At 43.6% G+C, this 138986-nt stretch overlaps 2 protein-coding genes across 2 annotated transcripts in view; one reads left to right on the top strand and one right to left on the bottom strand.

Annotated features, from left to right (window-relative positions):
- Positions 1-33816: 33816 nt before the first annotated feature.
- LOC111978987 (anosmin-1-like) lies at positions 33817-103925 on the bottom strand. Its single transcript, XM_024009251.2, has 14 exons — positions 103654-103925; positions 95303-95350; positions 60849-60911; positions 59972-60194; positions 52899-53083; positions 52354-52483; positions 47849-48054; positions 46650-46797; positions 46102-46248; positions 39148-39236; positions 37844-38015; positions 37371-37588; positions 36227-36368; positions 33817-36002 (listed from the first exon to the last, which is right to left on the bottom strand). Exons 1-14 carry the CDS (start codon positions 103846-103848, stop codon positions 35947-35949), a joined length of 2022 nt encoding a protein of 673 aa, XP_023865019.1. The 5' UTR covers positions 103849-103925; the 3' UTR covers positions 33817-35946.
- Positions 103926-119964: 16039 nt separating this feature from the next.
- Positions 119965-138986, top strand: part of LOC111978979 (F-box-like/WD repeat-containing protein TBL1X) — a 45946-nt gene continuing 26924 nt past the window's right edge. Inside the window, exon 1 of the mRNA XM_024009239.2 lies at positions 119965-120056. The gene's annotated coding sequence lies outside the window, so the exon portion shown is untranslated. The remainder of the gene's footprint in view (positions 120057-138986) is intronic.

The raw sequence follows: 138986 nt of genomic DNA, 5'->3' as shown, positions 1-138986 counted from the left end.
CTGAATCGGAGTAGATAGCCAGAGCGAATTTACCAGCTACTCTATCAACAGTTGTCGCAGTGACATTCTATTGAAATTAATACTGCATAGTGGAGTCTTTTGTTTAGACATGTAGCTAGCTAGCTAAACAAGAACCATAATCACAAGTCATGACGTTACTACCCTGCATGAATCTGCAGTAGCTAACAAACCAGGTTCAATGTTAGCTAGCTAACATTAGGCTATAACTAGCCAAGCAAATGGCTCTGAGATACGAATAATATGATCATACATGTAACGTTAGCTAGCGAGTCAGCCAGCTAACGTTAGCTAGATAGCTAACAGTACACTTAACTTGAAGTGAAAATTACTTTGTCAAAATTAGAAATGTATAATATCTGAAAACGTAGCTAGCTAGACTATCTTACCAGTATACATCATGGTTGGATGCTCCTCCCTGTCACAGATGCCATGGTTGCCCTTAGTTTGAAGATGTAATCCAGAGACAGGTGATTCTCCATCTCCTCAGCTATCAAACTCTAATTCCACTGATTTCAAAACTCGTGCCTCCACCAAGTATGAGCAAAACTTATGCAGTTCTACTAAGCAATATATATATATATTAATAAGGCTAGGGGGCAGTATTCGGAAGTTCAGATGACTGACGTGCCCAAAGTAAACTGCCTGTTACTCAGGCCCAGAACCGAGGAGATGCATATAATTGGTAGCATTGGATAGAAAACACTCTGAAATTTCTAAAAATGTTATGTCATGCTGTGAGTATAACAGAACTGATAGGCAGGCAAAAACCCGAGGAGAACCCACCGGATTATATTTTTTTGAGGTCACGGGCCATTCCAATGCTTGTCTATGGGATATTCAAAGGAATTCCTCCCAGATTGTAGTTCCTATGGCTTCCACTAGATGTCAACAGTCTTTAGAAAGGTTTCAGGCTTGTTTTTTGAAAAATTAGCTAGTAGTTGTAGTTTTTCAAGGTGTCTCATAGATTAGGGTTGTAGTCTTGTGGCGCACGTGGATGAGGGCACGCACTTCTTATTATTCTCCGGTTTTGAACATACTACAATCCGTCTTAAATTTGATCGTTTATTTACATATTAGGGTACCTGAGGATTGACTAGAAACGTTTGACTTGTTTGGACGAAGTTTACCAGTAACTTTTGGGATTCCTTTGTCTGCATGTTGAACGAGTGGAACAGATGGATTACTGAATAAAACGCGCCAACTAAACTGACATTTTTGGGATATAAAGAAGGACTTTATCGAACAAAACGATCATTGTTGTGTAGCTGGGACCCTTGGGATTGCAACTGAGGAAGATCTTCAAAGGTCTTATTTATATTTATTTTCTCGCTATTTCTGATTTTTGTGACGCCTCTGCCTGTTTGAAAAATGTTTTTAATGCTGGTGTATGCGGGGCATCCCACCTAGCCCAAAGAGGTTTAAAGCCATGTTAGGCAGGATTACCTACACATACTAACCAGCTCAAATAGACAAAAGCGTGGTATATGGCAGGCCAATCTGAACTCGCCTCTTGGCATGTTCAGCCCACTCATTATCTCAGCCAATCATGGCTAGCGGGAAGGTTACTGTCTTTTCTGTGGCTAAACCAAGTAGGCTCGTAATTTAACAATTTTATTCGTATTACGAATGGGATACAATTTTTTTTTGAAATTTCACGTTTCCGAAGGCATTTCTGCCCCAAAATGCATTTTGATAAAAAAAATAAAAGATTACGTTCAAATGTTTCTCATGTGAAGTAGTGACCCGTGACATACACCTAGTTTCCTGAAACGGGTCACATTTGCACAAGTTGTGCTGTATGGAGACCATGGGAAGCCTAGGCATGATGTGTTTAGTTATGTCTGTCACACCCTGATCTGTTTCACCTGTCTTTGTGCTTGTCTCCACCCCCCTCCAGGTGTCACCCATCTTCCTCATTACCCAGTGTATTTATACCTGTGTTCTCTGTTTGTCTGTTGCCAATTCGTCTGGTCTTGTCAGTCTTAACAGCGTGTTTTCATGTCTCCCTGCTTTTTCAAATTCTGCTTCCTAGTTTACCCGGTTCTGACCATTCTGACTGCCCTGACCCAAGCCTGCCTGCCGTTCTGTACCTGCCTGATTCTGACCCGTTTACAAACCTCTGCCTGTCCTGATCCTGAGCCTGCCTGCTGTTCTGTACTTTATTGACTCTGCCCTGGATTACAGGCCTCTGCCTGCCTTTGGTCTGTCTTTTGCCTGCCCCCTGTTTGGGTCATAAACATCTGTGACTCTAGCTGTCTGCATCTGGGTTTTATCCTGAGTTTTGATAGTACGAACTGGCCATGACTGACCCAGCAGACTCAGACCAGCTCCCACAATGCTGTCTCCCTGCACAATAAGCCACCATTGGAAGACACAAGGAGTTACTGCAATGTCTTATAGAGGGAATCCATGCCCTGGCCCGAACGCCATGACCAGGCATCAATATATTGCTGGAGCAATTCCGTGGATTCCCCACTGGGCGGCGGGTCACACCCGTAATCTCCTAGTTTACGCCAGTGTCCGAGAACCCCACTTACCTCCTCCGGAGTGTTACGCTGGAGATTCCAGAACCTGCCAAGCTTTCTCTCCCAGTACTCCCTCATTTTCGAGCTGCAGCCTTCTTTGTTCCCCTCAAGCCGCTCGAGGTAGCATACATCATAACGCTGATGTCGGGAGGACACTCGCCTGGGCCACGGCGGTGTGGGAGCAACAGTCTGCTGTCTGCCTCAGTCTGGAGGAGTTTTTGGAGGCATTTTGGAAGGTGTTTGATTCTCCTTGTGTCGGGAGAGAGGCTGCTCGTAAGCTGCTCAAGCTACGTCAAGACTCCCGTAGCGTGGCAGACCCGGAAGCTCCCGTAGCGTGGCAGTGCCTGGAACACGGAAGCATTGTTCGACATGTTCCTTCACGGATTATTGGAGGTGATCAAAGATGAGCTTGCAGCCCGGGAGCTGTTAATGGACCTTGACCCCCTCATAGCCTTGACCATCCGGATCGATGGGCGGCTTAGAGAACGTAGGAGGAGAGGGGAATCTGTGCCCTGTCACCCTCGCTCACCCTCGATTCCCACCTCGCCTCTGAAGAATCCCGGAGACCGCCGAAGTCTACATGTCCGAGTGAACCCGACGTCACCTGAATTCCTTGGGAATCACCAAGGGTGCTGTCTCGAGCTCTGCATCTGGCCAGGGCTAGATTGACTGTCTGAGAGGTTACGCTGACTTCCACACCAGAGCTGTCTATATTGTGGAGCTATGGAACATTCGTGGCTACCGCCCATTAAAAACCCAGGCTCATCAAGAAGGGAGGGTACTCTGGTGGGCTATAGGGATAACTTTTCCTCTCCCCTTATTCCCACCCCTTCCATGCCATCCTGCTATAGGGGAACCAGTCGAAATCTCTCTGGGTACTGCAGGTACTACTCTCATTGGCCCCTCATCGACTGGGCCGATGAGAGCTTTTTGGAAGCTACCCTGATGTCGCAGCTGGGCATCCCCACTGAGCCCCTCTCCATTCACATGGACGTTAGAGCGCTGGACGGGTACTCTATAGGCCGGGTCACTCACAATACCACTCCCATCAACCTACGAGTGTCAGGGAACCACAGAGAGACAATCCAATTTATGCTGATAAGTCTAATCAAGTTCTCGTGGTATTGGGATTCTCTTGGCTCCAGCGACACAATCCCATCATAGACTGGACCGCTGGTGCCATTATGGCAGGAACACGAGCCCGTTCTGCCACGGCCAAGTCAGCGCGGCCTGCCCCGGGACGTCTCCTGTAAATCAAATCAAATCAAGTTTATTTTATATAACCCTTCGTACATCAGCTGATATCTCAAAGTGCTGTACAGAAACCCAGCCTAAAACCCCAAACAGCAAGCAATGCAGGTGTAGAAGCACGGTGGCTAGGAAAAACTCCCTAGAAAGGCCAAAACCTAGGAAGAAACCTAGAGAGGAACCAGGCTATGAGGGGTGGCCAGTCCTCTTCTGGCTGTGCCGGGTGGAGATTATAACAGAACTATGCCAAGATGTTCAAAATATTCATAAGTGACAAGCATGGTCAAATAATAATCATGAATAATTTTCAGTTGGCTTTTCATAGCCGATCATTAAGAGTTGAAAATAGCAGGTCTGGACAGGTGGCGGTTCCATAACCGCAGGCAGAACAGTTGAAACTGGAATAGCAGCAAGGCCAGGTGGACTGGGGACAGCAAGGAGTCATCATGCCTGGTAGTCCTGACGTATGGCCTAGGGCTCAGGCCTCCGAGAGAGAGAAAGAAAGAGAGAATTAGAGAGAGCCAAGTTTTCAAAATGTTCATAAATGACAAGCATGGTCAAATAATAATCAGGAATAAATATCAGTTGGATTTTCATAGCCGATCATTAAGAGTTGAAAACAGCAGGTCTGGGACAGTTAGGGGTTCCATAACCGCAGGCAGAACAGCTGAAACTGGAATAGCAGCAAGGCCAGGCGGACTGGGACAGCAAGGAGTCATCATGCCCGGTTTGCCGTGACGTATGGTCCTAGGGCTCAGGTTCTCCGAGAGAGAGAAAGAAAGAGAGAACGAGAGAATTAGAGAGCATACTTAAAATCACACAGGACACTGGATAAGATAGGAGAAGTACTCCAGGTATAACCAACTGACCTAGCCCCCCGACACATAAACTACTGCAGCATAAATACTGGAGGCTGAGACAGGAGGGGTCAGGAGACACTGTGGCCCCATCAGAAGAAACCCCCGGACAGGGCCAAACAGGAAGGATATAACCCCACCCACTTTGCCAAAGCACAGCCCCCACACCACTAGAGGGATATCTTCAACCACCAACTTACAATCCTGAGACAAGGCCGAGTATAGCCCACAAAGATCTCCACCACAGCACAACCACGGGGGGGCGCCAACCCAGACAGGAAGATCACGTCAGTAACTCAACCCACTCAAGTGACGCACCCCTCCCAGGGACGGCATGAAAGAGCACCAGTAAGCCAGTGACTCAGCCCCTGTAATAGGGTTAGAGGCAGAGAATCCCAGTGGAGAGAGGGGAACCGGCCAGGCAGAGACAGCAAGGGCGGTTCGTTGCTGTAGGCTTGGAAGTTGCCCTGGACCTCTCCACCATTCCTGCAGAGAACCAGGACCTCCGGGAGGTTTTCAGTAAGGCCCGGGCCACTTCACTTCCTCCACATCAACCCTATGACTGCGGGATCGTCCTTCTCCCAGGCACCACACAGCCCCGGGGACGACTATACTCTCTGTCCGGTCCAGAGACCAAGGCTATGGAGACCTACACTATCGTTCAAAAGTTTGGGGTCACTTAGAAATGTCCTTGTTTTTGAAAGAAAAGCATAACATTTGTTTATTAAAATATTATTAAATTGATCCAAAATACAGTGTAGACATTGTTGATGTTGTAAATGAATATTGTAAATGACAGATTTTTTATGGAATATCTACATAGGCGTACAGAAGCCCATAATCAGCAACCATCACTCCTGTGTTCCAATGGCACGTTGTGTTAGCTAATCCAAGTTTATCGTTTTAAAAGGCTAGTTGATCACTAGAAAAAYCTTTTGAAATTATGTTAGCACAGCTGAAAACTGTTGTGCCAGTTAAATAAGTTTTAAATCTATGTCTCACAGCCCTTTGTCTACTGTTTGTAGGGAGGTTGTTGCAAGCAGCAGATGGGGCAAGAGTACACACTAATACCCCCAGACTGTGGTGGTGATGAGGCCAGCAAGAACCATCCATTCATCACAGGTATTGTAAAACACGGGAACTGTTCTAGAAAGACCATCATAAACAAGAATATGACTTAGATTAGACTCCGTTACATAGCCTCAATCAGTGATAACTTTAGCTTGTCCTATTTACTGTAACCTTATCCCCGACCTGACTTTATGTGCTAACATGTTTTGTTGAAAACAAAWCATCACTAAAATCAAAATCAACACTAAATTATTGGTTGGCAGCCCATTAAAAAAAAATGTTTTCAGGAATGGCAAAGTCAATGGCACTGTGTGTTAACACAACACTTAACAATAACAAGCACACTTTTATTGCACTTCTGAGTTGTGTTCCAGGAAAACAATTTTTTACTGCATCTTACATCGTTGGCACTGTCTGCTATAAAACTCTTTGAATTTTTTATCAAATGTATTGATAGCTACAGCCATTCATGAAAACTTGGCAAAGGCCATTGRGCACATTTGTCTCTTAAACTTGTAGCTGCTCTTCTGGGAATGGTATATACACGTGTTTCTTTCCATGACATTCCCCCTCTCTTCTTAACAAGCTCACAGAGACATATAAAGCCCTCAGTGTGGACTCTGCGCCCAACACAGCTCCAGCTCTTTCATTCTGCACTGCTGCAGAGGATCTCACCACAATGCAAAACAACATAGAACCAAACCAATCAGAGTGGATCCAATGATTTAGGTATTAGATGGGATCCTACATGAATGTATTTTGATTGTTAGACTAAAAGCTAGACAGGCTCTGAGTGGATTAAATACATACTTGTGATGTTCAACCTAAAGACATGTCAGTTGACAACAGTGTAATTGGGAATTCAAAGAGTCCAATCAGTCACCTCATCTATTTGATGCTCCTCAGTATATATAATTAATGCAATGTGATACAAAAGCATTGAGAGAAATATAATGATGAAAATAAACATAGGGATGGTGGTCTTTGTTTTGAAATATGGGTCTGTTAGAAATGGGTTTCTGACAAACAAACAAATGCCAGGCTTTCCTTGAGCTTCTTAGGGGATCATGAGGCTTAGGAATAAACAATGACACAAATCTTAAAATGAAAAGACAAATCCCTTCTATGGCATGTGCTCTCACCATCACCATCAGCTTGAAAGAGCTGTTTCAAATGGGGGAATAAACATATATCTCTGGATTTGAAGAGGAATTACTCAGATAGAAATRAAATACCTATTCAATCCTAATATGTCTGTAACTTGTGAACCCAGTGGTCGAATAACATCCACACCCCGTTTTTACCGTTCCCTGAACATCGCTGTCTTTAACTTATTTAAAATACATTGTCATACTTTAAATTCTACCTAACAGTAGGGAGGAGTGGGCTAAGTTGAGCCACGCTTTGTTTCTGGGAAACCCTACATAAAATGTATAATTTGACCAAATATTTAGGAAGAGGTCATCATTTCATGGAGTCTGTGAAGGAAGAAACCACATGGAAAAAGTGAGTGGTAAGCAAGTTACTGTAGGTCCAAAAAACWGGTTTTCACCAAGGCCCCGATTCCGACCGAGTTAAGCGCACGTAAATGGAACTTAATGCCATTTTAATGCCCTTTTCTCTCTATGACCTTGAACTTAAGCATGAGAATAGCATGCTATTCAGCCCCTATTTGTTCAGGGTGGAGAGCTAAGAAATGAAAGTGTGGCGGAGGTGTCCACAGATATGCCGTATTCTTAATTCCCTCATAATTCCACCACCTTTACGTGTGAGGAAAACATGAACCTGCCGGTTCCAAGTGGGAAAAGCATCTACTTAATTYTTTATGATAGAAATAACAGCATTCTCCATGCACTGTAATTTATAAATGGATAAGAACTATTGATAAGAGCTAGGTAAATGAGCTATCCGTTTGGAGAAGGGGATTGTTGTAACGGGTGTTTGAAGAAGAGGACCAAGGTGCAGCGTGGTACGTGTTCATGATTTTTAATACAGCTGAACACTAGAACAAAAAATAACAAAGCGGAACAAAYGAAACAGTTCTGTCTGGTGCAGACACACAAAACAGAAAATAACTACCCACAAAACCCATGTGGGCAAGAGCTACCTAAGTATGGTTCTCAATCAGAGACAACGATAGACAGCTGCCTCTGATTGAGAACCACACCCGGCCAAACACACAGAAATAGAAAACATAGAACACAAAACATAGAATGCCCACCCCAACTCACGCCCTGACCAAACCAAAATAGAGACATAAAAAGGATCTCTAAGGTCAGGGCGTGACAATTGTAAATACACATAGCAATTGTTTTAATGATTTTTCCTTATGATCCCTGGAGATTTTGAAACCAGCCATATGGAAGCAAACTGAAAATCATATCAACATCACATGTATTTCACAGTGAAATAGGCTATAAATAGATGTGCCGTTATTCCAAATGTATATTGTGTGCCCTCATACGTTGCGTGGATGAATGCCCAAGCTATAGGTGGATGCCCAAGCTATAGGTGGATGCCCAAGCTATAGGCTAAACCTGCCGAGTTGATGTATGCACTTTAGAATGGTTTAATTAAAGCCTATGCCCGGGCTTTTCTCCATTTCATTTTACAATTTGTGTCATGATAAAAAATTTGCCACCATCAGTAATATCCACATAAATTTATAATTGTCACTTTAGTGTTCTTCTTCAATTTTGTAGCTTACATTTTGCATCATTCATTTTGTTTACCTTTCTTTCCTATGTCACGTCCATGTAAGTTGTTCCTGAGAGTCACTGTGGCCGCTAGTATTAGTGAATCATATTAGGCTAACGATGTGCAATAATTTGGCACATGTAGCCTATTTGAATCATTATGGAACTCAGACCACACGTAGCAGGTTAAACCTGGAACCTGACGCACGGTTCACCATGACTGGACCGTTGTCATACAGTTCCATGATTTGTGAGAATTAGGGTAGATTTATACCTTTATTGTTCAAGCCCTATTGTATATTTTTTTCCACCTTCCAATATTTCATGGATTGAACTTGAATATGACAATTGTCAGGATGAATCAAACCACTGTACTTTTTATTCATCAATATATTTTGTGCAAAAAGGCTCTGCACTTTTTTTAATGATTCATACATACTGTTTTACCCCAAAATCTTCAAAAGCAGATCATTTTTGTATCTACCAGTTGGTGCTGAAACGGAGACGAATATGCATAGATGGCTTTCTTTCATTGTTCCTTATATTCTGACCCGTTCTCTCAATGTATTATATTGAGTCTCTTGACAAAATTCTAATTAAAGTTGCACAATATTTAAAGGGATGGCTTAAGATAAAACCCTATTGAATGAAAACTCCAATTGAATTACATTTATTCAGCRCTCGCAAGGAAACCAAGCCTGCAAATCCTGTTACACACCTTCATAAGTTAAGTGTGAATAACAAACTTCTGAAAAGTGCGTAAGAAAGGCCTAATATCCTAAGTCAGAATCGGGCCCCAAGTCAAATTAATGTATTCTGTTTAATGATTCTTGTATCTAAACCAAAGTAGATACTTTTAAAATTGTTCTATATATCAGTTGGGGTGTCTATAAGCTTTAATATGAGGTCCTAAACCTAGCGTGAAAGTGCATCCTTGTAGATGTGTGGGCTAAAATAGTTAAAATGTTTGCCTTGGGGTAAGTTGAACCAATGACCATGGGGTAARTTGAGCCTATGGTTGAGTCAATGGCAAGTTGAGCATATTGCAGTATTTTCTTCCCAGGCGTATTGCAAGGCTGGGATATGAGGTAACACCAGAGCCTATGTTAAAAGGGTTTTTAAAAAGTACTTTAAAGAGTACAAAGTAGAAATAAAGATAGACATGGTTTTAAAAAGGTAGTGGTAATATTTAATTCAGTACAGACATTTGTAGGCAGCTCAACYTACCCCATATCCTGGGTAAGTTGTGCAAAGAGACCACTTTTTTTGGACAAGCTATGTTTTCAAAACTGTAATGATTACTTTAATTCTGATTATTTACAGGGATACACAACATCCTGAAATATATATAGATATCTTTGTTAGAAAGAATACTATATATCCCTTGACGGAGTGATACTGAATGTAAAATAAGACTCAACTTACCCCACTCTCCCTTATGCAGAGAACTCAGTGGGAGCTCTTTGAGTTGTGGCTTTCCTCACTCATTGCTCAGGGTTCCTTGTGGCCTGTTAGTGTGTCTTGTATGAATGCACGCGTCCTGCACTGCTTTGAAAGGTGATGGCATGTAGTCTGCTGTGGCTCCAGGCTTGGCTCCAATGATCTGAATAAAAATGTGCTTTTCTCTGGATGGTGCTCTGCTCCCCCCCCCCCTCTCTCTCTCTCTCTCTTTCTCCTCTCTCCTGCTCTCCTTCTCCTTTGGACAAAACAATCACTCCGTGCCAGGAGACAAATATTATATTTTACTGCAAAACTTATATAAGCTTGCATGTGCCAGAATAAATGATTTTAGCACAATTGAATGTATGCCTGTTATGATTTGATCAGAAGCATATGTGTGGTGGAATACCTATGATATACACTGAGTGTACAAAACATTAGGAACACCTTTCCATGACATAGACTGACCAGGTGAATCCAGGTGAAAGCTATGCTCCCTTATGGATGTCACTTGTTAAATACACATCAATCAGTGTAGATGAAAGGGAGARGGCAGGTTAAAGGTTTGAGACAATTGAGACATGGATTGTGCTTGTGTGCCATTCAGAGGGTGAATTGGCAMGACAAACGATTTAAGTGCCTTTGAATGGGATATGGGGTAGGTTTCAGGCGCACTGGTTTGAGAGTGTCAAGAACTGCAACGCTGCTGGGTTTTTCACGCTCAACAGTTTCCTGTGTGTATCAAGAATGGTCCACGACCCAAAGGACATCCAGCCAACTTRACACAACTGTGGGAAGCATTGGAGTCAACATGGGCCAGCATCTCTGTGGAACGCTTTCGGCACCTTGTCTATGCCCCCAACAAATTGAGGCTGTTCTGAGGGCAAAGGGGGTGCAACTCAATATTAGGACGGTGTTCTTGATGTTTTATAGACTCAGTGTATAAAGCAATAKCTGTAAAGTGGAATAATGTAGGAGGTTTATTCTCTTCAATAATAAAACGGATATAAGTAATTTACTTGAAAAATGTCCCCTTAGCCAGCTGCTACCATTAAAAAGACGGATTATATTACTGTTGAAAGAGAGATTGGCTCTGTAGAGTACCTGGAATTAAATGTCCTCCATCTACATCTTACTGCAGATAATTAATGACGTATAACATTCAATACTGGCTTTTGAATATATATATTTTGATAGTACAGCATCCATTTTAGCAGGTCCCCTCTCCTAACTCACTGAAGGCCTGGTCCCTCCTATCTGAAGGGGTCCAGCTGTGTGTCTTCTTCCCAGTGTATTTTACCAGCGTCATAGCCGAGGCCACACTGCCCTCATAAACACATCCAGATGGGAGTGATTATTTCTCAAGATGCAGAGATGTGGGACTTGCCAGATCATGCCTCTTTAGGAGTGTTTTGTCACAGCGGCCTGTTTTGACTCATAATGCTTTTGTTTCGTATCGCTGGGGAGAGTTGTCTCCCAGTCATTCAGCGGGAGTGTATCTTTGTCACTTCAAACACATGGAACGGGGCTTCTCTGTTTGTATCTCTGATAATGAAATGCACCATATCATATTAAATAAAGGTTCAATACAAATAGAACAAATATCAAATCTCCCCTAATTTGGATAAGTATTGCGAGTCATAAAAAATTGAATCTGGACACAGTGATGCCCACATTCTCACAGTCGATAACATCATGAATTGATTTTCATCTGAACATTTTTATAGGTAAGTTTGTCCCCAGATTGTGAAACTTAAAGAAGTAATTGTCAGAGTCGTGTGTATAGGTGGCAGGGAAGTCAGGCGTAGGAGAATCAAACTTAAGGTAATGGAGTTGTTTAATAACAATAAATAAAACATAACTCCAAAACTATAATAACAATAAAACTAAGTGGGTACGAGGACCCGTCGCGCACCAATACAAACAACACGAAACTGAACATCAAACAATCTCTGACAAAGACATGAGGGGAAACAGAGGGTTAAATACACAACAGGTAATGAGTGGGATTGAAACCAGGTGTGTAGGAAGACAAGACAAAACCAATGGAAAATGAAAAATGGATCAATGATGGCTAGAAGACCGGTGACGTCGACCGCCGAGCACCGCCTGAACAAGGAGAGGCTTCGACTTCGGCAGAAGTAGTGACAGTAATAAACATTGTATAGGAGATTATGGGCACTTAGACTGAGATGTGAGTGGATACGAAAATTAGATACAAATGTGTGTCGGGGGCGGGCTGTCCCAAATCCCACTTTTTTATGGTCCATGCTATTCAGGGTCCTTGGGTCCCTACCCCATTGAAGTTGAAATGTATAATGTAATTTAAGGGTTGGAGTTAAGGTTAGGGTTTATAGTAGTGACATTTCACGATAGCGCTAACCCTTTTGCTATTCATTGTACTGATTATACAAACTACAGAGATGGTTCTATTCTGTAAATGAATGTAACTGAGCCAGACCATGCAACATGTCAATAATACAGAATGTACTGTATGTGTTGTCCATTTAGCATTTAAGCTTTTATTGATAAACAACATTCAGTGACTGAGAAACTCTAAAAGGTTTTGGAGTAGATGTTTGAAGTGAAATGCTCAATGTACATCCAGTAATACGTACAGTGCATCATGTTTGTACCCAACAGCATCCTCAAGGATTCACAATGTACTCCAGACTGGGTTACGCACTGAGCACCATCACTCCACAACAAGCTCCTCTCTAAATACCTATCAATTTAATTATGTTGTAGAAATACCACTGGCACTTTTCCCAGACTTCTATGTTCACAATCAGTCACACAAGATCAGGCTTGGCCAACAACTGYWTATTTTCCCAAATACCAAATGGAAGCCTGAGGATATTATGGTTCATTACACTTTGTCTCTGACTTCAAAGGCTCTGCTGGGAATCGATTGAGTCATATTTCCATTGTTTCTATTCAGGAATAGAGCCTGGTTTATCACAGAGTGGAGCTGTTCCTCACAGAGATAGAGACAATGAGACATGTTGATGCATAACAATGGAATATCTCTTATCAGTTGTCACTTCATATTTTTTTTTTTTATAGCTGGATATGTAATGCAATATGGTGGAGAGCAATGAATCAAACCATACACATTATTTCATTTTGTGGCTTGAAGTTTCAGGAACTATGTATACTCACACGCACAGTGTCAAATGATATATATACTTTCACAAGGACCACAAAATACCACACCTAAAGCAATTTCCAATGACTGAAATATTAAAACCATGCACAAACGTTATGGTAAGGAGAGCACAATTCTTGAATCGTGACAGTTTTTAAATCTAGGAAAAAGTCTTGGATGATTTTGAACTGGGTTGTGTTTTTGTTTATATTACCGTGATTTTTCCTGCTATTGGCCAAGCCTTGTTGCTTTGCATCAACATCAGAGAGGAATGCTCTGGCCCCGTACCTACAGACTTCATAAATAAAGATGTGTAGACAAATTATGCATGACGGCAAACACTTGAATGACAGAAATGTGAGCTGTGTATTTAATAGCATGCTGTTTTGACTCTCTGGCAGGATAACAGAGGTATTATTATCATGCTGCCTGCCCAGGCTCCCCAAACAAATTCACACTTGCTAAATGAAATCCTCCATTCAAAAAGTGTTTATGGATAGAAAGCAAATACAGATGCAGCATCTTAATTTGATCACCCTATTGTAGGAGAACTTCCCTGCAATGCAGGACATTTTAAACTTGTAGTGTATTTGAAGTTTAAAAAGGCTTCTGAAGTTTGCAGTTTCTACTTTGAAATGTCAGATTGGATTTTCTCTTGCGAAAAATGTAGCAACCCCTATGAAAATATCCATGAATTATAATCCACATAATAATTCACATGCCCTGTTGCTGCAGGATTATTTTCCTGCTGTAGCAAACTGGCTCAAATTACCAACATCTGTAGTCTGGTGCAGAAAAGATTCTTGTACATAAGAATCCATGGCTTCTTCACTCCATCAAGGGGAAAGCGAAGGGGAGAAACATCCAAAAACAAGTAATGAGTGTGTTTGCAACACTGCCTGTTGAACACGGAACGAGGGAGAGCTCAGTTTGTTGTTATGGAAAGTTWGTTAWTTTGAAAGTGTATTGGAAAGTTTCTTAGTAGCTAGCTAACTTTTTAGTTTGGATCCCGCAGCGCAGTTGTCATCAGTTGCTGGAACTGCTACTCTCTGTCCAGTGATCCTGTCGACCAAGACCGGGTCTGAGGAGCTATTTGGCATAGCAGCTAGCTTAGCTGTTAGCTAGCTGCATATCAAGCTAGCAGGGTTTTCTTGAGGGCTTGAACGCAGCCCGCGACACAGTTAGCCATTGACCCGGGTTTGTGGCTGTCTAGATCTGGAACACCAGATGTGGCTTCTATGCGATCTGCCCTGTTTGGAACTGCGAGGAGTAACAGCGTAAYCTACGTTGCTAGCTACCATGACAAAGACCAAAGCCGGCAGGAGTACCGTTGAGGACAGTGGTGTCTCTCTATCACARGTAAAGGATCTTTTAACATAATAAAAAGAGTTCTACAAGCAGTTGTTACAACAACAAGAAAATAGCTTCAAGTGTTTTATCTAAATACTCGTGTCAACTAATAAAATAATGGACGACCTGACCAGAGAGGTCCAGGACCTGAAGAACAGTTTGCAGTTCTCCCAGGGTCAACTCGATGAGTTTAAACAGGAGAAWGACAAGATGACAGAAATCTGGAAGTCATTAAGAGAGGWCATCAGTTGTGTGTGTGAATCAATGAAAGCAATGTTGGAGAAATCWGATTATCTCGAGGGACAATCCACTATGACAAGTTCATTGTCCACCCTCCCTTCCAGAAGCCTGGAAGGGATGAGAGAGCAAAGCCTATAGGTTCGAAGCACACACACACTTACACACACCAACTAATTAATGGACTGCTGAATCTATATTTTTTTGTCTTGCTTTGTTTGCTCTTCTCCATATTATGTCCGTCTCTGATAAGCTATCTAGGAAAGGGCTGAAAATAGCCCATATTAACATATGTAGCCTTAGAAATAAGGTTAATTAAATAAATAACTTGCTAGCATGAGATAACATTCATATATTAGCCAATTTTTGAGACTTACTTAGATAATTCATTTAATGATACAGCAGTAGCAATACAAGGATATAACATCTTTAGAAGAGACAGAAATGCTTATTGGGGAGGTGTTGCTGTATATATTCAGAGCCATATCCCTGTAATGCTTAGAGAAGATCTTATCTGAAGTGTTATTGAAGTGTTGTGGTTGCAGGTTCTCTTGGTACATCTAAAGCCCTTTCTTTTGGGGTGTTTCTACAGGCCACCAAGTGCAGTCAGTTTCTAAATAATATGTGTGAAATACTTGATCAAGTATGTGACGTAAACAGAGTAGAAGTTGAGGCGGCTAAATTACTTGGTGTTACCTTAGATTGTAAACTGTCATGGTCAAAATGGTTGTAAAGATGGAGAGGTCTGTCGGTAATAAAGAGATGCTCTGCTTTTTTGACACCACACTCCAAAAAGCAAGTCCTKCAGGCTCTAGTTTTGTCTTATGTTGATTATTGTCCAGTTGTGTGGTCGAGTGCTGCAAGGAAAGACCTAGTTAAGCTGCATCTGGCCCAGAACAGACTGGCATGTCTTGCTCTTCATTGTAATCAGATGGCTGATATAAATACTATGCATGCCAGTCTCTCTTGGCTAAGAGTTGAGGAGAGACTGACTGCATCACTTCTCATTTTTATAAGAAACATCCATGTGTTGAAAATCCCAAGTTGTTTGCAGTCAACTTACACACAGCTCTGACACACACACTTACCCCACCAGACATGCCACCAGGGGTCTTTTCACAGTCCCCGAATTCAGAACAAATTCAAGAAAGTGTACAGTATTATAGAGAGCCTTTATTGCATGGAACTCTGTTCCATCTCATGTTGTTCAAAAGAACTTGGTTTAAAACCTGGTAAAAAAAATAGATAAATGCCTCCCCTCTATTTGACCTAGATAGTTTGTGTGTATGTATTGATATGCAGGCTATGAGTGCCTTGTTTTATTGATGTATTTCTGTCCTAGAGCTGTTCTTGTCTATTAATGTTCTGTATTATGTCATGGTTCATGTTTTGTGTAGACCCCAGGAAGAGTAGCTGCTGCTTTTGCAACAGCTAATGGGGATCTTAATAAAATACCAAAAGTGGAGTGCGTTTAGTACCAATTCACAGTTACAAGCTGACATACAAATATAATTCATGTTTATTATCCTAATTAAAGTTGATACGCATCCAGGGTTGTGCCTCCTAAATATTGTGGTGGGATTTGGGGAAGCTGAGGAGAAGGAAACCTTACTACCCATGACACATCAGTGATGAGGGTTTCCTCTAACAACAGTGCCTTCCTGTTGCTAGTTCTCCCCACTCATTATTTGTATGTCCTCATCATTGTTTTGGTTGTCAGAATAAACATTGAATATGTCTCTAGGTTTTCCATTGACTCTGCATGGTGGGAGTCAATGTATGACAGCTATGGTATGTATAGAGCACCTTAAAGGAATCTCTGCATGTCTTGGATTGTGTTCTTGCATGAGCATGCAGTTTCCTACCAATGACTACATGTTGCATGTTACTCCTTACACACGCTATTCGCTGGGAAGCCTGTATTGATTTGACCATACCAGAACTTTGAGTGAACGAGTTCCAAATGGTAGTTAACACTTCAATTGTCAACCTACCACTTGCTGTTACTGTGGACCAAATAAGTGGAGGAAACTTCTAGTGTGCACTTGTAACACATCCATCACAGAATTATTCATATTTGGCATAAAGGGGCCCTCATAAGTGTGAACAGCTATGGCATTCTGACTAAATCCTGCCTAAAAGCTGTTTGGCTTTTTGTTTTTTTCCAGACCATTAATGATGTGATGTATGGGCTATGCCAGAAGGGTGCCTGCACCAGAGATGGTCTGTGTTGGAGGAACTGACAGGCCTGCTTTAATGGACAGCTTTCAAGTGGAGCTTGAAGTGGAAAGAGGACTCTAAGCAGATGCCGTTTGGAGACATGCTGCCATATATATATATATATATAAAAGAGAGAGAGAGAGAGAGAGAGAGAGAGAGAGAGAGAGAGAGAGAGAGAGAGAGAGAGAGAGAGAGAGAGAGAGAGAGAGAGAGAGAGAGAGGGGACGGACGGACGGACGGACGGACAGAGAGAGGAAACAAAGACAATCCTTTATGACACCTTTATGACACCTGATGAAATAAACATGACTCACTTTGACTCCCATTGGCAAGGAATCAGTTGTTAGGAGGTGTGTCATTCAGTGGTCCTAGTATCTCTGTCAGTGAATGATCGCACACAATAGGACACGCTCCTCACAACCACAGCAACACACACAGCCCCAGGAAAGTCTTCTTTTGAAAAGTTACTTCTGAGAGGAACCTATCCACTGCTAACAAGAGGCAGACACATCAGCCAGTGCTGTTCTTGGCAGCCAGCATTGGTTCCTCTATGAAAGACAGACATCGCTACAAGACCAGCCATATACCACAGGGATTTCAGAACGACCACTGGAGTGGTTRGTTAATAAGATGTTTGGCTTTCCTATTACCTTTACGTATTATGGCTCCCTGATTCTGATTTGGCCTTAATTAAGTTAATCAGTCTAGATTGATGTAGTGTACCGTGCATGGAGTTCAATAGGGCTGGGTAATGCAACCCTATGAAATACCATAACAACTGTGGGGATTGGAATGGGGACCCTGAGGAGGGAATGCACGGCTGAGGGAATGACAACATTCAGATAAACCACTGTTTTAATTAGCTACATGGAATGATTTGTTTCATGTAGGATCAATGTTCCAGCTACCAAAGTCTTCCTCCACATGAGKACCTCAATCCAAACTGCTGTTTTCAGGATATACTTCAAGAATCTACTCCCAAGTGCCGTGAAAGAAAGTTTAGACAGATTAATACATTTTTAGACCAAGATGACTCCTCTCTACTTAAATTTCTTGTTCAGAAATGTGATGTGATGTAGGCTACATGACAGTCAAAGTACCAAATTAACTTCAGATTAACCTGATCAACCACACCAGTTAGTTGTGGGTGCTCAACAGCTGTGGGAATGTCTCATGTCTGAACACAGCTTCATATGAATGCACTAAAGTACAGTGAACTTTCCTTTTTTTAAACWTTTTTTTGAATATTAAAACATACAATCTACCTGCAGTGAAGACGCTCAACATTTACATTACATTCAGTCATCTAACAGACTCCCATCCAGAGTGACYCACAGGAGCAACCAGGGTCAAACGCCCCGCCCAAGGGTACGTTGACATATCTCCCACCAAGTAAAAACGGGGACCCAAACCAACGACCTATCGGTCATCGGCCCAAGCTACCAACCGCCAGGCCACCAACCATCCAAGATCCCCCCCACAGTCCCACGAGAGCTAACCCTTAACCATCCAAGACCCCCCCCCCCACAGTCCCACGAGAGCTACCTTAACCATCCAAGATCCCCCCCCCACAGTCCAACGAGAGCTTACCCTTAACCATCCAAGATCCCCCCCACAGTCCACGAGAGCTTACCCTTAACCATCCAAGATCCCCCTCACAGTCCCACGAGAGCTAACCCTTAACCATCCAAGATCCCCCCCCCACAGTCCCATGAGAGCTTACCCTTAACCATCCAAGATCCCCCCCACAGTCCCACGAGAGCTTACCCTTTAACCATCCAAGATCCCCCCCCCACAGTCCCACGAGAGCTTACCCTTAACCATCCAAGATCCCCCCCACGTCCCACGAGAGCTTACCCTTAACCATCCAAGATCCCCCCTACAGTCCACGAGAGCTTACCCTTAACCATCCAAGCTCCCCCCACAGTCCCACGAGAGCTTACCCTTAACCATCCAAGATCCCCCCACAGTCCCACGAGAGCTTACCCTTAACCATCCAGAATCCCCGCCCCACAGTCCCACGAGAGCTTACCCTTAACCATCCAAGAACCCCCCCCCACAGTCCCACGAGAGCTTACCCTTAACCATCCAAGATCCCCCCTACAGTCCCACGAGAGCTTACCTTAACCATCCAAGATCCCCCCCACAGTCCCACGAGAGCTTACCCTTAACCATCCAAGATCCCCCACAGTCCCACGAGAGCTTACCCTTACCATCCAAGATCCCCCCACAGTCCCACGAGAGCTTACCCTTAACCATCCAAGATCCCCCCCTCACAGTCCACGAGAGCTTACCTTAACCATCCAAGATCCCCCCCACAGTCCCACGAGAGCTTACCCTTAACCATCCAAGATCCCCCCCCCCACAGTCCCACGAGAGCTTACCCTTAACCATCCAGATCCCCCCACAGTCCCACGAGAGCTTACCCTTAACCATCCAAGATCCCCCCTACAGTCCCCACGAGAGCGTACCCCGCCCCCACCCCCAAGCCACCGTCCCCAATGCACCAACAACCAACAAAATGAACAAGAGAAAAAAGAGAAAAACAAAGGAAAAACTGAAAACAACCATGCAAAACAAAAGACAAGGACAACTAAAATCCCCAAAACAGCAAGGCCAACTGTATACGTTTGACTGCATGTAAGGCACAGTGAACTTTCCTACTAATACTCTATGGCTAACTTGGCTCTCAAAGGATGTAGAAGGGTTTTAACAAAGTAGTGTGTGTCTGACATTCAAGGCTGAAACTAGACCGAATTTCATCAAAGTACAGAAAGTAGTGACTTTGCTTTTAAGTATCAATAAGATGAATAATATAGAGTCCATTCCAAACAACCAAAAAGCGATGATGGTGAAATGTTGTGAGAGTTGAAAAGGATCTGGGATGCATTAAGCCTTCGAAGACAACATGAAAGGCATTGTCATCAAATTAAAACAACTAGCYATCAAGGACGTGAAGGATTCCCCTCAGGAGAAATCAAAAACATTCTCTTTCCACTGCCAGCCATGCTGACATCAACTTGGTGGGTTGTCAATTCATTTTAATCTAATTACGCAGCTATTTTAAACAGTCTGTTTTGAAACGTGAAATGACACGTCTGAGAGATCTCAAGGTTCACATCGGGGGAGCTGGTTTGAATCAGTTCCTCAAACCCTAAAATATTTCACTTGTCTTTGGAGCGTTGCTGCTTTAAAAGACTTCCCACCCAACGAAGGTGGATGATGAGATGAGCTGAGGAGGGGAGGGGGCAACATCATAATAACATGATATACTCATAAATGTGAGGCCAGCCAACACTGCCAATACATATAAAATATGAAATAGTCAATCAAATCCGAATCAAAGGGGGAAAATATKAATTTGCTCATCTCATGTGAATCTGAAGGCATAATGTGCCCTGATGGGCTTGAATTAGCTATCTTCCCTGAGGAACCCACTGCGTTATGAAGACTGTACTTCCTACCCTGATGACCTGAGGGACTCACTGAGTTATGGGGACTCTACCTCCTGCCATGATGACTCAGTGGTTCATGAGGCATGGAGGATCCCCTCGAAGCCTGGAACTGACATGCTGTTTGGAAGTCAAGATATGAGAAATCTGACATGCAGCTCACCCTTGTATCAGCACAATGGTATGAATTAGGCCAACAGTACATGTATTGTGACCGGTTTGATTGTGTCTGTATAAAATGAATTCTCTTCATAAGATAACTCAGACAGCTACCCAATGTAACATTTGCTCCCGTGTCGAGGTGATCAGTGTCCAGTGTTGTGAACCCTTACGTAAGACCTGACAGTTGAACTCATGACAATTACAGTGCCTTCAGAAAGTATTCATACCCCTTGACTTAATTCCACATTTTGTTGTGTTGCAGCCTGAATTTAAAATGTATTAAATATGTTTTTTTTCTCACCCATCTACACATAATACCTCACAATGACCAAGGGAAAACGTGTTTTTATACATTTTAGCAAATATATTGAAAATAAAATACAGAAATGTCTAATTTACATAACTATTCAAACCTCTGAGTCAATACATTTAGAATCACCTTTGGCAGTGATTACTGCTGTGAGTCTTTCAGGGTAAGTCTCTAAGAGCTTTGCACACCAACCAAGCTCTGTCAAATTGGTTGTTGATCATTGCTAGACAACCATTTTCAAGTCTTGCCATAGAATTTTCAAACAGATTTAAGTCAAAACTGTAACTTGGCCACTCAGGAACATTCACTGTCTTGTTGGTAAGCAATCCCAGTGTAGATTTAGCCTTGTGTTTTAGGTTATTGTCCTGCTGAGAGGTGAATTAATCTCCCAGTGGCTGATGGAAAGCAGTCTGAACAAGGTTTTCCCCTAGGATGTTGCCTGTGCTTAGCTCCATTCAGTTTTTTTTATCCTGAATAACTCAACAGTCTTTAACAATTACAAGCATACCCATAACATGATGCAGCCACCACTATGCTTTAAAATATGGAGAGTGGTACTCAGTAATGTGTTGTTGTATTGGATTTGCCCCAAACATAACACTTTGTTWTCAGGACAAAAAGTGAATTGCTTTGACACATTTTTAGAATTGCAAACAGGATGCATGTTTTGGAATATTTTTATTCTGTATAGGCTTCTTTCTTTCCACTCTGTCATTTAGGTTGGTATTGTGGAGTACAACACTGTTTTTGATCCATCCTCAGTTTTCACCTATCACAGCCATTAAACTGTTTTAAAGTCAAAGTTGGCCTCATGGTAAAATCCCTGAGCAGTTTATTTCCTCTCCGGTAACTGAGTTAGGGAGGACGCCTGTATCTTTGTAGTGGCAGTCCTCAACTGGCGGCTTCATTAAAGTACTCACTAAACACCAGTCTCAACGTCAACAGTGAAGTGAAGAGGCCAGCATCCCGGAGTCGCCTCTTCACTGTTGACGTTGAGACTGGTGTTTTGCCGGTACTATTTAATGAAGCTGCCAGTTGAGGACTGTGAGGCATCTGTTTCTCAAACTCGACACTCTAATGTACTTGTCCTCTTGCTCAGTTGTGCACTGGGGCCTCCCACTCCTCTTTCTATTCTGGTTATAGMCAGTTTGCGCTGTTCTGTGAAGGGAGTGGTACACAGTGTTGAACGAGATCTTCAGTTTCTTGGCAATTTCTCAAAAGGAATAGCCTTCATTTCTCAGAACAAGAATAGACTGATGARTTTCAGATGAAACTTATTTGTTTCTGGCCATTTTGAGCCTGTAATCATTAATCAGAACAACAGTTTTCAGCTGTGCTAACATACAGTTGAAGTCAGAGGTTTACATACACTTAGGTTGGAATCATTAAAACTAGTTTTTCAACCACTCCACAAATGTCTTGTTAACAAACTGTAGTTTTGGCAAGACATCTACTGTGTGCATGACACAAGTAATTTTTCCAACAATTGTTTAAAGAAATATTATTTCACTTATAACTCACTGTATCACAATTACAGTGGGTCAGAAATTTACATACACTAAGTTGACTGTGCCTTTAAACAGCATGGAAAATTCCAGAAAATGATGTCATGGCTTTAGAAGCTTCTAATAGGCTAATTGACATCATTTGAGTCAATTGGAGGTGTACCTGTGGATGTATTTCAAGGCCTACCTTCAAACTCAGTGCCTCTTTGCTTGACATCATGGGAAAATCAAACGAAATCAGCCAAGACCTCAGAAAAAAAATTGGAGACCTCCACAAGTCTGGTTCATCCTTGGGAGCAATTTCCAAACGCCTGAAGGTACCACGTTCATCTGTACAAACAATAGAATGCAAGTATAAACACCATGGGACAACGCAGCCGTCATACTGCTCAGGAAGGAGACACGTTCTGTCTCCTAGAGATGGAACGTACTTTGGTGCGAAAAGTGCAAATCAATCCCAGAACTACAGCAAAGGACCTTGTGAAGATGCTGGAGGAAACAGGTACAAAAGTCTCTATATCCACAGTAAAATGAGTCCTATATCGACATAACCTGAAAGGCTGCTCAGCAAGGAAGAAGCCACTGCTCCAAAACCACCATAAAAAGCCAGACTACGGTTTGCAACTGCACATGGGGACAAAGATCGTACTTTTTGGAGAAATGTCCTCTGGTCTGATGAAACAAAAATAGAGCTGTTTGGCCATAATGACCATTGTTATGTTTGGAGGAAAAAGGGGGAGGCTTGTAAGCCAAAAAACACCATCCTAACCGTGAAGGAACGGGTCACCAGCTCATGTGTTGGGTGCTTTGCTGCAGGAGGGACTGGTGCACTTCACAAAATAGATGCATCATGAGGTAAGGAAAAATTATGTGGATATATTGAAGCAACATCTCAAGACATCAGTCAGAAAGTTAAAGCTTGTCGCAAATGGTCTTCCAAATGGACAATGACCCCAAGCATACTTCCAAAGTTGTGGCAAAATGGCTTAAGACAACAAAGTCAAGGTATTGGAGTCCATCACAAAGCCCTGACCTCACTCCCATAGAAAATGTGTTGGCAGAACTGAAAAAGTGTGTGCAAGCAAGGAGCCTACAAACCTGACTCAGTTACACCAGCTCTGTCAGGAGGAATGGGGCAAAATTCAACCAACTTTTTGTGAAGCTTGTGGAAGGCTTCCCGAAACATTTGACCCAAGTTAAACAATTTTAAAGGCAATGCTACCAAATACTAATTGAGTGTGTGTAAACTTCTGACCCACTGGGAATGTGATGAAAGAAATAAAAGCTGAAATAAATAATTCTCTTCTACTATTATTCTGACATTTCACATTCTTAAAAATAAGTTGTGATCCTAACTGACCTAGACAGGGAATTTTTACTAGGATTAAATGTCAGGAATTGTGAAAAACTGAGTTTAAATGTATTTGGCTAAGGGTATGTAAACTTCCGACTTAAACTGTAATTGCAAAAGGGTTTTCTAATGATCCATTAGCATTTTACAATGATAAACTTGGATTAGCTAACCCAACGTGCCATTGGGACACAGGAGTGATGGTTGCTGATAATGGGCCTCTGTACGCCTATAGATATTCTGTTCAAAATCAGCCGTTTCCAGCTACAATAGTCATTTACAACATTAACAATGTCTACACTGTATTTCTGATCAATTTGATGTTATTTTAATGGACAAAACATTGCTTTTCTTTTTAAGTAAAATACTAAGTGACCCCAAACTTTTGAACGGTAGTGTATAAACATAAATGTCATATTTCAGTTTTCTTTTTGTAATAAATTTGCCATAATTTCTAAAAACCTATTTTGGTTTGTCATTATGGGGTATTGTGTGTAGATTGATGAGGAAAAAAAGATTAATACATTTTAGAATAAGGCTGTAACGTAACAAAAAATGTGGAAAGAGTCAAGGGGTCTGAATACTTTCCGAATGCACTGTATATCCTCAGGTATATTCATAATTGAAATGTCAAATACAATACTGTTCCTATGTTGCTAATGTTGCTTTAACATGTTTGCCTAGTGCCAATGTTTTCTTATCAGTTATAACATTAATATTAACAAAATGAAGTATTAAGTGTTGTGTGGTTTGGCAGTTTGACTTGCACAGCTGATGCAGATGATGATGGGAGATGAAGGCAGCAGAACCCATGGGCTCCCATTCTGAAGACTGTACTCTACTCACTCTGAGTTATACTGTAGCAGAATGCTACTCTTTCCAACCCTTSTGACACAAACACAAGCCCAATCTGCCTCAGAGCACACCAATAGCCACCCGGTATGCTGCTTGATTTTACCACAGTAGACCCAAATTGACCGATACATAGCGAGTTGAAATCAAGTTAGAGAAATGTCAGATCGGAAAACTCCCACTACGTGGTACTCCCACCGTGTATTTTCCAACCACGCAGGATTAGGAAAAGCCCGAAATAGTGATCATCAGCGCTACTGACTTGTACTTCATCAATTTAATGTTCCCCTAAAAGTTTACATTAAATACCGTATCTCAGGGACCCAATATGGTTTTATTAACCACATTGTGATGCAATAATGTGACAGTGTGAGAGTAGGGCAGTTGGCAGGATGATACGGGAGGCAGGGCCAGGTCTAACAACTCAGTTTAATGGGCTTCTGAGCCTGCAGGGTGTGAATCATTATCATTTAATTGACATGCTATTATAGAATGTTATTACTGTCACTAATATCCAAATAATCCCCCTCCACCCCCATGTTTGACATCATGTATTGTTAATGAGAGCCAGCTACCTACAACATCAGAATTTAACTTCATACAAGTATAGAAAAAACATAAAAGTTAGTGCTTTAAACACGTCCAGATTCCTATGCGTGCCATGGGGCAGAACAGCCTGCTCGTTGTGATTACAATCAATGGTGCCTGTGATCATCAGGGTGGAAATGAGCTCTCAGACTAGGAGCACAAACACATACACACACGAACGCAAACATGCACGCACAAATGCGTGGATGTGCACCGCCTGGACTAGTAACCAACACATGATCGTTTGCTATAGCATATACACATACACATGGGGCAAGAATCTAGCCTCAGACTGGGGATTCATTTTATAAACGCTGTGGTTTGCCAGAGCCATGGGTTAGCTGCAACATGTCTTATATTTAGAAGCAGCAGTGTATCGGTACAATATAAAACACATCAACTTACCCTGATTATGTTTTATTGGTGAAGTCAATCATTTCAGAGGCGCCCTKCCTGTTTCCACGCTGTTCAGTGTAATCAATTTCATACACCTTCTCTGGTCTTGCCCCCTGTTGGGTTTTCAGATGGGAAAATGACTTTAGCAGAAGTATAGGCTAATGCACAACAAAGGCTACTTTATGAGTAATATTGACTTCTGTAGGCATCTTATTACACATAAACGTAAATATGTGACATTAATTTGTCTGGGTTTGAACCAGCTGTGACCTGATCTTTAGCAGACCTTCCACATGGAACACCCAATGCCAGGCAGAGCAGACATGGATTGTACATTCTGCACCAGTCAGGAACAATATGAACCAAATAGAACAGATTTTCTTACTCTATCTTACTTAACAGAAACACACTGCTCTTTGAACCAACCAGATGTTAATACAGTGTATTACCTGTTTACAGTTGCATGACACGATGCCACATTCATTATTTGATCAAAAGGAGAGCAGAGAGGAAGAGATGTTCTTGATCCATCAGTCATCTTTCTTATCAATTTGAAGTTATWTTTCATACGTTCTAATGACTTTTTCATACATTCTAATGACATCATTTAAAGAATATATTCCCACAACCAAATCCTTCACCTTACAAGACAACCTCTCATGTACAATGATCTGCTTGACATGATAATGATGTGATTCCTGTGGAACCGAGAACATCCTCTGGGTGGATTCCTTCCTTCTGAATCCGACCCCTGACCGGCTCCTTGTCACTGAGCCCCCAGCCCCAGAGTCCCCTGCCCTGCCCTCCCCCTCAACGACTGCAGTGTCTGTTCTCTGGGGGGATGGTGACCTCTGACCTGCCTCTGAGGCTAATGTCCAGCTCTCTGACCCGGGGTCCGGTCACTGACTTCAGAGGAGAGAGAGGAAACACTAGATCTAAAGTTGCCTCCCTGGCCACTAGTCACTCCTAAAGCTTTAGGCGACTGTTACATGGTGACAAGGGTCAAAGATTCCATGACTCGTGGCTGTAACCTGATTTTAAATCAAATCACATTTCCATTTACCTAAACTTACTAGTAATGCAGGCTTATAGAGTATACTGTATAAGTAATAAGTATAGTATTTGTATCACATAACTTTCACATAGCATTACACATAATCGTAATTTTCACATAGCATTACACAATATCCTAACTTTCACATAGCATTACACAATATCCTAACTTTCACATAGCATTACACATAATCCTAACTTTCACATAGAATTTCACATAATCCTAACTTTCACATATCATTACACATAATCCTAACTTTCACATATCATTACACATAATCCTAACTTTCACATAGCATTACACATTTCGGAATTTACAGTATGTCCTTTATTGGCAATATTTGAACGCAACTGTGACAAATATTTGAAGCGCATATGAGCATACTTAGCTAATAGGCCAATAGGGCCTTCCTAACTTCATTAATTATGAGCAGGTCACATTGGTCAATATTTGTTTATTCCCAGGAAGGAGCATTAAAAGGATTAGTTCTAATCCAAGGAGATTATAATCAACTCTAACTCGGCTGGATGATAGTTTTCAAACTGATCTCTCTTCACTATGTATGCTGTATATTAGTGGAGAAGGATGTTTGGCTAAGAGAGAATCAAATCCAATTTTAATTTGTCACATGCTTCGTAAACAACAGGTATAGACTAACAGTGAAATGCTTACTGAAGGGCCCTTCCCAACAATGTAGATATAAAAATAGAAATAATAGAAAAATAATAACACAAGGAATAAATACACAATGAGTAACAATAAATTGGCTATATACACGGGGTACCAGTACCGAGTCGATGTGCAGGGGTACGAAGTAATTGACGGATAAGGATAATGATTTCTAAGTGGAGGCCTTCTTAGTAAACACATAGTCAGATCTCAGTGGACCTCCTGTTTACCTTTGACCCTAAGTCTGAGGAACTCAATGGACCTCTTGTTTACCTTTGACCCTGATGAACTCAATGGACCTCTTGTTTACCTTTGACCCTGATGAACTCAATGGACCTCTTGTTTACCTTTGACCCTGAWGAACTCAATGGACCTCTTGTTTACCTTTGACCCTGAGGAACTCAATGGACCTCTTGTTTACCTTTGACCCTGAGGAACTCAATGGACCTCTTGTTTACCTTTGACCCTGAGGAACTCAATGGCAGGTCCTCCTGACATCGTGTGTTTGTAATTCGACAAATTAGGATAGTGGCTGAAATGCGAGAAGTGTTGCTCCCACAAGGACGTGGATCACCTGTGTGATTATAGAATAGGGTTGCACAACACCGATAACGTTCCCAAAATATTTGTAAAATGTAGCTAGTCTCAACAAAAAAAACAATACCCTCAACAAGTGTGCTGAGTTCTGAATATGGATCTATCCAAGGGTCAAGGGAATTCAGATAGACATGTACTACCATTTTTTGTGTCTTTTCATATGTCCTTTAGGTTCCATACAGTATTCTGTGTATAACATACTTATTTGTTGTGTGTTTCTGCAGTGACAGAGTGCCTTACAGAAATGAAAACTCTTGAAATTGGAAGGTCATCGAATCCTGGCATGACCACAATACATTCTTAAGCTTACTTCTTAAGTGCCTGGTAATAAGCCCCCTCTTGGTATTTCTGCTAACCCTCTCCGCAGACATATTATTTTGTCTTACAGTTGTATAATGTCTGCCAGGCATGTAGTGAAGTCTCTATACGTCCATACGTGTTCTGGTCTTCATTAGACTACAGCTGAGCATCCTCCCGGCCTGACAGAAGGTTTTTCATCTGCACCTCCCCAGCTTGGTCCTGCTCAACCAGAATCTAACTAAAAACACTCCACAGCCCTGGGCAAGGTCAGAGTTCCCACCAGCACGCAACATTACAGCAACATTTRCCTGCTCTTATGGAGAAACAACAACATTGAAGTTACTTTGCATCAATCTCAGACAATATATTCCAGTCCAACCATTCATAAGCATCCAATGGAAATGGAATTGTTCCAGATGTTTGTGATCTAAGAAGAATACCACGCTCAATCAATGGAACTGACCTGGAACTCACATGGGAATAGACATGTGCACATTCAACTCATTAAGATTACCAATCATAATTGTAACTTGACGAGTGACAATGGGCTCCCGAGCGGCACAGCGGTTTAAGGCACTGTATCTCAGTGCTAGAGGCCACACTACAGACCCTGGTTCGATTCCAGGCTGTATCACAACCAGCCATTATTGGGAGTCCCATAGGGYGGTGCACAATTGGTCCAGCGTCGTCCGGGTTTGGCCGGGGTAGGCCGCCATTGTAAATAAAAATGTGTTCTTAACTGACTTGCCTAGTTAAATAAAATAAAAAAACAAACAATGAATGGGAAATTACTGTTTAGAAAGAGTCCTATATTAGAGGGCCCCAACCCCAATACTGCAGTGGTGGAAAAAGTACTCAATTGTCATACTTGAGTTAAAGTAAAGAYACCTTATTAAAAATKACTCAAGTAAAAGTGAAAGTCACCCACTAAAATACTAAAATAATGCTACTTGAGTAAAAGTCTCAAAGTATTTGGTTTTAAATATACTTAAGTATCAAAAGTAAATGTATTTGCTCAAATATACTTAAGTATCAAAAGTAAAAGTATAAATAATTTCTTATTCCTTATGTCAAGCCAACCAGACAGCACAATTTTCTTGTTTTTTACATTTATGTATAGCCAAGGGCACACTCCGACACTCAGRCATCATTTACAAATWAAGCATTTGTCTTTAGTGAGTCCGCCAGATCAGAGGCAGTGGGGATGACCAGGGATGTTCTCTTGATAAGTCTGTGAATTGAACCATGTCCCTGTGCTGCTAAGCATTCAGCACTTTTGRGTGTCAGGGAAAATGTATKGAGTAAAAAGTACATAATTTTCTTTAGGAATGTAGTGAAGTAAAAGTAAAAGTTGTCAAAAATATAAAGGTGCAAAGGTGAGACTCTCACAAACATGTACATGTTGGTTGTTTCATCTGAAGGTCCTCCGGTACCAGTTGAAAAAATGAATGGAAGTACACTATATATACAAAAGTATGTAGACACCCCTTCAAATTAGTGGATTCGGCTATTTCAGCCACACCAGTTGCTGACAGGTGTATAAAATCGAGCACACAGCCAAACTCCATAGACAAACATTGGCAGTAGAATGGCCTTACCGTCATAGGATGCCACCTTTCCAAGAAGTCAGTTCGTCAAATTTCTGCCCTGCTAGAGCTGCCCCGGTCAACTGTAAGTGCGAATATTGTGAARTGGAAACTTCTAGGAGCAACAAGTGCTCAGTTTAAGTGAAGTGTTAGGCCACACACAAGCTTGCAGAAAGGTACTGCTGAGTGCACAAAGATCATCTGTCCTCGGTTGCAACACTCACCTTTTATTTAACTRGGCAAGTCAGTTAAGAACAAATTCTTATTTACAATGATGGCCTAGGAACAGTGGGTTAACTGCCTTGTTCAGGGGCAGAACAACACATTTTTACCTTGTCAGCTCAGGGATTCGATCTAGCAACCTTTCGGCTACTGGCCCAATGCTCTAACCCCTAGGCTACCTGATACCCCCTCACTACCGAGTTCCAAACTGCTTCTGGAAGCAACGTCAGCACAATAAATGTTAGTTGGGAGCTTCATGAAATGGGTTTCCATGGCCGCGCAGCCGCAGTCAACTCTAAGATCACCATGCGCAATGCCAAGCGTCGTCTGGAGTGGTGTAAAGCTCGCCRCCATTGGACTCTGGAGCAGTGGAAACGCGTTCCCTGGAGTGATGAATCACGCTTCACCATCTGGCAGTTCGATGGACGAATCTGGAGAACGCTACCTGCCTGAATGCATAGTGCCAACTGTGGGGCTGTTTTTCATGGTTTGGGCTAGGCCTCTTATTTCCAGTGAGGGAAATCTTAACGCTACATCATTCAATGACATTCGAGATGATTCTGTCCTTCCAAYTTTGTGGCAACAGTTTGGGGAAGGCCCTTTCCTGTTTCAGCATGATAATGCCCCCGTACACAAAGTGAGGTCCATACAGAAATGGTTTGTCGAGATCGGTGTGGAAGAACTTGACTGGCCTGCAGAGCCCTGACCTCAACTCCATCAAACTCCTTTGGGATGAATTGGAACGTCGACTGCGAGCCAGGACTAATCACCCAACATCAGCCCCGACCTCACTAATGCTCTTCTGAGTGAATGGAAGCAAGTCCCCGCAGCAATGTTCCAACATCTAGGGTAAAGCCTTCCCAGAAGAGTGGAGGCTGTTATAGCAGCAAAGGGGGGACCAACTCCATATTAATTCCCATGATTGTTTATGAGATGTTCAATGAGCAGGTGTCCACATACTTTTGGTCATGTAGTGAAGATATATAGAGACTGTTTAATAGCAAAAATATGGGGTTAAATACAAATGTTTAACTGATCTTTCATATCTCTTAGATAKAGGATAGACACTTCAGAACAAAATTATTTTTTATATTTTTGGGACTACTGTTGTTTCATGTAGTTAATCTGTCATTCAATGCGTTTGTGTGGGCTAATAGCAGTAAGGCCAAAAAYAATCTTTCATCAAATCACTTTTTGATATATTTTTGGGAAACTTCAAGGGGACTTAAAATTCGAAATCAAATAGCTAAATGATCCTTGATTTGACCTTCTTAAAACAATTCCATATATTTTAGTAGAACCTCCCCCCCGGCTTAGACAGGGCTTAGACTGATGGGTTAATCAAAAAGACAAATGTCAGCGAACAGAAGGGTAAATATTTGACTGACCGTGATTATTCAAGCAGTCCAAAAGGATAATATTGTTTACCAAAATATGTTTGAATTGGAAAACAATATCCCCCAGCCTGGAACAACAGGCTTGTAATGTCATACAAAGTGAATAAACTCTCTCTGGGCTTGTAGTGACCGAGACAAAGCTTTTGTGTCCAACAACAAGTCTTTTATTTAGTTGTTTCAGTTTTTATTCATTTGATGTCCTCGGAGACTTGGACTTTAGTGCAGCATGGCTCAAAGGAGATGGGAGGCCTTTGTTTTGAGGTTTTCACATTTGAGGGCTGTGGTATTTGGTGTGTTTGTGGAGAGGACTGCGAAAAGCTGAAAGGGAGCTGGTCTGACTCACAGAGAAAGGAGGCCTTGGCTAAACACTGGACAGGATCCTGAAGCATAGAGCAGCACAGAGGAGGATTAGCGTCCATGGATAGAGGAATTAATCTCTTGTGATATACTAGAGCTGTACATAAACAACATCCTGAGAGGAGAAAAGCCAGCCACTGCCATAGCACAGCCACTGACCTACGCAGAAAGAGAGAGAGGTTCTGAAGGCAGGGGTGTAAGGCAGGGCTCAGAATAATTAGAATAATTAGCTAGTTGCTGACTGTAGAAAGTGCAGGGTCTTGACCATTTGGAATTGGGGACATCCTTAGAGGGGCAACAGCCAAACAATTTGGAGGAACCATTTGCGACCAAGCTTTTTTATTTATTTTACGTTTATTTAACTAGGCAAGTCAGTTAAGAACAAATTCTTATTTTCAATGACAGCCTAGGAACAGTGGGTTAACTGCCTTGTTCAGAGGCAGAACAACAGATTTCGACCTTGTCAGTTCGGGGATTCGATCTTGCAACCTTTCGGTTACTAGTCCAACGCTCTAACCACCAGGCTATCTGCCGGCCCATCCTGACTGATGTCTTGAGATGTTTCTTCAATATTTCCACATAATTTTCCTTCCTCGCACTGCCATCTATTTTGTGAAGTGCACCAGTCCCTCCTGCAGCAAAGCACCCCCACAACATGACGCTGCATCCCCCGTGCTTCACGGTTGGGATGGTGTTTTTCGGGAAACCTCCCCCTTTTTCCTCCAAAGATAACGATGGTCATTATGGCCAAACAGTTCTATTTTTGTTTCATCAGACCAGATGACATTTCTCCAAAAAGTATGATCTTTGTCCCCCATGTGCAGTTGCAAACCATATTCTGGMTTTTTTATGGCAGTTTTGGAGCAGTGGCTTCTTCCTTGCTGAGCGGCCTTTTAGGATATGTCGATAAAATACTATTTTTACTGTGGATATAGATACTTTTGTACCTGTTCCCTCCAGCATCTTCACAAGGTCCTTTGCTGTTGTTCTGGGATTGATTTGCACTTTTCGCGCCAAAGTACTTTCATCTCTAGGAGGCATAACGCGTCTCCGTCCTGAGCGGTATGACGGCTGCGTGTGGTGTTTATACTTGCGTACTATTGTTTGACAAGATGAACGTGGTACCTTCAGGCATTTGGAAATTGCTCCCAAGGATGAACCAGAYTTGTGGAGGTCTACAATTTTTTTCTGAGGTCTTGGCTGATTTCTTTTGATTTTCCCATGATGTCAAGCAAAGAGGCACTGAGTTTGAAGGTAGGCCTTGAAATACATACACAGGTACACCTCCAATTGACTCAAATGATGTCAATTAGCCTATCAGAAGCTTCTAAAGCCATTTTCTGGAATTTTTCAAGCTGTTTAAAGGCACAGTCAACTTAGTGTATGTAAACTTCTGAGCCACTGGAATAGTGATACAGTGAATTATAAGTGGAATAGTCTGTCTGTAAACAATTTTTGGAAATATGACTTGTGTCATGCACAAAGTAGATGTCCTAACCGACTTGCCAAAACTATAGTTTGTTAACAAGAAATTTGTGGAGTGGTTGAAAGACGAGTTTTAATGACTCTAACCTAAGTGTATGTAAACTTCCAACTTCAACTGTACATACAATTTGGTAAAAATATCAATTTCAGTATGTCATTTTAGGCTATTTTTTTTTTTTAAAGGGGAGGATCCCTAAGTAGCAATAGCATCCGAGGTATGATCAATATAAAAACTAAAAGAAAACACCTCAAACCTCTGGCATACCATCCTCATTTTAGTCGTTTCATATACTGCGTTCTCTCACACACCAGCCTCTATTTACGCGCAATAATGTCAACATTCCACAGCATATTGGAAAAGTGAAGGGAATGAGAAAATAAGGATTTAAAGCTGTTCAAATACCAACAGTACACTTGAATTAACTGKCAGGGCACAATACTGTAGTCTAAAGGAGAGTATTATGTCCAGGCCATCAAACTCCAGCCATGGCTTGCTGGTAAGCTCTGAAGGACCTGTTTATTTGGACTGTTTGAGTGCATGTCTCAAGCTCCTGGGTAGATCCGTGAATATGCTGTGTTGGAGTCTGGCATTATGGAATACACAGCCAACATAAGCACCAGCATCTGCCAAAGAGTCCAATGTTTAGAGAATATACCCTATTTCATATTGACTCCTCATTCCTCATAGTAATTTCAATTAAGCAGGAAAAGCATAAGGAATAGGTTAAGGATTATTTTATTACTTAACAGTTTCTACCATGGAAAAATAACATGTAACATGAGACTATATTTACAATTCCATTTTTACAAAATGTCTTTACAAGATGTTTTGCCGGTTCAAATACTCTAGACTAAAACACACATACATAAATAAATAGACATTCACTGTCCGTTCCACAACAAATATTTCTACAGCCAATAACATACAATTCTATCATTTCCACACAGTTATAATTTCATTAATAAACATGACATATTATTCCCCATATAATTCTCTGTTAATGAAATATTGCTAACATAGAGGTAACACAGACGTATTTATGCCTACACAACACTCACGTTTGACATGCAAAACCATTACAAGCATTCAAGTTGAAGCTAGTAATTCATTTACAGTTTAAAATCAAATGTACTCAGTGCTTGACTTGGATGGAAATAGGTGCTGGTACTCCTTTTRGGTGCTGGTACTGTCTATATGTAGGTGCAGTAGCTCCACAATACTTTTGAGCTTATATTCTATAAGAGCAACAGGAGCTCAAGCAGTAGAACATTTGAGGTGCCGGTCCTCAGCTCTGGTGAGCTCCTGACCAAGTCGAGCACTGAATGTACTTCTACATGCAACATACTATGAGAAGTATTCTGGGTTAAACTACACTGGGTTTAGTTCCATTATTCCATTATGCCTAAGGGACATCGTTTAACTTACTTGGTAAAACAAAATAAATAGGTGAAATTCAACACTCCTTTCTCAATGAATACATGATTGTGTTTTACAATTGTATGGCATTTTCCCCACTGTTATTCAAGTGTCTTCAATTTAGTTACTAGGGTTGGGTGGTATCCAGACTTCCATACCGTGCTTGTGCCATCCCGGGATATACGGTATAACCGGTTGTCCACAAAATGGCCGCTATTTTTAACAAATTGTTTTTTTTAAAGCCCAACACATGTAGCTTACCAGAATGCTAACAAATACTAAGGAATCCTCATAGCGGATGTTAGGTAAATGCTAACGAGCGCATGCAAACATTTACAACTAAAAAAGACAACCTAGCTCATAACGGTATGAAAGTGTTGCAAAACGCAGAACGCATAAAACAAATATTAGACAGCAGGGATCATAATCCAGGAGGGGATTGTCTCTGCTGCTGTTACCAAGAAGCTTGATCTTGCAAGCTAACTTTAGCCACTTAGCTAAGATTAGCAARTTAGCAAAACCAAACTGGAAATAATTTATTTGGCACATCTTAGATAGTTAACTTAATAGTTATAAGATATTTAGCTGGCAAACATTAGTATAGAATTTCAGAATTGCATCACCTCACTTAAGTTGCGCTGCAAGAGTGACTTACCTCACGAAGCTCCCATTTTGCTCATTGTGCTTCTCTGTAAACAAACACACGTGACTGGCTCAAACCGCTGTTTTGAGAAACTAGTACCTTAAGCTTCATAATGAAAAATCATCTAACAGGTGAAATGATGAACATGATCTGCCGCATCTATTACCTAGTGCACAAGTTGAAGGAAGGTATTAATTTAAAAAGTACTAATATTAAAATGTATTTAAAACCCCCAAAAATTGTATCGACTGTATTGGAAAATCATACTGACAATATTTATTTATACCGCCCAACCCTACTTAAGTTACCAAGATATTCAAACAAAATGCTTGAATATCATGGTAAAAACAATACTTTCTCTGGGCCTTTTTTAATCTAACAACCTTTGCGTTATTTTATCTAATGAAATACAATTGGAATTGATAATATACTGTTGCTTTGTAATTGGTTAAATTGGATGACAACAGTTTGAGAACTCCTTAACCATCTTAGGCTCTGTCCCACAAAGCCTTCAGTGAAATAATAGAATGAACCAACCTGTCCTAAAGAAAAGTCCTACATAAGAGTATGTATCTGACTGTATGGTGCAGAGAGCCCAGTCAGTGGGTKGAATCAGAAAGGACTGTGAGGGGAAAGCATATTCTGTGCAGCCTGAAGGTGAACCCATATCACATGGGTTGGGGTCAGAGTTCATGGTCTGCTGTGTGGTTCCACACCAAATTCCCTCCCTGGGTGAAGGTGCTGTAAGACATTGATTCCGGCCAAACTGGGTCTGATGGGCCAAGGGGTCTCAATGTCTTTCTGCTGAGAGCTTCTGGTGTGGATGGTGCTGCCTGAGTCTGGGTCCTACAACACACCAAAAAAACATGTCAATATCAGTTTCTAATGAGAGTTCAGAATAATGATCAAAAGGATTATGTGATCATGTAAGAAACATACTCATCAGATGACCTCAAAAGATGTCACTGAAGAGTCACAGCTCCAATGAGCATCTCTGTTTAAGACCACCTGGACACCGCCCGGTGGTTGACTAGAAGAGAGCAACAGTTGATCAGTGAGCTGGTACTTACGGTGTTGCAGGACTGGTAACACACTGGGGGTCTGGAAGGTCTTGACAGAGGCAGGACCCTCCCCTCCTGACGTTATCACCTGGACCTCCAGTCTGTAGTACGTGGCTGGTCGCAGGTTAGACACCACCAGCAGATTATGGTCCTGAAAGGGTTAACAGCACAAGAGAAGACAATTAACCATCGTTGGTGCCACTAGAAAACAATCTTTCACATGACACTCAGCATATGAGAGGTATTCAACCACTTCCAAGGACAAATTGAAGCTGATAGAAAATTGCTTATTTTTCTTAAGAACCCACACTAAAGATTTTTTTTTTTTTTGTGGAACATTTTCTACAGTTACAAAGGATTTTAACAGCAATGTTGTATCAACTTCAATTTGTCCTCCAAGATGGACTGAATACCTTTCTCACATACAGACTGTTGTTCAATGCATTCACTTGGTTTGGAATTCAAGGTAGTAAACCGTTCTGTTCCCCAGATGCTTTTTTACCCACACATAGAAGTCTAGAGTTTTAGTCCCTTCTGATGTTAACATGTTGAATTAGCTGTTGGGTAACCTGGGCTATACCCCATCCACCCTCTGCTCTCAATTCAGGTAAACAAAGTTACATCCTCTTTTCTCTCTTTCCCTTCCTGACAAACTGAGTGTAGTTATGGGTGTTTGTATTTTCAGAGCTGCTCGCTGGGCGGAGAAGACAGACAGAACGTGTTGTTGATAGATTATGTAAAACCGGATGAAAGAGGAAGCAGGATAGGTAGATGACACACAGGAGGATGAGAACTTCTAGCAGGACACACCCCTCCCTCAGATCTCTCTCGGTTTCTCTGCACACCACTGCTTATCTCGTTATTCATGTAAAGAGAGCAACACAGTTGTATCCTTAAAATACCTCCACTCCTGGCAGGCATTGTTTAATGAAATGCTGAAGATGGAGCTTATTCTTTAGCTCGGGAAAAATACAATATATTTTCCCCAAGAATATATACATTTCCCTTCCTTGCTAATCTTTTGTGTCCTACAGCAAAGAGCCATGTCCTGGTATAACCTACTCTGAAGGGACGGCATGTAACTTTCCAAATAAGAAGTTCTGTCACAGGAACAATAGATTTACTTGAAAAGAATAGAATGAAACAGACTTACTGGAGGCAGGATCTGGGACTGGGAGATGATGCTGTTGGGCAGGCTGTTTTGTCGGCTCTCTGTGGTGACCTCTGCCCAGGTGACCTGAAAGCCTGTGATTCGTTGATGGGCCAGGACCCGTGACACCCGCCACAGGAAGTTGCCTGTGATATTTCCCTCGTGGATGGAGAAGGACGCCGTCAGATTCTCTGGCTTAGCCAACACTTTGGGAACTGGGGCTGCAGAGAGAGATGGGAATAAAGATGTTGAAAAAAACTTGTCTGATGGACATGTGTTCTTGGCTTAATATAAATTCTATGGTGTGGTAAGAAATTAGTCAGAGTAGATTAAAAAAGGCAATAGTCTACTTGTACCATAATATGAGAGGATGCCTCTTTCAACTAGCATGTGGAGTGCCTTGTAGTCAGACATAATGTTAAATGAGAATCAGTATCAGCATAACATGAACTAGTTGTACTGGGCAGCTGACTCACCTCCCTCCACAGGACAGGGGATGTGTTTGTGGCTCTTGTTCCTGATGGTGGCGCAGGACGGGGTGAGAAAGGTGGTGCTCTCATCCTTGGCGCGCCTCTTGGACCTGAGCATGTGAACGGTGACTTTGTACTTGCAGGAGAAGAGCAGGCCCGGGACGTTGATATAGTTCTCCTAAGCCAAGAAACACATTAAACGTTCAGAGACWTTGTGACTTTTACATGTCGCCCAGGTCACGTCCCTGAGAACCACCACAGATAATGAAATCCATGGAGCCAAGAGAGGATCAGATTCCCTCCCTATGCCCTTAAACAAGGCCCACATTACTGAACCACTTTGAACAGTCATGTGTTAGGGGTTAATCCACTAGTCCTCCAAACTACAATGCAAAATGATATCCTTTTTATGGGTTCCAAGTGTAACACAAATATAAAGGGGACACTTAATAAAAGACCAAGAGTACATTTTAGGGTAATTTGAAATGAAGATGACATGTCAACTCAATGTTAAGGAATTCTTAGCAGCATTCTAATGCCGCAGACTTGTTTCAGACATTAATTCACTATTGACCTAAAAGTCGCCTCCTGTGTCCCTTTATCCAGAAAATGTGAACATTTCCTGCTGAGTGGCTGGAATTAGATCTTTCATTTGTAATAATGTAGTTCTACCCTGATAGTCAGTAACTCAGAGGGTGTGTGTGAGTATTCTCTCTCATATGCAAAAACTCTGATTAAGAATGTACCAAGGCGCCATGTTTGCACACAAGAGACGTAGACCAACACTGTGCTGGAATCCTTCCCAGGAATCTATAGAAAAAAGGATGTGTATTTCCAAGCAACCAGAGAAGGGCTTCCTGAAGAATGTGTTGATTGCCAGGCCTATGCCATCCTGGAACAGCCCCGAGTTCAACCAGCACCACACAACCCCACCCAACCCCCACCACACTCACGCACACACACCCAGCATCCAATGTTCTCATTCTGGGGGTGCATGGTCCCCCATTCCCGGAAATATTGTTTTAGTAAATGTGTTTTATTGGGCAGCGTACCACGTTTGACCACACCAACTGAGTCATAACCAAAACAACAGTTGCTGATTTGCTGCAAAGCTATACAACGGAACTGAGGCGCTGAGTGGGGTCCTTTTCTTTAGACAACATGCCTTTTCAGAATGCCAGACAAAAGAGGTTGGCGGGCGATTTGCATACCACTGAGCTGCACATCAAGTCATGGGTCTACACAGCCACCGACACTTAGACTGATGAGGTTTACTTTGATAGAAGGATGATTTGAGGGATGGGACTGACCTGGGTGACTGATTTCTCTGGTCCTCTGGTCTCGTTATGGCTGCAGTACTCAGGCATCCACTGGACATGGTAACGACTCACCAGAGGGTCTAGGAGGAGAAAGAGAGAGGAGGTCACTGACCTGGTGCCAAAACTACAACAAAGAATCCGATGAGACAGCCATCAGACATGATACATGCTTGATGGATAAAATGATCTTACAATAACACCCAGTCAGACTGTTTGAGTACTCTATTACTGTCACACCATCAACCTGATCTTATGAGGCATTAACAGATCCTCTGATACAGTATCTGGCATAATGCATTCAAATACACTTCTAAAGGCTCATCTCAACATAATAAAATAAGAAATAAAAAGGGGGGTTGAATTTGACTAAACGTGCGTACATTGAAAAAAAAATCGTAAATGTGTTGTTTAACCATCTCAAAAGGGAAGGGATCACTGCCGCTACCTCGCTTTCCAACTAAGGTGCCTGAATTGAGGTGCAAACTGACTTAGAGGAGATTCAGCAACACTTGGAGGACAATGGAATGAAATACAACAGCTTCTTTATTGCTAAAAGTAGACACTTTTATTTAACCATCTCATCAGCGAAACGTGGCATTGTAGGCCTACCCTCAGCAATGGTGAACCGGCCCCGGCCCCGGCCCCGGCACTAGTTCACTTCATTACTACATAGTAGTGCCTCATTGACTAATCAGTTCTGTTTATGCTCCYATTGCCCTGTCATTTTACTGGCATTATTATTCATCCAGCTGTGTGCGTTCCGATGTGAAATTATACTTTTCCTAATAATAATTGAGTTATGCTGTGTTAGCCCTTGGCAGGGGCTTCGATTGCGGTTGGGAGATAAAAAGAGGACTTTGAAGGTTTCGACACGGATCTGGCGCACACAGGCTCCCAGCAGTTTGGAAGCAGAAGAGAGGAATTACAGKGAAGCAGGAAATGGGAAGAAAATAAACAAGATATGCGTAGCCGGAGCTGACAGAGGGGAAGAGGTATAGAAAACAAGGAAAGGAACATGGAAAACAGGTATAGAGCTGCGCGGCAGTGTTCGATTTTTATTTTACCTTTATTTTATTTAACTAGGCAAGTCAGTTAAGAACAAATTCTTATTTTCAATGACGGCCTAGGAACAGTGCCTTGTTCAGGGGCAGAACGACAGAKTTTTACCTTGTCAGCTCGGGGACTCGATCTTGCAACCTTTCGGTTACTAGTCCAACGCTCTAACCACTAGACTACCTGCCGCCCCATCATGGCTGTGAGCAAGTCTCAGAAGTCTATTGACCGCCGTCGCTACGGTTGCTGTACAATGTCTCTCTGCCTGTGCGTGCCTCTGTCTCTCTCTCCGTGTGCGTCTGTCTCTCTCTCTCTGTGTCTCTCTCTCTCTCCCCGCGTGCGTCTCTCCGTGTGTCTCTCCCCGCGTGTCTGTCTCCACACGTGTCTCTCCCAGCGTGTGTCTCTCCCCGTGTGCGTCTTTCTCTCTCTCTGCGTGTGTCCTCCCGTGTGTGTCCTCTCCCCGTGTTGTCGTCTCTCTCTCCCCGCGGCGCCTCTCTCTCTCCCCAGCGCGCCTCTCTTCTCTCCCAGCGTGCCTCTCTCTCTCCGCGCCCTCATCTCTCTCCTGCGTCTCTCCTCTCTCTCCTCTCGTCTCTCTTCGTCTCTTCTCTCTCTCTCTCATCTCTCTCTCTCTCTGTCTTTCATCGCTCTCTGTCTTCCCCCCCCCCGCTCCCCACCTCGCCTCCCCCCGGCCCACCCCCCCGCCACGTCCCGACCCCCCACCCCATCCCCCCCACAGTGCCCCCCCCCCCCCCCCTCCCCTCCCCCCCCCCTCCCCCCCCCCCGCTCCGCTCCTCCCCCCCCCGCTCGACCCCCCCCCTCCCCCCGCGGCCCCCCCCTCCCCCCCCCCCCCCGCCCGCCCCTGGCGCCCCCTCGCCCCGCCTCCCCCCCCTCCCCCCCCTCCCCCGTCCTCCCCCCCTCCCCCCCACCCCCCGCCCCCCCCCCCCCCCCCCCCCCCCCCCCCCGCCCTCGCCCCCCCCTCCCCACCGCCCCCCTCCCTCGCCCCACCTCCCCGCCCCCCCCCCCCCCCCCCCCCCCCACCCCCCCCCCCCCCCCCCCCCACCTCCCCCCCCCCCCCCCCCCCCACTCCCCCCCCCCCTCCTCCCCACCCTCCCCCCCCCCCCCCCCCCCCCCGCCCCCACCCTCCCCCCTGCCGCCCCCCGCCCCCCCTCTCCCCCCCTCCCCTGGTCCCCGCCTCCCGCCCATCGCGCCACTTCGGAGCAACGATCCCCCCCGACCCATCCCCCCCTCCTCCCCCTCCCCCCCGCCACACCGCCCCCCACCCCCGCCCCCGCCCCCCGCCCTCCGCCCTCCCCCCCCCCCCCCCCCACCCCCCCCCCTCCCGCCCGCCCCCCGCCCCCCCGCCTCCCCCCCCCCCCCCCCCCACCCCGCCCTCCCCCCCCTCCCCGCCCCCCCCCCCCACCCCCCACGCCCCCCCTCCCCCCCCCCCCGCCCCCGCCCCCCCCCCCCCCCCGTCCCCCCCCCCCGCCCCCCCCCCCCCCCCCCCCCGCCCCCCACCCCCCCCCCCCCCCCCCCCCCCTCCCCCCCCCGCCCTCCCCTCCCCCCTCCGCTCCCCACCCCCCCCTCCCCCCGCCGTTCGTCGTCGCCACGCCCTCCGCGCCCTCCCCCCCGCCCCCCCACGCCAGCCCCCCCCCCCCCCCCTCTCCGCCGCCCTCCCCCCCCCCCGCTCCCCCCCCCCCCTCCCCCCCCCCCCCCCCGCCCTCCCTCGCCTCCCCGCCCCCCCCCCGCCCCCCCCCCCCCCCGCCCCCCCCCCCCCCCCCCGCCCCCCCCCCCCCCCCCCCCCCCCCCCCCCCCCCCCCCCCCCCCCCCCCCCGCCCCCCATCGCCCCGCCCCCCCCCCCCCCCCCCCCCCACCCCCCCCCTCCCCCCCCCCGCCTCCCTCCCTCCCCCCCCCCCCCCCTCTTCCTCTCTTCTCGTCTCGTTCTCTCTCTCTAGTCTCGTCTCTCTCTCTCTGCTCTCTTGCTCTCATCTCTCTCTCTCTCTCTTCGTCTCTCTCTCTTCTTCTCTTCTCTCTCTGCTTCTGCTCTTCTCCTCTCTCTTCTTCATCTCTCTTCGGTGCTTCTCTTCTCATCTCTCTCGTCTCCCTACTCTCTCTCTCCTCCTCTCTGGCTTCTCGTCTCTCTCCTGTTCTTTCCCGTTTCGTCTCTCTCCGCTCTCTCTCTCATGGCGCTTCTCTCTCTCCTAGCTTCTACATTCTCATCTCTCTTCTCTCTCCACCAGCGTGCTCTATCTCGGCTCGTGTTTCTCGAGACTCGAGATGAATCGGAGATCTCCATTCTTACACGCGGTTCTATCTCTCTCTCATATCCGCCGCTTCGTCTCGTCTTCTACTCTTCGCTCAGCGTCTCTCTCGTGGTCTGTGCCGTCTCGAATTGTGTCCCTCTCTCTCTTCTTCTCTCCGTAATTTTGTCTTCTTGTCGGTCTTTCTGTATTTGTTTTGGCTGTCGAGCCTAGACGTTCTTCGTCTCTCGTGACCCGGCCGGCTAGCAGGTGCGGGGCGTTTCTCTCTCTCTCATCGCGGGATTCTTGATGCACTGTCGTGGTGGTGCGTTCGGCTTGTTGTCTCTTCCTCTGCCGCGGTTTGATTGTCGTCTCTCGTCGTGACTCTCGTGAATAGCCCGCTGGTGGCGTACTCTCTCTCGTGTCATGGCCGCGTGGGCGTCGTCGTGCTCTTCTCCCGCTTTTGACAGGTCCGTTGAGCGTCTAAGTTTCTCGGGTCTCGTCATCTCTCCCCTCAGTGCGGTTCTCTTCGCTTGCGTAAGCCTCCTTTCTCTCCGGCGTGTCTCTCCCCCGCGTGCGGTCTCTCTATCTCTTCTCTCCGTTCTCCACACGCTGTAGTGTCTCTTCCTCCTTCTCCCCCGCGTGCGGTGTTCATCTCGTTCCCCCGCCTGTTCCCTTAATCTGTGGTGCGGCGCTAGATCTCTTTTTCCTTCTGTGTGGTCTTCTCTACCTCGCCTGGGGCATGTGAGTCTCTGTGCTATCCGCTGCTTCCTCCGCGTGGGGATGTCTTCATGCGCCTCCACGGTGATGGAATGGCGTCTCTTCTCCGCCAGTGCCGTCTCTCTCCTCTGTATACGTGCTTCTCCACGTGCGTCTCTCTCCTCCCCTCTGTGTGTGTCTCTCTCTGTGTCTCTCTCTCCCGAGTCTCCCGCGCTCTCGTCGCGTGCGTCTCTCTCTCTGTGTGTGTGTCCTCCTCCCTGCATGTGTTCTTTCTGGCGTGCGTCTCTCTGCATGCGTCTCTCTCTGTGTCTCTCCCCGCGTGCGTCTCTCTCTCTCCCTGCGTTGTCTTTTCTGCGTGCGTCTCTCTCTGTGTCTCTCCCCACTGCGTCTCTCCCGTACATCTTCTCTCTCCGTATGTCTCTCCCGCGTACGTCTCTCTCCTCCCTCTGTGTGTTCTCTCTCTGTGTCTCTCCCCACGTGCATCTCTTCTCTCTCTTGGTGTGTCTCTCTCCCGCGTCGTCTCTTCTCTCTGCTCTCGTGTTCTCTCCCGTGCGTGTGTCTTTCTGCTGTCTCTCCCCGTGTGTCCTCCCCACGTGCGTCTCTCTCTTCTGTGTGTCTCTCCCACGTGCGTCTCTCTCCCCGTACATCTTTTCTCTCCCCCGGTGTGTCTCTCCCACGTGCGTCTCTCTCTCTGTGTGTCTCTCCCACGTGCGTCTCCTCTCTCTGTGTTACTCTCCAGCCATCGTGCTCTCTCTCCCGTAAACTTGTCTTCTGTCTTCTCTATGTTCTCTTGCCCGAGGTGCGTCTCTCTCCCCTCCCTCTGTGTGTCTTCGCCTACAGTGCGTTCTCTCTGTGTGTCTCTCCGCGCCGCGTGCATCTCTCTCTCCCCGCGTGCGTCTTCTCCGCGTGCGTTCTCTCTCCCGCGCGTGCGTCTCTCTTCCTCCGTGTGTGTCTCTTCTCTGCCCGTATGTGTGTTATGTATGTATGTATGTTATGTATGTATGATATGGTAGTGTAATGTGTGTTATGTATGTATGTTAGTATGTGTGATGTGTCCTCTCTCGCTCGCGTGGCTCCCTTGAGGTCGCGGCCCGATAGTGGCGGGTCCCTTGCTGGGTACTTCTCGCGGGTTGCTATTGCTCTGCCGTGTGTGGCGGTCCTGTCGTCGTCGCGGTGCCGCTCTCCTTATCCGCTTCTCCTGGTTTCCCTGCATAGCTTCGCGCGGTTACTGTTGTGTGGTTCCCCCTCTTCCGCGTTGGTTTCGTCCTCCTGCTTGCGTGTGTGTTGCGCTCCCTTCCGCTTCGTTCTCTCTCGCTCTCCGCGTTGTGGTTGCTCGCCCCCCTCTCTCGCTCTCCGCGTGTTGTGTGGGCTCCCTCTCTCTCTCTCCGCGTGTGTGTGCGCCCTCTTCTCGCTCTCGCGCGTGTTGTGTGCGTCCTCTCATCTCTCTCTCGCGTGTGTGTGTGCGCACCCTCTCGCTCTCCGTGTGTGTGGTGCGCACCCTCTCTCTCCTGCTCTTGCGTGTGTGTGGTCGCAGCGCGTGTGTGTGTGTGTGTCCGTTCTTCGCTCTTCCGCGTGTGTGTGTGTGTGTGTGTGGTTGTGTGTGGGTTGTGTGTCCCTCTCTCGCTCTCCGGTGCGCGTGTGTGCGTCCCTCTCGTCACTCTCCGCATTGCGTGTCCCTCTCTCCCTGTCCCCACGTTGCGTCGTCTCGACCTGCCCGGCGCCGTGTCTGTCTCTCTTCCTCCCTCCCCGTGTCTGTCTCCCCGTGATTCACTACATCACCCTCTGAGACCAGATGTGTCACAATGTTGACCTGCCTCAAAATGAGCGAGTGCAGTAATCAGTAGCGTTGAGTTAACTTTAAACTGAGGGACAAGTTCTGAATACACAGAGTCTGATGAAGAGAAACCTGATCCTAGGCGTTCAGGGACCAGATCTCGCTCTCTCTCTCCAGTCCAGCTGTCTGCTTCCTCCTGTATAACCACAGTGGTCAGAGGCAGACCCAGAACCCTCCATCGTCAACCCAGTTAGAGGCCGTGTCTGTGCCCACCACACCACCACCCTGCCAGACTAGAACTGCTGCAGTGTAATGGAGTCACCCCCCCAGGCTAAGCCATGGAGTGGGCCCAGAACCAAGTCCAAAACACTCTGTGCTGAACGTGTGCCCAAGCCAGTCACAATACACTCAGCCTTGCTAACCACTCTGGACCAGGAAGACTCTCCAGCTCTTCTCAGTCGCTCTGTGATTCAGCAGAAGGCCTCATCACCAGGCTTCTCCCCTCCCCAGCCTGGGCATTTCTGCCTCCACTTTGTGGAGCTTGGCTCGGGCGATGACATATTAGCAACATAACATTGTCCAGTGAATTGGACTTGACAGGCTACCCTTGGAGCGCGCCTTTCAAGGTTTTCATATTTCCACTCTGGTCTTAATCGTGGAGGCTGGCACACAAAGTCCAAGGAGGAGTACAAAGTTTAAGGATTCTATGGACACTTATGCGATGATTTGTCTGTAATGCTTTAAACCTTTTACGTCCTCCTGTGTGTTTCTGCAGGGTGACGTCAGGTCTTGTAAAACAAAACGGACAGTTTCAACACTAATATGAGAGACGGCTCAATAAGCTCCATCACCTCTTGTTCCCGGTGTTTATTTTTCTTCAGCTAACAGAACGTCCTAGACCTCCGCTCCTCCTGGTCCACGGTAGATTCACACTCACTCACCCTGCGCTYATATTACTCCAGTCAGACACAAGGTTTCATTTAGTCGCTCTACAATATTCAACAGCATTTTTCCAGATTGAACTTAACTGAGAATCATTCATATTCCAACATGAATTAGTCGATAAAAAGATTCAGGATGACTTATGAAGGAGAAATGATGTGGCAATTACAGTAGTGTAGGAGCCAAGAGCCACATACAGAACAGGCACATGGCACATACCTTTCCGGTTCTTCCAGTAAACRCGCACCTGCAGCTGGCCGTCCTGGTAGAAGGGTGTGCCGACCTCCAGAGGGCCTGCCGGGCGCTTGCTCAGGGTGGAGCCAACGGGCATGATCACTTCCTTCTCTTTCTTGGACACTAGTTTCACTTGGTTGGACAAAGAGAAGAAAAGTTCAAGTCTCATTTCCAGTCCAGGTAAACTCAGAAAAGCTCAGAATGCAGCTTTAAGCTCTTATATGGGAAGTTTACAGTATACTTAAATCTATGATCATACCAATAATTATGCTAATAAATACTTTTAAATTCATTCATAAAAACTGTGTCGAATAGCATCTTGATTTATCACCAAGTCCAATGAGCTCAGCCTTGTCATTAACTCAATGCCATTTTACATTTATAGTTGAGTCATTTAGCAAACACTTATGCAGAGCGACTTAGTTAGTCCATTCATCTTAAGATACTGTAGCTCGGTGGGACAACCACATCTCAAATCATAGTAAGTACATTTTTCCTCAAAGTAGCTATCAGCATGCCCCATGATGCCTTGCCTGAGCCATTGTTCTGGGAGGAGGTGCTGAAGTGGAGTGACGCCTTGGAGCTCTTCAGACGCACCTGACCCCAGTAGGTGACGGCCTGCAGCTCCACCGTGTAGCTACTGTTGGTCAGCAGCCCCTCCACATCCACCCAGCTCTGGGCCTGAAACCACAGACACACCCACACATTGTCACCCACAGAGCAGACCATAACCGTGTCCCTCAATCCAGTAGACTAGAACAGTCCTAACCCAAGCCTGGTCTGTGGGAAGAAGAACCATCCTTATTGGGAACACGTGTGCTGGTTTAAACCAACATGTAGAGAGACGGTGATAAGGTCTGTGTGAGGGAGCCGCATTATCCCCATCCCCTGGGGCTTCGTTACGTTGTGTTTAGGTCTCAGCATTCCTCCAGCAGCATGGGCCTGATAGGCTCCAGTTATTGACCGGCGCTTGTTTTGACATACCACCATCAGCAGGTAGCGATCAAAGCCCTGCAGTCCCAGAGTGGACACCAGTAGTACATGTGTCAATAGGTATCCGGTGTCTCCCAGCTTTCTCACCTCCACACCACATCTGCAACTGGTTACCAACACTCATTCAGGATTCTAAGTCAGCAAAAGTGGTATGTCTAGACAATGGCATTTTTGCTTTATTCACTATCAAAATTCTCTTCTTCATAGCGATGATAAGCTGAACAGACATTTGAGGATATTGCACTTTTCATACCACTTAATTTGACAGTTTATTCATTGTTATCCAATTACTAAGAAACCACTGGGCTAATCCTAGTTTACTAGTACTCCAAACAATAGTAACCTTGACAAATATGCATTAAGTTATCCAAAGAACACAATCGTGTGACACTGCATGATTTATCTAGCTGTAAATAAGGCACAAATGATATGGTGTGTTTTCTTTCAAAGCTTAACCAAGCGTTTAAGGGGAAATAAAGGAAAATAAAACAATGAGGCCAGCAGTGCGTTGTGCTGCTTGAACAATAGCGTTAAGAGTTTATGTAATCAAATGCGATCTGCCTCGCCTTGTATATGTTTTTCCATTGTGGGGCCTTTGGTTCTTATTTACAGTGCAGAGACTAGGGGAGTGGGGTTTAGATAGGTCTGGTCCAACCAGGCCAGCCCAGGCCCGCAGTCTTTAGCCTCCCAACCCGCCGACACATCACCCAGACAGGGGGAGAGAGGAGCCGATGCTTACCCCGTTRGTGGTCTTCCTCCTCTTCTTCTTGGATGGCACCAGGGACTTGCCAGGGACGGTCCAGCTCCAGAAGACTTTGTAGTGATGGACTGGGATGTCAGGCTCCTCGGGCAGGGTCCAGTTGAGACGGGCTGTCACCGTCCCCTCAGCACCCAGCGTCATGTTGGTGACACGCAGGCTGGCTGGGCTGGGAGGGGCAGCAGGATCTGGAGAGACCAGGAACACAGTACTGTAAAGTCATTCACAGCAGCTCTCCTCTGTCCAGCTGTCAGAACTGTTTTTGCTTGTTCAATTTGGGAGCAACGACAATAAGAGGCGTCAGAAAAGTGACAGCTGCAAGGTCTTCGTGGTGCTAATGATTGGCTTGTGATTCACAAACCGCCCCCCTCACCAAAAAAAGTTTGTTCTTAATTAGAAGGGACAATCAATGAACCACAGAAATGTGTTTCTTGATAAAAGCATGTCAGACATTTGGTTTAACGTGTCTAACCAGGGTACATTTGCACCAGTTGAGAAAGTTTAGCAGGGCCTGGCCAGTATGATGGTGTAACGTAATTAGTCCACCACTGAATCAGTCATGAGATGTTATGACAGGTGTCATGTCACGTCTATGACAGCGTTATGCAGGATGGAGAGCTCAGGTCAAGGGTCACCAAACACATGCTGCGCACTTTGGCTCTACCCTCACATTCCATCTACTCTCCCTACTGGGGGGCGTGCGTGCAAGTAAGTAAGATGGCTGGTTTTGAGGCTGGCCAGATGGGGTCTGTCTCAGGATTTCTGGCAGCTGCAGTGTACAGTAAAGTATGGATGTCAGGCCGGTGGACCCAGGCAGGGCCAGGCAGTCAGAGGCAGGGGCAGGGACGCCAGACCAGAGGGAATTGGCTCTTAAGATTATGGAGACTACAGCCCTGTTACGGTCAGCTCCTCTCCCCTTCCCTCTCCCACTTGAAAGTGGGTCCAGAACTAAGTCCACAACACTCTGGGCTGAACATGTGCCCAACCCAATCAGAAGAGACTGTTTCAGAGCGAACCAGCTGTTATCCATGCTATATCAAATATGCAGCGAGAGTTTTTTGCAAAATGCCCAAACAAAGTATGGTGGTGMAAAATTGCAATCACTCCACACTGCCCTTTCCCACCTTGACAAAAGGAACACCTTTTGAGAATGCTGTTCATTGACTACAGCTCAGTGTTCAACACCATAGTGCCCTCAAAGCTCATCACTAAGCTAAGGACCCTGGGACTAAACACCTCCCTCTGCAACTGGATCCTGGACTTCCTGACGGGCTGCCCAACGATGAGACAGCCTATAGGGAGGAGGTCAGAGACCTGGCAGTGTGGTGACACGACAACAACCTCTCCCTCAATGTGAGCAAGACAAAGGATCTGATCATGGACTAAAGGAAAAGGCGGGCTGAACAGGCATCATTAACATTGACGGGGCTGTAGTGGAGCTGGTCGAGAGTTTCAAGTTCCTTGGTGTCCACATCACCAACGAACTATCATGGTCCAAACACACCAAGACAGTCGTGAAGAGGGCACGACAAACCTTTCCCCCCTCGGGAGACTGAAAAGATTTGGCATAGGTCCCCAGATCCTCAAATAGTTCTACAGTTGCACCTTTGAGAGCATAACCGGTTGCGTCACCGGCTGGTATGGCAACTGCTCGGCATCTGACCGTAAGGCACTACAGAGGGTAGTGCGAAAGGCCCAGTACATCACCGGGGCCAAGCTTCCTGCCATCCAGGACCTATATAATAGGCGGTGTCAGAGGAAAGCCCATAAAATTGTCAGACTCTCCAGTCACCCAAGTCAGACTGTTTTCACTACTACTTAATCAACTGGCCACCGTCTATTTACATTGACACCCCACCATTTGTTTTGTACACTGCTGCTGTTTATTATCTATGCATAGTCACTTCACCCCTACCTACATGTACAAATTAACAAACCTGTACCCCCACACACTGACTCAGTACAGGTACCCCCTGTATAAAGCCTCATTGTTGTTATGTTATTGTGTTACTTTTAATTTTAAAAAATTACTTAAGAAAATATTGACCAAATAAACTAAACTCTTCTTGAACTGCACTGTTGGTTAAGGGCTTGTAAGTAAGCATTTCATGGTAAGGTCTACACTTGTTGTACTCGTCGCATGTGACAAATAAAGTTTGATTTGATTATCAGACTGAGCTATGTAAATAACAATGAAATGACAGAATCAAATCGCTCATCAAGTCCATGACAGCTATCAACTGTCAGTCCCAGCCAATCAGAATACGTTTTTCCCCCACAAAGCTGATTTATTACAGACAGAAATAATCCTCAGTTTCATTAGCGGTCCGGGTAGCTGGTCTCAGATGATCCCGCAGGTGAAGAAGCCGGATGTGGAGGTCCTGGGGTGGCGTGGTTACACGTGGTCTGCATTTGTGAGGCCGGATGGACGTACTGTCAAATTCTCTAAAAYGACTTATGGTAGAAAAATGTACATTGAATTCTCTGGCAACAGCTTTGGTGGACCTTCCAGCAGTCAGTGTGCCAATTGCAAAACGCTCCCTCAAAACATCTGTGGCATTGTGTTGTGACAAAACTGTACATTTTAGAGTGCACCTGTGTGGTGCACCTGTGTAATCATGCTGTTTAATCAGCTTCTTGATATGCCACACCTGTCAGGTGKATGGATTATCTTGGCAAAGGAGAAAACGCTCACTAACAAGGATGTAAACAAATTTGTGCACTAAATTTGTGTGTATGGAAAATGTCTGGGATCTTTTATTTTAGCTCATGAAATATGGGACCAACACTTAACACGTTGCATTTATATCGGGGCTCTCCTCGGCAGCTCAGAGTCGTTGTTGTGCTCGAAGCGTGAGAAAAAGGTGTTTAGCTGTTCCGTGATCGTTAGGAGCCACTGCCACATATGCCTGGTGTCCGACTCGCTGAATTGCTCCTCCATTTTTTCCCTATACTGTTGTTTCGCCATCTTGATCGATCTGCGTAGGTAGTATTTGTGCTGTTTAACCATACTAATAGAAATGACCAGGTAGGTCCTTCAGGCAGCATGTAATGTACCACTACCACCAAACCGGTAGCCTAGCGGTTAAGAGCGTTGGGCCTAAATGTCACTGGTTCGAATCCCTGAGCAAACTAGTTGAAAAATATGTTGATGTGCCCTTGAGCAAGGCACTTAACCCCCTAATTGCTCCTGTAAGTTGCTCTGAATAAGAGCATCTGCTAAATTAGTCAAATGTAAGGTGGTTTGTGTTTTGGTTCCCTGGTGAGTATTCCACTAGTATCTTATCATAGCTATGCATACTGAAGATCAAGACAAAGGTGGCTACTACTTGACAAAAGCTCTCCCCAAAGGCATGTTGGGAAAGCAAACGCGAGAACTCAGACATAGGGTCAAATCCTGTTCAACTTGATCTCAGTGCACTGCATTTAGTGTCATTCAACGTGGGAACACACAGAGCAGTACAGGCATCAGCACAGCCCTACAGCCAGCCATCAAACTAGATCTGTGCTCCTTTGTAGCACAGATCTGAAGCACTGAGCAGCCTACCTTACCTCATTCTCCATGGAAGCCAGACAACTTACATGCAGTTGAAACCTGCAATATCCTGACTAACTCARACATATTACATGTTATATGGCTGTAAAGAGGGAAAAGCCCACCTTTGAAGAGCTACACGTACAAAGGTCTGGTTGYAACACTATGCAGAAAACAACATGTTCTGCACTCAGGGGTTTCTGATGACTCTCTGTGCTCTGTTTGGCATCAGTGTGAATTGACAACMTTAGGATTGGAAGGGCGAGGAATGCTAAATCAGATTTGAGGTTCAGGTTTGCTAGGTAGGGAGATTTTTTTTTTTATCTGGACCTGGATTTTTAAGACATCGTGCCAAAATCATTTAGCTATTTGTTTGTAATAAATTAGCATTGCGGGTGTGAATAATCTGTAATGTACAGAGTGTATGTGTAACAGTATAACTTTACGGCGTCCCCTCGCCCCGACCCGGGCGCGAACCAGGGACCCTCTGCACACATCAACAACAGTCACCCACGAAGCATCGTTACCCATCGCTCCACAAAAGCCGCGGCCCTTGCAGAGCAAGGGGAACCACTACTTCAATTCAAGGTCTCAAAGTGAGTGATGTAACCGATTGAAACGCTATTAGCGCGCACCACCGACTAGCTAGCCATTTCACATCCGTTACATATGTATGTATATTTCTGCAGAGTGGGTTTTCCTCAGTGCATGCTTGATTTAATTCAAGCCAAAGGTCACAGACACACCAACGCATTACGCAGAAAACACAATTTGTACATGCGCATGTGTAACAAAATGGGTCAATGGGCCGTTACTGAGGCAAATCATGTTGTAAAGGATTGTCCCACCTGTTCCTAGGCCTTGACTGTAGCAAAGAGAGAGGATAGGATGTCACACAGGAACTGACACTCATTGCAGGGGCCCCACACACACACACTCAGACGTAGCCTACCTCTGGAGGAGCGGAAGTGTTTGCTGGGGGCAGTAAACCCGCGGGTCCCGTGCACGTTGACGGCCGCCACTCTGAACTGGTACCATCTGCTGGCTCTGATGTCGGCCAGTTGGACACGCTCCTCTGTAGTCTGAGGGACAGATGGGAGAGAGCAAGCACACACGGGTCAGAGGTCACAACTTTTGTGAGTGTTGCTGCAACATCAGTCATCTGTCTGTTTTCCTTGCCAAACTTTCAAAGACACTGACTGTAAGGAATGTGCAACAGTGTCAGACAGTCTGAATGACAGCTGTGGAGTAGCACCCTGACTTTCTCACATCCATCTCGTGGTGAAAATATTAGTTTTAGGGTTTGTTTTTCCCCCAAAGAATGCATCACAGATTTTTCGTTAAATCTTTCAACAAAAGTACTGAGCATGCAACTAAATTAAATGGTTTGATGACAATGTGCTGTATGTGAATGAAAGAGCGATCCTCCACATGCAGTAAGGTATTCAGAGAAGCCTGGTTTGGTATGTTGTGGTGTAGTGTGCCTTGCTGACCTACCTGTGCCACGGTCTCCCACTCTGTGGCGTCGTCCTCACTGGGGTGGATGCCATAGTTCCAGCAGCGCTGCACCACGTACAGGACAGGCTCCACAGAGATGTTGAACTTAGAGGACCAGCGGATCTCCAGGCCTCCTGACAGCTGTTCCACAAACACTAGCTCCTTCCTAGGCTTCAGAGGAGCTCCTGAGAACACATACACATGACATCACTGTGAGACTGACTATGGTAGAGAATGGGGCATGACATCACGGTGCGACAGAATTAAGGAGAGACATGCCATCATCACTGGGAGACTGACGTTTAGAGAAAAATGACATAACATCACCACTGTGAGATTGAGACAGACAGCCAGACACTGTCCACTGGGCCAATAGCATGGTCATTGTGCTGTGACGGACCGTGATATACTCTTGGATGAAGAGAATGTGTTTTACCAGCTGTCTCTTTGGGGAGGAGGACACAGATAATTAGCCTCTAGGTATGTGAGGTAGAGTGGAACGCAGAGGAGCTTACACTATGTCAAAACACACACAGTAGATGGGTAAACACATACAGTGCCTTCAGAAAGTAGAAACACACCCCTCAACTTTTTCCAGCCTGAATTTAAAATGGGTTACATTGAGATTGTTTGTCACTGGCCTACACACAATACCCCATAATGTCAAGGTAGAATGATGTTTACATCATTTTTTACAAATGATTAAAAAATGAAAAGCTGAAATGCCTCGAGTCAATAAGTATTCACCCCCCTTTGCTATGGCAAGCCTAAATAATTTCAGAATAAACATTTGCTTAACAGGTCACATAATAAGTTGCATGGACTCAGTGTGCAATAGGCTTGCAAGCCAAAGAACACCATCCAAACCGTGAAGCACGGGGGTGTCAGCATCATGTTGTGGGGGTGCTTTGCTGCAGGAGGGACTGGTACACTTCACAAAATAGATGGCATCATGAGGSRGGRAAATTAYGTGGATATATTGAAGAAACATCTCAAGCCATCAGTCAGGAAGTTGAAGCTTTGTCGCAAATGGGTCTTCCAAATGGACAATGACCAGGATTGCAAGCGAAGTTGTGGCAAAATGGCTTAAGGACAACAAAGTCAAGTTGGAGTGGCCATCACAAAGCCCTGACCTCAATCCCATAGAAAATGTGTGGGCAGAACTGAAAAAGCGTGTACGAGCAAGGAGGCCTACAAACCTGTCTCAGTTACACCAGCTCTGTCAGGAGGAATGGGCCAAAATTCACCCAACTTATTGTGGGAAGCTTGTGGAAGGCTACCAAAAACATTTGACCCAAGTTAAAAGGTCATGCTACCAAATACTAATTGAGTGTATGTAAACTTCTGACCCACTGGGAATGTGATGAATGAAATAAGTAATTGTCTCTACTATTATTCTGACATTTCACATTCTTGAAAAAAAGTGGTGATCCTAACTGACCTAAGACAGGGAATTTTTACTAGGATTAAATGTCAGGAATTTTGAAAAACTGAGTTAAAATTTTTATTTAATTTGATTTTTTTTTACCTTTATTTAACTAGGCAAGTCAGTTAAGAACAAATTCTTATTTTCAATGACGGCCTGCCTTGTTCAGTGGCAGAACGACAGATTTTTACCTTGTCAGCTCAGGAATTCGATTTTGCAACCTTTCGGTTACTAGTCCAACGCTCTAACCACTAGGCTACCCCAAAATGTATTTGGCTAAGGTTTTGGCTAAGGTGTATGTAAATTTCCGACTTCAACTGTACATTAGGCACACACACAGACACACATTACATTTGCCTCATTGTTCCTCACGTCAACCCATTCAAACGCTTTCAATGTGCAATAAATTTGATTTATTACGTGCGCGGTGAGGGGAAAGTGAGCGGCCAGGACAGATTAACTCTCTCCTGGAGGATTTATTTCAGCTGAGAGGTAGTGACGTATTGATAGAGCATGGGCTGAGTGGTAATGAGATGGAGATTGGAAACAACGTTCAGGAGTACAGAAAATCATTGAATAATTCCCACACCTCTCGATTAAAATCACCTGGCATTCTCACACACTTACCCAAGGACCTCTTCACTCCAACTGAGGAGAGAGAGCACCTAGAGCTGCTCTGCATTCATGAAACGCATACAGTATAAACACAAACTCAAGGTTGTAAAGTACCAGCAAACAAAGTGCTCACAATAGTGTTGAATTGCCTGTGCTGCATAAGCAGGCTGCTTCATCCTGTTACATCTCTACTGAGTCTTTTAGAGGCTTTTTAACGTGATTGATTGATGCTCATAAAAGGCTGGGTGGGAGATGGAGATGGGCCCATTTGCCAGACACATATGGAGTCAGTCTTGTGTCTCGTAGATAGAGGCTCTACACAGAGGAAAATCTGTCTGCCATTGTTTAACAGCTCCAGCGTGTGTGCGCGCGCGCGTCAATGACGAACGCACAATACCACAGCATTCCTCCTCCCCGTCTCATTTTCCCTCAGCCACACACACTCCTCATCCAACAACCCTCCACATGCAGCAAAGCGACCAATCCTAAACCCTCGCTCAGCTCTCCCCCCTACAAAGATTACCACTATGGGGCCTGGTCCCATCCAATAATCATACTCACAGGATTCATCCTTCAATGGCCACATACTTGGTCTGCCCCATCCAAAAAAACACAGCCATGACGTTTTCCCTGATGAACAGTGATGAAGAGCTGAGCGTCCATTCATGTCTCACGCATTCCAACAATAACTCTCCTGGATGCTCACGCACACACTGTCATAATGACCTGGCTAATTACAGGGGCCAAGGCAAAAGAGCACCAATCATTGTGGGAGGAACACAACACATCCAACAATACATTCTTCAAAMAGGTTAATGTAGTACAATGGCCTCCCATAACGTTTAAATACAGATGAGTGCTCAGTGTCATGCAACGGTTACCAGAGCCATTAATATACATGGTTATATACAGCTCTGGTGGTTAACAATGAAGTTTCACATACATACATTAAATGACTGCATTTGTTTTGAAACACTGAGCAGCCACACCCCGTGGTGGTCAGGCACTGTTCACGCTCGTCTTGAAGTGGTGTGGAGCTGTGAACAGCTGGGGAGGGTGAGGATCAAGCAACAACAGCTTCTCCAGAGGGAGATAGATCATAAGTAAAGACTGACAGATGTACATGAGGACACGGTTTGAGAACAAGACATGCTTTTCCACACTGGTCTGTGGTCTCCATGTGATAGTAGAATCATCTATTACTAATGACGACCAAGCCATCACGACAGTGAGAGAGCCTGCTGAACACTYGAACTGGACTGACAACCTACTCTGATTCTCCGCACCTTAGCACTCATCACAACTGATGCTACCAGACTCTTATTATACTGCTCAKCTTATACACTGCCCCCCATCCCCATGTAAATATTTGACTATAAACTGTGCCTTCCTGTATTATACTTATACTGCTAAAATGTTTATTATATTCTACTGAGCCATTTACTTTATGTTCGTATTATTATATTTTATTGTTGTTGCATTGTCGAGAAGGAACCTGGARGTAAGAATTTCCTTGGACAATGTATATCATGCGTATCCTGTACATACGACCAATAAAACTTGAGAGATAGTGCGCATGAGAGAGAGCGAAAGAGAGAGAAAAGAGGRAGGGAGAAGAGGTGACTAAAGAGAGATAAGAGCATCTGCCTCTGTGCGCTATATAGGAGGTTCTCGCTAGCCTCCCACTAAATAAGAGCCTCTTAGAAGAGAAAACAAGAATCAGCAGGATAGTCATACATACCGTACATTCATTAAGAAATAATGAGGCATTCTCGTGATTASAGTTCCCTATAAAATCTCAAACCCTGAAAACTCTCTAATTTTGCACCACAGTGAAATGGCGATGTTCCATATGCTCACAACATATCTTATTCAGGACTCCACATTGCCAGTACAGCTTTGAAAACAGAAGGAGTTTCAGACTAGTGAATAGTAAGTAATATCGCTGAGTTTTGATGTAAAGACAACAGCTCTATATGGTAGATATGGGATAGGGCCCAGTAGGGTCTTCAGAAGACATAGCACTTAGAAAAAGATCTGCTTCCTACAGTGCACCCTTCCTCAGTCAGGGACACACCACACACACTCCTTGTCGACCTTCACCGGAGCGTGCATGCACACACCACACACATCTGAGAGCGATCTCCATGGGGGAAGCGCTCCATTTGTGCACATACAGAAACAATTACTCTCCACACCGTGAGCACATAATTACACATTCAACACTGGAGATCAAGATTGGAATTTAATCCAGACTTAAACCAGACAGCTAATTAAAGCGTGCAAATCTGATCCCAATACAAAAATCAACCATAGGCTACAGTAAGTGTTTGGATTAGCAGGATAGTCAACTGTTTGGTTCTATACGTTTGTCTGTGATTTATGGTGAATGTTTTTAATTGAGGACAGTATATTCCTGCATTAAACTCAAGAATAAATCTCCTTTCATCTTTCTCCATCTACAAAGGCTGTGCAACAACTGGCCATGACACTGCCATTGATTCTTAGAATATAGAAATAGTATTAATGCACGCTTCAACACACACATATGCTCCACCCCCCTCACACACATCTGTGTGTGCACTTCAAAAGTAATCCCAACTCTGTCACTGCAGTGCTTCAAAGACTTAAAGAAAGAAGCAGCCAGAAAGAAGCAGCCAGGCTCCCCATTTCCACTGAGGCCAGTTCCATTCCTCCTGCCTTATTATGGCCCAAGGCTGTCAGCAGCCAGAGAGGCGGTGGGCTGCTGATATAACATACAACTGAAGAAGATGCAGCTTCCATCTCTCGTCACAGAGGCACAGAGTCTCGCTCTTACCCAATGGGCTACGAGCTCTCACAACATCCAGACACCTCAGGCTGTGCCATKAAACAGTTTTACTGGAGTGGAGTGCTCCCTTTCGCTCTGTGCATCTGTGAGCCTGAAGCTGATTTGGAACAATTTCACACACTGGATGTATCATAAAATATGTACAGAATGTTGGGATTGCGTTGAGGAAGAGAAACTCACAGGAAATATTTGAAATGACTCAAAATTCAAATGTATGGTTCACTGCATAGCTAAATTGGAGTTTGCAGCACTACTCGTGAAACTAGTAATTTATACAAACTAGAAGCTCAAGTTTTATAAGTCGTATGTACAGGATACACATGGTATACACCATCCAACGAAATGCTTACTTACAGGTTCCTTCTAAACAATAAGAAATAATGAAAGATAATAATACAAAGAGTAAATGGCAGTAGAATAGAATATATATTTTAGCATACGTATAATACAGGAAGACAATTTATAGTCCAATATCTACATGTGTTTTGGGGATGGGGGAAGCAAGTGTTAAAATTGTGCAGTATTTAGCCATAATAATGAGCCTGGTAGCATGTGATGTGACGTATGTTTATAGCATGAATGAGTGAGTGTGTGCGCGTGCGTGCGGATGTGAATGTGAATGAGTGCTGGTGTGCTAAGGTGTGGAGAATCAGAGCAGGTGGTCAGTGTAGTTAACGTTTTCAGCAGTCTCTGAGCCTGTTGGTATCAGACCTCATGCTCCGATACCGTTAGCCCGGCCGTAAGGGAGAGAACAGCTTGTGGCTGGGGTGTGTGGGGTCCTTGATGCTGCAGGCCTTCCTCAGGCACCGWTTTGASTAGATGTCCTGGATGGGTGGGAGCACTGTCCCAGTGATGTACTGGGCCGTCTTCGCCACCCGCTGGAGGGCCTTGCGGTTGTGGACAGAGCAATTCCCATACCAGGTCGTGATGCAACCGGTCAGTACACTGACTGGAGTATTTGGAGAGGACGCGAGGTGGTAGACCCGAGAGTTAGTGTGAAGGAGGTGTTGTTGCCAATCCTCACAGCCTGTGCTCTGCCCATCAGGAAGTCCAGGGTCCAGTTGCAGAGGGTGRTGTCCAGACCCAGGGCTCTGAGCTTGGAGGGAACAATRGTGTTGAATACTGAACTGTAGTCAATGAACAGCATTCTCACATAGCTGTTCCTYTTGTCCAGATGTGTTACGGCCATGTGAATAGTGATGGAAATGGATTCTTCAGTGGATCTGTTGGAGAGGTAGGCAAATTTGAGTGGGTACAGGGTGCCTGGGATACTGGCCTTGATATGGGCCATRACCAGCCTATCGAAGCACTTCATGATGACCTGGGTGAGTGTGACAGGGCTATAGTCATTTGGGAATGTCACCTTGTTTCTCTTGGGCACTGGGATGATGGTGGTCTCCTTGAAGCAGGTGGGGACTACAGCCTGGGACAGAGACAGGTTGAAGATGTCAGAGAAGACGCTCGCCAGCTGGTCAGAACACACTGAGGACGCTGCCATGGATGCCATCTGGGCCAGCGGCTTTGTGAGTATTCACTCGAGAGTTTAACACGTCAGCCTCGGAGAGCGAAAGCACCTGGTCGTCTGGAGCAGAAAGTCTTCCTGGATGGCTCGGTWTTGTCTGCCTTGAAGCGAGCATAGAATGTGTTAAGCTCATCTGGGAGGGGGGCTTCGTGGGCACCACAGCTAGATTTGCCTTTGTAGTCCGCGATAGCCTGTATTCCTGCCTAATGGGTCGTGAGTCTGAGTTGTCCGACATCAATTCAAGTTTAAGCCGGAATCCTTAAATGGTGAAACTGCCATGTCTGTTTGCGATATAACAACAAAGTTACTGCAATCAACGRGTTACTGCAATCAGGTTGACACATAGACATCATTGCACGTGTGATAGAACAGAAGAATATGGATTGCAATTGTTTTTTTACCACGTTTGGCGACACGCCTCACCACCGCTTAGTTAACAAAACAAAAACAATAACAATAGCCGTGGGGCAGACAGTGGTGCTGTTCTCCCTACTGCAGATTCAATCTGTAATAATAACAGAATACTATTTATCAATAGTATTTATCAATATATAAGGACAAAAGGAAGGAGCAGAAAGCTCCTAGTGCATTTTAATAGTCCTGTACAGTATCTAGATTCGGTGTTGTACCCAGTGGATGTTATACTGCACATGTACATGTCATGATGTGTGTCATTGTACCTTTGTAGAGGTTCTTGGGGTTTTGACAGGTGTGTCCGCAGCCATTGGTGCAGCACTTCTTGACAGCGGAACACTCTCCATCCTCCTCGCAGCTCTCCACACAGGCTGCAGCGAAACCACTGGCCTTATCAGGAGCCGGGCAGTCCCCCTGCTTCACCCCCTCCACAGACTTCAGGAACTCACAGCTAGTCAGACACTCATAGTGCTTCTTGGGAAARAGAGTCTGAAGGGTAGAGGGGGACGAGGTGGTAGGAGGAAGAGAGGGAGGAGAGGGGCAAGAGGAGTAGGCAGACAGGAGGAAAGGCAGAGGAAAAACATCTATGTTAGATGACTTGTAGCGACAGTGTGCCAAGCTTCCAGGCCTTCATTAATAAGATCACTTTATTGGTCAATTGCACACAAGGWCCAACCGAAATGTTACTTCCGATTTTAACCCAGCCCCTCAAAGACGCATACATACAAAGATTTTAGAGAGATGCGGGGGGATGCCACACAAGGTGGCTGGGAAGCTGTTGTTGTGGGGGGGTTAAGTGCCAACCCCGAGCCAATCTGGTGAAAATTCTGTCGATGTGCCCTTGAGCAAGGCACTTAACCCTAGTTTCTCCTGTAAGTCACTCTGGATAAGGGCGTCTGCTAAATGACTAAAATGTCTAACAGGCAGGTCAGTGAACTAACAGGGATTGTCCTGTTTACATTGGAACTGAWGACTCATTTGAGTGGTGAGTAAGTTAAACAGCTTTGATTCAATCTAACAGAGTGCCATTACATTACAGTAGAGAGAAAAGAGTCTCCAATTCACTTGACGCTCTTCATTCCCTCAGACTTTCCCCACTCTGGAGGGAGCACTCAATCTCAGAGTCAGAGATGACATACGTACCTCGCATAAGTCCTGGCACTGGTTTTCCTTCAGGTCCCAGGATTCCTTGCAGGGCTCAAGGCACTGTGAAAGGGAGAGGGAAGGGTGTCAGTGCTTGAAAGAGACAGCCACATCAAAGAACTGTGTGTGTGAGGGAGGGTCTCTCACTCAATTCAATTTAAATTCAAAGGGGCTTTATTGGCATGGGAAATACAGTATATATACACACATTGCCAAAGCAAGTGAAATAAACAAACAAAAGTGAGAAGAAACAAATTCAACAAAATCAAAAAACTATTAGAAAATTAACAGTAAAACTGAAAGTTTAAATATTAGACATTTCAAGTGTTATATTAATCAAATTTTAGTCACATGCACCAAATACAACAGGTGCAGACCTTGCAGTGAAATGCTTACTTATGAGCCCCTAACCAACAATGCAGTATAATTWAAAAAAATAAGGATAAGAATAAGAAATTAAAGTAACAAGTAATTAAAGAGCAGTAAAATAACAACAGGGGGGTATCGGTGCAGAGTCAGTGTGCGGGGGCACCGGTTAGTTGATGTAATACGTACATTTAGGTAGAGTTATTAAAGTGACTATGCATAGATGATAACAGAGTAGCAGTGGTAGCAATGCAAATAATCTGGGTAGCCATTTGATTAGGTGTTCAGGAGTCTTATGGCTTGGGGGTAGAAGCTGTTAAGAAGCCTCTTGGACCTAGAATTGGTTCTCCGGTACCGCTTGTCGTCCGGTTGCAGAGGGAACAGTCTATGACTAGGGTGGCTGACAATTTTTAGGGCCTCTRACACCGCCTGGTATAGAGGTCCTGGATGGCAGGAAGCTTGGCCCCAGTAATGTACTGGGCCGTTCACACAACCCTTTGTAGTGCCTTGCGGTCGTAGGCCAAGCAGTTGCCATACCAGGCAGTGATGCAATCAGTCAGGATGCTCTCGATGGTGCAGCTGTAGAAACCTTTGAGGATCTGAGGATCCATGCTAAATATTTTCAGTCTCTTGAGGAGGAACAGGCTTTGTTGTGCTCTCGTCACGACTGTCTTGGTGTGTTTGGACCATGTTAGTTTGTTGGTGATGTGGACACCAAGGAACTTGAAGCTCTCAACCTGCTCCACTGCAGCCCTGTCGATGAGAATGGGAGCGTGCTCTGTCCACCTTTTCCTGTAGTCCACAATCATCTCCTTTGTCATGATCATGTTGAGGGATAGGTTGTTATTCTGGCACCACACGGCCAGGTCTGACCACCTCCCTATAGGCTGTATCGTTGATCAGGCCTACCACTGTTGTGTCATCGGCAAACTTAACGATGGTGTTGGAGGAGTGCCTGGCCGTGCAGTCATGAGTGAACAGGGAGTACAGGAGGGGACTGAGCACGCACCCCTGAGGGGGCCCCGTGTTGAGGATCAGCGTGGCGGATATGTTGTTCCCTACGCTTACCACCTGGGGGTGGCCCGTCAGGAAGTCCAGGATCAAGTTGCAGAGGGAGGTGTTTAGTCCAAGGGTCATTAGCTTAGTGATGAGCTTTGAGGGCACTATGGTGTTGAACGCTGAGCTGTAGTCAATGAATAGCATCCTCACATACAGTTGAAGTCGGAAGTTTACATACACCTTTACAAAATACATTTAAACTCAGTTTTTCACAACTTCTGACATTTAATCCTAGCAAAAAATCCCAGTTTTAGGTCCATTAGGATCACCACTTTATTTTAAGAACGTGAAATGTCAGAATAATAGTAGAGAGAATTATTTATTTCATTCATCACATTCCCAGTGGGTCAGAAGTTTACATACACTCAATTAGTATTTGGTAGCATTGCCTTTAAATTGTTTAAATTGGGTCGCCTTCCACAAGCTTCCCACAGTAAGTTGGGTGAATTTTGGCCCATTCCTCCTGACAGAGCTTGTGTAACTGAGTCAGGTTTGTAGGCCTCCTTGCTCACACACGCTTTTTCAGTTCTGCCCACACATTTTCTATGGGATTGGGGTCAGGGCTTTGCGATGACCACTTCAATACCTTGACTTTGTTGTCCTTAAGCCATTTTGCCACAACTTTGCTTGCAAGTCAGGTCATTGTCCATTTGGAAGACCCATTTGCAACCAAGCTTCAACTTCCTGACTGATGTCTTGAGATGTTGCTCAATATATCCACATAATTTTCTTCCCTCATGATGCTATCTATTTTGTGAAGTGCACCAGTCCCTCCTGCAGCAAAGCACCTCCACAACATGATGCTGCCACCCCCATGTTTCACGTTTGGGATGGTGTTCTTTGGCTTACAAGCCTCTCCCTTAACCTCCAAACATAACGATGGTCATTATGGCCAAACAGTTCTATTTTTGTTGTTTCATCAGACCAGAGGACATTTCTCCAAAAAGTACAATCTTTGTCCCCATGTGCAGTTGTAAACCATATTCTGGCTTTTTTATGGCAGTTATGGAGCAGTGGCTTCTTCCTTGCTGAGCAGCCTTTCAGGTTATGTCGATATAGGACTCGTTTTACTGTGGATATAGATACTTTTGTACCCGTTTCTCCAGCAGCTTCACAAGGTCCTTTGCTGTAGTTCTGGGAATGAAAGTACGTTCATCTCTAGGAGACAGAACGCGTCTCCTTCCAGAGCGGTATAACGGCTGCGTGGTCCCATGGTGTTTATACTTAAGTACTATTGTTTCTACAGATGAACGTGGTACCTTCAGGCGTTTGAAAATTCCTCCCAAGGATGAACCAGACTTGTGGAGATCCAGAATTTTTTTCTGGGGTCTTGGCCGATTTCTTTAGATTTTCCCATGATGTCAAGCAAAGAGCACTGAGTTTGAAGGTAGGCCTTGAAATACATCCACAGGTACACCTCCAATGGACTCAAATGATGTCAATTAGCCTATCAGAAGCTTCTAAAGCCATGACATCATTTTCTGGAAGTTTCCAAGCTGTTTAAAGGCACAGGCGAATTTTCTACAGATGTAGAAGACACTTGCCAGTTGGTCAATGTATGTAAACTTCTGACCCACTGGAATTGTGATACAGTGAATTAGAAGTGAAATAATCTGTCTATTAAACAATTTTTGGAAAAATGACTTATGCACACAGTAGATGTCCTAACCGACTTGCCAAAAGTATCGTTCGTTAACAAGACATTTGTGGAKAGGTTGAAAAACGAGTTTTAATGACCTGAGTCTATGTAAACTTCCGACTTCAAATTGTAGGTGTTCCTTTTGTCCAGATGGGAATGTGCAGTATGGAGTGCAATAGAGATTGCATCATCTGTAAATCTGTTAGGGCGGTATGCAAATGGCAGTTTCTGGGATAATGTTTTGATGTGAGCCATTACCAGCTTTCGAAGCACTTCATGGCTACAGACGTGAGTGCTACGGGTCGATAGTCATTTAGGCAGGTTACCTTAGTGTTCTTGGGCACAGGCACTATGGCAGTCTGCTTAAAACATGTTGGTATTACAGACTTGGACAGGGAGAGGTTGAAAATGTCAGTGAAGACACTTGCCAGTTGGTCAGCGCATGCTCGCAGTACACACCCTGGTAATCCGTCTGGCCCTGCGGCCTTGTGAATGTTGACCTGTTTAAAGGTCTTACGCACATCGGCTGCGGAGAGCGTGATCACACAGTCTTCCAAAACGGCTGGTGCTCTCATGCATGTTAGTGTTATTTTTCTCAAAGTGAGCATAGAAGTAGTTTAGCTCGTCTGGTAGGCTCGTGTCACTGGGCAGCTCTCGGCTGTGCTTCCCTTTGTAGTCTAATGTTTTGCAGGCCCTGCCACATCCGACGAGCGTCAGAGCCAGTGTAGTACGATTTGATCTTAGTCCTGTATTAACGCTTTGCCTGTTTGATGGTCCGTCGGAGGGCATAGCGGGATTTCTTATAAGCTTCCGGGTTAGAGTCCCGCTCCTTGAAAGCGACAGCTCTAGCCTTTAGTTCAGTGCGGATGTTTCCTGTAATCCATTGCTTCTGGTTGGGGCATGCATGTACGGTCACTGTGGGGACAGAGTCATCAATGCACTTATTGATGAAGCCAATGACTGATGTGGTGTACTCCTCAAAACCATTGGAGGAATCCCGGAACATATTCCAGTCTGTGCTAGCAAAACAGTCCTGTAGCTTAGCATCTGCTTCCTCTGACTACTTTTTTATTGATCTAGTCACTGGTGCTCCCTGCTTTCATTTTTGCTTTTAAGCAGGAATCAGGAGGATAGAATTATGGTCAGATTTGCCAAATGGRGRGMGAGGGAGAGCTTTGTATGCATCTCTGTGTGTGGAGTAAAGGTGGACCAGAGTTTTTTCCCCCGCTAGTCACACATTTAACATGCTGATAGAAATTTGGTAAAACGGTTTTCAGTTTCCCTGCATTAAAGTCCCCGGCTACTAGGAGCGCCACCTCTGGGTGAGCGTTTTCTTGTTTGCTTATGATGGAATACAGAAAATTCTATGCTGTCTTAGTGCCAGCCTCTGACTGTGGYGGTATGTAAACAGCTACGAAAAATACAGATTAATATTCTCTAGGTATGTAGTGTGGTCTACAGTTTATCATGAGATACTCTACCTCAGGGAGCAATAGTTCGAGACTTTCTTAGATATTGTGCACCAGCTGCTTTTTACAAAAATACATAGTCCGCCGCCCCTGGTCTTACCAGACACTGCTGTTCTAGCCTGCCGGTGCAGCATATAACCAGCCAGCTGTATGTTGACAGTGTCGCCGTTCAGCCACGTCTCCGTGGAGCTTAAGATATTACAGTTTTGAATGTCCYGTTGGTAGTTTAATCTTCCGAGTAGGGCATCTATTTTATCGTCCAAAGATTGCACGTTTGCTAACAGAATGGAAGGAAGTGAGGGTTTATTGGATCGCCTACGATGTCTCACAAGGCAGCCCGCCCTCCGGACCCTTTTTCTCCACCTCACCTTCACACAAATCATGGGGATCTGGGCCTGTTACCGAGAAAGCAGTATATCGTTCGCGTCGGCCTCGTTAAAAGGACAACAAAGTATTCTGCCAGTCTGTGGAGAGTAATCGCWGTCCTGATGTCCAGAAGTTATTTTCGGTCATAAGAGACAGTAGCAGCAACATTATGTAAAAAATAAGTTGCAAATAAAACAAAAAATCACAATTGGTTGGGGGCACGTAAAATGTCTGCCTTCTTCTCCAGCGCCATCTAATGCAAGCAGCTATTATCAGCTATGTACAATGTTTTAGCATTGTGCAATTAGTTGTAGTACAAATATTAGGGGAAGATACATTAACAGATAAATATTGGGTGGTATTTTACAATGTTGTTTGTGTTCCACTGGTTGCCCTTTTCTCATGGTAACAGGCCAAATATTTTGCTGCTGGCAAACATGTCTCTAATGTTGTCATACATTTGGCAGGAGGTTAGGAAGTGCAGCTCAAGTTCCACCTCATTTTGTGGACAGTGGGCGCAATCCTGTCTTCTCTTAAGCACCAGGTCTGCCTGTGGCGACCTCTCTCAATAGCATGGCTAYGCTCAGAGTCTGTACATAGTCAAGTATTTCTTAATTTTGAGTCAATCACAGTGGTCAGGTATTCTGCAACTGTACTCMGTTTAGKGCCAGAGAGCATTCCAATATGTTCTGTTTTTTGGATGATTCTTTCCAGTTTCAAATAGTTAATMTTTTTTTACTTTCTCATAATTTGGTTGGGTCCAATTTCATTGCTGCCCTGGAGCTCTGTTTGTGAACAGAGCCACAGAACCAGCTGGCTAAGGTGACTCTTCTCTAGGTTCATCTCTCTGTAGGTGAGGGCTTTGTGGTGGAATGTGCTTCACTTCCTTTTAGGTGGTTGTAGAATTTAATAGCTCTTTTCTGAATTTTGATAACTAGCGGGTATAGTACCAATTATGCATCTCATCCGAAATGTACATTAAACATTAAAATATTATATTACTGGTAAATGTACAGTGTTGTAACAAAGTGCAAATAGTTGAATTCTCCCGAAGACTGCCAAGCACCTCCCTCAGCCACTTCCATGGCACACACCGCAATCAGCGATCATACCTCTTTGTTGCAGATACCCCACATACCTTCTGAGATCAACAATTTTCTACAAAAGGAGGTAACAGGCCAAGGTCCAAGGGGGATTTGTTTCTGAATAGAACAAAGAGCACAAAGTTGTCGTGACTCCCAAAATCCATTCAATAGCTGGGATATTTTGTCTGGCTCTTCTGCCCTTGACAAATTCCTTTAAAAAAAAAATGCATCAGCATAACCCCCCTCAACCACCCTCTTCCCCCCTTCCACCTCATGTCTGGACCTGATACAGTTTGGCGTTGGCACCAATGCTTTCCCTCGCTCTGAACCTCGACCAGTCGTACACATATAGCATGGTTAATAGATGATACACACCCAGTTAAAATGTTCTTGGGATTCCCTTTTCAAACACGTGGAATTTATTTACTGGATGTTTGGCACAGGCATGGGGTCAAAGAGCAGCCTAGTTGTGACTGCAGTGCAAGTTGATTAGCCCAACATGAGGAATTGAAAATGAAAATACACCAATAACGGTCAGACTCCAATCGCTGTAAATACAACAGCTTGCCCTCCACAAATCAAACTCAATAAGGCTAAATGTAATAAAACATGAAAGTTCATGCATGTCCAAGGGAATCAGGCATCAGATGCCACCGCAGAAAAGGGGCATGAGTTCAGAACCTCAGGTAGGATAAAGGGGCTGGAGGTTGATGTGTTCCTGGTGCTGCTAGTTGGCTGCAACTGAACCAGTGGTACTGGCAGAGCCCGTAGGAGAGTCTCCCACAGAGGAACCACTGCTTCTGTGTAGCCACAGTGACGGGCCAAAACCACAGTGACCAGAGACCTGCCAGAGCTAGTCAGCTCCATTCAACTTAGACCCTCTGCACCAGCTCCAACAGAAACCCAGCAGCTAACTGTCAGACTCCACCACCGCATTCCTTGTATGGGAAAGTCCAATATCTTGGTCGGCAGGGGGGAATCATATTTGATAAACGAGATGGAGACCTTCTGTGAGAGGAGAAATGAGAGCTAATGAGTGTTCGTGAGGTGAACTCGTGGCCAAAGACTTCTGGATGTCTCGCTTCAGTCTCAAAAACCATTAGATACAGTATATTAGTCAGTCAGAGGATAAAGTACAGTATTTGTCCATGTTTCACTGACGCAGAGACGAGCGTATAATAATCTCTTAAAATGCACCGTTGATGTAAGAAATGACTCATCTCAGTCAGGGAGCTGAATCTGTGTTTATGAGTTTTGAATTAGCTCATTAGCAGCATCTGTCATTATACCATTTCCAGTGAAAAGTTTATTTGCTTTTTATGGAGTGCGTAAACCTGGCTTCTGGGAGGAACATGGAGCAATCAGGGCCCTGCGCTCAGCTCACCTGCCAGTTCTCAATTACACACTGTGGTCTCTCAGAACTCTGGTTTGGTCTCTCCTTCTGAGTGGGGTTGGAGGAACACTGTCTGGACACTCAAGTGTTGAGGAGTGAGAGAAAGCGGATAGAGGCGGGAGACAGTTACATTTTTCTTCAGTTGCTTCAACCTCCCCTAAAACCAAGTACAGTATTGACTGTATGTGATGAGCACAAGTTCAGAATGAACCCCTGGAGACTCAAAAGAAACCACAGGGGGGAAACAGGAAATAACTTTCAAGAAAACTTCAAGTGCATTAGAGCAATAGTTTTACATACAATAACATACTCATTCATAATAAAATGCATGTTTACATAATCCTACTGAAGTGTCTTTCAAAACCGCATATGTCCTCACAAATGATAAGTTAAATGTGCTAATTTAAGCCTAACACATTTCCAGTTGCAGTAAAGTATAGTAGGCTTCCTGGGTAGAAGTAGCACTAACGACCAGCCTATCTAGCCTAAAGGAACCTCAGCCRGCAGACAAAGCACATGCCAAAGCCCTAAAATCCCCTCTACAAATCACTTAACATACACACGTAAGCCGTGGGATCAAGCCAATTTTCCCATTAAAAGATCATGTGTGCATGGGAATAAATGCATTCCATTGGTTGAAGAAAGGCTCAGGTCCCTGTATGGTTCATCACAATTGGATATAAACTCAGCAAAAAAAGAAACGTCCTCTCACTGTCAACTGGGTTTATTTTCAGCAAACTTAACATATGGTCATACAAATGTTTACACAACAAGATTCAACAGACATACACCAAACAAGTTCAGCAGACATGTGAGTAACAGATATGGAATAATGTGTCCCTGAACAAAGGGGGGGGGGGTCAAAATCAAAAGTAACAGTCAGTATCTGGTGTGGCCTCCAACTGCATTAAGTACTGCAGTGCATCTCATGGACTGGACCAGATTTGCCAGTTCTTGCTGTGAGATGTTACTCTTCCACAAAGGTACCTGCAAGTTCCCAGACATTTCTGGGGGGAATGGCCCTAGCACTCACCCTCTGGTCCAACAGGTCCCAGACGTGCTCAATGGGATTGAGATCCGGGCTCTTCACTGGCCATGACAGAACACTGACATTCCTGTCTTGCAGGAAATCACAAGCAGTATGCCTGGTGGCATTGTCATGCTGGAGGGTCATGTCAGGATGAGCCTGCAGGAAGGGTACCACATGAGGGAGGAGGATGTCTTCCCTGAAACGCACAGCGTTGAGATTATCTGCAATGACAACAAATTCAGCCGATGATGCTGTGACACACCGCCCCAGACCATGACGGACCCTCCACCTCCAAATCGATCCCGCTCCAGAGTACAGGCCTCAGTGTAACGCTCATTCCTTCGTCGATAAACGCAAATCCGACCATCACCCCTGGTGAGACAAAACCGCACACTTTTTGCAAGACCGGTCTGGTCCAGCAACGGTGAGTTTGTGCCCATAGGCGACGTTGTTGCCGGTGATGTCTGGTGAGAACCTGCCTTACAGCAGGCCTACAAGCACTCCGTCCAGCCTCTCAGCCTATTGCGGACAGACTGAGCACTGATGGAGGGATTGTGCGTTCCTGGTTAACTCGGGCAGTTGTTGTTGCCATCCTGTACCTGTCCCGCAGGTGTGATGTTCAGATGTACCGATCCTGTGCAGGTGTTGTTACACGTGGACTGCCACTGCGAGAACAATCAGCTGTCTGTCCTGTAGCGCTGTCTTAGGCGTCTCACAGTACGGACATTGCAATTTATTGCCCTGGCCACATCTGCAGTCCTCATGCCTCCTTGCAGCATGCCTAAGGCACATTCACGCAGATGAGCAGGGACCCTGGGCATCTTTTGGTGTTTTTCAAAGTGAGTAGAAAGGCATCTTTAGTGTCCTAAGTTTTCATAACTGTGACCTTAATTGCCTACCGTCTGTAAGCTGTTAGTGTCTTAACGACCGTTCCACAGGTGCATGTTCATTCATTCATTCATTATGGTTCATTGAACAAGCATGGGACGCAGTGTTTAAACCCTTTACAATGAAGATCTGTGAAGTTATTTGGATTTTTCCGAATTATCTTTGAAAAGATAGGGTCCTGAAAAAGGGACGTTTCTTTTTTTGCTGAGTTTATATGTGAAGTGAAAATGGATTGAAACTTGCGTTTGAAATGCTTGCGTGTCAAGACAAGTGGAATTCAGATGGCATTCCATGCGCAAAAGATTACAACATAGATCCGACTGTGTGTGTTAGTGCATGTAGCTTATCACTTTCGACATTCGTCTCACAATAATTTTGCACAAAAATATGTTTTCATACAATAAAAAAAAAAGTAAGAAAGGAAGTGCATTGCTAAGGATTTTACCTGTCTGACAATCTCTTTCTCTGAGGGAGTGGATATGTCATAAAATAATAAGTATTTGAGTTCCTCACTGTGAGAGCTCTCCCAGGTAACTGACAATCTGTCGGCGTTTCGACAGTCACACCCACAGAACTGACATTTTAGTAGGAGAGGGAGCGTGAGCCATGACAGATGTCTTGCCAAAGCAAATAGGAGACGCTCTGTATAATTACAAAAGGTGACTCATCAATCAAAAGACAACATGGAAGGGAAGGTGGCTAATTGTGCTGGTCATGTTGCATCTGTCTGGTTAACCTGGATGCCAGTCTTAGGCATCAGCTTCAACTCTAAGACTGGCATCCAGGCTAACATCTTTTGGAATAACAACGCAACATGAGATTGTTCTATGATGCGTTAACATATTTATATGCAAGTTTCTACACAAACAATATGGTGAATTGAACTGTTTTCACTCCCAGATGTGAACGAGCACATTGACTATCGGTAGAGGCTTGAGTTCCACCAGATTTCTTGGCTAGAGCAATGTATGAACAAAAGTGTTTGTGATCCCGACTCTCCCTTTGAGTCCTTATCATCCTCCCAGAACAGTGAGTGGTACAGTACATTCTGCATGGCGAAGTAGAGCCAGTCATGGCCCATCACTCCCAATTTCACGCTGTAGTAAAACACAGCAGTTGTTGCACTGGTGAGCCCTAAAAGGCTTTCTGTGGGGCCGATGTGAGAGTCAGGGACTGAATGGCTGCCAATGCCACAGCCCCGTCTCACTCTTGGTTAAGAAGTAGGGGGTGGGGAATACTGCTTAGCTATGTGTGTGTGTTGTGTGTGTGTGTGTTGTGGTGTGTGTGTGTGTGTGTGTGTGTGTGTGTGTGTGTGTGTGTGTGTGTGTGTGGTGTGCTGCATTCTAGACTTCTACTTCCCCGGGCGGCTGGGCGCATGCTGGTTATCTTAGTCCATCGTAAAAAAAGGCTCACTTCCCAACGGGGACAGCTGGAACAACAAACTCTGAAAAATGTCTTGCATAAAATGTCACAGAAAGTGTTATGCTTCAGTTAATGAAACGTAAAACGCTACCAGTCGAGATTGCCGCAGGCTACACAACACACACTGTAGACATAATAAAAGGCAGGAACATCATTCATACTAACGTATTACATAGGAGACGTTTTCCCATACCGTCTGAGCATATTTGTACAATCATGGGCGGGTTTAGGAGAGATGTGTGTGGCTTTCCAACGACAAGCTATATGATTAATTCCTTCATTTCATAAACGTACTGTGATCCATAAAAATAAACATAATATTTCTACACGTGGATAACCAATATGATAGCTTTCCATCCATTCTTTCAACTATGAAGTTGACTATAATGTCACCTAGGCCCTATTAATACACAACAGGCCTCCCCAATCCATCGTATACGTTCCCCCCTATAAAGCAAAAGATGGTTGGAGCCAGTAGAAACTATCGATCRTGGCCCTGAAGTTCAATGTCAGCTTAGCGAGGTGAGTTGGTGGTGGGGGAGATATTTACGAGGCGTGTCTGGAGTCCCAGGGAGGTTGCAGCAGTAGGGACAAAACTCCTCTGGGAGAGGGCTATATGGAGGGATCTCTGTTGTTGATCACACACTGTAAATCTCACCTCCTATCGCAGATAAGTTATGACCCTTATCTGCTGCCCTGGCACTTTTCACACACATCACCAGACTCAATTACTCCAGCGCCACTCGCTTGCTAAGAGCCCAGCTCATATTTATCGACCCACACAGGAGCTACCTGGTTAAAGTTCTCGCTCTTTATCCCCGTCCTTTCCCTCCCTCCCGCCCGCCGTCTCAGAAGAGCTGCTTTGAGCACCATTACTCTTGATGTTTCTCCCGTCTTTCCTATGTTCCCCTTCATTCTTATTCATGGCAGAGGGCCCACTTCAAACTGCATAGAGATTTCAAAAAGTCAGCTTGATTTCCATCCAAATCCATATTCAAGTCAAGCGTTTTATTTCAACCCTGTCCTAGAAAACATTTTAAAAAGTGAATTTCATTACATATTTTAAATTAATGAATTTGTACATCTGGTGAGGAGTTGCCTKTCGGCTGATGCACACAGGGAGTATCAAAACAAGCATGAGGTCAACACATCAGAACAGTTTAAACATATTTCATCGAGTGTTGGGTCGTGAATAAGTAGAAAATCGTATGCTCTAAACTTGGAAAGCCTTTAGAGTCTAAAGGCTTTCCAATAGGTCTTTGATTTGCCATTAACTTTCATAGGATTGTAAAAATGTTGACAATAAATCTGGGTGGAGTGACTATCGTGAGCTATTACACTATAAAGTTCAGTGTACCTTGAGTTCAGTAAACCGTCGACGTTCCTTCAGTGGACTGTGAGTAACATGAGGTGTGGGTGTGCATTAGGCTCTCAAGTTGTCTCTCTCTCTCTGTGTGTGCAGTAAACCAACACAGGTGTGTTTGGAAATTCAGTCAAGGCACGCTGCCACACTAGAGTGTGTGAGTGGATTATGTATGTCAAGGTTGGAGGAGAAGGAGGCCGATTAACTGAAGTGCTCTAACTTGAAACTTGATTCTACACCCCCCCAGCACACACGCACAAACAAACGGACACACACGCATCCATGCACGTGTAGCACATGGGGATGTGTGAAACTTAAGCCTCGTTCACATTATCCATAAGCACTCCATTACGTTGCGCCAGATGTCATGCATTTCAAATGGGGACGTCCACAACGGAGTGGAATGGCCACGTCCGGACACATGCGTGTTAGTCACACTGGTCGCTGCTTCATGCACTGACTAACGAAAGGTAGGCCCCCAGTCACCTTCAGCATTCAAATGTTTGTAAAATGGCTGGAGCAATATTAGGCTTTATTAGTTGAGTGACAACCAACGTTAATTTGGTAGGTCATTGTCGATTTTATGTAAATTGTTCAAGTTCACCATCAGCAATAGTTTTGCTATGAACARTCATGTACAGTGAGTGTACAAACATTAGGAACACCTTCCTAATATTGAGTTGCACCCCCTTTTGCCCTCACAACAGCCTTAATTCATCGAGGTATGGACTCTACAAGGTGTCGAAAGCATTTCACAGGGATGCTGGCCCATGTTGATTCCAACGCTTCTCACAGTTGTGTTAAGTTTTCTGGATGTCCTTTGGGTGGTGGACCATTCTTGATATACACTGGAAACTGTTGAGCGTGATAAACCCAAACCGGTGTGCCTGGCATTCAATTTAAATCTTGTTTGTCACAGGTTACAATGAAATGCTTACTAACAATCCCTTAACTCTTTCTTGAACTGCATTGTTGGTTAAGAAAATATTTACTAAATAAACGTAATAAAAAAWSTGTAAAAAAGTAACAATAAAATAACAATAACGAGGATATATACAGGGGGTACCGGTACAATGTGTGGGGGTACAGGTTAGTTGAGGTAATTTGTACATGTAGGTATGGGTAAAGTGACTATGCATAGATAATAGAAAATGCGTAGCAACAGCGAAAAATGTAATGGAGTGGGGGGGGGAGGGGTGTAAATGTTAATCTCTGTAGAGAGCCTCCGTAGCGCCTTACGGTCAGATGCCGAGCAGTTGCCACGTGGTGATGCAACCGGTCAGGAAGCTCTCGATGGTGCAGCTGTAGAACTATTTGAGGATCTGGGGACCCATGCCAAATATTTTCAGTCTCCTGAGAGGGGAAAGGTTTTGTCGAGGTCTCTTCACGACTGTCTTGGTAATAATCAATAATTATGCTCTTTATTTAACCATCTTACATACAAAACTTTATTTGTTCATCAACAATTGTGAATAACTYACCACAGGTTAATGAAAATGGTGTGCTTGAAAGGATGCATATAACTCTGCAATGTTTATTTGTATTGGAGAGTGTMTCAGTCTTAAATAAATTTCCATATACAATCGGTGCCTGTATTTAGTTTTCATGCTGGTGAGGGCCGAGAATCTACTCTCACATACGTAAGTGGTTGCAAAGGGCATTATTTTCTTAACAGTGCGATTTGCCAAGGCAGGATACTCTAAGCGCAGCCCAATCCAAAAATCTGGCAGTGGCTTCTGATTAAATTACATTTTCACAGAACCGCTTGTTGCAATTTCAATGAGGCTCTCTTGTTCAGATATCCGTAAGTGGACTGGAGGCAGGGCATGAAAGGGATAACGAATTGAATTGTTCGTGTCATCCGTTTTGGGAAAGTACCTGCGTAATTGCGCACCCAACTCACTCAGGTGCTTCGCTATATCACATTTGACATAGTCCGTAAGCTTGAGTTAATTTGCACACAAAAGAACCAAACAATGATGGAAAGACGTGTGTGGTGTCCTTGTCAATGCAGGCAGAGAAGAGTTCTAACTTCTTAATCATAGCCTCAATTTTGTCCTAGACTCAGATCATTCAGGCGAGAAAAAACATCACGCAGATAGGCCAGTCGTGTGAGAAACTCATCATCATGCAAGCGGTCAGACAAGTGAAAATTATGGTCAGTAACAAAAACTTTAAGCTCGTCTCTCAATAAAACATTTTTTTTTTTTGTGTCAATACTTTGCCCCTTGAAAACCAGCGCACTTCAATATGTTGTCAATGCGTTACATGGTTGCTGCCCATATCATTGCATAGTGCAAAAAATATGAGAGTTCAGGGGCCTTGCTTTAACAAAGTTAACCATTTTCACTGTAGTGTCCAAAACATCTTTCAAGCTGTCAGGCATTCCCCTGCAAGCAAGAGCCTCTTGGTGGATGCTGCAGTGTACCCAAGTGACTTCGGGAGCAACTGCATGCATGCGTATTACCACTCCACTATGTCTCCCTGTCATGGCTTTTGCACCATCAGTACAGATAGCAATACATCTTGACCACCAAAGTCCATTTGATGTCACAAAGCTGTACAGTACTTTAGAAATAGCCTCTCCTGTTGTCCTGGTTTCCAGAAGAGATGTCTTCCTTAATTGGCCCCTCATAAATGTAACGGACATATACCAGGAGCTGGGCCAGGCCCGCCACGTCTGTTGACTCATCTAGTTGTAACACATAGAATTCACTGGCTTGTATGCGAAGCAGTAATTATTTCAAAACATCTCCTGCCGTGTCACTGATGCGCCTTGAAACAGTGTTGTTTGATGAAGACATTTTCTGTATAGTTTTTTGGGCCTTTTCCTCGAGCATTGTCCCAGTCATATCCGCGGCAGCAGGAATAATTAAGTCCTCCACAATAGTATGGGGCTTGCCTGTGTAACGGATGTGAAATGGCTAGATAGTTAGCGGTGGTGCGCTCTAATAGCCTTTCAATCGGTGACGTCACTTGCTCTGAGACCTAGAAGTAGTGGTTCCCCTTGCTCTGCAAGGGCCGCGGCTTTTGTGGAGCGATGGGTAACGACGCTTTGTGGGTGACTGTTGTTGATGTGTGCAGAGGGTCCCTGGTTCACGCCCGTGTTGGGGCGAGGGGACGGTCTAAAGTTATACTGCACCATCAGTACAGTACAGTACAGTGTTGACCCGGATCACTGGTTGCTGCGGAAAAGGAGGAGGTCGAAAGGGGGGTGAGTGTAACGGATGTGAAATGGCTAGCTAGTTAGCGGTGGTGCGAGCTAGCAGCCTTTCAGTCGGTTACATCACTTGCTCTGAAACCTAGAAGTAGTGGTTCCCCTTGCTCTGCAAGGGCCGCGGCTTTTGTGTAACGACGCTTCGTGGGTGTCAGTTGTTGATGTGTGCAGAGGGTCCCTGGTTCGCGCCCAGGTCGGGGCGAGGGGACGGTCTAAAGTTATACTGTTACACCTGTCCAAGCCACTCGGTAGCTCACCATATAAGACGCTTTTAGCTCCTAATTAAATGGTATCTGTTGCTTTTATACATATCTTACTCTTTGAAAGTCATCTTAATTCTCACTCAAACTCCCATGGCTTGTTTTTTTCCGAAATGTCTGTGCAAGAGTGAAGGTTTCATTGAGTTGTGAGATAGTACTTTTGCACATATAAACACACTCTGGCTGGGGAAAGGCACTACTCCCAATATGTAAACCCCAAATCAAATGTAGTTCTCATCATATTTGCACCTCTTCATTGGTCTAATGTCCCCATCTGTTGTTCGGTGCTTTCCCGGGTAAGGGGGCAGTAGCTCTTCGGATGCATTAGATTCACAACTGTCAGTGTCCATAATAGCTGGGCTAACAACAAATGTAGAGTTACTAATGCTAGCATTGGATGTGCTCGTGGAAGCAGAACTTGTGTCGTCAAAAAGGTGCAGCACTGCTGGTAGTAGCAGTACTACAAGTCGAGCTGGTATGTGTCTCTATGGACGCGGGCCTTATGTTTTTAACCATTTATCAATTTTCAAGTAAACGGAATGAGCAGCAGCTACGTTTGGCTACATACGGACCGTTAGTGGAATTCTCGCGAGAGAGTAACGGTTAATGTGATTGGATGTTAATTATTTGACTAGGCTACCTGTATTTGACATCGTGTTGTTATTTCGCTGAATACTAGATGTTTTAAATTTTATTTTTGGCAGTGAAACGAGGCTACTCAGGCGAGAGGAAAAAAACTCCCAAATATATAACCTCGTTGGAAAATATAAATGGACTGTTTGAAAATGTGAAGATAATTATATATTTTTTAAAATGTGGATCACATTTTTTKGGGGCGTACCCCCGACRGCATAGAGCGTACCCCAATTTAGACATATACATGCAAAGTAAAACGTATCGTTCCTGTATCGTAGCCCATGTATCTTTCCCTTCAGAGGGAAAGATGCACCTCCCTACTTTTATCTAGCTTTACGCATGCCACCGTCGGGAAGACGGTCACGTGTGCTAGCAACGCAGAGGTCCTGGGTTCGAAGCCTCGGTGTGAGCCAGATCAGGAGGAAACGGTACTCGCTAAGCAAGCAACGTGACATCCTTCACACACACAATTTAAGCTCTGGTTTGACTCAAGACGACGTATACTTCAAAAGGCATTCTCATTGGTTTGTGTTGGTTATGATGTTTACCATGGATTACATGACTCATGTCACCATACGCCCTCTCATAGGTTCACAGCACAGCGTAAAGAACACAGACATGCCTCTTTCTATATGTCTGCATCTTTCTATATGTCTGTCATAACAGACTAGTGGAGTGGACTAGTGGAGAAAACAGACTAGTGGAGAAAACAGTCTGGTTTCCATTCCCCTCTTCCTAGGGTTCATCAACTCCTTTCACAAGGCCCTTGGTTATTATCTCAGATTTGTTTCTAAAACTCATTTATCAACCACTTGACATCCGCCATTTGGTGTCAATCACCAAAGAAAAATATTCTGGGGAATATAACTTTCAATAAAGTAAAGAATTTATTGAAAGTTACCGGAATATTGCAACCCTAGTCATAAGCTGTCAAAGCATATAGCAATTAAATATTCCCCAGAATTTTTTTTATAGCTCATGCACCAATATAATTAACAGGGAAATAACAATTATGAGCAGCAGGAATGTATGACAAGTCAACATACATTTGTTCTTTGACACAATTAAATATTACATTACATGCCAACTCTAAACGGCCTTGAAAGAGAAGTGGTTATAAAACTTTGTGAATACCATTATCCATCCAAGGTTCTCAAAACAACATTGTGCTCTAATGTAGAAAACAGTCTAAATAAATAGAAACCCTTGAATGAGTAGGTGTGTGGAAACTTTTGACTGGTACTGTAGGTGTGCTTTTGTCCAGGAAGAAAAAAGGTCAGTGTGGAGTGCGACAGGTTTCTTCATCTGTGGATCTGTTGGGGCGGTTTGCGAATTGGAGAGGGTCTCGGGTTTCCGGGACGATGGTGTTTATGTGAGCCATGACCAGCATTTCAAAGCACTTCATGGCTGCCGACATGAGTGCTATGGGGCGATAGTCATTCATGCAGGTTACCTTCGCATCTTGGGCACAGGGACTATGGTGGTCTGCTTCAAACATGTAGGTATTACAGACTCTGTCAGGGAGAGGTTGAAAACCTTCCAGTTGGATCATGCATACTCTGAGTACAAGTCCTGGTAATCCATCTGGACCCCGAGGCTTGTGAATGTTGACCTGTTTAAAGTCATCTGGAAACAGCTGGAGCTCTCATGCATGCTTCAGTGTTGCTTGCCTGGAAGCGAGCATAAAAAAGGCATTTAGCTCGTCTGGTAGGCTCGCGTCACTGGGTTGCTCACGGCTGGGTTACCCTTTGTAGTCCGTAAGAGTTTGCAAGCCCTGCCACATCCGACGAGCATCAGAGCCAGCGTAGTAGAATTCAATCTTAGTCCCGTATTGACGCTTTGCCTGTTTGATGGTTTGTCTAAGGGCATAGCGGGATTTCTTATAAATGTCCGGATTAGTGTCCCGCTCCTTGAAAGCGGCAGCGCTAGCCTTCAGCTTGGTGCGGATGTTGCCTGTAATCCATGGCTTCTGGTTGGGATATGTATGTGCGGTCACTGTGGGGACAATGTCGTYGATGCACTTATTGATGAAGACAGTGACTGAGCTGGTATACTCCTCAATGCCATTGGATGATTCCCGGAACATATTCCAGTCTGTGCTAGCAAAACAGTCCTGAAGTGTAGCATCCGCGTCATCTGACCACTTCCGTATTGAGCGAGTCACTGGTACTTCCTGATTTAGTATTTGCTTGTAAGCAGGAATCAGGAGGATAGAATTATGGTCAGATTTGCCAAATGGAGGGCCACWAGGAGTGCCGCTTCTGCATAAGCATTTTCTTGTTTGCTTATGACCTTATACAGCTCGTTGAGTGCGATCTTAGTGCCAGCATCGGTTTGTGGTGGTAAATAGAAGGCTACGAAAAATAGATGGTAGATAGTGGTCTACAGTTTATCATGAGGTACTCTACCTCAGGCGCGCAATACCTCAAGACCTCCTTAATATTAGACATCGCACACCAGCTGTTATTGACAAATTGACACACCCCCACCACGTCTTACCAGACGTAGCTGTTCTGTCCGGCACGGCCAACTGAATATTATTTGTGTCATCGTTCAGTCACGACTCGGTGATAAGATATTACAGTTTAATGTCCCGTTGGTAGGATAGTTTTGAGTAGAGATCATCCAGTTCATTTCCCAGTGATTGCACATTGGCCAACAGAACGGATGATAGAGGCGGGTTAACCACTCGCCGATAAATTCTCACAAGGCACCCCGATCGCCGCCCCATGTATTTCTGTCTTTTCGTCACGCGAATTACGGGGATTTGGGCCTGGTCTCGGAGAAGCAGTATATCCTTCGCGTATGACTCATTAAAGAAAAAATTAATGTCCAGTTCGAGGTGAGTGATCGCTCTTCTGATATCCAGAAGCTATTTTCAGTTATAAGAGACGGTTCATTAGAAACAATGCAAAAAAAACTAAATAGCACAGTTGGTTAGGAGCCRTAAAAATGGCAGCCATCCCCTCAGGCGCCATAATAACCAATGGTTGAAGACTTGCTATTCTGTTCTTCAATAGAGTGGGAAACAGTGAGCAACCTAGCAGGTGGTATCACAGACATTTTGAGTTTCACTTTAAATTATTAATTTAAATGCAGTTGAAGGGAACAGACAACAAAGAGCCTTGGAGGAATATCTTGCCAGAAAGAGAGAAGGGGAAAGAGGGGGAGGAGGAGGGGAAAGAGGAGTGGGAGGGTTCATGCATTATACATGTCATTCACAGAGGTGCCTGTTTAATTTATGAGCTCYAAAAAAAATACTAAAAAAGCCCAGCCCAGCCAGAATCGAGGCTTTGTCTGTCTGCTGTGGAATGCAATAGCAGTTCACTTAATACTTCAGGACTCTGAAGTTTCACCCATAACAGCCACCAACATCCAACTCACTACTATATCATTTCTGAAACATACTACATACCGACACAACAATCGAAGATGATGACTCATTCTGGTCTGGTCGTTTGGTACTGTTGTTACATTAYGCCACCAGCCAGCCAGCCAAGACAAGAGGTGAATATTACAGTGGCTGGTAATGTGAGCCTCACTTATCATCTTTCTCAGGGCTCGGTTTACATGTCATGACAATTAGACTCAACAGGATGTCTCCATCAGACGGGGTCAGATGGGTTATAAACATGTCTAGTTGTCCTTTCACTGTGCTGCGGTGGCCTGGGAAAGAGATGGGCCCTCTGTGGCAGTCCCCCTCTGTCACACACCACTCAGCTTAACGTCCCATCTGATTACTGTACTCTAGTCTCCCCCTCATACCAGTGATAATAGGAACCACCACATCGTCCTGCATGATGATGGATGAAAGTGGACCATAGAATGGGAGAACAAGCTAATGCACTTTCCCAGCATCACTCAGTCATTTGTTTAGACTTTGTTTCACAATGCAAGATAAGATTTCAAGTTGTGATAATCAGATCATATTTTCCACACAATAGGAGAGAAAGAGACTACCATGTAGTCCGTGGTGAATTGTGGGCAATTAAATGCATTTAGTCTTTGCCAACGTGTTCCTGTTGTTTCCATACACTGTGACTCGAGGAATTATAAATGAAATGTGGATGATTTGGAATCTGGAAGCTTCAGACCACTCACCATCTACGTGAGAAACATCTACAACACCACAGTTCTTCATAGGGAGTGAGACTGACCTAATCACATTCCACTGCTATCTGGATTGTAAGTATTTCTCTTAGAGAAACACTTCAAATCTACTTCTCCCACTCAACCAGCCCCCACAATCCTCTAGTAGCAGACACAAATGGTAGGTCGTCCCCCTGAGTAAACTTGATCTGTATCATCTCTACCAATGAGAATATACCAGGGAACACAAAAGCCAGAATGTCAATATTCAGAGCATGAGAGGCTTTACCCAGAGGGCCACAGGGTCAGGTCAAAGGTCACTGGATTTACACTGCTGCGTGTTTGTAGGGATCAAGCGAGAGCTTAGGCTGGAATGGCCGATTTCGATTACAGAGCAATTAGGAGCCTTTGGAAATCCTAGCAGTGTAAATTACTCTTCTGTTGACATAGTGACCAGGCCAACTCCCACACTAATTCTGAGATAAGAGCGAAGTGTTTCTGCTGACTTCATCATACCAGTGATGCCCTACTGAATATCACAGAACAGCGTTTCCCCTAGGATATTTTAAAAACAAGTTTCCTGCTTTTCTACACATTTTGCCATGGCTTATGCCTTGTTCTTATGCTATCTGCGTGACAAAAAATATATTGGGTCCCATGCCATTTTGGGAATTTATATTTTCCCTGTCTACTTTTTCTTTTGGTGATTGTTAGTTCGCAAAGATGATCTTACTTAAAAATAATACATACTAKATATATATATATATAGTATCTGTTTTGAGTTGTTTAAGTTTACACTGAAAGCATTTTACCATCCTGAAATATATATATATATACACACACACTGCTCAAAAAAATAAAGAGAACACTAAAATAACACATCCTAGATCTGAATGAATGAAATATTCTTATTAAATACTTTTTTCTTTACATAGTTGAATGTGCTGACAACAAAATCACACAAAAATGATCAATGGAAATCAAATTTATCAACCCATGGAGGTCTGGATTTGGAGTCACACTCAAAATTAAAGTGGAAAACCACACTACAGGCTGATGCCAAGCTTTGTAGTGAATGATCCTTCAAATGAAAGTCGCGCAATAGGTGAGGCTCAGTTAGTGTGTGTGCTTCCCACGTGCCTGTAATGACCTCCTACAATGCCTGGGCATCGCTCCTGATGAGGTGGCGGATGGTCTCCTGAGGGATCTCCTCGCCAGACCTGGACTAAAGCATCCGCCAACTCCTGGACAGTTTGTGGTGCCCGAGTGGCGTTGGTGGGATGGAGCGAGACATGTCCCAGATGTGCTCAATTGGATTCAGGTCTGGGGAACGAGGCGGGTGGCCAGTCCATAGCATCAATGCTCCTCTTGCAGGAACTGCTGACACACTCCAGGCCACATGAGGTCTAGCTGGGTGTCTTGCAGTATAGGAGGAACCCAGGGTGCATACCTGAGCGATCCAAGATATATGGATGACTTGCCTACGGAGTCGTGTGGAGGTGAACGGCAACCTCGCGGTACGCCTTCAGGCCTCTCGAGTCAGGCCCTACATACCCATAACAAGGGCACTGCGTTTCATGCCACCTCTGGTGCTCGCTCTCCTACTTCTGGAGGAAGTACAGTCCTGTTCGCTCAGACCAGTCAAAACTTGTTCGTCTGCTGCTGGCACTGCCTCAATGTGGTGGAGACGGAAGAGGACTCCTTCAACGACGCTCAGTGGTGCGAGCGGGGAGTCGTCACGACCTTTCCGGAGATCACCGTGAAACCCCGACCTGTTTAAGGGAATACTAGGATAGGGATAAAGTATCTCCTAACCTCTACCCCCCCCTCGCGCTTCAGTGAAAGAGTTTAGATGCACTATTGTATAATAGTGGGTTTGTTCCATCTGGAGTATCAAGTAACCGGTGGGAATGCACAATTTGTAAGTCGCTCTGGATTAAGTAGCGTCTGCTAAATGACTTGTAAATGTAAATTGTAAGAAGATGATGAGTGTGTCTACGAAGGGTTGAGGAGTTTCATCTCGGTAACCTGAATGGCAGTGCAGGCTTCCTCTGGCGAGCACATGGAGGACTGGTGGCGGCGCGCCCAAGAAAATGGCCTACCCACACCAATGACTGAACGCCACGCCAACACGGTCATGGCTTGGGGAGTTGCAGCAGCAGAACGTTCTCCTCACGGCGTTCTCAAGACTCTGTCACGTAGTCTGTCACATGTGCGTGTGAACTGCTTTCTCTGTGAAGAGCACAGGGCGCAGTGCGCGAATTTGCCATTCTTGGTGTTCTCTGGCAAATGCCAAACATCCGTGCACGGTGTTGGGCTGTAAGCACAACCCCACCTGTGGACGTCGGGCCTCATACCACCCTCATGGAGTCTGTTTTCTGACCGTTTGAGCAGACACATGCACATTTGTGGCCTGCTGGAGGTCATTTTGCAGGGCTCCTGGCAGTGCTCCTCCTGCTTCCTTCTTGGCACACAAGGCGGGGGTAGGCGGTCCTGCTGGTCTGGGGTTGTTGTGCCTCCTACGGCCTCGCTCCACGTCTCCTGAGTGTAGCTGGCCTCTCCTGGTAGCGCCTCCCATGCTCGCTGGACACTACGCTGACAGACATCAGCAACCTTCTTGCGCAAGCTGAGCTTGTATGTGCATCCTGGATAGGCTGCACTACTGAGCCGACTTTGTGTTGGTTTGTAGATCTCCGTTCATGTTACGACTAGAGTGAGAGCCGCCAGCATTCAAAAGTGACCAAAACATCAGCCGGAAGCCATACGGACTGAAGATATGGTGCTGTGGTCACCACCTGCAGAACCACTCCTTATTGGGGTGTCTTGCTAATTGCCTTATAATTTTCCACTTTTGTCTATTTTCACTTTGCACAACAGCATGTGAAATTTTATTGCTGTCAACTCAGTGTTGCTTCCTAAGTGGACAGTTTGATTTGCACAAGTGTGATTGACTGGGAGTTATTGTGTTGTTTATAAGTGTTCCCTTATTTTTTTGAGCAGTGTATATATATATTATATATTTTTTTTTTAATTGCAGTGGCCAGCCACGATTTAGCCACGGTTGGTGCGCCACTGCTAAAATGCATGAAGGGGAAACACTGCAGGACGATCTGTGCAGTTTCATTCAGGAGATGAATATGGCAAATATTGATGTGACGGATTGGATTATATAATATCCAGTCAAAAAAACACCTCCTGATGAACACACCTTTAAAATTAACCTTCCTTCATCTTCTGGGTCCAAAACTGTGAAAGGTGTGTAAGAAAAATAGTGATGACTTTGTATAACAAAAGGTTGACATTCCAATTTTCCTTTAGTGATAGGAGAGGACTAAGCTATGGGCTGAGCTTGCGGGTGCTGATAATTACACGCGCCCAGTAGAAAACAGCACAGAAGTTCCTTGTCCGGCGGAAAACTACTTTGATTAGAGAGATTGTCCCGGTGTGATGGGTCATTATTGCTAAAAGAGGATTTGACAGCAGCAGTTGTGAAATCATAATCTTCTTAGAAAAGCAAGAATATAAAAAAAAAAAACTTACATTTGACAAGGAGACGTGTCAAATTGGCTGCTAGCTGTAGAGTCTCTGATTAACTAGTTTTTATTTGAGGGTGTTTGAAGGCATCATGTTTTCTGCACATTGAAAACAACAGTTGAATGCGTGGTTACAACAGTAACACCTTGCCCAAACCGGCTGCGCGCGGTGCGCCATCGTGCATACATTTATTTTGCCCCCACACCAAACGCGATCACGACACGCAGGTTAAATATCAAACAATCTGGAACCAATGACATTAATTTGGGGACAGGTCGAAAAGCATTAAACATGTATGGYAATTTAGCTAGTTAKCTTGCACTTGCTAGCTAACGTTAATTTGTCCTATTTAGCTAGCTTGCTGTTGCTAGCTAATTTGTCCTGGGATATAAACATTGAGTTGTTATTTTACCTGAAATGCACAAGGATCTCTACTCCGACAATTAATCCACACAAAACGGCCAACCGAATCGTTTCTAGTAATCTCTCCTCCTTCGAGGCTTTTTCATCGTTTAAATTATATAGTGATCGCATCTAAACTTTCATTGTATTACCACGACTACCGGCAAAACAGTTCATCTTTCTATCACCCACGTGGGTATAACCAATGAGGAGATGGCACGTGGGTACCTGCTTCAATAAACCAATGAGGAGATGGGAGAGGCAGGACTTGCAGCGCGATCTGCGTCAGAAATAGGAACRACATCTATTTTAGCCCTTGGTGTAGCAGACGCTCGTTGGCGAGTGCAAGCAGTGTGGGTGCAATAATTGAATAACATGGATTTCTAAATTTATTTTGCGACGCTTGCGCATGCGACGTGTCCGGTCTGCTCAGCATGTAAGTGTCCCAAATAGCTCCTTGAAATGACAAAAACAAATATCTGTTTATGTTGGTGATTCTCCGAGAGATGCCATATGGCGCAACTCAACTTTTCCCTTCCTCTTTTCACTAGGAGTGATCTATCACTGCCTGAGAAAGTCTAGAGGCTGTAACCTCAGTGAGGAGACACTGCTTGTCTCCAGCGTCACTGGTCTTGCTTTGCGGGTTCTTTCCCCGTCTCCCGATTCACATTGTGAATTATGATCTCAACAAATAGCAGGCAATAGAGCAACCCCCCTCAGCCAATGAAACTTAACAGCCATGTCCAGATCAGGTCCTTCCTGCTGGGACTGACCAGCCTTGCTTCACTCCTCCTCCGCCACACACAAACAAAAAAGGCTGGCCTCAAACTCACACACTCTTCAAATATAAAAGGGCGGAGACTGGAAATAATACAAACAGTTAGCAATGTGTGCACACAGAGTTGAACCTAAATAAAACAGTGTTCTAAGAACTAGTGCCACTGTCTAATGAGATGAGAAAAATAAGCATTGTGAAGGAATACCAGTTAGAACAATCGAGTTAATCTCGGTCTAATGGTTTGGTCCAATGGTATGTACGACACTTCACTTCTAGAACTAAGTGTGTTTTAGTCTTCAGTCAGAGTCTAGATATGACAGCACACACACACTTGACAGCAGTGGAGGCTGCTGAGGGGAGAACAGCTCACAATAAATGTCCGGAACGGAGCAAATGGAATGGCATCAAACACCTGGAAATCATGTATTTGATACCATCCCACAGATTCCACTCCAGTAATTACCACACGCCGTTCTCCCCAATTAAKGTGACACCAACYTCCTGTGCTTGACAGTGATTTTCACTCAGACATGGAGGGATCTGTCCATAATGGTGGTGTGGCTGGATGTGGTGGGTAAGGACAGAGGTGTCGGTGGCCACTGAGGGTCTGGCTCAACCACCACCAAAAGGTGGATTGAAGTGCATCCAAGCAGACAAAACAGTCCCAACCATGCCCCGACCATAAACCATCCACACAGCACTTAGATATTTTCACTGCGCCTCCAAATGCGACTGCCTGCCGCCAGAGAAAACATGGCCCCACAAAGACCTTAGCACTCAGGACACACCAACAGCATTTGCTAGCCGAGAGTTCTTAGCACCTCAATGTAATTTGCGAAACGAGTGCTCACTAATTTTACATGTAGAACCAAATCGCCTGAAAAAATGTCCCAGTCAGACATCTACAGCGGGTTGTCCCTAAAACCCAGCAGGCTGAATGATTGGCAGACAAACACTACATCCACATTCAGTGTGTGAGCCTTTAGTAAATTGCCATGACATACTCTAGAAGTTTGTAGCCAACGAAGAATGTGATATTTTCCCAGAGCACATGCCATCATTTTCCTTTTTAATGAAGGTTAATGCAGATTAAGGAAAAAGCCAAAGCTACCAATTTTATTTTATTGGACTGATTGACCTAGAAAAACACTACTGTTGGGGAACCCGGATAATTATTTTGGCGTGAGAAAACTAGTGGGTAAGAAAGGGGGGAGGGGGTGAAAGACACTTAAACACGAGACTTACATAGCTCTCCACTGCTTGCTATTCAAGCAAACTGTACTGTAGCATTCATCACAAAATGTAAAGGTTGGGTTGAGACACGTGTAATCCAATAGAACAAACAATGTGTTAGTTCTTATTGCAGGGATGTCTAGCTCTATGGGTATGATGGGTAAGGAGAATCAAAAAGTAACCTGGAGTGTTTCAGTTCCGTGAAGGTCATCCACGACTCATTGCCGTTAACTAGCCGTCCTGCAGACAATGTTGCTTTACAAAGCTTCTCTACTGGCAAGCTCTGAAAACCTTAGTGGGTTGGTGATGAGGCAGATCGGGGAAAAGTCATCAGTTCACTGAAATCGTCCGTTCACTGCTGAGGGATGTTATATTACAGATTCATGGATTATTTATTTTAATGTTAGCAATGGGCTGAGCTTTCTAGTTCACGGAGAACTCCATCTCCCTGGTCAATGATCTCCCCGGTCAACAAGTTGGCATGGTATTGTATTACATCTTTATTTCAATGCATGATTTTCTCCTTAAATCAAAAATACACTTTGTTCTTACAGCAAATTGAAAAACTGGGTATTGAAAAAATGGGTTGAAATGCTGGAATTTACCCAGTTATCTCCAGGCCAAGGTAACAGCATGGCACACACTGATTTTTTCTTCTCCTTCCCTGTGAGGAGTTAGGGTAATGATAATGAAGTGCATTGCTTATTTGCAAACTGCCATTTAGCTGCCTCAAGTCAATCCTAGCATTTGATTTGGAGCTTGGATCACACCCTTGGGGAAAGCAGCCCACGTTAATGTCAGCCATACTCTGCATGTGGAAAGCTTTTTGTCTGCTACAGACACACACACACACACCAACGCACTCTCTTTGCACAAGGAGCAGGAAAAGAGAGAACGCCCTGCAGTTTGCAAACTTTCGATGAGTACCTTATCCAAATGTCTCAAGTGGGACGTTATGAAAGCAGAGTAGACCAAATGACAATAGCTCAATAGCTCATACAAATGGCTGCCTGCTCTCCACTCCGTCCTCCTGGCATCTCGGATGAATAGGGGCTGGCCTGTTGTTATGGCATGCTAATGATTCCCCGACACCTCTCCCTGCAAGAGGGCAGGGGGGGTTAATCACCATGACAATGGGGGCTGCTGGAAGTTGGGAGGCTATGGAAACTGCATAGGAGAAGGCCAGGAGGACTTTCCTCCGTCTCAGTTGAATACTGTGAGGCTTTGATTTCCTTAACCACTGACAGATGGATAGGGTCACAGCATCTTTGTCTAAATAATGAACCAGTCTTTACCACACAGGGACCCCACTATGTGCCTGGATGGATGGATAGGGCAGGCTGCAGCCCCTTGGCAAGGTAGACCCAGGAAGGGGGAGGATGACTTTTCAGCCAATGCTTTTGTCTCTCTGTTTGACAGGGAGCTGTTCATGAAGTAAGGAGAGGCTAATTAGAGTCTGTAGAGCCATTCACACAGAGGCACTGTACGACATGGGCCCATTTGGAGTGATTGTTTGAGCTGACACAATGGCCCCTGTGCTATGAGAGGCTGAGAGAAAGAGAGCGAGGGAGGAAGGAAGGAACGAGGAGAGACTATTGTGAACTTTTAATATTACTTTGAAAGATGTTACATCATGTTCACACTCCAAACAATCATATGTCTGAAAGTACAGCCTAAACAAGTCCAAACTGCTAACTGATATGTAACACACACACACACACACTTGTTTTACTATCCTTGTGGGGACCAAACTATTGACTCCCATTCAAAATACTATTTTTCCTAACTCTTAACCTAACCCTAACCCCACCCATAACCCCAAACCCTAAAGTGACTGTGGAAGAGTTGAACTAAAATATTGTTGTCTATCAACAATGACAAGCTACCTGGGTCTGACAACTTGGATGGAAAATGACTGAGGATGATAGTGGACAACATTGCCAATCCTGTTTGCCATCTCTTCAATCTAATCCTACAGGAAAGTGTGTGCCCTCAGGCCTGGAGGGAAGCAAGACGTTCCGCTACCCAAGAATAGCATAGCACCCTTTACTGCCTCAAACAGCCGACCAATCAGCCTGTTACCAGCCCTTAGTAAACTTTTGGAAAAAATTGTGTTTGGCCAGATACAATGCTATTTCACAGTTAACAGATTTTCAGCACACTTATAGGGAAGGGCATTCAACATGTACGGCACATAGACAAATGACTGATGATTGGCTGAGAGAAATGTATACAGAGGGTGTTCTTTAATGGAAGCCTCACCAAAATAAACCAGGTAGAGTCCGGCATTCTCCAGGACAGCTGTATAGGCCCCTTACTTTTATCAATCTTTACTAATGACCTGCCACTGGCTCTGAGTAAAACCTGTGTGTCTCTGTATGCTGAGGACTCAACACAATACACATCAGCTACCACAGCAAGGGAAATCACTACAACAGTTTCAGAATGGATGGCAAGAAATAAGTAGTCCTAAATATTTCAAAAACTAAAAGTATTGTATTTGGGACAAATCGTTCACTAAACCCTAAACCTCAAATATTGTAATGAATAATGTGGAATTGAGGAGACTAAACTACCATAGTCAAAACATATTGATGCAACAGTAGCTAAGATGGGGAGAGGTCTGTCTATGGAAGCACTTAACAACTCTATCAAAAAGGCAGGTCCTACAGGCCCTAGTTGTGTCACACCTGGACTACTGTCCCGTCGTGTGGTTGGGTACCATAAATATTGACTTCATCACTACTTGTACTCACGAGAAGTATTGACATGTTGAACGCAACGAGCTGCCTGTTTAAACTACTAGCACACAGCTCAGACACCCATGCGTACCCCACAAGACATGCCACCAGAGATCTATTCAGTCCCCAAGTCTAGAATAGACTATGGGCGTCACACAGTACTACATAGAGCCATGACTACATGAAACTCTATTCCACATAAAGTAACTCATGCAAGCAGTAGAATTAGACTTAAAACACACAAATAAAGGCCTCCCGGGTGGCGCAGTGGTCTAGGGCACTGCATCGCAGTGCTAGCTGCGCCACCAGAGTCTCTGGGTTCGCGCCCAGGCTCTGTCGCAGCCGGCCGCGACCGGGAGGTCCGTGGGGCGACGCACAATTGGCATAGCGTCGTCCGGGTTAGGGAGGGTTTGGCCGGTAGGGATATCCTTGTCTCATCGCGCTCCAGCGAACTCCTGTGGCGGGCGGGCGCAGTGCGCGCTAACCGAGGGGGTTAAAAGGTGTACGGTGTTTCCTCCGACACATTGGTGCGGCTGGCTTCCGGGTTGGAGGCGCGCTGTGTTAAGAAGCAGTGCGGCGTGTTGGGTTGTGCTTCGGAGGACGCATGGCTTTCGACCTTCGTCTCTCCCGAGCCCGTACGGGAGTTGTAGCGATGAGACAAGATAGTAATTACTAGCGATTGGATACCACGAAAATTGGGGAGAAAAGGGGATTTAAAAAAATAAAAAATAAAAAATAAAAATAAAAACACAAATAAAAATACACCTTATGGAACAGCGGGGACTGTGGAGACACACAATAACATACGCACACATGGATTTTGTGTTGTAGATATGTGGTGCCTGAGGGCACACACTTAATGTATTGTGAAATGTAAAATGTTTTAATTGTATACAACTGCCTTAATTTTGGTGGACTCCAGGAAGAGTAGATATCCTCACAAGGATAGTAAAACAAGGAAAATTCGGACGAGACATTTCGCCAGGCCACCCAAGGAAAAAGGCTATTTTAGGGTTAGCTAATGGGGGATCCATAATAAATACAAAAACAAACCCTAAAATAGCCTTTCCTTGGCGGGCACGGCGAAATGTCCCACTTGTCCGAATTTTCCTTGTTTTACTAATCTTGTGAGGATATCTGGTGCCCACAACGATAGTAAAACCAAAAAATTACATTAATTTAAAAAAATTACCCACACACACCGAAACAAGGTAAACAAGTGCAAACGGACATGTTTGTTAGAATCTCTGGCATTTTCAGAGTTCTAGCAATGTAGCCGGTTGATTATGAAAACACTATGCAGTGCTTGGACTTGCAGCCAGCAACAGCCTTTTCGAACATAAAACTCATGATGAATGACTGGGGAATGGCTTGTGCCAAGAACTGATGTTGGCCATCACCATGGAAAGGAGAGAAACAAGTTTCGCTGCATTAAAGTGAAAACAGAGGCTCTCCTTTAAATGAAGCCATATCTCTCCTTTAAAAAACACCCTGACGAGCTCATTAGGCATGACCTGAACAAGTTCTGGAGCCCAGAAATATTAATTTAGCATTTTTGTCATTTAGGAGATATTCCCTTATCCAGAGCGACTTACGATGCTTTTCCCAGAGGCTCCCAGCAATATTAGATTAAGTTAATGTATTTCATTAGTGCCCTCTTTAAAAAAAAAATGTAGTTCTAAATGTTGCCATGTACAGTATAATGTAATGATAATGTGCATATGATCACATACAGAAATATATACTTAAGCAATAAGGCCAGAGGGGATGTGGTATATGGCTAATATACCATGGCTAAGGGCTGTTCTTACCCACAACGCAACATGGAGAGCCTGGATACAGCACTTCGCAGTGGTATATTGGCCAGGGGTGGAAGGTAGCAAAATGGCTAAAGCTTTGGGCCAGTAACCGAAAGGTTGCTAGATCGAATCCCCGAGCTGACAAGGTAAAAATCTGTCGTTCTGCCCCTGAACAAGGCAGTTAACACACTGTTCCTAGGCCGTCATTGTAAATAAGAATGTGTTCTTAACTGACATGCCGAGTATAAAAAAAAAAAAAGGTTAAACAAAAATAAATACCACAAACCTGAGGTGCCTTACTGCTATTATAAACTGGTTACCAACTTAATTAGAGCAGTTAAAAGATATGTTGGTCTGATATACCACGGCTACCAGATATGTTTTATGCAGCCAGATATGTTGGTCTGATACCACAGCTGTCAGACATTCAGGGTTCGAACCACCCAGTTTATAAAGCAGATTGTATGAGGACCGTAATAACTGATGTTCCCAAAACCTTTTTCAAATAATCACAATCTGCATTGAATATCAAATCAGAAGATGGCGCCGACAGAGAGGGCTGTCTCGCTTCTAGTTCTTAGGAAACTTTACTGTATTTAGTTTTTTTAATGTATTATTTCTTACATAGTTAGCCCAGAAAATGTTGTGTGTTATTACATACAGCCAGGAAGAACTATTGGCTATCAGAGCGTCGGTAACTCACCAGCACTACGACCAGGAATACAACTTTACCGAAGTTAAAGTTTGTTCACACCACCCAGGGCAATTGAACTGATTCCATAGGCCGACCCAAAACAACGCCAGCAAAAAAGGGGCACTCGGAGCGGTCATCTAGTCCGACTTAGGAGGCATGCACACCACCCACCACTTCCGAGTATATTAATCGCTAATGTTCAGTCCCTGGATAACAAAGTTGATGAGATCAGGGCAAGGGTTTCTTTCCAGAGAGACATCAGGGATTTTAACATACAGTGTTTCACAGAAACATGGCTCTCTCGGGATATACTGTCAGAGTCGGTCCAGCCATCTGGATTCTCAGTTCATTGCGCTGACAGGAATAAACATCTCCCCGGGAATAAAGGGAAAAAAGGGGGCGGGGGTATATTTCATGATTAACGACTCATGGTGTAACTGTGATAACATACAGGAAGTCAAGTTATTTTGTTCACCCGACCTAGAATACCTCAATCAAATGCCGACCGTATTATCTCCCAAGATAATTCTCTTCGATTAGTCACAGCGTGTATATCCCTCCTCAAGTCGATACCACGACGGCCCTCAAGGAACTTCACTGGACTTAGGATATATGGTTTCCAGTTTGCACTGAGACTGCATTTATTGTAGCTGGGGATTTTAACAACGCAAATTTGAAGAAAAGGCTGCCAAAATTCTATCAGCATATCGACTGTAGTACTCGCGCTGCTAAAACACTAGACCACTGTTACTCCAACTTCCGGGATACATACAAGGTCCTCTCCCGCCTTCCTTTCGGTAAATCTGACCAGGACTCCATTTTGCTCTTCCCTTCCTATAGGCAGAAACTCAAGCAGGATGTACCCGTGCTAAGGACTATTTAACACTGGTCTGACCAATCGGAATCCACACTTCAAGATTGTTTTGATCACCGGACTGGCAAATGTTCCGGGTAGCTTCTGAGAATAATATTCACAAAAATACCGAAACAGTAACGGAGTTTATCAGGAAGTGTATAGGAGATGGTGTACCCACTGTGACTATTAAAACCTACCCTAAAAATGTATTGTGGATAGATGGCAGCATTCGCGCAAAACTTAAAATTGCGAACCACCACATTAAAGTGGCAATCAAACATGCAAAACGTCAGTAGAGAGACAAAGTGGAGTCGCAATTCAACAGCTCAGACACAAGACATGTGGCAGGGGCTACAAAAGGAAAACCAGCTACGTCGCGGACATCGACATCTGGCTTCCGGACAAGCTTAAAATGTTCTTTGCCCGCTTTGAGGATAACACAGTGCCACCGACACAGCCCGCTACCAAGGACTGTGGCCGACGTGAGTAAGACATTTAAAACGCATTAACCCTTGCAAGGCTGCCGGCCCAGATGGCATCCCTAGCCGCGTCCTCAGAGCATGCGCAGACCAGCTGGCCATCCCAGTCTGCTGTCCCCACATGCTTCAAGATGGCCACCATTGTTCCTGTACCCAAGAATCAAAAGGTAACTGAACTAAATGACTATTGCCATGTAGCACTTACTTCTGTCATCATGAAGTGCTTGAGAGACTAGTCAAGGATCATGTCACCTCCACCTTAGTTGTCACCCTAGACCCACTTCAATTTGCCTACCGCCTCAATGGGTCCACAGACAATGCAATCGCCATCCCACTGCACACTGCCCTATCCCATCTGGACAAGAGGAATACCTACGTAAGACTGCTGTTCATTGACTATAGTTCAGCATTCAACACCATAGTACCCTCCAAGCTCATCATTAAGTTTGAGGACCTGGGTTTGACATTGCTCGTCCATATATTTATATATTCTTAATTCCATTTGTGCGTATTGGGTATATGTTGTGAAATTGTTAGATATTACTTGTTAGATATTGCTGCACTGTCGGAACTAGAAGCACAAGGATTTCGCTACACTCGCAATAACATCTGCTAAACACGTGTATGTGACCAATATAATTTGATTTGAAGGAACATAGAAATATTTAAACATCAAACAAAAGGGGATTGGTTACATGTGGGCGTGAATACAAGATGTTGATTGTAATTCATCTTCATAACAAATGCAATACTGTGAAGTCAGCAAAGGCTGTTATGCAGTTTGACATTTCACTGTGTTTCATATTATCCATGTAGTCATTTATAAATCAGAGGGTGTCCAAATCATCCTTTGTAAATCATACTGTCCAACACTGATTGGGCCCAAATGTTCAGCATACGAGCTCTGACGAATGAACTGGGTGTCCTTGGACATTTCCAGGTATATGATTTAGAATACAACCTCAATAAAACAGCGTGAGAAACACAAACATTAACACAGGAGAGCATTTGTTTTCTCTACCTGTGTTTATGTGAACAGAAGAGTTTGACAGACAGAGCGCATCAGTTACAGTATGAAATGTCACCCTATTGGCAGTAAAGTGCACTGGTTTTGGCCAGAGTCACATTGGGGCAGGCCAAAAGGTGGTCCCCTAAATAGTGACTAGGGTTCAGAGTTGCCCCATGTGTTTGAGCCCCACTGTTGTGTCATCGTCATAAGCCTTTCTGGTTGTTGTCCCAGAATGCCTTGGGCTGAGCCTGTCCTCAGTCTACTGTCTGCTCAGTGGGCTCAGCACCACAGCGAGGGGCTTGTCAACAGCTCCCGGTGAAGCTGAGAGGAGATATCAGCACCATCTTTTCAGAGCACCTGTCAACAGTCTTTCTATCAACCGTCTTCGGGACAGGGCACGAAACCCAAACAAGACCGTCGGGAAACGGAGGATAAAATGGCCTACTGTAATTCTAATGAACAAAGAGCGGTATCAGAAATGGGTTGTGGAATCTCAGTAACCCTAGAACAACTTGACTGATGAGAAGGTAAAGAGCATAACAGCKATCACAGTTTAAAATTGTTTACCTAGAACATCTCAAACTTGTTTTGTACATTTCCTGTCATTTAGTTATTTTAAGCATATGCAGCCAAGACTTGTTACATACCTTTGAGCACTGTTTGTGATTCTGACACCACACCAAGGATCCATTATTCTGTAATGAAAATAGAAAGAAGATTATGACTTATGATTTTATAGGGAGAAAATCTATTCAATCATTGTCAATGTAATGCAAATGAAAGAGGTTCATTCCAGGACACACAGTAGCTACTCACACTACAATTCAAACAAACATCTGAAAAACAAAAAAAGGTGTGCTCTGAATCCGTTTCACCACAAAGAAAAACATTTTCAAATTTTTTAAATTAGAAGTTAAGATTCTTTYACCCCAAGGTGAATCCTAAGGAAGCAAAGTCAGAGTGGGGCGGATCTCTGGTCAGTTTCAGTGTCGTTCAGAATTGGAGGTGCCTGCATTTGATCTCACAACAGACATCCCAGAGGTCACTCGCATAGGAATTGATGTCAGCACTCGTATGGAGACTCCAGACACCTCCAATACCCAGCTAATTGCTTTGTGTCACCTTCTGGGTCCCATGAAGCCAAAGATTTGGTCCTAATTGTGCCTAAAGACAAAAGTGTCTCCCTGTCATCTTGAGAAGTTCTAATGGCTTAAATGCCTGACACAAGTGGCCATTTCCTGAGCTCCAATAGAGCAAAGGACCACAAGGCTATTCTCTCCAATATGGATTCACTTGGACAATAAATGTAAGATAAATGATCGCCCAGACAAAATTGACCATTTGATGGGGGCTAAAAAGGGCTAAAATTGCACTCTGGCTGTAGGTTGGAAGACTCATGTGCTTCATTGGTTAGCTCAAATTCCCAACAAAGTTCGTTTGCCATTATGAATAGTTTTGACATTTSAAATATAGAGAAAGGAAACCTAAATAAAAGGCAATGAGTGTGAATTTCCATTAGCTGACGTATGTTACAAATGAAAGTTCACCGTTAGACATGAATCAGTGCTTTGTTCTGTACAATAAGACACTGCGGCAGGACTGACTGACTAGCCAAACTTTAAGGGTCTGCAAACCAAAAAGTCTGCTCAAGTTCAATGTCAAGTTTCAAAGCCTTCTCAAACAATGTAATCCAGTGGAAATTCCCAGTGAGACCTCAGGAAAGAACTTATCATTAAAAGCTTTACTTTGCCATCCAGTACCAGTGAGCACTGCGTGTTTGGTGTCAAGTATAACGGTCAGCTGGCTTCAAAGACATTCATGGTACATCAGGAATTCTAGAACAGACTTCTAAAGCTGTATTACTTAATTGTGTAACTGCGTTTGCAATACTATAACACAGAAGTACCTGAAAACCGTTTTTTCCCCCTCGCAGACATCATTGCACGTGAGATAGAAGAGCACAATATGTACAATCTTTTTTGTACCATGCTGAGCGACRCTCCTCAGCTCGGCAACAATAACGGTGGTGGGTCAGCCAGTGGTTGGGGCCGCTATTTCCCCCTACAGCGGATTCCATTTTTAAACGTTCATTCCACAAGCTGCTCTACTGCCAATTTTAATAACATCTCAAATAAATCCATGTTACTAATGAACAGGATGCAAGACTGACAAAACTTATCAGAATTTTACCAAACAAAGACCAAATTAGTAGGGAGTTGCCAGGGACCTCACGATACGATATCACCATACTTAGGTGCAGATACGATATCTATTGCGATTCACACAATTCTATATGCATTTCGTTTTGATACTGTGATTTTATTGCTATTTGATGTTCCAAACATATTGCTTACCATATGTCTGACACAGAGGACAAGAGAGAGCCATGAGAAAACAAAGTTATCAGTCATGGAAAGAAAAGTGCTGAAAATAAATTGGCTCCCTATTTAAAAAGAAGATGGAGAATAATTTATGAAGGAAAAATACTGGAGTTTTGGTGTGGGTACAGCCAACTTGCGTCAAAATAGTCAAAACGAAAAGCGATAGTCAAAACGATACATCAAAAATAACAAAGATGATGTAACTTTATAGATTTTCTCCCCCCATCACTATGTYCCACCTATAGATTACATTTCAAAGACAGCACCTGACATTTTGGAACAGGAAAACKTGAAGAATGCACCTTTAAGGCAGGCTGCAACAGGGAATGATACAGTAAGCAATACTACAGAAGAAATGTACACTGAAAATACAAAACATTAAGAACACCTGCTCTTTCCATGACAGACTAACCAGGTGAAAGCTATGATCCCTTATTGACGGAACTTGTTAAATCCACTTCAAAATCAGTGTACATGAAGGGGAGGAGAAACGTTAAAGAAGGATTTTTAAGCCATCACACAATTGAGACATGGATTGTGTATGTGTGTCATTCAGAGGGTGAATGGGCAAGACAAAAGATTTAATTGCCTTGAAACGAGGTATGATAGTTGCCAGGCACAGGCACACYGGTTTTGAGAACTGCAACGCTGCTGGGTTTTTCCACACAACTGTTTCCCGTGGGTATCAAGAAACCCGAAGGATATCCAGCCAATTTGACAACTGTGGGAAGTGTTGGATTCAACATGGGCCAGCACCCCCGTGGAATGCTTTTGACACCTTGTAGAGTCCATGCCCAGATGAATTGAGGCTGGGCAAAAGGGGGGGGGGTGCAACTCAAAATTAGGAAGGTGTTCGGAAAGTATCCAGACCCCTTGACTTTWTCCACATTTTGTTGTTACAGCTTTATTCTAAAATTGATTAAATTATTTTTTCCCTCTCAATCTACACACAATACGTCCCAAAATGACATAAACATGTTGAGCAAAAACCAAGCCGTGAGGCAAAGGAATTGTCCGTATAGCTCCGAGACAAGATTGTGTCGGGGCACAGATCTGGCAAAGGTTACCCAAAAATGTTTGCTGCATTGAAGGTCCCCAAGAACATATTAGCCTCCATCGTTCTTAAATGGAAGAAGTTAGGAACCACCAAGACTATTCCTTGAGCTGGTCGCCCGGCCAAACTGAGCAATCAGGGGAGAAGGGCCTTGGTCAGGGAGGTGACCAAGAACCCGATGGTCACTCTGACAGAGCTCCAGAGTTCCTCTGTGGAGATGGGAGAACCTTCCAGAWGCACAACCATCTCTGCAGCACTCCACCAATTAGGCTTTTATGGTAGTGGCCAGACGGAAGCCACTCCTCAGTAAAAGGCACATGACAGCCCACTTGGAGTTTGCCAAAAGGCACCTAAAGGACTCTCAGACCATGAGACTCTGGTCTGATGAAACCAAGATTGAACTCTTTGGCCTGAATGCCAAGCTTCATGTCTGGAGGAAACCTGGCACCATCCCTACGGTGAAGCACAGTGGTGGCAGCATCATGCTGTGGGGAGGTTTTTCAGCGGCAGGGACTGGGAGACTAGTAAGGATCAAGGGAAAGATGAACGGCGCAAAGTACAGAGTGATCCTTGATGAAGTCTTGAGCGCTCTGGAGCAGGTTCTCAGACTAGGGCAAATTTTCACCTTCTAACAGGACAACGACCCTAAGCACACAGCCAACACAACACAGGAGTGGCTTTGGAAAAAGTCTCTGAATGTCTTTAAGTGGCCCTGCCAGAGCCCGGACTTGAACCCGATCAAACATCTCTGGAGAGAACTGAAAATAGCTGTGCAGCGATGCTCCCCATCCAACCTGACAGAGCATGAGAGGATCTGCAGAGAAGAATTGGAGAAACTCCCAAATACAGGTGTGCCAAGCTTGTAGCGACATACCCAAGAAGACTCGAGGCTGTAATTGCTGCCAAAGGTGCTGAGTAAAGGGTGTGAATACTTATGTAAATGTATATTTATGTTTTTCATTTTTAATACATTTGCAAACATTTCTAAAAACCTGTTTTTGCTTTGTCATCATGGGGTATTGTGTGTAGATTGATGAGGGGGGGAAACAATTTAACCCATTTTAGAATAAGGCTGCAACAAAATGTGTAAAAAGTCAAGGGGTCTGAATACTTTGAATGCACTGTATGTACTGTATTTTGATTGAAATGTTGTACTATATAACATCATGGATATTTTATTTTATGTGTAGGCTCAAAAAAATCTAATGGTATTAAATATATATTTTTTAAATTTATGATCAAACAAATCTAAATAATATATCAAGTGACAGTAAATAAACCCCTGGCATTTACACTGCGGGAGAACACTCTAGATCATTTATACTAATTGTCACCAGTCCAGACCCGCTCCTAAATAACAGGCCTAGTTCTTAACACCTTTCACAGTCCATATGTCAGTGGCGACAAATAGGGATCCGCAGAGGGGCTAATTTTGCTCAGTGACAGCATCTCTGCAGCACTGGTGGGGCTCAGTGGGACGTTGCCCCAGCTGTCCAGGCCTGACCCCAGCATGTCATGGAGCAATGGGGAATAATTATAGGTCAAGACTTCATCCCAACGACTCAGTGGCATTCTTCAGCAGTTTCAACATTATGCAGTGCTGCTGAGGGACTGTCAAAGACGCTGATCGATTAATACTTTCCAGATCAAGACATTCACTAGAGAAAAAATAAGGCAAATAATTGCTCTGTGTGTCTGAATGCTGAGGTGAACTCAGCTTTCTCTGTGTCACTGGTGAAGTCTTGTAAACACAGATTCACCCCARAGATGTATTATGACTTGTGTCAGTTGAGAAGGAAGAGCAGGTGGCCGGGGGCATGTTGTATTGTCTAGACATTTGAGGAACATGGGCAAAAAGCCTGCTCTGCATTCCTTCTTTTGAAAACCACTCTCTTTTGTTTCCTGTTCATCTTTAAGATGTTTTTGTGACATCTCTGTTTAGTGTTCACTTTCTACATCCAATTTTTCAGAAACTAATATTGTGTCGCTGCAGTCCTACATTATATTAAAYCGGTGCTGATGAATATATTTATGTTTTCAGCAATTCTGCACAGAAATTTTACATCACTGACATCGGTAAAAGACCTGACAAACATCTATTTGGATCGAAACATTGTCAACCAATAAATATATATGTGTAGTGTATCTTGCTGTGCAGACTAGACTTTATTATTTTATGGATTAGTCTGGCCCAGCACTTCAAACCCTAGGCAGAGACAGCTCAAAGAGCAAGCAACCTGCCTATATGTCCATCAACAACCCAGGAGCCTCTCTGGACAAAAATAACTAAGCAACCCCCTAGGTCATGTCATCTATTGACTGGCTCAAATAAAAGCCCTTCAGATCTAAGTCCATAGCTGTGGGCTCTGAGTAAATAAAATGTGTGAATGGAAAGGCAGGGATAGTGACAGAGTCCTGTTCTTCAGGATAACATACACGAGTAGTAATATAATAGGAGCTATAAGTGAATGTTGTATCACATTGAAATGGCGAAGGTGTTGAGGCTGTATCCTGTCAGGAATGTGTACGGTTTGTCTGAGGAGACACTAAAGGGTGTACCAGGCAGTAGCACTCACTGAGAGCTGACATTTACAGACACGACTGGCATGGATTAAACGCTTTTACAGAGAGGTGAGGCCAAGCTACATAGACTCCTATTCATCCCGTCTCCACTAATAAAAAAGTCCACACGAGACAAGCAGTGGCTGTCGTCTGATTCCACCCCAACTTATTTAATATCAAAGGCTAAAACAAGTGGACACGGAAAAAATACTTTCTTTCCTTAGCAATGAACATAAGTCTCACAAGTGCAATACTAACTTTCAGTACCTCCGCTAATTGGGTATGAAAAAAATAACATTTTAAATTCCATTTATGACTTCAAATGTAATAACAAGTCCACACCTTGTTTTTTTGGCTTCATGGGTCCTCACATAAATAATCCACTACAAGCCTGATGCTTTCAGAATGTAATAGTGAACAGAGAACCCAGTTCACTCTTAATATTTTAAAGTGTCCAGTGACCATATTTATGACTGGGTGTTCCCCTCTCTGTCTATTGTACCAGGTTGACAAGTCCCCTAWAAGCGAAGTAAAATGTCAATAAAAACATCTGTATTTGGAAGTAATTCTACATTCATAAATCTTAAATTGCCATAAATCCAAAAACCAAAAGGCCATGCCTTTTTCCAACTGCATCTTCAGTCTGTTCCTACTAAGCTCAATAACTCATCATCACTGACAATTAAAACCGTATTCCTTGGATCCTGATTCAGCCAAGTTCAAGGGAGGACTTGTCTGGGAGTTTACAGCTGAAAGTGCTAAAATCATTTCCAGTTTTTAATTTCAATATACAAACAAATGTATCTATTAKGCTATAAATTCTATAAAAGACAATATAAAAAAAACATAGGAAAATTGTTTCTGGCTGCTACAAAAGTTATGAAACAAATTGGCTGTTGTACAATACACACAAAGAGGTTACTTTATATATTTGTTCTAATGTGAAAAATCAAGTAACAGTAAATGTCCCCTCTAGATAAAAGCTATTGCTGAAAGGGTCTATTTACATGAAACTGGAAACTTTGTGTGTGTTGGTTTCCTTAAACAGTATTAAATGACCCCTATTACTAAGAAGGAATGCTTTCCGAGTTGAATTAAGAGGTCTAAAGTCTCAATCATATTAGAGGGAGGCGAGCAGCCGCCCGGCCAGGCCTGCTCTGTAATAAGATCTGGCAGAGGAAGCAGATCCACCTGTAGGTTGCAGCACGCCGAGCGCTGACTGAGCATGCGCCAGTATTGTGGCAACAGTACATTAGAGCTTATCACATTTAGCCAAAGTGGGCCTCTGCGTTTAGCAGGAAGGTGACCTCACTGGGGATAGCATCAGTGGGGTAGAGTCCCTTCTACGAAGTGTGACGCTAGAATTTGGTGGCAGGGGTTAGGGCTGGAGCACAGGGAGGCATGTGTTTTTTCAGCTGACCAGACATCCCATTTCCACATGAAAGAGCCTGCTGAGAGAGAACACAGTGCATTTGACAGACCTCACAGAGTATCAACAACAATTGGCTTCTATTCTTGGAGCTGCAAGCCTGCTCACCCAGCACCTTATCACTGAGCAAAAATACACCTCTTCCTCCTAATTTCCTGCCCTCTGAACACACCTGAGATTGAATACAAATACTAAGGCTTGGCAGTCTATTACTAGACAATTAACCCTTTATAGTTGCAGGGGAGTTCACTAGTTTCACCTCAACCTCTGACTTTTCAGTTGAATGGTGATTGATTTTATGCCTCAATATCAAATGCCTGGGCAGTGTTGAGAAGTTGTTGAAATTATCTTCAAACTAATTTATGAGAGCTTTATTACACTAACTGGTCTAATAAAGAATAACAAAACATTTGACCTAACATAAACCCAACTAATATAGAGAAGAGAGAGACAAAGCACTCATTTGATAGTTAGTCAAAGTTGACAAGTTCTCCTGACATTGATTCCAAAACACACACAGCAATTAGTAATAAAATACAATACAGTGTGAAAGGCCCGACTTCATCCTTGAAAATGCAAATGTTCACTAGTGAAAAACCGAGTGCAGATATGAGATGAAAGAGAGCTGGAGAAGAGAAGGATCAGTGGTGAGTCCTTTTCACTGGGTCCTGAGAGAGAACTGTGTGTCCAGTGAAGGGTGAAAACCTCTGACACCGTTTATYAAATCACCCAGAGGACAAGGCTAAGTACAGCAAATCACTTCTTCCAACACAAATTGTAGAAGGCCATCGAAACACACTTGGTGGTCACCATCGGTGTGTATCAGCATTGTGATCCATTTCCAGGTTATTTATGGCTAATTGTGAGGTGAGTGAAATGAATGTGGGATGAGAAGAAAACGGCATCATTTTGATAGACTATACACAAAGTAGTGCATACATCCAAAGACGTGACAGGTAGGTAGCCTAGAGGTTAAGAGCATTGGAACAGTAACTGARAGGTCGCTGGTTTGAATCCCGAGCCAACTAGGTGAAGAAGAAAAAAARTGTTTTAATGTGCCCTCGAGTAAGGTACTTAACACTAATTGCACCTGTAAATTGCTCTGGATTAGAGTGTATGCTAAATTCCTAAAATGTGAAAACCACAACTTGGTTAACAAATCTCAAGAGCAGCACTCATTACTTACTTGTATGAGTTATTAATTAACCAGTTAATAGATTTTTTTTAAACAATGGCAATGCCAGAATGTCCTTGCATTATAATAGTAAGTGCCATGTCCTCTGCTGCAGAATTTATCCATATAGTGGAACGCAAAACCAATCGCCTCCTGTAGGGTAATGCAGGGTAATCACTGTGACACTTTCGGCCCCACAAGATTTCAATAAGCTTTTATGTCATAGAAGAGGCCAAATCGTTTACACTGACATTTCAGTACCAATAACTTATTCAACAGATGAAGCGCGTGTCTTGACCTCAACTCTGTCTCTCGAAAAATGWCTTATTTTTATTATGAGGACACATAATGCGTAAATTCCGTAAAAGTTGAAGAGACTGTGAGCAACACACTCTTACCTGGGAGTGCTTGAAAAAAGCGGAGATGCGAGTGATGTGCAGGCTGAGACACCTTGAGGCACATCTAGCTCGGTAAATGCTGCCAGTGAAGAAAGAGTCATCCTGCCTGGTCCTCGAAGCGAAAGTTCCATGGGTCGACAACTCTGTAATCCATAGACACAGGGTAACACATACATTTACGCTCCTGGGCAACATTTTTCGTTTGCGGGAAGCCTATTGCTTTTATTCGTCCACTGATCGGGCTACACTGCGTGTTGACTCCAGTGGAGAAACTAAAGAAACTTCAATTATACACTGGGGAGGAGTCAGAACCGCGTGCGCTCTGTGATTGGCGGATACCGATGTGATTGTCAAATACTGCGGGTGCCTTGTAGCAGGTAGAGGTTGTGGACTCACTATGAAGGATTTTGAAATTAACTATATTTGAGTTAATGGTTTGAATGATTTTGTGCTATTGCTATGAATAACATTTTAATTCAATGTCATCTCATGACATGACTTGGCTACTTATGTAACATTGACTAGGTACCGTTACCCCCTGTATATAGCCTCGTTATTGTTTTATTGTGTTATTTATTTGATATTTTTTGGGTAAATATTATATTAACTCTTATTTTTCTTAAAACTGCACTGTTGGTTAAGGGCTTGTGTGTAAGCATTTCACAGTAAGGTCTACACTTGTTGTATTTGGCGCATGTGACAAGTAACACTTTATTTATTTGAATTAAAATCTGCAGAACTTCTAGTTGCACACACTAGGCTAGAGGTTTTCACAGTGGACCTGATACACTAGGCTACCCTGTTTATCATGCAGTACTACAATCTCCCCAAAACATAAATAGCACATCCTACATAAACCACACCTTGAATAGGAAGCTCCACATTTCATGTCTTCGACCTACTGCCACCTACTGATGACACAACACATCAGAAATGCATAGTATACAGGTTGTCCAAGCCCCCCACATATGGCCCCTGGAAAGCTTCCCAGGAAACCCCTTTCGTCCAGCCTGTGCCTCACCGTTTAACAGTAGCTCGGAAAAAATATTCTACCTGGAAAACAATTAAAACAATCTTAAAACAAATTCCTCAACATGGTCTCCCATTATCTGGCATTGTTTCATAGCCCAGGGATTGGAGCAAATATGACATGTAGGAAAATATTTAAATCCTTGCCATTTATTGTTGAAAAAAAAAACAACGTCCGTATTTAATAAGAAAGTTCCCTAGGGGGAACTAGACACTGTTGCTCTGCTGTTCTCAGCTTACGGGAGTGCTTTCTTGTATACCATTACAGCCGCAATGTAATGAGCTTTTATAAGTGTTGCTCTTAAACAGTATGCAGAATGGGATCCAAACGGAGACTTGCACAATCATTAGATTTTGGGTCAGGTAGCCAACTCGCCCTGGGCCAGCGATGCTCAGTGCCAAATACTTCAGCCCTTACCTCTCTCTCTCGCACTCATGAAATGGGTCTGTTAATGAGGCTGCCAGTGCCAAGGACAGGGATCATCCCCCAAAATACTAGTTTCTGTGTCCAATAACACATTTTTATCAGTTACGTATCCTATAGTTATCACTCCTGCAGGTTGAGTATCCACTAGGCATGTTTGCTAGAGTATGATTTGTGATTAGAGAAGAGAAACAGCTACCACTTTTCTGATGCTGTTGCATGATGTGTAAACACATTCCCATGGCGGCAGAAACACTATCTGAATGGGTGTTCATTTCCCTGGTGGTCCCAGAGCATAAAGTGGTGAGAGATAAGTTGTGGTGAGAGATCCCTTGCCACTCTTAAAATATTTAAACGCGGATGTCTGTGTACCTTAAAAACAATGAAATGGCTTAATTTGTTGGCTTATTACAGCCATGTGTGGTAGGAGTTTTATGGTGTGTGGTGAAGGAAACACAGTGCCTGTGTGTGGTCCTAATGTCTCCTACAGCCTGTGGGACACGCATGCATCTCTCCTCACACTGACTCCACCATTTCCTTGACTGGGAAGACCTCTGCCAATAGTGACCTCAGGCCATRAAGCCAGATCAGGAGCAGAGGTGTTTGTCTGGGCAGAGATGCATCTCTGGCACCTGATTTATTTTTTGTTAACTTCGTCACCGTGTTAATTCACTCCATTAATTACTGTTGGGGTCTCTACTAGCAACTGATGTTTACATGCGTAAATAAACCTGTGTGCACTTTGCTCCGAAGTCTGAGTCCTCTAGATTGAGTAATCTATAGGTACCTAGAAAGATAAAGACACTTTTGTATTGTTGGATATAGGATGATTTGTGGGATTGCCCTGATGGCATTCTTCAAAAAAAAAGTGTAATGTTCCATTGGTCAACATTTAGTGTATGTTGATATCTTCCAGGACAATGCCAACTGAAGCCCATTAACCCAAACTTCCTTTCTATGGCCTGAACCTGGCCTGAACCTAACCACCTCACCACCCCAACCTCAACATCTGACCTCAAACTGTACACCCATACTCAAAATGGTGCCTTAACACAAACAAAATATAAATGGTAAACCAAACACTGAGAATTGATGTGAAGACAAGTACGCTATTTCTCTAGTATCTTGGAGATGATTGAGTGTGACATGGCAGGTTGTAATGGCTACACTTCCTTGCCTGCACAATATGTGAAAATAGTAGTGTTTCATCCAATTGAGAGCTTGTGTATGGGAAAGCCTCTGACACGCTGTCAATCTCACTGAACACAACTTCCAAGCTGCGGTAGTCTGATATATTCCACTGCTTGCATGGTCTGCTTCAGTCCTCATGTTACACAAATATGGGCTTTGACACATGATATGGAGAAAAAAAAGGTTTTTGAATTGGTAACAAACCAGCATCCGTTTTCACCCAGTTTTGATGTTGTTGTAAGAAGAAGTGCTCAGCGCCCATCTTTGATCCCAAAGGCTGCAGGTGTAGTCATTGTTACACACACCTGTGACTGCAGTAGTATGAAGGCTCTCAGATCAGAAAGGACAAGCATGTACAGGATCCTGACTGATGATCAAATACAGGATATCTTGTGTTATTTTAGTGAGGTATGGGCAGACTAAGTACATTAGCTATAAAAGACTACTGTTCAAATAACAGCGAATAYAGCATGAAAGAAAATATACAGATTGAAAGTTGCATGCCTCTTTGTGCTTACCAATGACATTATCTGTCAAATTAAATGAGGTAATTTAGTTTGTATAAGTTCAAATAGTGATTGTGATCATGATGATTGTTCCTCTTGTTCCATATCCTTTAAAGTTCAGATTTTGATATTTTATTACTGTCTACCACCCTCGAATCAATACATTAGGATGATTTGAAAGACATCAATTTGTTAACAGTCCTAAGGACCTCCCCACTTCCCCATCTGGCAATATTCTTCCTTGAAGCCAATGTTCAGGTCATACAGATTGTCAGTGTTGTTATAGATGAGTATCGCTGAAACATTACAACGTTACAACCATCAAAGACACAATATACAGTACCAGTCCAAAGTTTGGACACACCTACTCATTCCAGGGTTTTTCTTTATTTTGACTATTTTCTACATTGTAGAATAGTGAAGACATCAAAACTATGAAATAACATATATGGAATCATGTAGTAACCAAAAAAAGTGTTAAACAAATCTAAATATATTTTATATTTGAAATTCTTCAAATTAGCCACCCAAATAACAGGTGTGCCTTGTTAAAAGTAAATTTGATGAATTTCTTTCCTTCTTAACGCGTTTGAGCCAATCAATTGTGTTGTGACAAGTTAGGGGTGGAATACAGAAGATAGCCCTATTTGGTGAAAGACCAAGTCCATATTATGGCAAGAACAGCTCAAATAATATATATTTAATAATATAAATATTGCTTTCTCGGGAACAGGCCCAGATCCCCGTGATTTGYGTGAAGAGGAGGCATAGAAAAAGGGGCCGGAGAGCGGGATGCCTTCTGAGAATTCGTAGGCAATCGAATAAACCCTTCCTTCCATTCTGCTAGAAAACATTAAACTACCAACGGGACATTCAAAACTGTAATGGCTTATGCTTCATGGAGACGTGGCTGAACGACGACACTCAACATACAGCTGGCTGGTTATACGCTGCACCGGCAGGATAGAACAGTGGCATCTGGTAAGACAAGGGGCGGTGGATTRTGTATTTTTGTAAATAACAGCTGGTGCACGAAATCTAAGGAAGTCTCGAACTATTGCTCGCCTGAGGTAGAGTATTTCATGATAAACTGTAGACCACACTACCTACCTAGAGAATGTATCTGTATTTTTCGTAGCTGTTTACATACCACCACAGTCAGAGGCTGGCACTAAGACAGCATTGAATGAGCTGTATTCCACCATAAGCAAACAAGAAAACGCTCACCCTGAGGAGGCGCTCCTAGTAGCCGGGGACTTTAATGCAGGGAAACTGAAATCCGTTTTACCAAATTTCTATCAGCATGATAAATGTGCAAGCAGAGGGAAAAAAACTCTGGACCACCTTTACTCCACACACAGAGATGCATACAAAGCTCTCCCTCGCCCTCCATTTGGCAAATCTGACCATAATTCTATCCTCCTGATTCCTGCTTAAAAGCAAAARTGAAAGCAGGGAGCACCAGTGACTAGATCAATAAAAAAGTAGTCAGAAGAAGCAGATGCTAAGCTACAGGACTGTTTTGCTAGCACAGACTGGAAGACGTTCCGGGATTCCTCCGATGGTTTTGAGTAGTACACCACATCAGTCATTGGCTTCATCAATAAGTGCATTGATGACGTCGTACCCACAGTGACCGTACATACTGTACATACCCCAACCAGAAGCCATGGATTACAGGCAACATCCACACTGAGCTAAAGGCTAGAGCTGCCGCTTTCAARGAGCAGGACTCTAACCCGGAAGCTTATAAGAAATCCCGCTATGCCCTCCGACGAACCATCAAACAGGCAAGCGTCAATACAGGACTAAGCTTGAATCGTAATACACCGGCTCTGACGCTCGTCGGATGTGGCAGGGCTTGCAAACCATTACAGACTACAAAGGGAAGCACAGCCGAGAGCTGTCCAGTGACACGAGCCTACAAGACGAGCTAAACTACTTCTATGCTCACTTCGAGGCAAATAACACTGAAACATGCATGAGAGCACCAGCTGTTCTGGAAGACTGTGTGATTATGCTCTCCGCAGCCGATGTAAATAAGACCTTTAAACAGGTCATCATTTACGAGGCCACAGGGCCAGACGGATTACCAGGATGTATACTGCGAGCATGCACTGACCAACTGGCAAGTGTCTTCACTGACATTTTTCAACCTCTCTCTGTCCGAGTCTGTAATACCAACATGTTTTAAGCAGACTACCATAGTGCCTGTGCCCAAGAACACGAAGGTAACCTGCCTAAATGACTACCGACCCACAGCACTCACGTCTGTAGCCATGAAGTGCTTCGAAAGGCTGGTCATGGCTCACATCAACACCATTATCCCAGAAACACTAGACCCACTCCAAGTTTCATACCGCCCCAATGGATCCACAGATGATGCAATCTCTATTGCATTCTACACTGCCCTTTCCCACCTGGACAAAAGGAACACCTATGTAAGAATGCTATTCATTGACTACAGCTCAGCGTTCAACACCATAGTGCCCTCAAAGCTCATCACGAAGCTAAGGACCCTGGGACTAAACATCTCCCTCTGCAACTGGATCCTGGACTTTCTGACGGTCCGCCCCCAGGGGGTAAGGTTAGGTAACAACACATCCTCCACACTGATCCTCAACACAAGGGCTCCTCAGTGGTGTGTGATCAGTCCCCTCCTGTACTCCCTGTTCACTCATGACTGCACGGCCAGGCACGACTCCAACACCATCATTAAGTTTGCCGATGACACAACAGCCTGATCACCGACAACGACGAGACAGCCTATAGGGAGGAGGTCAGAGTTCTGGCCGTGTGGTGCAAGGACAACAACCTCTCTCTCAATGTGATCAAGACAAAGGAGATGATATTGGACTACAGGAAAAAGAGGCCGAGCACGCCCCMATTCTCATCGACGGGACTGCCGTGGAGCAGGTTGAGAGCTTCAATCACCTACAAACTAGGTTGAGAGCAGGTTGAGAGCTCCACATCACCAACAAACTAACATGGTCCAAGCACACCAAGACACTCGTGAAGAGGGCACAACAAAACCTATTCCCCCTCAGGAGACTGAAAAGACTTGGAATGGGTCCTCAGATCTTCAAAAGTTTCTACAGCTGCACCATCGAGAGCATCCTGGCTGATTGCATCACTGCCTGGTATGGCAACTGCTCGGCCTCCGACTGCAAGGCACTACAGAGGGTAGTGCGAAGGGCTCAGTACATCACTGGGGCCAAGCTTCCTGCCATCCAGCACCTTTATACCAGGTGGTGTCAGAGGAAGGCCCTAAAAATTGTCAAAGACTCCAGCCACCCTAGTCAGACTGATCTCTCTGCTACCGCACGGCAAGTGGTACCAGAGCGCCAGTCTAGGTCCATGAGGCTTCTAAACAGCTTCTACCCCCAAGCCATAAGACTCCTGAATACCTAATCAAATGGCTACCCAGACTATTTCCATTGCCCCCACCCTTTTACACCGCTGCTACTCTCTGTTGTTAATATATATGCATAGTCACTTTAATAACTCTACCTACATGTACATATTACCTCAACTAACCGGTGCCCCCGCACATTGTACTGATACCCCCCTGTATATAGTCTCGCTATTGTTATTTTACGGCTGCTCTTTAATTACTTGTTACTTTTATCTCTTATTCTTCACCATATTTTTTTGAACTGCATTGTTGGTTCGGGGCTCGTAAGTAAGMATTTCACTGTAAGGTCTACAACTGTTGTATTCGGCGCATGTGACTAATACAATTTGATTTGAGAAACGACAGTCCATTATTACTTTAAGACATGAAGGTCAGTCAATACTGAAAATTTCAATTACTTTGAAAGTTTCTTCAAGTGCAGTCTCCAAAACCATCAAGCGCTATGATGAAACTGGCTCTCATGAGGACCGCCACAGGAAAAGAAGACCCAGAGTTACCAGCCTCAGAAATTGCAGCCCAAATAAATGCTTCAGAGTTCAAGTAACAGACACATCTCAACATCAACTGCTCAGAGGAGAATGCATGAATCGGGCCTTCATGGTCGATTTGCTGCAAAGAAACCACTACTATAGGACACCAACAATAAGAAGAGACTTGCTTTTGCCAAGAAACACGAGCAACGGACATTAGACCGGTTTAAATCTGTCCTTTGGTCAGATGAGTCCAAATTTGATGAGTCCAAAATGTCTTTGTGAGACGCAAAGTAGATGAACGGAAGATCCCGCATTTGTCGTTCCCACCGTGAAGCATAGAGGAGGAGGTGTGACAGTGTGGGGGTGCTTTGCTGGTGATACTGTCAGTGATATATTTACAATTCAAGGCACACTTAACCAGCATGGCTACTACAGAACTCTGCAGCAATACGCGATTCCATCTGGTTTGCGTTTAGTGGGACTATCATTTGTTTTTCAACAAGACAATGACCCAACACACCTCCAGACCGTGTAAGGGCTGTTTGACCAAGAAGGAGAGTGATGGAGTGCTGCATGATGACCTGGCCTCCACAATCACCCGACCTCAACCCAATTGAGATGGTTTGGGATGAGTTGGACTGCAGAGTTGGACCGCATCTCCAATCCAAAATTAAATCTAGAATCAGCTTCCTATTTTGCAACAAAGCATCCTTCACTCATGCTGCCAAACATACCCTCGTAAAACTGACCATCCTACCGATCCTCGACTTCGGCGATGTCATTTACAAAATAGTCTCCAACACTCTACTCAACAAATTGGATGCAGTCTATGACAATGCCATCCGTTTTGTCACCAAAGCCCCATATACTACCCACTATTGCGACCTGTATGCTCTCGTTGTCTGGTCCTCGCTACATATTCATCGCCAAACCCACTGGCTCCATGTCATCTATATGTCTTTGCTAGGTAAAGCTCCGCCTTATCTCAGCTCACTGGTCACCATAGCAACACCCCCCGTAGCACACGCTCCAGCAGGTATGTCTCACTAGTCACCCCCAAAGCCAATTCCTCCATTGGCCGCCTTTCCTTCCAGTTCTCTGCTGCCAATGACTGGAACGAACTGCAAAAATCACTGAAGCTGGAGACTCTTATCTCCCTCCCTAGCTTTAAGCACCAGCTGTCAGAGCAGCTCACAGATCACTGCACCTGTACATAGCCCATCTGTAAACAGCCCATCCAACTACCTCATCCCCATACTGTATTTATTTTTTTCTTGCTCCTTTGCACCCCAGTATCTCTACTTGCACATTCATCTTCTGCACATCTACCATTCCAGTGTTTAATTGCTATATTGTAATTACTTCGCCACCATGGCCTATTTATTGCCCTACTTCCCTTATCATACCTCATTTGCACTCACTGTATATAGACTTTTCTTTTATCTACTGTATTATTGACTGTATGTTTGTTTATTCCATGTGTAACTCTGTGCTGTTGTATGTGTCGAACTGCTGTGCTTTATCTTGGCCAGGTCGCAGTTGTAAATGAGAACTAGTTCTCAGGTAGCCTACCTGGTCAAATAAAGGTGAAATAAAATAAAATAAAAAAAGAGTGAAGGAAAAGTAGCCAACAAGTGGTCAGCGCATGTGGGAACTCCTTTAAGACTGTCGGAAAAGCATTCCAGGTGAAGCTGGTTGAGAGAATCCCAAGAGTGTGCAAAGCTGTCATCAAGGCAAAGGGTGGCTACTTTGAAGAATCTCAAATATATTTTGATTTGTTTAACACTTTTTTGGGTTACTTTATGATTCCATATGTGTTATTTCATAGTTGTGATGTCTTCACTATTATTCTACAATGTAGAAAATAGTACAAATAAAGAAAAACCCTTGAATGAGTAGGTGTCGGAACATTTGACTGGTACTGTATAGAGAAGGTGGATGTGGAATGTCCTGACTAAACACCTCCAATAAATCTGGCTCACCTTTCCTTTTTAGCTTCTTGTTTTCCCAACACTTTTTGTATGGTCTCAGACAGTACCTACAGCCATTGCATGATATTYTATAGCCTATTGCACATAAAACAGCCCATTGGAAAAAGACAGTTCCAATGCCTCCCATAAAGAGAAAGACAAGAATATACAAGCCATACTGCTTTTATCACTACAGGTGACCCCTTCTTCATCTAAGCACACCATGATTGGACATTGATAATGTCTCTGGGATGATATTGAGATATTGCATAAAACTGCTCAAAAGCCAAGAATAACAACAAACATAATAATGTCTCACGGCATCATGAGTGCTAACACCTACAATCATTACAACAGATACACATCTATTTTCCAAGTGGAGGCAAGTAGGGCTGAAATGGGGCTGTTGAAAACACTGACACTAAGGTATATTAAATTGTATAACTGGTTACATCTAAGGCCGAGTCCCAAAATGTCTCTCATTCTCGCCGTGGCAGTTTTATTTCCTACCACCAGGGGGAATCATTTGAGCGAATATGTCTGGACTGTTTCAATATGCGTTGATGACTGTTATCGAGTCCTTGCCAATATTACATACTTTAATCTTGGTTTATTGTACACCTTTTGCCATTGCTGAAATTAGTGTATTTTTCACATGGCCAGACATTTAACCATGATCGTTATGGTGTTCTAATGAACTACTGGAGCATGCCACAATGTCAGTCTTATGAAATGACTACACTCTTACAGTGGTCCCCCTCAATTTGGTACAGTAGTCTTTGTTTGTAATACTAGTGTCTAGACTATGGACTCAATCGATAGTATGTATTCACAAGACTTTCCCACATTCCCTGTGATAATATTTATCCTCTATATGAGGTCGGAAAAACTGTTAAGTGTGGAAGTCTTCTAAACATAGATGCCCTTGGAATATTGTTCTGACATTCACCACCACCTCCCTAAACAATACTGCATTGTGCAGCACTGTAGGCACTGATATCAGCAGGCTGCTATTCTCAACTCTTCAAAAGATAACTATCGCGCTCTCCCAAAAGCTTGTTCAGACAAAAAAAGAGCTGTAATGTGTTCCTACTCAAAAAGATGTCGCATAACGCTTACCAAGCATACGAACACATTACACCTCTGTCTGCTATTCTCAACTCTACAAGCTTCCCAAAGTGGATAGTGCCATTAAGTTACCTTCCAATAACTGATCAATTTTATAATGTTCTTGAATCTGCTAAATGTATTTTGATTGATGTGTGAGTGTCCCTCTGAGGCAGTTGGCCAGGTAATAAACTCACTGTCTATCATTTTGCTGGGTGGGTTATCCTTGGCTTTCCACTCTGTCTCTTAGCAATACCGTTAACGTGAGGTTAATGAACCTTCTATTCATTGAATATAATATTGAGAGAAAAACAATGAACTTTGAAAAAACTGTATTTTTCCCATACACTAGTAATGAATGTGATGGGTACTATCAGAGCTGATGGGAATGAGATACAGCACAGGGTAGCGTGAAGACATTTAGTGGCCACTAGATAGCAATGTTGCCAAATACAAACTTGTGGGTGCTGAGTACTCTGCTTTTTTAGTGGTGTGTTTTATTTGTAATAATTATTTCCAGGAGATGATCCAGCATTAATACCAAACAATGGAGAATTCATTTAGGTTTTCTCGTCTGAGGAACATAATTATCAAAATTACATATGTAATGGAAAATAGAACACATCTTGGATTCTAAATTTGTTTTGTTCTTTCTCTCTGACACACACACACACACACACACCATTTGTATAATGGTTTTATGATCTATTTTGCAAGATGATGTAATGACAATGCCAATCACTCTAATCTCACCTGGAAAAAGATCTTTAGGAAGGGCTTAGTAACCTCATAAATGACCTTTATGATGTGAAAAATACTGCTTGTCCATTGCTCCAGTCCACCTTATACAACACCTTTCTTCTGCCACATACAAAACTCCCTGGCCCATAGTGCATATACACACAGTGTCATTGATATGTGTCTTTATAGGTACTAGGGCAGCTCAGTCATTAAGTAGACCCAATGCATTCAAACAATCCCATTAGTAAAGCAAGGTGATAGTGTGGGGTGACGACTCACTCGGCTGTATTACTACTGTCATTGGCTGGCTGGGCTGAGTGGATGGCCCCATTACACAGCAAAATGCTGATATGACAAAGCACCAGGCTGAATCAATTGATTTCACAGCGGTAACTAGGCTATAGCAGACATTCCCCGTCCCCTATCCTTCAAAACAAACAATGCATTGTCACTATTAGACCACATCTCCAGTTAGATTTCTGTATAAATCATATTTTGTTTTAGATGTATCCAGGCTGTGAGGTGAAAATCATGAACCATCCAGAGCATTTAGTGTCCYATGGGGGAACGCTGTGAAAGTTATAAACTAGACATTTAATGTTAGTATTTAGCGTGCTTTTATTTTACCAAAATATGCAATCGATCTMACAAGGAGTCCTGTTTTATTGTCTGAACAKYRTSAYRMTKTAKWSWMTAMAKYRTSAYRMTGTTCAGACAATAAAACAGGACTCCTTGTKAGATCGATTGCATATTTTGGTAAAATAAAAGCACGCTAAATACTAACATTAAATGTCTAGTTTATAACTTTCACAGCGTTCCCCCATRGGACACTAAATGCTCTGGATGGTTCATGATTTTCACCTCACAGCCTGGATACATCTAAAACAAAATATGATTTATACAGAAATCTAACTGGAGATGTGGTCTAATAGTGACAATGCATTGTTTGTTTTGAAGGATAGGGGACGGGGAATGTCTGCTATAGCCTAGTTACCRCTGTGAAATCAATTGATTCAGCCTATAGACCTTGGTGATACTGTTATCTTAGTAAAATTACTTTGCATTAAAGGAAAAGCTTTTGGTCTTCTCAAAGGTGTTGTTAGATTACATTGTGTTAATACACATTGTTTTTAATTACAAAGTGAAAGATTAACAATTGAGAAAAAATGAGGTCAACCTATGGTTTTGAATGAGATTTGTCACCTCAGTGGACAATGAAGCAGAACTGTAAATTGTCATTTCTAGCTACTGAGTGTGAAGGGGGTTCATAACACACCCCCATGTTCAGCGCTGCCAGCATCTCCAATAAAACCTGGAATCGCTGACATTTCAACTAGCTATACCATTAAAGTAATCTGCATTGTACATGTTCTATTTTGGCTATTGTGACTAAAGACAATGTCTCCGAACATCATGTCTGTGGAAAAGGATCTTTAATATATACATTTTATTAATTTAGCAGAATCAAACCCACAACCCTGGCATTGCAAGAGCCATGCTCTACCAAGTGAGTCACACAGGACTATAATATTAATTTAGATTACAATCTAAAAGCTTTCATATGTTTACTTTCCTGCAAGGGTATGTATATGAAATACATTCTCACATTGACTGTAAATGGGAGTTGTAACAGCCTATGGCGTCAAAATCATTATAATTATTAGGGTTCATTTCGGCATTCGGACCCCAAAAAATATTGAGCAGTATTACATAGGCCTAGATTATGTGTAAACATATTGCAGTTTGGATACAGATTGTTCTAGTAATAGAGCCAAATCAAGATGGATTTTCTATAAGAGATAACTACTCAATCATGAAGGGAATCAAGTTGCATCTCACCACAGATAATCCCTGTATAATCTATTGCACATTCTCAGTACATTAGAATATAAAACCTACTAGAGACATCAACTGTCATGTCATTCTTTAACACTTATTGTTTGAGTACTTGGAGGAGGGAAGGAAGCAAAAGGTGGAAGGAGGAGAGGAGAAGCAGCAGGAGCCACAGGTCATCAACCCTTGACCCCTGACCTCAGCCCTTGAATCGCTGGCATATGTCTGCTTTCCCCACCTTTCCCCTCACTCCCTCCCTCCCTCCGGAATTTGACTATAGCTGAGAAAGAATGCACTGCAGTTACCCTTTAAGAAGCATTCCTCAATGTGTGAACTGCCCCTCTACCACCACTACACCCAACCCGAGCCACCTCTGGTCTCTTGGTCCTCCCATCCCTTTCATGAACACTCACACTTTACTTTTTTCCCTCTCTTACCACCTCTGACTTTATTGATAGCTACTTTGTTGAGAAAACATGTACTTACTATGACTGTGATATGTGGTTGTCTCACCTGGATACCTTAAGAGGGAGGCGCTAACTGTAAGTAGCTCTGGATAAGAGCGTCTGCTAAATGACTAAAATGTCATGTCAAATGTGAACATGGTAATATATTTCCTCCAGATAAACATCTCAGCGGAGAAGTATTGACCTAATAGATCTATATGAGAAGATCAAATACAGTATACATTTGCAGCAAAAAGTGTAGTCATATAAAAAGTATATTCCCTCTGAGAAGTGGAATTTCACAAAGGTAAACACTCAAACCCTGTCGCTGAAAATAGCTTTCTTTTTCTTGTATGCTGTGTTGCTCTGTCTGGAAAATGGGTCTGTATGACATAACAGCACCATAGAAACCCTCATGCGTCTCTCGCCTGTGCGGTTGCTTGCATTGGGGGATGGGAAGGACGGAAGTAGGGGGGAGGGGTGGTACAGTGTTACTGAGTTCACAAAGCCTTTCCTCACTCACACGCATGTGCACACAGAGGCATACACATAGGCACTGACTTGCACACACACACACACACACACACACACACACACACACACACACACACACACACACACACACACCACACACCACAACCACACACCACACACACACACACAACACACACAACACACACACACACCACACACACACACACACCAACACACACACAACACACACACACACACACACACACCCAACACCAAAACACACACACAGATGCGAGCACACACAAACACGTGCATAAACACTAGCACACACACATACACAGTAGGCTTCTGTGTTGGTGGGTGGATTGTCTTGGCCCTGCCAGACTGACTCACACCCTGCCTGTGCTCGTAATCTCTTTATGGTATGAATAAAGCAGAAGGGCTTGGGAGCTAAATCCAATATGTCAATGGGTACTGTAGCACAGTGAGAAACAGAGACACAGCTGGATAAAACCCTGCTAGAGGCCGCGCTTCCCAGGGCTAATAACAGCCCAACAAGAGCTGTGTGACTATCAGCACCCTTCCCCCACATCAACATATTACCATCCCCACTCTGTGCTGTCTAGAAAGGTCATGTGACCCTCATCAGTCTCCCGGGTTGGGGGAGGGGAAACAGATTGAACCTGTTCTTTGTTAGGAGGTCAGCCCCAGCTCCATGGCAGGAAGAGTTCTTACCACATACACACTAATAGCCGTACACTTACAGGCTACAAATTAAACCCAGTTCAAATAATTAACATAGGCCCTACTTCAGAGCAGAAAACACTAGCCCTGCTGGCCACAAAATCACCAGAGGCCTGGAAAGTGTAGTTACAAGTGCATATTGGAAAAGGCAATTTTTTCGCCCATTGACCCCTAAATAAGGGGGTAATATTGTAATAAGACAATGTGATGAGGAATATGATCAAATCCTTTAATCCGTTTGTACAGCCAATATATATATTTAATCAGAAAAAAGTAGAAGAGATGGTTTTACCATAAAATCAATTGCAGAGAGAAGGAGAAAGCTAAATCCTGGGATGCAAGGATGCAGCAACTTTACTCGCAAGAATGATTTATAAAGTTTGATGTAAAAGTATAATGTATTTGGATGGTTTTACTGTCACAGTTACATCTTAATTAATCTAAATGATATTTAAATTCAATTTTGACTATGAGTGATGCTTTGGATATACAGTCACATTTAGCAGTTCAGAATCCACATTTTACTTGGCTACAGTAGTAGTACAGTCGGTATCACTATCATTGGTGAAATAAAATGTGGAAACGGTAACAGTGATTACCAAAGTACTATGCAATACTATGTAATAAGTGTCAATAACAATGCTATTACATAGGTATGAATCCATTGCTATCTTTTTCAAACGTGTGCATGGTACTCTGACCGACTGTGTGATGATGAATTGCATAATTCTTTAGTCTTTTCTGCGCAAATATTCACGCTCATACGGTAACCAAAGGAATGTGTCACACGAATGTAGAGCAGTAACGATGTCAACTTGTTATTTACTTTCCAAATCTGAATGACTGAGCAATGCGAAAGGAGAATTAATCAACCACTATGTGACCCTACAGGCGAAAAATACAGATCAGTGGGGGAGGGGAATCAACTCAGAGGCCAGATACAATGTAGGGTTGCATCGTGTGAAGATTACTACCGTAGCCCTTTTACCAGATCCAACCAACCCAAGGTCTTTGGCCTTTGTGCATTAGAAACATTAGTCATTTTCTAACAAAGCTAAGATTATAATGATTGCAATTCTTCAAACTTGGAATTCCGATTCACTTCAAATATATATTTTGGGATTACAGTGTAGTTTATTCTTGATTGATGTAGGTGTTTAATCAAACAATAATATTTTACCATATAAAGTAATACATAGGCCTACTTTAAAATAATATCACACAATATGTTTTGTAGTGGTTGCAATGACATTAATCAGTAATCATTGTTATCATCACTCAATTTATATTTGTCTTTTAAAATGGCAAATGCAATGTAAAAATTACAAGTAGGCTACCAAAGACAATACATGACTATAGCTACAATACTCTTTGGTTGAAGTTTGCAGTGGCCATGTTCTGAGACCACATGTAGTCTACATGTACAAGCAATTATGTACAAGAAATTAACTTGAGGCAATAATGGCTAATAACCATAATTTTTAAATGGCACAATAGAGGAAATCATTGAAGAGAGGTCAAACAATGCCATTCACGTGCATTAGAATTGACTATAAATTATCATTTTTTATCTATAAAGAACATGGCTTGTAGGCAAAATAACATCATGGTATTTCGTTACCATTTAGGCTACTGGAAGGATTTTAATGTTTTGAATAAGCAGGTTCAAGGTCAGGTGCTGATTTTTTCATTGTAGGTCACGACAGTCTCTATCTCTCTCTCTCAGCCCTCTTTCTCTATGCCGATGAGTGCTTGCTGCTGTCTCTTGACGTTCTATTTTCAGAAACGCTGAAAACTCAATTGCATACATCCCCAGCTTTAGACATCGCGCTTCTTTAAACTTTACATGCCACACACTCATTTGCCAGGAATATATCTTTTAGACCATCTCTGTTACCTTCGGAACGCAGTTAGAGATCGCAGCGGTGGACAGAACTTGAAGTATGATAAGCAAAATGGGAGGAAAGTCGTCCCTTGCTTATTGAGTTGCAGGCTCTCCTTGTGGAAGTGGAAGAGGTGGCGGCAACACCACGAGCTCACTCTGAGAAAGGTAAGTTAGAACTTTTGTTCAAGTTTCATTAATAGTAACATTGTATTTCCATGAATTATACATTGTTGCATGTTAATACTTGCAGAACTGAGTAACACTGTTTATTATGACACGTTTACTGGATCACACTCTACATGTGTAGAAATGTCTTCCAAAGGAACATTTAGATTTTTAAATTGTTAGTAGTCTAATATAAACGTTGCCTTTTGTTTTAACATAGTAATTTAATTATTGTATATTTTGACATAAATTAAACATTTTGTTGAGCTGCAATACATCAAATGTAGTAACTTCTGGTGGCAGTTATTGTGTTTCCCTGCTGAGTTATAATCCGGATTTTTAGATTAAAGAGTAAATGAAAAAGAAAACGTGTGATGCAATTTAACATACTCAAACTTAATAATAAAATGTAATATTGGCCCCATTTAAAAGGTATTGCTCACGCTGATAGTTCGGAAGCGCATGAGTGGGGGAGGGGAAGTAGAGTCAACTGCACCACCAGTCAGACAGACATTGGTTTCATAGTAGCTTAACCTGCTGCCAGGGTTACTTCTTGTTACAGTATCAGTCAAAATGGTGACATTTAGCCCATGTATAAAATAAACATTCACCCTCCAGCCCATTCAATACATTTGTTAAAATGCTAATTGGGCATTYGATTTTAGAGTTTGTGTATTTCCTTATATTTACACATGAAATTAGAGGAGTCTTTCGAGAATGGATATACTGAATGGTATTGGCAAAGCTTGTGGATAGGTCACTGGGAGGCTTGAGGTTTGGAAGAGGCATCATCACATGGAATGTAGCCTAGGCCTATCCCACTGGGCAAAAACTGGTTGACTCAACGTCGTTTCCAAACCATAAATGTTTTTTTAATAATTCCACATTTAATCAGCTTGGAATTGTTAACATTTTTCCTTTCTTTAACTAGGCTAGTCAGTTAAGAACAAATTCTTATTTACAATGACGGCCTACCGGGGTACAGTGGGTTAACTGCCTTGTTCAGAGGCAGAACGACAGATTTTTACCTTGTCAGTTCGGGATTTGATCCAGCAACCTTTCTGCTCTCGAACTCTGATTGGATTCGCAAAAGTACTTTTTTTCACTCAACTTTTAACCTAAATCCAATATCATGGTTACATTTTTTGGTTGAATTCACGTTAGTTGACAACTCAACCAAATGTAAATACAAAATAGACATTTAACTGATGTCTGTGCCCAGTGGGATGGCACCACCTCTATCACCTGTTGATCTGATGGTATCTAGGTCCTTACGTTAGACACAGACCACAGCGCTGTAAAGACTATACATAAAGTAATTTCCATCCTCCCACTTACATTTTATGGGATAATGTGCAGTCATATAGAACTTGACAACACCCACCAACATTCTTCAATGTCTGGCAAGAGTTTACCAGTACAGTGACACTGGAATTATCGTATTCTAACTCTTATGATGATCCTCCATTACCAAGGAATCTGAACTAATAAAGGCCTAGAATACCAACAAAAACTGGAGCTTGTCTTGCCTGTGTCCACTGGTTTGGTTGTAGAGTGAAACCAAATGAGTCATAAGAACAACTGGTTTAGTGCCATCTATTAAAAGAACAATGGGGGTTTATTATAACTTAATTGCTGCTCCTGGATGACAAGGCTTTTCCATTTGTGGAAATCTACAAGCTATTAGAGAGTGGTAATGTAGAAAGTCATTAGTAAGCTATGACTGTGAACCGTGGCCCCATTTTGGAGATGGAGCAGTATCGGTGGTTAATAGCAACGCAAAGCCTTCATGCAGCGTTTCCCGAGCTCGGTCCTCGGGATGCTAAGGGGTGCACGTTTAGTCAACGCTTAATGATTAGTTGATTATTTGAGTCAGCTGTGTAGTGCTAGGGCAAAACCCAAACATGTGTCCCTTAGGGTCCCGATGACCGAGTTTGGGAAAACCTGCAACCTCCCGTGTGGCTCAGTTGGTAGAGCATGGCGCTTGCAACGCCAGGGTTGTGGGTTCATTCCCCACGGGGGGACCAGGATGAATATGTATGAACTTTCCAATTTGTAAGTCGCTCTGGATAAGAGCGTCAGCTAAATGACTTAAATGTAAATGTAAATATTGKCAAGACTTTGAATTAGTTTATGTCTCAGTGAACATTATGTTCTGGGAGATTATAAAGTAGTTTTTCTCCCGATGAGCAGTGTTTCAGAAGACCCAGATTGTTTACACTTGAATTTCTCAGCTTTCTAGGGGGCCTAGATGAATAATATTGTTAGCCATGGTATGTCTATTGAAGGTTCAGTGATCTGATTTGGCCTTTGGCTTTAGTGGTGAGTGGTGATGTTGTGTGTTCAGGTTAGAAATGCCTGGATGGTTGTTGCTAAAGTGCGCTAAAGTGACTAGAATGACGTATACAACAGCCAACTTAAAATAATTTGGTCACATACACTGGATAGCTGTAGTGAAATGTGTTATTTTACAGCAGGGGTAGGCAACCCTGGTCATGGAGGACCGCAGGCACTTTATGTTTTTGATTTAACTGACCTGGAAGACCGGGTGTGTTGAATTTAGGCAATCACTGAACTGATCAATTAGCTCAGTTGGCCAGGGCTGCTTTCAGTACATTAAAACGTAATTGAATGGAAGTGGTACTGTACTAAACGACCAGTTGAAAAATGGGGAAGGGTTGGGTTGTGGGTTCAGAATGCACCGCTGCCCTTTAAATATGTCACTCATTGCGTCAAGCCACACCATGGCACGCCCAATGAATGGAGTAAACATAGCTCAAAGTCTGATCAAGAATGTTTTGGGAAAACGTGTCATTCAGTAAAAAACGTTCAGCAATGTAGCAAACGTTCAAGCGAACTGATTGCACACCTTGTTTAGGGCCGGCCTAGATGGAACTTAATCCTGCAGTACCTTAGGCACTCCAGGAACAGGGTTGCCTACCCATAGCCATAGTAGTATGGCACCCCTGGAGCAAATTAGGGTTAAGGGCACATCGGGCAATTTTTATTATTACATTATTATTTTTGACCTTGTCCACTGGTTTGGTTGTAGGACCTATGCTCTAACTGCTAGGCTATCTACCACTCTTTCAGATGGACTCTTTGCCCTAAGTCAGGTTGTAGTCTTTTTTTAATATTAGTTTTCATTTTTCAAATAGACATGTTTTACATACAACAAAAACATTCATTGTCTGAAAAAAGAAAGTAGTGTAAAACAGAAAAGGTAAACTATTTCCCTCCATGAACCAATAACACAACCCTACCAGTCTCCACTGTAGGCTAATGGCCATTTAGACGTTCTCCTTCAGTCAGTAGTTTGTTGTTTCCTTTGGTTATACATTTTGTTATTTAGATACATTTGTGAAAGTTACCCCTTTGTGCAAGATATCTTTCAAATAGAGGGCATTTTGTGTGGAACTCCCATTTGCTCACAGCAGTGCTTCAATTCCCATTCACCAGCAGTACCTGAAGTTAGCCCCAGATACAGAAACCCCATGTGACAACCGCTCTCAAACTCTGCATTTGTCCAAATATTTATGCAGCAATATTTATTTCTAATAGAACATGGGAGGAGGCATGGCAGGCAAGAGGGGCTTACGGTTCACATGGGCCACCAGCCAGTTGGCATGCCAATATTTTACTCAGAAATAACACCCATTGATGGCATTACAGCCTTGTTCAAGACTACATCCATTTATTTGGGATCTGGGATGGTTGTGTTTGTTGTTGTGTCTGGCTCTACCCTCATGACTTTGTTTGTGTGTATGCCATACATGTAAAGACAAGTTGGAGGCCTGTCGAGAGTGTACTGGAGGCCACAACAGAAACCTCAATGTACATGTTGTTACGGCAACTGCTCGCTGCAGCTGCGAATCAATCTCTATTCTCAGACCTAAACTGTAATGATTGCTAGTGCCCTTGTTTGAATGCTATAGATTCCAGACAGACCCCATTCTGCTCCAGGTAAAGCACAAAAGTAATTGAGACATATCCAATAAGCTATCCTATGAATTGTGTAACCCAGGAGATAGTGGTGTCATATACGTGTCAGGTTTGTGACGTGTCATAAAAAGGATAGCGAGAGATTCAAGGGAAGTACAGGGGAATACACATTCAGCTTTAAACCCATAGGATTAATGTTTATTGAAAGTTGTAAAAAAAWATATATTATTTGTAAAAAATAATGTAGATTTATCTGATGACCTGCCAATTTTTTCCATGTATGATTTCACAATATCACAGTGTAATTGGGGAGCATTTACATGTGAACCTATGAACCCATGATACAACATCAGAAAGGAATTTGTGTGACATTGTATTGTCCCCAATGAGTTGTGAGTTTTTTTTTTTGTGTGACAAAGAAAACCTGCATCCCTTCTCTGGAGTTCTGTTGCTGTATTTTTTTCCTGAGAATAATTAGTTTGTTGTGAATACTTACCGTTAAATCATTAGCCTACTGTAAGTCAGCTGTTCGGCATGGCTACCACTAGTGAGGAAAACAATTGATACAGTTGCATATCGCAATGTTATTTTTGGACAATATTMATTTGACTCCAATTATCAATTTGTTAAAAGAATATATATATATTTGTATTTTTTGCTAACGCTAGTCATCTTATAGCTTGGCCTCAATATTATTTTTTAATAGTGAACCAACGTGTTTTCAGCACTTTTATTTCCATGACTGACCCATTTTCTCATGCACAGGTTAGATTGGCATTCCTGAAACATTTTGTTGAAAATGTATTTTCTCTGAGAAATTATGCTAATTGGTTTCACCCAAATTGGCCATGTAAATATATAGGATTCAGATAATATCCAATACATATAGTACCCAACATCTGATTTAGACCAAACTTTTTCCTACCAATGAGTAAGACATGAGGAATCCCCCACTTCCCCATGCCAATCGCACCCCAACAACTAGTATACAGTATCAGTTCTCTATGTTTGACAAGTGGTATGAAGCCGTGGCTTGTAGTATTGTTTTTCCATATTATGTAATGTATTCCCTGTGAATCTGGTGATTCGTTTTTTTGCCCCTGTTCAGAGAAATTAGTAATTTAAGTCACTTGCATTATTTACCATAAAGTAGTGTGAAAGTACCAGGTTTTGGCATGGGATGTGGCGGTGCTGTGGGTGGCTTTTGACCTTTTTGGGGGGATTCCTCATCTTGCTCATTGATATGAAGAAGTTTGGTTAAATCGAAAGTTGGGTGCTATATTTATTGAAACAATTTCAGAACAACCTGAGATGGTGTGTGTCGAAATCCTCTTTCTTGTGCTTTCTGAGGTGGAACGACCCAGTATAGAATCGCAATACATATAGAATCATGAGAATTGCAATGCATATTGTATCGGTACCCAACACGCAAACCACACCGGCTGTGTTGTGTAGACTTACATGTATTCTGTAATTTCACCCACACAGCTTGCGTGAATAAGCGTCTGCGTAGCCAAGTGCTAAAATAGAACATGGTTCTATTTGAAACACTCAACGCGCTGCGCTGCAAGTGCCCTCCGTAATGGATATCAGGAAGATACAAACCCACGTGGATGCTTGAAAGACAAACGAGGCGAAATTAATAGCAGATAATTAACTTAAAAACAAACTACGTTTCCCTTTATATCTGTGAATTAATTGTCGGAGTAGAGAAACACACGTTTTGTATGACTCCGGTTTAAATTTCTACAAAGAACCAACTAAAAAGAGGACCATATGCATGTCAGGTAAAATAACAACCCAATGTTCATCTCCCAGGACAAGCTAGCTAGCTAAATGTCCAAGAATGTTTCATGTATGTTTCGACTTGCCCCAAAATTTAAATAAATTGATTCACAGTTGGTTTTGGAATTTTAATCTGCGTGTCATGATTGCGTCTGGTGGGGATAGACAAAATCAACATACGCACACACGCAGTCAGCATGTAAGTATTGTGATTTAATCGTATTGTTAACCAAAGTCGAAACAGTATATATTGTTTCTAGAAATGGGACATACGGTCACGGCAGTTAAAGGAAAATAACACTGATGTTAATAATTAATGCTGGTAGTTGTAAAGAATTCTGCTGCTCTCATTATGTTTGTATGGGCCATCTGTCTGGTCTGGTGTGCAGCCTTGACCATGGCCTCTCGCTGTTCTGGTTTCCAGGATAACCCTGTCCTTGAATATTGGCTCTTAGAACACAGCTCTGGAATGGATACCAAACCAACGTGTAGGAGCCATTGAACGTTTCATGTCTGCCTTGGTTAGCCTTTATATCTGCCATTTCCTACCGTTTGTAATTTGAAACACTCACCCATACACTCTCATAGTAATACCACAGTCTGGAGGTTCTAAGAGGTTGACTAACACTGTGACAAGTAATGCAGACTTTTGCTTGTATTAGGCTTGGTCGGTACACCACACACACACACACACACACACACACACACACACACACACACACGACACACCACACACACGCACATGCACACTTGAAGTCGGAAGTTTACATACACTTAGGTTGGAGTCATTAAATCTCGTTTTTCAACCACTCCACAAATTTCTTGTTAACAAACTATAATTTTGGTAAATCGGTTAGGACATCTACTTTGTACCTGACAAAAGTAATTTTTCCAACAATTGTTTACAGACAGATTATTGTTGACTTGCCTAGTTAAATAAAGGTAAAATAAATCAATGGAAAAACCAAACCTGTAACAATCAAATCCGAAACCTTTATTTCCGCCTAACGACCTAGTAATAATTGTGTTATATTTCTGCCTATGGGTGAGTATGAAACATAGCTGTAATGCTGAGCAGGTATTGGCACGTAATACGCTCTTAAACTCTTGATGGTTGCTAGGCAGCACCAGTTAACCATCCTCCTGACAGTTGTAAACTTTGGGAGTCTCTTCACACAGCCCACCACTAAGCATGCACTAGTTTCTTAACCACAACAGGGTGGGTCCATAAAGAATTACTGTGGGAATAAATATCACTGAATGATGAAAATAATGGAGTAAAGTAGACTAATGCAATTGAAGGCTTGTATCAAATTGTTGCTTACTGAAAGTCCCAAAGTCATCCAATCATCGTAATAAATTTGAAGAAATAGCCTACCCACATGTGGTCAACTAGATAATTGAGACAGTGCCACCGTGCAGCGTTGAGACAAGCATGGGGACTCTCTTGATAAATCAATTGTCAAATTTTTGTTTTCACTGAATCTCTGTTTGGATATTGGTTAGGCTATTATTAGGCTGGGGAAATGTTAGCTAAGTTGAGGTAAGTGTTGTTCATGATCATCTTGTCAAGTTGGCTCATTTATTACAACATTTTGCCAGCATGTTATGGAGTTTAACATGTGGATTATTTTGCTCTTCAGTCGCTTAATAGCCTAGGCCTACTCCCGATCAAAAGCCTGTGACTTTATGGACTTGTTTCACTGAATCGCTGTCTGTAGGCTATTTGGTTAATTGGTTTCTGGCTGGGCAAATAAGTGGAGGTGGTATAACTAATTTGTTTGTTTTCTCATCTATCACTGATCAGAAACATTTAGCATGCAATAATGTAGCCTAAATCAAGTGTAGGCCTCTTGTTTTGCTCGATCGTGTGTAGGTAACTCCAAAAACCCATGGAGGTTGTGAAATACTAACACGAGACATATGCTTTGAAAACAGGATTTCTATTGTTTTCTATCTTTGTCATGAAGATACTCTCAATGTAATACAGTACGTCTGCTCCCTAATGAAGTGGAGTGAGGGTAAGAAAGAGATGAAATGCGGATCAAAAAAGCATGGGCTTGGGCTCTGTTTCAAAATATCACCTTTTTTATAGGACAGCGGTTCCACACAATCCTGTGACACAAGTTGGGCGGGAAAAATATTATTTGTATTTATTCTGTTATATTCCATTATATTCTTACTTCAAAAAATATATATGTATGTATATGTGTGTGTGTGTGTTGACTGTGATGGACGGGGGTGTGTGTGTGTGTCTTGTCTGTTTAATGAACTATTGATTTCATTAATTTGGACGTAACATAATTAAACTCAACATATGCCATTGTTTATTAGTCTTATAATGTTTCTTAGTACCTACCTAAACAAATTAATAATGGATATCTTTTGATGGTATATATTCAATGAATTTATTAAAATAGACGCACACCCACATCTGCACACCACTASTACCACTCGTCGCCAGCATGCACAGGGAATGTATAAAAGGCATATGCAGGCAAGAATGTTTTTTTGTTACAGACAAAATACTGTAAATCCTATGTGAAAGCAGTATCTGTCTCTATCCCATGTATTCTCCAGTGAACCCTAGAATAAAGGTTATAGATGACTCCAGGATATGGCAGTAGATGTGTCCATCCATCTGATTGGCTGGCAACAATGTACATAACACTTGAGACAACTGGCTCCCATGTTATTTGCCATTTTTTCGAGTAATTTGTGAATTATATAATGGTAATAAAAATGTAGTCCAAACTCCATGTTTGGCATACATGCTGCATTGATGTCAATGGTTGATATTAGTGATGCACCCAGATGCCATTTTTGGTCGATACCGATACCCGATATTTTCATTTCCAAAAAACACGATACCGATATGATTTTTTTTGCGGCCTTCTAAGCATTCTAATACAGTTAAATAGTTAACACACACACGGACGCAGCGGTCTAAGGCACTACATCTCAGTGCAAGAGGCGTCACTACAGTCCCTGGTTTGAATCCAGGCGGTATCACATCCGGCCGTGATTGGGAATCCCATAGGGCGGCGCACAATTGGCCCAGCGTCGTCCGGGCCGTCATTGTAAATAAGAATTTGTTTTTAACTGACTTGCCTAGTTAAATAAAGGTTACGCACACACACCACACTAACCAAAAAGTTATTTTTGGCATTTACGTATGTCCCTATTACCAGTAAAACATAATAAATTCCTATTTCTTTCCCTCACTTGCTGTGCTGTTTCGTTGTTCATTTGGTCAGTCGTTTCATTCTCAACCAGGATTTCTATGGAATGCCGTTTGGGTCTTTGCGTGTCAAAAAAGATACACGTCAAATAACACGACATAATCTGTTTCAGTAGCTATAGTTAGCTAGCTAACTATAGCTAGGTGTCATCATCTAAAATAACCCTAATTTATAAGACAGTTCTTATTTGATTAATGGTGGTCGGACACATCTATGTGAAGCTAGCCACAATAAGGATTAGGCACAATAGTGGAATTTGCGGTTTGCCTTCAAAATAAAAGGCTAAGTGCAAGACTAACCGCAAAGTCCACTATTGTGGCTAATCATTATTGTGGCTAGCTTCACATAGATGGGTCACAACACATAACTCGGTTCGGTCGAGCCTCACTAGCCAGATAAACCTAGCTGGCTGTTTATAACGTTTGCTTTGGGCAACAGGGTTAAGTAGCTGGCTAGCTATGAAATTCAAGTTCAATTTCAATAGGCGAACAACAAGTGGCAACCTAGCTAATACTTACTCACAAGGATTCCTAAATCATTGCTAAGAATAATGAAAATGACTGCAGTTTCTACTGGTCATTGTTTTCAGGTTGGTTGTATTGATGCTAGCTAGGTACTAAGCTAAAGCTAGCTACCCCAGAAGTTGCGGTCTAACAAATTATGCTTTATTACCAACGCGGTATTGTAAACACATCATTCATGGCCGGTGTTTGCTTGTTTGCAGACTTTTTTTGTACATATTTGACAGTGCTACTGTACCTTTTTTGACACGCAAAGACACATACTATGGAACGTTGTTTGGATGTCGTGAAGCTAATAGCATCGACTCTATTACTGTGTAACTCCGGTAGGGCAACATCTGAAAAATAGCGCACTTGGTAGTGTACCGGTGCTCGACCAGTCGGGAAAAGCCGACATACCGTTATTACGTCATGTACCTATGTTATATACTCTACCGTTCAAAAGTTTGGAGTCACTTAGAAATGTCCTTGTTTTTGAAAGAAAAGCCCCAAAAAATGTGTACATTAAAATAACATCAAATTGATCAGAAATACAGTGTAGACATTGTTAATGTTGTAAATGACTATAGTAGCTGGAAATGGCAGTTTAAAAAAATAAAAAAGGAATATCTACATAGGCATACAGAAGCCCATTATCAGCAACCATCGCTCCTGTGTTCCAATGGCAGGTTGTGTTAGCTAATCCAAGTTTATAATTTTAAAAGGCTAATTGAKCATTAGAAAACACTTTTGCAATTATGTTAGCACAGCTGAAAACTGTTGTTCTGATTACAGAAGCAATTAAACTGGCCTTCTTTAGACTAGTTGAGTATCTGGAGCATCAGTATTTGTGGGTTCGATTACAGACTAAGAATGGCCAGATGCAAATAACTTTCTTCTGAAACTCGTCAGTCTATTCTTGTTCTGAGAAATTAATGCTATTCATTGCGAGAAACAGACGCCTCACAAGTCCTCAACTGGCAACTTCATTAAATAGTACCCGCAAAATACCAGTCTCAATGTCAAAAGTGAAGAGGCGACTCCGGGGATGCTGGCCTTCTAGGCAGAGTTGCAAAGAAAAAGCCATATCTCAGATTGGCCAATAAAAATAAAAGATTAAGATGGGCAAAAGAACACAGACACTGGACAGAGGAACTCTGCCTAGAAGGCCAGCATCCCGGAGCTGTTCACTGTTGACATTGAGACTGATGTTTTGCGGGTACTATTTAATGAAGCTGCCAGTTGAGGACTTCGGAGGTGTCTGTTTCTCAAACTAGACACTCTAATGTACTTGTCCTCTTGCTCAGTTGTGCACTGGGGCCTCCCACTCCTCTTTCTATTCTGGTTAGAGCCAGTTTGCGCTGTTCTGTGAAGGTAGTAGTACACACCATTGTATGAGATCTTCAGTTTCTTGGCATGGAATAGCCTTCATTTCTCACAACAAGAATAGACTGACGAGTTTCAGAAGAAAGATCTTTGTTTCTGGCCATTTTGAGCCTGTAATCGAACCCACAAATGCTGATGCTCCAGATACTCAACTAGTCTAAAGAAGGCTAGTTTTATTGCTTCTTTAACCAGAACAACAGTTTTCAGCTGTGCTAACATAATTGCAAAAGGGTTTTCTAATGATCAATTAGCCTTTTAAAATGATAAACTTGGATTAGCTAACACAACCTGTCATTGGAATACAGGAGTGATCGTTGCTGATAATGGACCTCTGCACGCCTATGTAGATAACCATTAAAAATCAGCCGTTTCCAGCTGCAATAGTCATATACAACAGTCATAAACAACATTAACAATGTCTACACTGTATTTCTGATCAATTTGATATTTTAATGGACAGAAAATTAGCTTTTCTTTCAAAAACAATGACATTTCTAAGTGACCCCAAACTTTTGAATGGTAGTGTAGGTATGCTCGGTAGCTTTGACATAGTTTTTTAACATCGGTGTTGAACTAGACATCGGGCCGATACCGATGTTGGCATTTTTAGCTAATATTGTCTGATTCCGATATATTCACTGATATATCGTGCATCCCTAGTCAATATGCATGAACGTTCAAGTGAGGCGTGTACATGGATTCTATCTGGTCCTGTGTGATGTGGTGTAGGACGGAGAAGAACTGGAGGCAAAGTTAGTCACCGGATCAGTGGCTGAAAAGCTGCTAGCTGCAATAATGCTTTGATATTGCTATTCACTGTAGTAGTCAATAAATGACTCCCTGATGTAGACCTACTACATCCTGTTGGATTTGACAACCAATGTAACCCTACAATATTAAAACTACAGAAACACAGTGTAATCTTCAAACTGTTGTCAGTCAATCACCTCTATCCAGGCAGGCGTGGAAGAAGTGGTTTCCTCTAGATACGGTAGTGCTACCATCCCACAGTTTCCCTCCCACCCCACACCACCTGTCGTTTGAGCGAGTCCTTGAGAAAGGCAGACAATAATACACAAATAGTTGTTGCGGCTACCTGATTGTGGCATCATTAGTTATCCTCCACATTCCCCTCCCTTCTTCCCCCTCTCTCTCCCTTCCCCCAATGGTCAGTCTAACCAAAGGCAGGTTTTACTCAGAAGAGTAGTTCAAGAGAAAATGGCTGCTGTTTCCAGGTCATATGGCAGGTTTTACACATCTGCACATCTGTCAGGAGGTGACTGCACAGGAGAAAATGGGGTCCTCCTCAGCATGTTAGGGTAGAATGTGCCTTCCTGTGTTTTTGTAAACCTCTTTTTTTTGTGTGTCCTGTTTTTCTACATCAATCCCCTTCAAAACCTATACACATAAATGCCTGGCTGTAGAGTTTTTCTTTGCTTTATTGTCTCAGGGTATTTTGATTGCATGTTGTCTTCTTGAAGCCTATGTAATAATTTAAAAAATGTTATTTTACGCTTAATTTATCTTCATATTGAATACTATTTGTTGTGGTTGATGATTAGAAACTTATGTAAATAAGAGAATATACATTTGTACTGTAATTTGCTAGGGTTTTGTGCGTTTTCTCTGCAGTGTATGGACATGGTTGTTTCTCTTTCCTCTCTATATCCAATAAGTAGATGTTAATAGACTTCTCTAGTCTGGGAGAGCACACTGCTTTGTCCTTGAGTTCCAAACACAAACCATCCACATCTATTTTTAGGCCAGATTATCCAGCAAAAATCAGCATTTGCAACCGATTTTTTTCTCTCTCTGTAATTACATCCCCCCCCATGGTGACCTTATCATGAAGACTTATCGCAGCTTCCCCTGCTTGTAGGTTGTCTGTACTTCTGTACTGTCTGTAGATCTAGGAGAATAGTTAAGCAGTTTATATTTTCACGGTATGAATTTACAATAAGCGGCAGCCATTTCTGTTTTGTAGTGCCACAGAGTGCTTATGTACCATCAGTTGACCCTTCCCCAAATGTTTAACCTCACAGTTAGAGAGGGGAAAAAAGATCAGACCAAAGATCAACGTTTAAAGGCAACTTCATCCTAGAGAAACTAATCCATGCCTGCGCTGGAAAGACTGGATGTGTTTTGTGGAAAAATTGTGAATGTAGCAATAAATTACGTTTTAAATGGAACGCTCATGAAATGCTTACATGACAGCAACACTGTTTTGGCTTGAGTCCTGAGATCGTTTTGGTTGAGCCATTTTACCTTCTACAATAAGTGTTTGTACTTACGTGGACAGTCAACCTGATGTGGTGCTCTTTCCAATGAATTTCTAATGGCTCAGGCAGCTACTATAGTTGTCATTTGGTTCGTAACAACTAAAAGAAAATTGGACATTCAGTTAAATTGTGCTGTACTTTCACCACAGCCTCAGGCATAACACTCAGTTGAAACCTAAACATCGTAGCCTGGGTGAATGGCTGGAATCAACTTTACTGTGCATTAAACATGCTAATGATTTCCCTAATGAGTCACAGGGCTGACGACTAATGGGAAGCTCATAACTGTCCAGTATTATTTCCATGTTTCTGCTGCTGCAGTCAGTCAACTCCTGGGATGTGCTATATGGAGGCTAAATGCAATTGCTTGGGACTGTTGTGAATGCATGCCCCAAACAAGAAAACAATTTGGAGCAAGACAAATAATGTATTTGAAATGGGTCTGATGAATGGCAAAACACTATGATGTAGATTATAATGTGCACCGAAAGATTACATTAGGCAGATATGTTCTTCCAATGATATCATAACTGATATCCCAATTATGATATTTAACAGATAGCATTTGTGGCATAGAGTAGGGGTTGGTCGGTATCCAGATTTTCATACCGTCATACCTTTTCTGTACCGGCATATACAGTATTTCCGGAAGTGCACACAAGGGGCGCTATTTAGAAAGCAAAAACTATTTAGGCAACAGGGATCTTGATCCAGGAGGGGATTGAATGTCTCTAGTCTTGTAGTATTTAGTTTGAGAATTTTGACATGAGCTAGCAACATTTGACAGACTGGTTTCGTCTGGACAAAAAAAAAAGGTTAGCAACCGGATACCAACGTGTTCTGTGGAGAGAAAAAAAGGTGATAGTTCCAGTATTTGGATAATTGTTGTGATTGGAGGATAGCTGTGAGGTTTATCGAAATCGGGACAAACTCCTCTTCTCCTCAAGCTCATTAATGATAGAATATTTATATTTGAAGATGTCATAAAGGCCAGTCTCTGTGGCAATAACCAGGTAGGTAGGGCAAACAGTGGAATGTTAGCTAAAGAGACTAGTACGTCTCTGCTGTAAAAAGWAGCTTGATATTAACATTTAGCCCCTTACCTAACAAGTTAGCAAACCAAATGCAAAGCTGGAACCCTGAGCTGGATATAATTCATTTGACACATCTTAGATTTCTTATAGCTAATCTGACCTTCTATTTTTTTTACGGTATTGAAAATCATACCATCAGTATTTCAAAATACCCCGGTATACGGTATAAACGGTATATCGCCCAAGCCTAGCATAGATTATGTGTTTGATGTGGAAGCAAACTGTACAGGGCAATTCTTCGATAACAGAGTGATGCAGACTAAGATTTTCACTTTAAAATGTATGTTAAACAAAAATGAATGATTGTAAAGTTAAACAAAACGTAGAACTCTATGCACAAGGACCACTTTCAGCAATTTCCACAGAAAACTTTACAAAAACACGTACCTAATAAAGAAAAGTGCAGATGCAAACTTTGGTAACAGAATGACTGTTTGTGCTATTTGTGCTGTCATTCTGTCACCAAACTTTGCATCTGCTGTCACAGTCGTGTGGAAAGACGGACCAAGGCGCAGCGTGATTTGAGTTCCACATATTTATTTAAAGTGAAACTTCTAAACAGAACAATAAACAAACACCACCGTGAATAGTCAAAACAATATCCCACAAAGCAGGTGGGAGAAAGGGCTTCCTAAATATGATCCCCGATTAGAGGCAACGATTTCCAGCTGCCTCTAATTGGAAACCATACAACCCAGCCACATTGAAAATCAATGACTAGAACAGCCCCCTAGTCACGCTCTGACCTAAACACCTGTTACGATCGTCTTTAGGTGAAAGAGAGGACCAAGGCACAGCGTGATATAAATACATCTTCTTTTATTTGAAGATGAAAACGAACACTAATAAAAACTAGACAAAACAACAAATGACCGTGAAGCTACAAAACGAAAGTGCAGACACAMGCWACTAACGTCAAGACATAGACAATTACCCACAACCTACCTAATGCCTATGGCTGCCTTAAATATGGCTCCCAATCAGAGACAACGATAGACAGCTGTCTCTGATTGAGAACCAATCCAGGCAACCATAGACKTACMTAAACACCTACACTGAACACAACCCCATGAACTCTACAAAACCCCCTATACAATACAAACACCCTAGACTAGACAAAAAACACACAAATATCCCCCATGTCACACCCTGACCTAACTAAAATAATAAAGAAAACAAAGATAATTAAGGCCAGGGTGTGACAACACCATGGAGAACCGAGGGATATCTATGGTCAGGGCGTGACAGTACCCCCCCCCCCCCGCAAAGGTGCGGACTCCGGCCGCAAAACCTGAAACCAAATGGGGAGGGTAGGGGGTGGGTGACTAGTGTCGGTGGTGGCTCCAGTGCAGGTCGTAGCCCCCGCCCTGACCACGGATCCGGCCATGGAGCTGGGTTGGATGCCGTGCCTGGACTGGGCACCAGCGCAGCGGAATGCTCCGGCCATGGAGCTGGGTTGGACGCCGCGCCTGGACCGGGCACCGGTGCCGAGAAAGGCTCCGGCCTTGGAGCTGGACTGGACACCGTGCCTGGACTCCGTGCCTGGACTGGGCACCGGTGCAGAGGAAGGCTTCTGCCATGGAGCGGGACTGGACGCCGTGCCTGGACTGGGCACCGGGACAGAGGAAGGCTCCGGCCAGGGAGCGGGACTGGACACCGTGCCTGGACTGGGCACCGGTGCAGAGGAAGACTCCGGCCAGGGAGCGGGACTGGACACCGTGCCTGGACTGGGCACCGGCTCAGAGGAAGGCTCCGGCCTAAGAGCGGGACTGGGGAGGCGCACTGGAGGCCTGGTGCGTGGAGCCGGCACAGGTGGCACCGGACTGGGGACACGCACTTCAGGGAGAGTGCGGGGAGCTGGCACAGGACGTACCGGACTGGGGAGGCTCACTGGAGGCCTGGTGCGTGGAGCCGGTACAGGTGGCACCGGACTGCTGACAGGCTTTTCAGGTCAAATGTTGAGCAGAACACACTTGACCAACATCTCTCTCATCTCTCTCTCTCCCCCAACTTCTCCATCGCCTCCCTGACGGTCTCTGGCTCTTCAGGGTGAGTACGGGGAGCTGGCACAGATRGCACCGGACTGATGACCCGCTCTTCCACTCTCCGCTGCTTCGCCGACCACCCCTCGTGCCCCCCCACTGTCCCCGGCATCGTCACTGTCCTTCCACCTTCCTTGGTGTCTCCTTCCAAGGAAGGGTCTCACATCTGGAMATTATTTCCTCCCATGTCCAAAACTCCTTAACCTCCATAACACGCTGCTTGGTCCTGCGTTGTTGGGATATTCTGTCACGGTCGTGTGGAAAGACGGACCAAGGYGCAGCGTGATTTGAGTTCCACATATTTATTTAAAGTGAAACTTCTAAACAAAACAATAAGCAAACACCGACCGTGAACAAACGTGGTGCTACAAGCACTCACTCAAAACAATATCCCACAAAGCAGGTGGGAGAAAGGGCTTCCTAAATATGATCCCCAATTAGAGGCAACGATTTCCAGTGCCTCTAATTGGGAACCATACAACCCAGCCACATAGAAAATCAATGACTAGAACACCTCCCTAGTCACGCTCTGACCTAAACACCATGGAGAACCGAGGGCTCTCTATGGTCAGGGCGTGACATCTGCACTGTTTAACTTTGCAATCATTGGTTTTTGTTTGGCATACATTTTAAAGTAATACATCTGAGTCTAAGCATCACTCTGTTACTGTGGAATTGCTCTACTGACAGTGTCAATGTCACCAATGTTCTCAATCCACCAACTCAATTTGTCCTCACCGTACCTATATCACTCAACAGATCACAACGTTAAAGTGCTCTTGCTAGTTGCCACAGCACAAAGCAAATGCCTAGGTAAGCATTTGTGTCAGAGGTGGGAGAAGTGTATAGGCTGTGTTGTTTCGAGGGAAGCCTAGATGTCCAGGAAGCTCTGTAATGGATGATGCCGTCATGTGCCCATCTGATATATGGATTAGTGCTGAGCCCCCCCCGACCYGTTGGGCTTCGCCTGGTAATTATGTTTCCAGTTGTTTGTTGTGGTGATGGCAGCAATGGCTCGCTGCTTTGATGCCGATAGCCCTTCCCTTCCAGCCTTGCCAAAGAGAAGTGGTGTGTAGGGATGTCTCTGAGTTTTGCAGCCCACCCAGACTGACACAAAGGCTTAGCTAGGGAAAATGGGACCTGCTTCCAGTTTTGGTGTTTTTTGTATTTTTTTAAAAATGTGTCATAAACTATTGATCAGATTATTAATTGTGTTTTTGGTTTCATATGATACTGACTCAAGCGATGCCTCTCATTCAATAACGTGGTGGTGTGATTTATGTATTCATGGAACGTTAGTGTGAATCCACACAAGGAGAATGTGTCTCAGTGTGAGATTGATCTTCACACTAGCTCCAAATCATAGCACCATCTCTGATTGTTGGCGGAAAATTCATGTGAACATTCACACTCAGCCAATATCGGGGGTTATTTAATTTGAGCGCTGCATGTCTGCTGTGTGGTGCAATAAAGCCAGAGAGAGTCCATGTGAAAGAATATCCCAGTGWAATCGGTGTGAAATGGCTAGCTAGTTAGCGGTGCACGCTAGTAACGTTTCAATCGGTGACGTCACTTGCTCTGAGACCTTGAAGTAGTTGTTTCCCATGCTCTGCAAGGACCACTGCTTTTGTGGAGCAATAGGTAACGATGTATTGTGGGAGGCAGTTGTTGTGTTCAGAGGGTTCCTGGTTCAAGCCCAGGTTGGCGAGGAGAGGGACGGAAGCAACACTGTTACTCCAAGGTGAAGACTTGCATTATTCATGTTGAGTAACATGTTTGACCCGGCTGGCACAGAGCCCAGTGGTAATTTGGACAACACTATTCTGTGTCTATTTTGCGCCTGTTGTTGGTATGCTACCAAAATGGAACTCTTTAGAGTCAGTTGAGCTCTGTGTGGTGTGGTATGAAGGTTAGAGGCCTGCATTTCTTACTGACTGGCTCTACTCTGATTCTGATCTGGGAAGAAGTTTGTCCCTCTTGTCCAGTTCTACCCTTCAGACTAGGCTGAATGCACAAAAAGTAACAATGGCCATGATCCAGCTTTCTTAAGGTCAGTTCTAGGATCAAGTTCAAATGTATTGTTAATCTCTGAGGAATTCTTAACCTCTTGTGGGGGTCCGCAATAGAGGTCGACCGATTATGATTTKTCAACGCCGATACYGATTATTGGAGGACCAAAAAAAGCCGATRCCGATTAATCGGCCTATTTTTTTATTTGTAATAATGAGAATTACAACAATACTGAATGAACACTTATTTTAACTTAATATAATACATCAATAAAAATCAATTTAGCCTCAAATAAATAATGAAACATGTTCAATTTGGTTTAAATAATGCAAAAACAAAGTGTTGGAGAAGTAAAAGTGCAATATGTGCCATGTAAAAAAGCTAACGTTTGAGTTCCTTGCTCAGAACATGAGAACATATGAAAGTTGCTGGTTCCTTTTAACATGAGACTTCAATATTCCAAGGTAAGAGGTTTTGGGTTGTAGTTAATATAGGATTTATAGGACTATTTCTCTCTATACCATTTGTATTTCATATACCTTTGACTATTGGATGTTCTTATAGGCACTATAGTATTGCCAGTGTAACAGTATAGCTTCCGTCCCTCTCCTCGCCCCTACCTGGGCTCGAACCAGGAACACATCGACAAC

Source organism: Salvelinus sp. IW2-2015, linkage group LG2, assembly GCF_002910315.2.
Source record: "Salvelinus sp. IW2-2015 linkage group LG2, ASM291031v2, whole genome shotgun sequence".
In the NCBI taxonomy this organism is placed as follows: domain Eukaryota; kingdom Metazoa; phylum Chordata; class Actinopteri; order Salmoniformes; family Salmonidae; genus Salvelinus; species Salvelinus sp. IW2-2015.
The sequence above is the reverse complement of the archived record's forward strand: the minus strand, read 5'-3'. Positions and strand labels throughout refer to the sequence as shown.